Consider the following 132,815-nt stretch of genomic DNA (forward strand, 5'->3'; position numbering starts at 1 on the left):
TGTACTGTGTATATGTCGCAGGTAAACAACCTAATAAGCCATTCATTTAAACGTCTAGCTAAGTAGTTAGGCGTTTGTAATATAAAAACGCCACCATAGATAATACATATAAATTATAAACAGAAATGCGCCACGTAGTAAGTACTAAGAGGCGCATTTTAACCAGTAGCCTGAATTACATCAGCCAATAGGTACATTCTCCGTTCATAGAATAAGGAAATTAGCTTCTACTGCACAGCATAAGCTGACGGCGTGCCAAGCGAGTGTAACGTGGAGAGGCCGATCCTTGTCCACGAGGTTGAAAATGGACGTGGAGGATCGTAGCCTCCGTTTTTGATATTATCATGATCCAGAAGGAGACGGCATACCGGAAACAGGGAAGTGCCGGTCCTGCTCGGTGGACACGAGGGCGTCGTCGGCCCTTCCACTGTACCGACGCTTTAAAGATAGGGCGTGACTACTAGACTAGGAATTGGAAACCTTCAGATATATACCCTTTCTGATGGGTTTCACAACGGAAAAAGGTGTAATTTGCTTTAGACCGTACTTTGGGGGATATAGACTTACCCTATTAATTCTCTAGCTCCTATGTAGACTTGTCGGTCATACCCCCATGAGTGTCTTGTAAGAAACTGAAGGCGTGGTTCAGCAACCGCCTGCTACAACAATGCAGAGGCACACACATTTTTATGTTTAGGAGAGTCCTTATTCTATGAACGGAAGATGTATTGTTTTACTCAGGCCCCTGGTGGCCCAGTTGGTTGCGGCATATATATGTATGTACCTATAAACATTAACTTGTAACTTTTAGTGTACACTTGTCGTATCTCATATACTATATCACTTAATTATTTTTTTTCTTATTTTTGGTATAATTTCAATAAAATTATAAATACACAAAACTCACGGAAAGTTATTAACTAACAAAATGTATCCGCTAGAGCAGTATCCTGGTCACAATAAGAGAAAAGACTCCTCTTGACATATGCAGCAGATGTCCATGTATTAGCGAAGTAATCGAATTTCATCAGTGTGGTACAAAGGCATTAAAAATGATGTTAAAACGAGTATAATTTAATAACGTATATTGTTTGTTCTCCTGCTTACATACAAAGAGTGTATAAAGTTCCTAAGCTTCATACAATTTAAGGATTGTTAACCTGTACGTACCAAAAAAATAAAATGACAGTGACATTTATTTTGACAGTGAACTATTGATGTAGTCTACTTTAATATTTTTCAGTTTTCAATTTTACGATCTTGTACTTAGAGCTTATTATAAAGTTAAACTGATAAATATAAGTTGTAAAACTAAGAACGATAGTGTGATTGTTATGCTTTTCGAATTATTTATATCATATTTTATTTAGTCTTACTTACTTTTACTAGAAAAGCAACCTGGTATGTAACTTACTTATTTTGTATTATGTTAATAGTGGCTACAGCTATTACAAAATAACATGTAAAATTACTTTAAGTTTTAATAACCTTTGTAGGAAGATTTAATTTATATAACTAAAACTCAAATATAATAAATATTTTTACCCTTTAATTATTTTATACATTTTAAATGTTATGCAACAGGAAGTAGGAACTATTTCTTATTTTTAGCCTTGTATGCTTTAGAATAACATTAAATATTGCACAATAATCTGTCATCATTCAATAAATTCAAATCATTTTTGACTATCTTTTATACATGCTTAGACTCGGTTAATGCTGAACATAAAACCTACAGCTTTTCATAATTTTTCAGGCAATGTCACATATTAATGACTTGATAGGTGTAGTCAGAGGCCTTCGCCATGTAATAGATGCGGGATTAAAGTTACAACAGGAAAGTGCTAGACTAATCTGGAATAACTCTAGCCTAAAACAACCTCTTCAGAATTGCTCACTTAACCCAATCATAAATTACAAACCTAACCCAGACTTACTCAATGATGCTTTTGGAAGAGCTGAGGTGGTTGTGCAGGGTATTAAACAATACATAACTATGAATAATTTAAATTCAAATAGTACTGTAGCAGATGCGTCAATGGCCATGGATCCAAAATTGCAAGAAGACATTGATATGCTAAACAAACAGTTCAATGAAACATTTGAGAGCTTAAAGCAAGCACAAAAGAAAATTGTGTCCACTGTTAATGTGCCTCCGGTTGAAGAACTCACTAAACCATTAGATCAGATACAAACTGACAATGTTTTGGATAAAATACCAGCTAATGATAATGCAGTTACAAAGCAATTCTATGAACCCACACCGCAGATGTTAAAAGCTTCAACCAGTTCTGCTCCTAAACCGGTTGCAAGAAAGAAAATAAAGGTTTCAGTAAGTATTTTACTTATTTCTATGTATTGAAATAAAATAATGTGGTTTTTGCATTGTTGTGAAAAATTACTTATTTGTTTGTTATATTTACATAGCTAAGTGAGAATTCAAAGGAACGTGTGGTGCCATCTTCTCGTATTGGTAGAATGATATCCTTTGGCTCCCTGGCTGCCGGTCTCGGTGTAGGCACAGTGGCACAGTATGCTCGGAACACTTTACAGTCTGTAACCGGAAAACCTGATGAAACTTCGAATATATTCTTGTCACCCGCCAATGCAGAAAGAATTGTAGACACATTGTGTAAAGTCAGAGGTAGGTTTCAATTCTAGTTAAAAGAAAACTGTAATGTCAATGTCAGAGTTCATTGAAAAATACTGGGAAATTATCATTCATAGGTGCTGCTCTTAAACTGGGTCAGCTACTAAGCATCCAAGATGAATCAGTCATCCCGTCAGATCTCCAGAAAATATTTGACCGTGTCCGTCAATCAGCGGATTTCATGCCTAAATGGCAAGTGGACAGAGTTATGAGCTCTCAGCTGGGAGAGAACTGGCGCAATTTAATTCAGCACTTTGAAGAGCAACCTTTTGCTGCTGCCTCCATAGGTGACTATATTGTGTTCAATATCATTAAAATATAGGTTTAGATGCAACATAGCACATTTTTTCAAATGGTTTGGGATATTGATGAAGGATTTAATATTTGTTCTTAATAATTAGGTCAAGTGCACTTAGCAGTTCTTCACAGTGGGCAAGAGGTGGCTATTAAAGTGCAGTATCCCGGCGTCGCGAAAGGCATTAACAGCGATATAGACAACCTTGTTGGCGTTCTTAAAGTAAGTATGACCTCATAAATCCATGTATAGAAACAGTTAGTCATCGTTTTATGTTATTGCATCATGGTATATTTATTATTAGGAAATCTGATCACCTTTTAGCAGATTTTTCCTTTTTGATCGTCCAAATCTCGAGGATAGTTTGAAGCTATTTAACAAAACGAAACAATTAGATATGTTAACTGCGGGTTAACGTGCGCGGATAAACTATTCATACTAAATAAGTTGTGTAACTTACATTTGAATTTATATGCCTAAATATATATTAATCTTATCTTGTGCTATTTGGTTGGGTGTTTAAGTAGAGTTAAATAATAATATTTTACTTGAGCTCTCATACACTTTTTTTCACAAGGTTTAACACTGTATTGTCCCTGCCTATATCGTGACCGAGGGCAGATACCACATGATACCAGATACCAGATGTTCATAAAAGATATATTATGAATTTACAATTGAAATAATTAATTATAATGTGTTTATTCCTTTTTTAAATAAGAGTTTACGAGTTTAGAGATATCTGTCAAATAAGCCACTCGATGGTAAGTAGCTTGGTAGCTACTTACCATCACCGTTTATAGACTTTGGTACTGTAAGAAATATTCTATCCTACCTCACATCGCCATAGCTTCACCAACCTTGAGACCGTTGTGACTTGTGACTAAACAGAGCTGCTTGCCGGTAAAATGAGTGGGTATAACAAGTTACACAAAGTTCTATCACCAAGTAAAATTAGAGTTAGTTTGTTATAAAACAACAACCTTTAAATTGAAAGTGTCGATTGAAATATTGTCTCTTATAGCTAAAACGATCTGTTTCATTGAGTTCAAGTGAAACCGGAGATAGGGGTCAGTTTAAGTGCGCTTTAGTATTGATAATTCGATGATCGACCGGGGAACGGTGACTATATTCTATGGGAGGGGGAATCGTATAAAAATAAAACATTGATTTGAATTTATCCTATAAAATTTAATGAACACAAAATATATTTCGAACTAATGGCAGGCTTAATGCTAGAAGTATCCTCTACCGGTCAACCTTAGGAAGTGCAGAAAAGATCATTCGTGTTTGTGTAAAATGAAAATACTCGCCTGTGCGTTACATTTTGCGTGTTTTATGTAAAATATATATATATTTTTTTAAGAATTCTCCTAAAATAAATGTAGCTACTTATATTAAGCCAGAGAACGAAATCTATTTGTTAGGAATATAACAATGGTAATGAATCTGAATCTCATTGAATAATTAGTAAGTATGTATATTTGTCAGTTCACTAGACGGCTATGTTAAGAGTAGGGTCTATGTCGGTAGACTCTGCACTATATGTAGTAATAATCAGTATTTAGTGTAATTAAAAACTAAACAAGACCAAGGAATCATAAGTGACAATTAAACAGTATTAAATTTTACCGTGTCATTCCTTTAGGTGTGGAACGTGTTTCCTAAAGGTCTGTTCATCGACAATATAGTCGAGGTCGCTAAGAAGGAGTTGTCTTGGGAGGTGGACTACGTACGTGAAGCAGAATGTACGAAGAAGTTCAAGCAGATTCTAGCACCCTATCCTGAGTACTACATACCGTCGGTTATAGGTAACGTCGATAGTGTTACGGTCAGTTCTAGAGGTCGTGTTTAAAAATATTTAACTTAACAGAAGAGATTATTTTAAAATTCAATCATTGAAATTTTTAATAATATAATCACGAATTTAAATATTTATTCTGTAATCCAACAGCAACATAACTAAACTTATTAAGTTAGGATTACTTGTAATTTAAACATATATTGTTTGTATAAGAAACTAGAATAATTAAAGTTTGTCTATGTTAAGCAGTGAGTGAATGATGTTGTATCAGAGAGAAGCGCTTGCTTTTTTTTTTAATTAAAAATATATTATTTCTTAAATACGATCCTTTGCTTCCACGGCGCTTGAATTGTTATATATAGAATTTATTAGTGTAAAATAACAACATATTTGATTTTTTTTTGTCTTATTGCAATTGTTGTTTAATATTTATAAGAGCTTATTTTATGTTAGATGAACTCTGCGCTCAAGAAGTGATTACGACCGAACTGATCGACGGGACGCCGCTAGACAAGTTGTTTGATGCGGATTACGAGGTGCGATACGACATCGCTTACAAGATAATGCAGCTTTGCTTGAGAGAAATGTTCATACTGCGCTGCATGCAGACAGATCCGAACTGGGCGAACTTTTTCTATAACACGAATACAAAACAAGTAAGTAAATTTTTTTATTTATATATATTCCAGATTCCTAGGCTGGACTGGACGTCACGGTAGAATGCGCAAACAATCCCGCCATTCCCCCGGAATGGTTTTGTAGGGGGCATTCAGACCCATTCAGCGCTGCAGGGTCCCACATAACTCAATGGGGGAAACGTGTGAACGCCTTTTTCCAGCGAGATAGATAAAGCTGGTCGGGATGTTATTCGGCCAGCGTGTCTATAATAAAACCATCTTCATTGTGAATCGTCGTCAGTGTATTCTTCACGAGTTCACCAAAACAGCTCTACGCTGTCGTCGGTGTCACGTGGTGTTGCAACCAATGCTTGGGATACGCTATCATACAAACTATCTTTCTCGTCGTATATTTTAAGAGGATGGATATCACGTAATCTTGGCCCAGTGTCTCATGTATTGTGTAGGTTGGATCCGTTGCCATTTCCTTGATCTTCTGTAGAATTTTTCTCTCTCTGTCTTCGACATCACAACACCGCTTTATGGATTTAGACGGGGATACATAATCAATTTACTGGTGTGTATGTCTTCGTAGACTTATTTAAGGACGTACGCTCAACCATTAGAAATCTTTGTGTGCACCAGTCTTGTTATAATATTATTAGTATAATTATATTTGAGTCTATTCGGTTTGAATCCATTGTTATTATCATTCGATTTGCTTATTAATATATTTCATGATTTTTATCAGATGCCGATGCCGATATAATAAAGAGTGAGGAAATCGTTATGTGTATGTATACCGACAGGGAAATGTAATTACCAACGTCAGTCCGCTTCAAAGTAAACCTTTTTAATATAATAGGAGCTGATAACCATCCTTTGAGTTTGATCGTAACTTAATTACTTTCTAATTAGTGCCGCATCTCGCTTCCTGTCGTATGTTATTCGATATTGCACTTATACTCGTTGGTCTAGTTGCTTATAAGTCTCGTGGTAACGAGGTGCAGGGTACAAATTTTGGGTCAGGCCAATAAGAATATATTGAGTTTTTCTATCCTGTCTCTCTGTCCGAGTTCGGTGCTTCGGAAGGCGTACCTATAATATATAGGGTGTGAACTCACTTCGACTTGCCGTCCGATCGAATCGGATTCGAGCGAAGGATAAGTGTCTGTTTTTGTCCGCATACATTAGCCACCGTGGTCAATTAAAAATTAGTCTTTATTTCATGTAATATAATTGTATTTATTTCTCCTTTTCTGTAAAGTATTTTATAAATGTATCATTCTTGGAATTAAATTTTGTTATAAAATGAACTCGTTCATAAAAATAATACTTTTACTCGCAATAGGTGATTTTGTTGGATTTCGGCGCAACTCGTGAATATTCCAAAGAGTTCATGGACCAGTACATTGAAATAATTAAAGCGGCTTCAGAGAAAGACCGAGAAGCGATCTTGCACAAGTCTCGTGAAATGAAGTTCCTCACCGGATACGAGTCGAAGGTAAAACGTTTTCCCTTATTTTATATTTTTTCCTTAGATTCTATAGGTGACCCTGTCTCCTTTAGAATGATGATTATTTTAATAGAAATCATTCAACGAGTTAACCTTTGAAATACGTATGCAGAATGGCAAATGCACTAACCCTTTGATGGTCAGGCTCTATCATCAACATTGGCCCTGCAAGAAATTAAGATGTTATGTCTCTTGTACAACTTATATATTCAATCGATTTCAACTGTTTTCATTTTGAAACATTAATATTTATTAATTAACTTTGTCGATAAGGTAATGGAAGAGTCGCACGTCGACACAGTCTTGATAATGGGGGAAATTTTTACGAGCAAGGGATCTGGTGAATTCGACTTCGGCGCTCAGAAGACAACGAGACGCATCCAGGCCATCGCACCAACAATCCTCACCCACAGGCTGTGTCCCCCGCCAGAGGAAATATATTCATTGCACAGAAAACTCTCTGGCGTCTTCCTACTCTGTTCGAAGCTGAAAGTGAAAATGAACTGCCGCGACATGTTCCAAGACATATATCGTCAGTATAAAGCGAACGCAACTAACTAATCCTTATTGACGTCATTAGTTCGCATATTATGTGGTAGTACAACAATGCATAGTACATGATATTAAGGCGAGGATGTACGTGAAATTAAAATTGGAGTTACATTTTTAATATTTTTAACGATTTTTATACGTAATCGATGTGGCCCATCAACTCTCTGTATCATTATGAATCAGTGCGGGAAGTTACGTTGTGATGAACGCACTTGTGACCATTTTCTCCACAGTGTAGGCCACAGGGGGTGTGATGTAACTTCTCGTAAACATGTAACTAACACAAGTGTACAATAACTTCTTATAAAAATTATAAAATTAAATATTCTTGTGAAAACTTTGTTCTCAAAATTTATAAATTATTAATGTTTATATTTCTAGCTACCCGAGTAGCTATATTTTGAAGCTGTATAATATATTAGGAAACATATATTAGAATATACTAACGATATATTACATTGGTGGCCTATGAAATATATAATGAAGTTGTTGATCACGGTACCTAAAAGGAAAACAAGGGATGGAAATTTAAAAAAAATAATTGTAACCTTAAAACTATATCTAATACATAATTTTATTACTTAGTCCGATCATTGAAAAATATTAATATTAAGAAAATTACGATTGATAAACCTGCGGGCTATACACTAGCGGGATATAACTTATGTAAAATAGATTACTGGCTAACGAATTTTTAAAAACTTTTTTTTGTTGATATTTTACTTGTAAGCTAATCTACCTCTTACGTTATAAATTATTTTGGAAATAAATTATTTCAATTGTCTTCTGGGTGTTTTATTGTTTCCACAACTGTCTGGAGTTACTAAGATTATTTATTTTCAAACGATTAATGTTGATGTGATAAATGATTCAATACTCTTCATTGAAAAAGTTTTATTTCAGCTACGACTAGAAATAAACATTTTTGTAACTGATAAATTATAATAAGCACAATCTAAATTCAGCCGGCCTGAAGTTAAGTGTTCCGCCTCACTAACTAAATAACTCAATACTCGAAAATTGTGCGATAGTGTATTCACTCTTAACTTTGTGCTTAATTTGAATCCCTTGTTCACTTCGAGCTCTGCGAGGGAAAACGTAAACCTGCATGTATCGCATGAAAATTTTCCACTTATGTATCCACCAACTCACATTGGAGCAACGTGATGGAGTAAGCTTCTCAAAATGGAGGAGGAGAGACCATAGCCCAGAAGTGTGGAGGAGGAATTCATTACATAGTAATTGCATTCATTTATGGTTATAGATGCGAAAGTAACTTGACCTTGAAGTTCTGTCTGTTGCTCTTTCACGGGCAGCCCACTGAACCGAATTTGATAAAATTGATATGAAACAAGCTTGAACTCTAACGACACAGGATACTTACAACCCTAAAATGCATTATAAGAGTAATATGTAACTGCAAATCTTTTTGTGCGGTAATAAAAGCTCATTTTCAATCGAAAATACTGATTTTGTGCCACATTAGTGTAAAAATATGGCACAATTTATATTTTTGAATGATTTCTAGTGCTAGTTTTGTTAATGGATTGATTCATTTGTTTTCGCTTGGTTAGTAGGTATAATATTTGACAGTAAGAAGGTTTTGTTAGAGTAGGCTTTATACCGGGGGGTTCTGTAGTAACATATTGTATTATATAGTAAATAAATTAAAAAACGAAATGCATTTTAAAAATAACCTTCTTCATACTTTGTTAAAAATAATCTCCTTTATAATATTAATTCTCAATTCATAATCAAGGCTAGAGCCTTAATCTGATAATAATACGATGTATTTTCTCATTTTAAACGAAACGGATACATCGGTATCCGTATCAGTAATCGTACTGATATGATTTTATCTAAGTTCAATATCTATCTATTTACCTTCTCTTAAGATGTGAAAAGATATAACAAAGGTTCTGTAATTTCCATGTTCTAGTTGATAAAATCTTAGAAAAGGATGTACTTTGTTTGAGATACAATAAAAACCAATAGCATGAGTATTTAAATATATTTAAATTCATTCAGTAGCGTTTCCAGTACTTAGGCTATAGTGATCTAATTTGATTTATTTGGTATCTCTAAAGAAATGCAACACTTAATCTATATCATATACGTATTCAATGTTAATTTATTACAAACAATATGATTGTATTTCATTGACAGTATATTTGTGTTACAATTTTAATGAAATTGTCTACAGAATACATCGTCCTCTGTCAAAACATATCAAGGCAATACATAATTATATACGAAGTGGAACATTGTAACAAAGCCAAATGTTTATATAGAGCACAGGATGAATTTCCTTATAATGTAGTTTACATACAATAACAGAAATGTATATATCAATGTAATATTTAAAAATAATTAACAAAAAACCTTTATTTCGAAGATAACTTTACAATCATATCGATCATAATATTAATTAAAATTATTTAATGAAACATTTTTTGGTACGACGAACAGGTTTTTACCTAATTGTGGCTAATATGCACTAATTTAAACATATTTTGTATAAGTAACAACTAACATTAATCTAATATAATAAAATGGTTAAGTGTGTAAGTATCGGTTACAAAACAACTTTTCGTAATTGATGTATTTTATAACATTCATACACTTCCCTTAAAAGCTATTTGAAAAAACCATCTACTATTCGATATACGGACTATAGATCATTGGTATGAAGGGAAAAAAAACTAAAACAATGTTTTGTTCCAAAGAGATTTTATAAACATTGTCGACATCCCTGCTGCCTAAGCTTACTGCTTTAACTGTATTTACTATTTCAGCAGCTAAATAGCCTGAACAAATGTGGCTTAAACGGTAAAATTTAAACTTAATAACAATTTACAGATTTCTCAACGCATTATATTTATATAATCGACTTGTTTGCCAGGTTCTAAAACTAAATAACCAGACAGACCAACAAAATTAATGCCAATAAAAAGGTTGGACACCCTAGTACCCAACGAATATTTTTAAACCTAGCTTTTTTGATAATTTACCAGAAAATTTAAAGTATTTTTTTTCTTCAAAATTGAATTGTAAAACATGCGTAATGCTTTAAATTGAATTCTACCACAAAGATTTCAATTATTGTGCCAGGTTAAATGTTACAATCATAACTTAAACATTAACATGCAGGACCTAAACGTTACAATGTCCAGCTTTATTCGAACCCTGGCAAATCTATAATCAACAAGTCGGTGGAAGTCAATGCATATTGTAATTAAATTATAAAGCGAGGCTCCACGCTTTTAAAAAAATCATTATTTAGGCCAATTTATTTTATACCACAGTCATATTTAAGATGACCCTGACGATAAATTTACTCATCTTATTTTATTAGTTCAATTACAAATAACACTTAAAAAGCTTTTTATACATTTTAAATTTTTAACGATTATTTCTTAGAGGTCCATTCAATTTGTGACGCCATACCATTTTATTTAAGTAAGGTTGATATATTTTTTACTCGGTTGAAATTATTGGAGTAAATTGTTTTTGGGGTATAATCAATCACACTCGACCAACACGAAAACCTACTCAATTTTCTATCCAAATGACCTAGATGATGCGTCAGCTTACTGTTAGTAAGAATATAAGGTACATTATTAGCTAAATATATACAAGAGTTCTACATTAAGTTACGTGACCGCTTCTCAAACCACATTAATGCTTTATTAATAAAAGAAAATATTTGGTATCCAATTAAAGCAGTGTTTTTGAGATATGATATAAAGAAATAACTTTTACATTTTCATTTTATATCTTCAACTAACAATTGACTTATATATAGTTAGTAGGTATATGTTATATAATTATGTGCGTAATTTATTAGGTGTAAGTTTGTTATAAATACTTTATCAAAAAAAGTTTAAATATTCTCTTAATATACCAATGTGTAATTGTATTTTATATGACAATATCGAGAGAAAGTACACACGCTTGCGCGTTGTGGGGCGTGCAATAGAACGTTATAAGTTATGTAATCATTATTGTAAACAATAAACTATAAAAGTAATATTTCTATTTAAGATATACATGAGGTATTGAATAAAATATAAATATATTCTAACAATTAGAACTAAGTTCATTAAAAATTAAAAAGAAAACATTGAAAAAATTTTTTCATCTTCATTGTAACATGATCTCTTCTTTAAAAAATATTTATTGAGAAACGGTCAGTTCATGAAAAGAAATAGTGCCTTAAACAATTTTATCTATCATGAAATAAATTATTAAACATAGGAAACGAATACAGACCAAACGTCATAAATAAATCAAAAGTGAAATTTACGAAGGCATGGTTTCTAGTTAGATTGTTTTTTTTTTTTCAGTCAAAGCAATAGGCCTAGGCATTGGATTCTTTAAGGTCGGTGAGCCTCGCTAGTTGTGCTGGCTCAAGTTCGTCAGGGATAGAAGCTCGACCGGCACGAGGAGCCGCAGGGGGGGATTGAGGGGCGGTAGGGGGGCCCGAAGCTACAGATGCTCCCGTCGACTCACCCTCAGAAGCCGTCGAACTTGAGGCTGGGTGCGGTGCAGAATCAGCATGTCCCTCTTCAGAATCGCGTAAACAGACAGCAGTCTGTTCGGAGAGAGATGATTCTTCGTCGTCGTTGTCTTCTACACGTTCCGGTTCCTCTGGCTGTGAGTCGGGCTGCACATCGGGTTCGGGTTCGGGATGGGACTCCTGCGGGGGAAAGGGTTGTTCGGGTTCTTCTATCATAGGTGTAGCGGCCGTGATTACAATTTGTGCTACGCCGAGCCCACAATCCTCGCTTGTGATTTCAACTTGTGGTGGCGCAGGTTTCGGCTGTGGTACAGGAGGCAACTCCTCCACCTCCTGAAAATGATGATATTTGTATTACAAGAAGTTTCAAATAATGATGTGTGTAAAGTTTTACAGAACTTTAAGGACTTTGGATGTTAGTTTTGTTAGAAATTTCCTTAACATCAGAATTTATTTTCTATATACGTTTTTTTTTAAATCTGCCAATTGAAATTGAGCTTTAGAGTCTTGTCGTATGCAATTTCATTAAATTACTTCTAGTGGAACTTCATGCATATAACCGACATGCTGATGATAATATGATTTTGAGTTATGTCGGACGCTACAGTAAATATACAGTTTAGCTAATGATTATAATAAAAACAGATAGATGTGCATATCTATTGAATATAGAGATAAAAATATTTATTATCTTTTTCACACGTTAAAACAGGTAATACATATTTAAGATATACACAACTAACAGACTTATTTCGTAAACAATTTTCCATATACACACAAGCACTGCTACCCAAACTGCCCATAGCGAAAGCAAAGCTCAACTGCTTAGAACTGACCTTTACCTCACGATCGGCCACAAATATCTTTAATTAACGTATAAATAGTACCTGGAGAACGGAGATATGTCGACTTTATTGGCGTATAGTTATATGACTTCTCTATAAGTAGCTGTTCCAATAAATATTGATATTTCTCTAATTGCCAATGTTTTGCCAATCATGGATAGAGGTTGTTATCTTCCCGCATTACGTGTAAAATACTTACATTGTAAATGCATGATAATATTAACTAACAAATGGTTATTAGTCCGAAAAAGAGAATGGTTCGAGCTTATTCCATGATGCTGCTCCGGCGCGTGGTCAGAACTCCATCTGTCACGTACGGCTTTGCTCACGATGTTTTCCTTTACATTCAAGCGTGATATAAATTACTAAAGCATTTAAGCCCGCGTGTCTTATCCAAGGGGGTTTTGCGATTCTCAAATTGTTATTATTCGCTTTATTTATCTTATTTATATATTTAATTATTTTTTTCTATGAGTTGAACTCGAAAATAATTTTCATTCAAAAAAAATAAATAATTAGAGACTTTGTGCCCGATCGCTTTATTACAAAGATAAAGTCTCATTATATTAGAGGCATCTACAAGCTTTTCTGTCACTTTCTGGCAAGGAGCCATAACAAAGCCAACCTAGACATAATAACGTTGTAATAGTGTTGTAATTAAAAGCCAAACCTCCTCCTCAAATATTTCAGTGACAACCTCATCGACTGAAGCATGAAAAAAATTCGTACAAAATTAATGAATAGCGATATATTATTTATCTGTTATATTAGTAATCTTATGATTGGATTTTACGAATGTTTTCAATTAATTATACAGAATCAAATAAGAATAAACACAGTTCGATTAACTTAACCGATTCCTCTTAAAGAACAGCAAAAACTTTTAATTTATTTTTATTTTTCTTGTTTTGCCTTATACAAAATTTGCGACAGTACTAAGAGTACATTCGTTTATTATTAATTACAATAAAGTTTAAAATTTGTCTAACTTTTATCGCGAAAATCATTATTTTTTTAAGTTTACTTACCAACGATGGTGATGGGTGGGGCGACCGAAGGTTGTGGGGCAACGAATTGTGTATCATATTGTTCATGTTGGTTCCTACTAAGTTCTAGGTTAAAGCTGAAGTCGGGTTGGCTGTCCATGGAGTCACCCATGTCGGCCGGTGGAGGTGGTGGCGGGTCCGCAGGAGGAGCAGCACTCTTAGTATTGTTGTTCTCATTGAAGATCACTGGCAGCGTCCAAGGATAGCGGCAAATAATTCAACGATCGGATTTGCTCAAGGATATATATCTCAAAGTGTGCGAAACATTTTGTCAAAAAGACAAGAAAAGCTATAGTATTTAAGCTATAGCAGAGAAGTAATAACTTACGAACGTTTAACGTATTTAGTTGGTTAGGGCGTAAAGGCTCAGGCTCAGGCAAGACGAAGAAGATGTACATTAGTTAAAAATATATTTAAGCTGACGTTTTATTGTAATTTTAAAAATTATTTAATATTGCTGTGACTGTGTTACTCTTGCGTAAAAATCCGTAAATTTTGAAATGCTTAAAGTTAAACCGTATAAGAACAAGAGGTGCGAGGATATTTTTTGAAAAATCATACTACCAGTATTTTTCTATTTTTTAATTATGTAGTTCATACTTGAAAAACTCTATTCACGCAAATATCCTAAATAAAAATGTTCGTTTAGCTATAATGAGCGTGCAAATTTTCATGCATTTATGTTGGATGGACCTAGAATAGGTAGCGGTTAACTTATCACCTAACAAAATCTAGATATGATTATAAACGTGCCATACGTTAAAGTTAACAAAATGTTATTACCATGCTAATTGGGAATGAAAACCACAACCAATAACCCAATCAGCCAAAAGCTGTCTATCGTGTGATGAACCGCGATTTTATGGCGACTATTTTTCTTTACATTACAAACAAATACGATTAACTGCGTAACAAGACACCAGCATATAAAATCCGCACTCAGACAACTTCACTTATGACCTCACAAAGATGTTTGACGTTACAATTTTATGCCTAACATTTCCTGTTAAGCGCATGAAGTTGCCAAGGTACGAAAAAAATAGTGCAAAGAAGGAAAGAAAAATTAAAATGTAAAAAGTTTTAAAATATGTACATAGTATTTTTCACTTACTTTCTTCGTTAAATCCGGCAGAAGGTGATTCAGGCGGGGAAGCGAACACTGGTGGAGCTGAGTCCGGTGGAGTCCAATCATCATCAACGCCACTAAGCGGTTCTCCATTCTAAATTTGAAAAGATTTTATTATTTACCAAATTTTCATAATATTTCAAGTAAGTTTATTTTACTATATCCACTATTTCAAGATAGGCAATCAGAATTTTATAAACATTTTAGAAGAAATAGTTACTGAAGGATTTTATTACAATCGTATATGGCGTACCTCATCACATTCTTCAACTATAAGCGATGGGAAGTTACCAATCACTCCATTAGCTTCACCACGCCACCAACCATCGTCTACGCCATGAGCATCCCGTGAAACGATGCGGATTATCTAGGCAAATAAATATCATTAGTTTTGTTACAGATATCGCGATTTAATAATGCCCATACTCGATTCTTTATACCTGTCCTTCTTCGAGATTTAATTCGTCTGAAGCTTCAGCGTCATAATCGTACAATGAGAAACAATATCCAAGTGTTGGCAATGATTCTGGTTTTACTTCGGGCTCCACTTTTGGAGGTTCTTCAGCTTTCGGTTCTACTTTAGGTTCCTCAGGCTTAGCAACCGGTGCAGATATTACTGATATTTGATCAGGAGATTGTACAACATCAGCATCTTCTCCTTCAACTGTATAGTCCACAGACGAGAAAGATATTTGCGTAACCAAACCCGGGGCACTAGTTGGCTAAAATATTAATATACACTTTAATTTTTTTTTTTCTCAAAAAATATGAAGTATTTATAAAAAAATATCAACCTGTTCTCGGTCAACATCAAGATAGTTGTGAGGCACATATCCTTCTTCGCCACGATAGTTACGTGCCCGAAGCCAACCATCACCATCTCCTTCACCAACTACCTCCAGTTGTTCGTTCTCAATAATTGACAACTCATCAGGATTTTGAGCCTAAAGGAGACAAGTAATAATTAAAAACTGCTTTGATGAGATCTTAACTTAAATATTTGTTAATAATCAACTTACAGTGTAAGAATACAAAGCAGTACACTTGTACAACGAAGGAGCCGGTGGTTCTGCAGTTTGTGGAGGAGTAGATTCAGCTTCTGGTTCACCCCAATTCACCTGAGTAGGATCATCCCAACCAACAGTGAGTTGTTCAATACGCATACGCTCTTCTTCTAATGCAGCTATAAAAAAGAAAGCACATTTTAACTAGTAAGAAATAACTTATTTTATTTTAGTTTGTGACTTTTTTTAAGTACCGTCAACGTCTTCATCCTGTTCATCTTCATTTTGTGAACCAGATGTGGTACGCTGATGTCCTCCAGAAGTACTAGCCACGGCGGAAGTAGTCGGTGCCTCTCCTTCGGTGTTATCACTATCATAGAATGAGTCTGAACTTGGTTGATCCTGGGTACACATATTATTAAGTTAATAAAAAAAATTGTTATTTGAACAAATGTAATACCATAATTTGGACTAGAACTTACAGCTGCACCTGATGCATCGGTACGGACACTAAGTAGACTGCTACTGCGTGGTAAAGTTTCTTGTACAGCAAGCAAATCAATTTCTTTTAGCCATTCATCTACAGCGGCACCACTGCTGCGCAGGCATTCCAGCCTAGCCTCATACTTCGCTTTAGATGTCTCCGATCGTCGAATGTTAGACCTCAATTCATCCAGACGTACTTCAAGCTCTGGACCATTCGGGTCATTGGGATCAACCTATTTATTAAGTTAATTATTATCGTAGTCGAGTAAACAGAAACAATAAGAAGTTTTTTTTTAATGTAAAGTACCTTTTGCCCTGCATCCCGCATCGCTTGGTAAAGATTTAGTTTACGCGTAGCATCTCTGACTAAAGCAGTTTCTCTAACGATTCTTGTTGCCCATCTACGAGCTTCTTGCGCAAGAGTCTGAGTTACGGATTCGTGCTCCATGGTGACGGCGTCAATCGGATCGTTATCACATGGCTCAAAATCATACTAACGAAAAATATTAATTAGTAAAACAATCAATATTTAGTAGAACAAGAACGAGGAAAAAAATACGCACCTGGATGTGCTGTTTCAGCACTGGATAATATAAATAAAGACATTGCAGATTGTATTCACGTGTCAGCTGTTGAGCTTGATCTCTGATTTTTCCGAATGAGTGTTGAGTGGCTGAACAAGTAAGTAGTTCAGTTCGTCCCATCAAGGTGAGGAATTCGGAAACCTTCTCGTATACAGACGATTCCATGCTTTGCATGCAGGTTTGTAATTCGACCAAGAAATATCGGTTCTGTATAAAATAATTCGTATTTTAAATATATCCATAAAATATATGCTTCTTATATCTGAATAAAGATTAACATACCTGATGAGCATTCGCAGCGGCGATACTAAGAAGGTAATCATTTCTCGCACCAGTTGACTTTTCTTCCAGTTGGTCTCGACGAGATGATACCTTTGCACTATTCTTTTGCAATGAAGTTATCGATTGAAAGAACGACCCTTTTTTCTTTTTTAATCTGTTACAAATATATATTACACTATATTTTATGAAGAGTTCAGGTGTTTGTATCTATACTAAGAAAGTAAAAGTAAAGTTTTTAATATCGCCTATACATCATACACATAAATCGATGACGAAGAACGCTCGGATAAAAAAATATAAAAATATCTGGCTGAAAAACGTGTAAGCTGCGACACCGTCGAAAAAATATTTGAAAAGACGGCTCAAAAAGATTACATAGCAAGCCCACCGGGCATACAGCGTCCAGAAACAGTCTAAACGTCCACGGAACATGTACAGATGTCGTTAGAAGGGAATACAAAATATATAGATGATTTCGTCGGTGGCTCGATACCAGGTCAATATTTATAACATCATACTGACTTTAAAAGACATAACGCCTTTAGCTGATACCACAATGAAAAACGATCATAGTAATTTTTCCATGTCACAGTTATTTATACAATTTTGGTAAAGTTGGTGAAAACATAATTCTCGGATCGAACATTTCTTTTTCTCTGCGACAACTTTGTTAAGATCAAAATTTTTCATGATTATAACCAAAAAAATATCCATTTTCATTAAAATATATCTAATATATTTATCGAAATACTGTAGTATGATTAAATGAAACTTACTTTTCTTCGATGTCCTTAGCCTTGTCTCTGACATCGTGAGCAGTGTGCTCTTCGTCGAAGTACAGTTTTTTAGTCTTATCCACATCCAAAACGGTTAACTGCAGCTCCTTATGTGCTTGTGCCAGCGAATCGGTACACTATTGGAAAGATATCGGAAATAAAAAATAGAATAACTCAATATTGCATACACATTCGATGTTACAACTGGATTCCAGAAAACGTCGATTAGCCAAACTTGCTATATATAAAAAAAGTAAAAGGTTTCTCTGTAAAAAGAGCATTAAGTTACTTGTAAACAAGAAACGAACAATTCGAATAAAACGATCGATATCTTTGATATATAAATATAACGATCAAAATATGAAATTGTCAAAAAAGTGCTGACTTCCTTTCATCTGTTCTTCTCAAATCAGGATGTTTTCTTCTCCAAGATGGTGGTAGCATTTACTTCACCTATCGAGAAATAAGTTTAATAAATAAGCATTAAACTTACATCTTGGTAGTCGAAGTAAAAACTGCATAAAATGTATAATAATACACATTTGAAAATAATTTAAATATTGAAACGATCATGAATATTGTCAAAACAAAGCTGAGTTTCTTTCACCTGTTCTTCTTAAATCAGGACGTTTTCTTCTTCAAGTTGGTGGTAGTCTCAACGTCGACCACCGATAAATAAGTTATAATAACTTATTTACCGGAGAAATTAGGAAGCAAGTAATTTGAAGTAAACACTTCAATAATATAATACTTATATATACATGACACATAGGTATAGTATATCTATTATCTGTATATCTGTATATTATATACTAAATGTCGACGTGGCTTTGTTCGCATTTATGAGTTAGTCGTTAGGTGCTAGGCTTAAAAGTAGCGTTCCTTGGCATGACCATCCTTACCTACCTATAAGGGCACTCGGGGCCTGTGCCTTATCCTGAGGGGGCCCCGAGGAACAATCAATTTCTCTCACGGGGATAGACATGTTGACTGCTATGTATATTTTCGAAATTGCCATATTTGTAAGAAACAATCAACATATTTATCAAAAGGCTGGTGACGATAGTCGATATTAAAAGTTGAAAGCTATATGCTATATGTTATGGTCATAAGATTGTTAAACCATTCAGATTCCTAAAAAATTACGAAAATTACCGCACCGTTTATTTGAAACTAAAATAGAGGCCCGGCTATAAGAAAATTGTTTCTAAATGGTCGACGAAATAAAAAAGAATATGTTTCATTGTTGATATATATTTTTATGTTGATTATATTAATAGATTTAAATCAACCTATTAATTAATTCATAGTTTTGTATAATTGTATTTTACCTTTCACAATGTTTAATAGATGATGATTTTATAAAATTTTCATGCTCTCTATCTCTATCTCTATGTATGCAACATAAAATATCTCTAGAACCCATTAAATACAATGGTCATTAAATACAATTTTGCTTTAGCAAATGTCAATCTTGCCTTATCTTCTTGTCTAATGGTTAAGTTACTTCAAGATAATTCAGATTGTAACTTTAAACTTTTTGTTTGGTTAGAGTGAATGTCATTTTTAGGGGTCCTTTTTTTGCCTATTTTGCTCGATATTGGTATTGGTGGCATTTGAAATATTCACAAATAATAATAAAATTAAAATAAAAAAATAAACAAAAATAATAATGGTACGGAACCCTTCGTGCGCGAGTCTCACTCGCACTTGGCCGATTTTTATTTTACATATTTCCTTATCTGTGTGTAAAATTCTTTACGAACAGGAATAATGCTCTCAATATAATTGGGATTCATGTGTCAAAGCAAAATGCACTCCCATCACAAAAAGCTAGACAAAGAGATTTTCTACGCGCTTTGACATCAGGAAGTTTTGATGCTATAATAAAAATTGAATTCCTCGTGTAAAATATTTGAAACCCTATATTTATTTAGTATTGTATGCTTTATCCATATTTTATCAGATCCTATATGTCATTTGTAAAACATAATTTCGACGCTGACACTGGTTATCACTCTTTGACAGTGTCTGAAAAAGTCTGGCGAAAGCGCGCCACCACAAAAGCGACGAATTACATTTTATTTACGCACGTAATGACCGGTTATAGTTGCTTTGCTTTGGAGAATTGATATGTAAGATCGGATACGAAGCGTCGATGATGTGTCAGTAATGTGACGCGGGAGGGGCCACGTGCCTATGCTGAGGGCTTTTGACGTTTGACTTTTGACTTTGCCTTGCATGGAACGCGTAGAGGACCGACACTGGTCCGCAACATCGGACGACAATGCTCCCTGCGACCAATCGTGTCGACATAGTTCCACTGGGCGGCGGCGTGGCGAATCGTAGCCTTCTTCTGTGAGACCGTAATGGTCCAGATATAGTCGGCGGAGCAGAAACTGGACTGAGCCTAACCCAGTTGTGGATGCGTGAGTTACGGGCCTCGCTTGTCTTATTTATGACAGCCATGAGGAGGGCGGCAGCCAGTACGGCTTTGTATTACAGTACGCGCAAGCGAGAAGTGGGGGTAATATCACCTTATTACCCCCAACCAAAAAATCAACTCAAAAATATCCGCTGATTTCTTAGGTCCAGTTCACCAATAAAAGAGATACCACTTTTTTCCCTTTTGTCAACTCTGTATATTTAGGTATTTGTGACTATCTTATAAAATAATAAATACAATTTTAATTCGAAATTATGATTTAAAATATTGTATTTGTAGAGTACACTTGGCAGTCACCAATCTTGTCTCATGAAGGTATGTTTATAGCGTCTACAACCATGCAAATACCTGAAGCAGACTTCTGGATGTCTCACTATCTGGATGATTTTTAACTTTAGTGCTCTTTTTTATTTTTACTAATTTAAAACGCTGTGACTCAAAAACGTAACAACGTAGAACCTTAACCAACTGGCCTAAATCGATTCGTATTGATCTGAACTTTAATCTCTATAGCTATGACACATAAGCAATCAATCATATACTGAAATGCTCGCCAGCTCCGATATTAATATCTAACGTATCATTTTCAAATTTATTTACTAATTTAAAATAGCTTTCCATCCATACACATATTTTATGTACCTATAAGGCGTTATAAATATATCTTGGTATATAATTCGAAAAATAATCAAAACTTTTCTTGGTCTATAATTTATCTTAAGATGATTTCTTGCATTTATTTTATATAGATCACTATTGATCATTTGACAGTATATTCAAATGACGTAGGTATCAATTAGATACTATTGACACGATATCTCAAATTACACATATCGTATGAAACCTATGGCACTGTACACAATAGTATGGTAAAATCATAATCCAAATGGACGAGTACGATCACCTAGATAAATATTAATTATATTTGTTTTATGTTTTTTGTGGATTCTTTTAAAGGCATTCAGTTCAGGCGTAATTTGAATCTGGCAATGAAAATAAATCCATTCCATTACAAATATTAATAATCTCATTTTTGAAATAAGTGAACAATGTACTGGGGGTTATACCGTAGCAAGTTTTTTTTTTTACAGTAAGTACCTACATACATTTATTATTGTTGAGCAACTTGCAAGAGTTCTTTGTAGTGGATAATGAAGTCGCATAATTTCATTTCAACCGGGTCGTAGCTATTCCCAATAACGCAGCAAATTTTTTGACAATATACAACAACCAAAACGTAAGCACAGAAAATATCTTAGCAATGTAATCACCCGTATATAAAATCAATTGTAATTAAAAATTGAAAGTTATTACACTAAAAAAGCGAAGCGGACTTTGTCGTGATTTGCGGTACTATGTTTTATTTTAATATTTTTTTTGGTGTTTTGATTAAACTAATATTACGTTTGAATAGTGGCTTGTGAAGGAACGTTTCAATATAGCGGAAACAAAAATAAATACATTTATGTTTACATATGTTTCATTCTGAAGTCACATAAAAAATAAAGTAGAGAATTATTTATTAATTAAAAATATATTTTTAATCATGTACGAATTAACTTTTGATAATGTATTCCATTAAGTATTAGGCAGAAACTGACATTTAATTTAATTTCAAAAGTAACCTCAAAATTACTGTTTATGAAATGTTCAGAATATATTAAATTATTTGATTCAATTCAATTTTATGTTATGATCAATAGTATTATAGAACATACCATAAACGTTTGTTCCCCTGTAGTTACAATATCCAAGTAATGAGTTTAATTTCCACTTTGATATCGATGTTAATAATTTATTTACGTTGCTACTTTCCTAATGACGTATTAAATATTATAAAAGAAGAATCATCGTTTACATAAATGCTATAAAAGATAGTTTAATATATTGCATATTATGTACTTAAATCTTTTTTTAAATATTTCCTTATATAATTGACGACATCACGAACTAGCCGTACAGCAACTGATTTTAAAGGACATCTTTCTATTAATAAATATATATTTATTATGCAAGTAATTTATATTAACATGCAAATGATCTCAACATTTACACGAAAGAAATCAAGCAATATGTGTTACCAGTGGTTTATGAACGGTTAAGCTGAAATGTGTTTTATTTTACGGTTTTGGTAGGCGGCGGACAAGCAATTACCCGATGGTAAGTGATCATCACCGCCCACAGACATTGGCACTGTAAGAAATATTAACCATTCCTTACATCCCTATCCTTCCTATCATTCAGTTTTACTTTACCGTCGTCATAATTTGTTCAATCAAAGCCAAAAGTCGCCGTGAATGCTCCGGAAATATTAATATTCGGTATTTTGCTAAGTGAGCGAGTTCTTAGCAACGCAGACTAAATTACATGGTTTACAGAATTAGCGGCCTAAAATGAGAATGGCAGACAATATCGTTCGAAGGACAAATATTTGATCCAATAACAAAAGAAACATTAAATACTAATAATACAACATTCACAATTACGTACACATCTATCTATTTTATACAATACTAGCTGTCGACTCGGCTTTGCACGGGTAGAAAAAAGGACTGCAAATCGGTTAAAAGAAATATATTGAAAGGCAAACATTCTAAGAAAAAAATATTGTTTCTTTGCACCATAATCACTCGCGAATGGTTTTCGAATGCATAGTGGACAAACACAAAAACACAGATCACTTAAGTATTATAGTATTTTTTAAAGTTAGGCATCTAAAGTTTAAGTAAGGATTATATTGCAAATTTACCTTTTTTGCGACGTTAAGCTTATGTTGTCGAAGACCCTTGGCCTCATCAGCAATCTGCTGTTGAAAAACCTCGACAGCAGCCAACCTCGCCCGAGCCAGCTTTTCATTTTCCTCCAGCACGGTACGCCAAACATTCCACATGTTCCTGGTTATAACATACACTTAATAAATAATACTACAATAATAAAATTATTACCTAAATACCTTCTGAATATTAAATATTAAAATTCGCAAGTCGCTATATCATATAATGTAAAAGTATATGCACATATTAAAAAGCAAATTTAATAATGTAAAGCAGTATGCAGTTGAGAGTAGTATTGCTAAAAATGAAAAGTTTCTATGTAACGTAACACAATTTTAAACTAAAATTCAAATATGATTCGCAAAGTCACGTGGCGTTGCTGCATTTTATTTTTACACTTTATTTTCGCATTGACAGTCAAAGCTATTCGTACTAAAGTAAAATTGTTCAATGAAAATTTGGTTTCAAAAATATTTTTAATTTAACATATTTTGATTGGATTGAGAAGATTCGCTGGTGCACAGTTCTGGTCCACGGCTTCGTGCGTGCTCGTTCGCGGTTCGATTTGTATGTGGTCCTCAACCCTAATCCTGATATGAATTAGCATCATAACCAAAATTAATGACAAACGTTTTTTAAATATATTTTATTTGTTATAAATTGTGTCTTACTATAAAGTTCTGAAAAGATTATTTTCGCTCAGCAAAAATACTTTTCTTTTAATTATTTCAGTAAATAATAGCTTTCAAAGGAATGATAAGAAAACAAAGCTGCCTTTTGAAACATACTTTTAGATCATATAACAAAACGTCGCCGTGGGCGACGTCACGCCATGTTCTACCTATTCGATTAAAAATAATATCCTTGTACTGAAGCGTCAACTTCAATTACCGCAAGGGTATGTGGGTGTTAATAAATGACGTATAAACACATATTACATTATGCATAACCCTAAGACGAGGGTGGCACAATAACGACTAAAGAAATTATTCAGAACAGTCAAGAAAATGTTGGTTTTATTGTTTCATGCTTTATTTACTTGTACAAAAAATAGACATTATTTATGAACAAGATTTTTATGTTTAAAAGTAACTTGCTCTCTATCATGACGTAATATTTTTTGGTTTGTTTAAACATCATGCGTCAAGGGATGGATTTAATTACCGAACCGTATTGTACCGGCATAATAATGATACTAAAAACTTTATTCGGAATTTAAATTCCACGACATTAAAGTGAAATACAAAAGTAATAAATTACCTGTTGAAAACCTATTATTGATTAAAACTGTTATTTAACCCAGTTTAATAAAAATAAAAATGTTTATAATGCATATTTATCATGACATAAAATTGTGGCGAAATATTGATTGAAACATTGTGGTTTTTCGTATTAACATCATACGTATGAAATAATAATGTTGACAATACCTCGTGTTAATATAATGACAAGAGTCCGTATTATATGAAGTGAGATCGCCCTATCATATATTTATAGTTATAAAAGTACATACGCAGCACCGGAATAGCAATACGAAATATATTTATTATAATACTAACCATTTCTCTTCAGCTCCATCGACCTTTAGATCGGGAATGTTTGGTATTTTCTTGTTTAGATAAGCCGATGATATTTTCAACAAAGCCTAAAACAAACAATTCCATTTAGTTAAAGTAGTAGATAAACCGAAAACGTGAAACATCCAATCCACCAAGGTAGGGCTTTGCGTAAGCCTGTCTGGGAAGGTGCCATACACTCATTAAGTATTGTTATGTTCCGATAATGTAAGTACAGGCACGAGGGACATCTAAGTTTCTATGTAGACGATGCATTGACGATGTAAGGTGTGATCATTTATCATGAAGTAACCCATTGGCATATATAAATATGATTAACGCCCTCAATTAGCTCGTAGAGACCTCCATAGAAAACCCATTTTTTCAAATATCAAGACACAATAGATCACTCAGAAACGGTACGCCCCTCTTTATATTAATTAATTTTTAATAAAAATCACTTAAAAATGTAATTTCGTTTTTTTAGCGAGTGGATTGTGAGTTAGCCACGTGCTTTCTGCAGGTGGCTGCTACACTCCTTAAATCTCGAAATCACTAGTGGAGTGCAGTGGCTATCTCTCTTTGAAAGTCTCTGGTTAATTAAATTATTATCTGTCGCTTAGGCCTTATATCCAATATTTCAGGTACCGTCCAGCGTCGACTCGATGAAGTTGTGTTGATATTGTGCGTATTTTATCAACCTTAAATTCTTAAATTTCCATTTTTAAATATGCTTAGAAAGCCAATTTCAAATTAATTTGATAAAATATCTATGTCATTTCAAAATCCCTGAGATTCATGACTCAAAGGTTTTTTTGGAAAAACTTCTGGTAACGATTTAAATTAAGAAACATAATAATTCTAACTGCAAACTGCCTGGTATTATTTTAAATCATGACCTTTATGCGAGTATCGAGCTGATAACGCTTCGAACTGATCAGTTAAAGTTAAAATGCCACCTAGTCATGTTTAAACATCCGCATTTGCTGCACTGTAACCAAGAATCAGTTAGACTGTTCGAGTAGAATGGAACCGGATGCCATTCTACAAGATAGTTGAAGCATTTGCTAATTTTATATACTTGTCGTTTGCAACTTTAACAATTTACTGATATTTGATATAAAGAAGAAAACCGAGTGATATTCACTTTATGTTGCGAAAACGACTAACACCAACAGCCTGCCGATATTAATCAGAAATATTTCACCGAGTTCAATATTTGCTTTCGCGCCTGATTGAGACTGAGATTAATAACCTCTTCGTGTTTTTAATTATTTAAAAAATAAGGAAATATCTATGCTTTTTATCGAAACGAAGAAAACCTTTCTAGAAAGTATGTATGTGTTGAGTGGCTTATGTCGGCAAAAAACAAAAGTATCATCATTAAATAATCTGCAGCGTCGAAATATTTTCCAACCACATACTTTCGTTACTTCTTCGTGTTTCTGCCTTATGTTATCAGTGATGTGAAAGTGAAACAACAAATAATATAAATTAACATTTTATTTGTCTATTTTGTTTTTAAAACTTGTTGTCTCATACTGAAGGACGCTCGAAACGTCAGAGAGTCCTCCGATACTCTCCGAGATTTTCTGAAAGAAAACACTCGAAACTCATCGCAGAACACGTGCACAAAATGGCAGAACGTGATATACGACATTGACTATAATAATTGTAAAACATATAGAATACACATCATCTACTTGGTGGTAGGGCTTTGTGCAAGTCCGCCTGAGTAGGTACCACCCACTCATCAGACATTCTACCGCCAAATAACAGTACTTTATATTGTTGTATTTCTTACAGCGCCTATGGGCGGTGGTGACCACTTACCGGTTATCAACATTTCGCGAATGAAGTCTTACACTTAATGAATTACACTGTAGGGAGTGTTCTCAAAATGGGGAGATATCAGAAATAATTACCCATTAGTGGTTAAACGCAATCCTGCATCTTCTTGAGGATGATTTTGAACAAGTTTAGTCGACTGAAGTCCAGGACTTTAGTCAATAATCAGATTTCAGACACAGTTTGTTTCGGTTCTTGTTATGTTTCCAAGAAATTTTATCGCCTACAGGTGTTTATAAAGTAGTCTTGTACTGTTACTGGCTTTGTATTGTTGTTATTGAAATTTGTTCTTAAATTAAAGTTTCTAGCTTATACACATATTATTTTTACCAACGTAGAACCTACATCGAATCGTACTTTACATTTGCTACAATAAATTAAAGACATACTGTAAAATATTCCAGGTCATAGAAATCTATTTAAGTTTCAATAGTATAGTTTAACTTTTATTTTGGTATTTCTCTACAAAAACAAGAAAAAGGACATAATACTTATAGACGTTATCGGTTATTTTAAACGCAATTATTTATAATTTAATTTTAGTTTTTCATTTAATTCTATGTAGTTTATAAGATAGTTAACTACAGCTGCAATTAAATATAATTGTAATAGGTATTTAATATATATAAAGCTGAAGGAAGATATATTTCCTGTTCCGGTTCACTTCTTAGTAAGAACACAATGCTACTCGATTTTGTTCGACGAATTATATAAATAACAACTATTTTCAACGAAATCCTATTTTCCACAGCATAACCTCAATAGTTTCCATCTAGAACTACATGCTGAGATAAAATTTCTTACCTCAGAATATGATTTCTCAATGGCCGAACGTTTGATGGTGTAAGTGCGGAGATCTTCTAGCAAATCGCATTCATGTTGATTCTTTGCGTGAAGTTTCGCAATTTGCTCAGTATGGAGATTCTTCAGAAATTTCGTGTAGTTACTCTGTAATAGAAATACGTATTTAAGTAATATTCAAAACGAGATGATAGTGGAGATAAAGTCAACTAGTAACGCTATATAAAATAGGTATTCCAAACAGACTTTCTCTATTCTTATAAATGTAGGTACAAGAATTCATAACAAACGAGAATTTAATTTCACTGTAAAGTGTTTCTGAAGGAAGTCTAGTAAATGTTAATACAAAATTACCTATTGAAACTTGAAAAGGTTTTTATTTAAAGTTCATTGTGAACTCGCAAACAAAGAGAAACAGTTACATAAATTCAATTGACGATAAAGTAAGGGATATTATTGTATTCAATAGAATGTCAGTTACAAGAAATAATTATGTATACCATTTGAGATTAAAAAAAAAAAAACAACATACTTTTTCAACTAATAACAGACGATAAAGTACGATTTTATGTGTATGGGTAATAATTTGACGTATTTTAATAGTCCAGTCATTACATACAATTGGAAATGCAAATCAACCGAGAAAGCCAAATATTGGACGGAGTAGAACGAAAATGGTGATGATGAGGATATTTCGACCGTCACAGTATCATTTCCTGTGTTTCAAGGGTCTTCACGACTCGAAGAGTTTTACTTGGAAGAACTTCTCCAGCCAAGACCATTAAAACGAACAAAAATAATTAAAAACTTGGCCGCCTTTAATTATTATTTCAATAAATATTATGTATTTTATTCATAATTTGGCTGGCTTAATAATTAATTTTGTACTGCAATAATTCCGAGAATACCCTTCCATCCTTTGTGTCGTGTGAATACCACCGTGCGGCTAAGTCTGTCACGAGATTTCACTCCCCTTTTTCCGTCGATATCTTAATAACGGTGAACGATACGTGGAAAATGCAAAGAACCATAATTGTAGATCGTAAAAAAGCAACAAAAAAAGTATTCCACAGAAATTTACGTATCTCAACGGAGGACCGAGTTATTATGAAAAATCGGAATTTAACCCCATTTTTCAAAATTAATATGGGTTTTTTGGTCGAAAATTTGTAGTAAAGCTTTTATAGCACGCCCCCTCCACCTCCCACGCACAATATCCAAAATTGATCTTTCTCGGTTCATTTGCATTTCTCACCCAATTTTCCCGATGACTAATGAATATGAATATGAATAATGACTGAACTATGAAGTATTTAGTATAAATGATAAAGAAAGAACAATTTTGTGAGTGATATATTATTATTACACAACGTCTGCATAGCTCTGTCTCATAATACTCTTATAAACGTATACTTTATGGGCATTCGGCATAGAGAGACTCGTATACAGCCTTCTGGCGTACTTTCAAGTTATAGACATTAATATAGATCTTTCAACCAAAGGCTTAAATGCCTTTAAATCGTATTCTTGAATCTGAATCTAATCCTCTTAGAGATGACTGAAGCGAATTAAATCATTTCTTACATTCATACCCAGGTTATTATAATTAAATTAAACTGTAATCGATCAAAATAATATTATAAATTATAGAATATAAGGCTTAATATTGAATATTTCTAAAAGCAGCAATCGAATTAAAAGTTAAGAAATTGTCTTTGTGATCTGCTTAAAGTTCTACTCCTTCCAACACTATAAAAATAAGTTAAGATTATTATAATTACTATGAACACTATACGTTCAAGCTATTCTTCACATAGCATATTTTGGGTTATATACGAATGCCTATATAAATAATAAAAATTATTAAATAATTTTACCGTCCAAATTTACGGTTCATGGTTACACGCTTCGAAGTATACCGTGGAGTCACAATCCTAGATTGATATATATATAAGCACGTTTAATAATAAAATAAACATACAAACTGCATAGGTTTAAAATATAAACATAGATTATATATAAAATAACGGCCTTTTATGAAATAACACTCAAGTTAAAGGAAATCGAAGTTGAACAAGAACCGGGAAGCGGGAAGATGTGGGTTTCCCTATACTCCATTTCCTTAGTGGAATAAGGTGTCAAGCATGTGTAGAAAACGTTGCCAGTTAATCAATAACGTTTTATATAAGATGCAAATAATATTATAAATGCAGAATGTATAAAATGTATGCATAAATTAGTAAATAGAGTCTTCGCATTTCATGAGTCTTCTTCATGGGTACTCTGGAACGCCATTAATAATAACAAATAATATAATGTACAGTAAAGGGCATTATGTTTACATTTCTGCAGATACTAGAGTTGGCACTCTGTTGATACTACATTACTCAAAGTTAATCCTTCGTTTTTAATATGAACTCAATAAAAATACACACGCAAATTTGCAACAATCTATCCAAAAATATTGGAACTTTTAGAGTAATTGAAAAAAAACAGGCTTTGCTTTTTTTCAAATAAGTTTATTTATATTTGTTTTCTATCAAATCATACTGTTCAAAGTAATGCCTTTATATTGAATAAAACCAATAACATCGTGCCTTTACATTTGCCAAAAAGGTAATATATATATATTAATTGTAATCAAAACCTACTTTATACTATATTGTTTGTTTAGTATGTCTTCTAGATAGTCCGAGCATGTGACTTGCCAATTGTTGCCAACCCCTTTTAATAGTGATATATTTTATATGTAGGGAAAAAAAAATTGTTTATTTTAGTAGGTGTGGTAAAATTAACAAAGTTATTAGTACTTTTGTAAGTTGAAAATTCTAAACAATATTGAACTGTTATTTGCCATGTTTGGCGTTTGGCGATGACATGATCTAGATTGACGTTCAATTATATGAAAGGGGTGTGAAAATGTAAGTTTATTTCGCAAGTCTTGGTAAGTGGGTACTTCCAGTTTGAAGAGTTCCATAATTTTAGATTTAAAGTAAGGGACAGCAAAATTTTTGTACTTTATAAAAATGTGTTTTTATATGGAAATTATATTTCTCTAATTTAATACATTAAAACCTTAAATTAATAATATGCCTTGTAACCCTAATTGAGAAAAATATTTTATATTGAGGTTTGTTTTAACTAACTTCCGGATATATATAAGATATATATATATATAATACTCTTCAAATTGTACAAAACCAATATTCACTCACATACAATTATAATATGATGTAAAACTTAATTGTACCGTCTGAAAGAAACCTGAGGATTCGGATCCGCCTTCATTTAAACACACGAATATTTCTTTCATACCTATTCGAAACTTGCTTTTAGATTTTCTTTTAAAAAATTTTGCGTTTCAAAATCATCCTATTCAGTCTTTTTTTCGCTATTGCAGGCAGGCGTTGCACAGTTTGTACAGTTCCGCACCAGATTTTGTAAATAGGAATTTGCACGGATTTTACTTTTTCGGTTCAACTGTCTGCTTAAATAATAATCAACATATTTTGGAATAAAATAATGAAAACTAACTTAAGTAAAATTATTGCTACATTATTGAAATAATACAGGTGAAAATAATACTTAACCTTCACGAATTTAAATGTGAATATAAATTTTAGTAAAACGTAATAGTATAATAGTAGTATCATGTATAATTTAATTCAGGAAATTGATAGTATAATTCTTTGTTTGAAAATATAAACGTAAGTAGAAATTACTTCTAATCAACTATAGCGAGACGTACAATATAAAGTTGAACTGTACCCTCATTCGATGCATTTTTAATAATAAACGAAGTTCAGTTTATTATTGTTTGATTAATTTATTTTACGAAGGGCCGTCGGGGAAATTTATATTTTTTAAATACATAAATTAGTCGCAGGGTAATGTCACAAAACAACATACAACGACACATAATTGTGTATGATTTGTGTGACAGTAAATGTATAAAACATTTTCCGGAAAGAATATCCGATTCAAGCTTTTACTTTTTTGAGAATATGAAGACAGCAGACAATATTTTTATGAACAGACAGTCTCAACGTTAAATCTGGGTGTACTTCTGAAAATCCCATACCTCTGGGCTCCGGTTGATCTGAATGTTGATATACCTATATAATTATACATTATGCATTGTGGCGCATATTTCATTTTCAAGTTCATAGCTAGAAAAAATATTTATGGTTAGATAAGACTATGTGGTTAGTCAATTAGATTATAAAACAGTTTTCTGTTATCTATCGCATTGACTATTAGGAAAAAAATGGGATTTTCGAAATTGTATCCCAAAATGTATTTTATGTCGAACCAGCTTTAGTTTTGTCGATGGCGCTATATTATATAAAAACTTTAACACTAATTTAATATATTTAAGCAAAATGAAAACCGACTTAAAAAAAATTAGTGAGTTTAATATTTATAGCGAGTTTTATCAGCAATAAACAAAGACGCTGTCCAGTCTGTTATAAATACTTTTGATAAATTTTATTGTCTGTATAACACAAACTTAGTATTACTGAAGAAAAGTATATATATAAAGAAAAACTCTTTTAACCTTATATTACAAAAAAATAGAAAATGAACAAAAAGTATTTAATGTTTTTGCATGAGCTTATCAATTGCGCTGTTTTGTAACTAAATACAAATACAAAATATTTTGTATTATAATATATATAAATACAATACAAAATATGGTATATAGGTTTTTTGGCACTGTTATTTTTAATTCTTGGCATTGAAGATCGATTTTTATGAGTTTTGAGGAATGCTTTATTTTAATGTTGAATTGCTATTTAGAAGTGCAGTATTATTTGTTTGCTTATTATTGTTGAAATATGATTATATAAATGATTATAATTGTGTGGTACATTATATTTAAAACTGCAACCCAAGTGTGTTACTTACTCTGAGATTATAAAAAAAACTCCAGTCAGTTGGAGCGCACGGAACATCAACCGACGTCGCAAGAAAATTGAATATAAAATCACAAACGAATACAAATTTCCGGTAGCGTGTGTAGTAACAATCTGTTAAATAATTCATAATTATTAATTATAAAAGTGACAGCAGTTTTGATCTATTAACAAAAATACGTCTTGTTTTGCATTACCGGGAATTTATAAACGCTTTCGATTTATATTCGCTTTTGTTGCTTCATTATATTGTTCCGTACGCTCCATCTGCTTTTTGTTTAATATCTGGGGTATTACTATCTATATATCTAGTCATATCGATTAGAGCTTATGTTTTGAAAGCTGCATTAAATATTATCGCGAGAAACTAATTCTTTCCACGTGCCGTATGTACATACACAAACTAAAAATTGAACATAAAATTTGCCTGTATAGCACTGGTCTTTGCGCTAAAGCTAATTCTGTTTTAATTAAAGGGTTTAAAAGTAATGCATTCACATTTCATTTTTTTTAAATACTTGAGTGGAACATGTTTGAATATTATCTGTAATGACCACATAAATACACCTACATGCGCGCCGACGCTTTATTACATGCCTTAAATTTAACTTAAAAAAAATTAATGCTAATATTTTTAATATATCCTAATAAGTGCTTTAATTCGAAACAACTTGTACAAGTTACGGCTAATTCAATTAAGCTTTCTTTGAAAATATATTCCATAGTCAAGAAAATATATTACGTTTGAAATGTTTAGTAAACAAAATAGTTTAATGTTCAAACTGACATAATCTTTAAAATATTCCCGCTTTGATGGGAAGTCCTGTAATTAAACATCTATCTAATTATTAAAGTTTGAAAGACAAACGACTTATTAAATGTTAAAGTTACTACGAAATAATAATATTATACGACAAGTTAGTGGACTATGAAAATTTATTTTTAATATATTAAAATCTACATATCTATACGTCATTAATATGACATTGTTCGATACGAAAGCTTCAGCCGTAACACTCCGCGATTTGTATGCTATTATGCTATAAATATTGATGTTATCGGAATATCAAATAAACAAACAAATATTTCGAATACTAGTTTGCTTAGTTTAGCAGTTTAGTAAGGAAATTCTCCGTCCTCAACTGCTGATATAAATATAACGTCTAATTTGTAACTGAAATCGGTATCCAAGATCTTTGGTGTGTAAGTGAAAATTTAATACAAATATTAGCAGTAGATGTCATTAAAATTCCGTGAAAATTAAACCTTAAAAATACAATTTTTCCAATCTTACACTTGAATTTTGTCAATGTATTTGTGTAAAAGCTAAAATATAAACAAGTTGGTAAAATATTAATGATTTAATTTTGAACATTATTAAAACAATTGAATTGTCATCATATCGATATCACAAGCGAATGAATGAATATTAAAACGAATAACGCGGTTCCTGCCATAACTAAATTGTATGTTTCATGTAAGCTTCGAAAGATTATCGAATTTAAGTGCACATCTTTCGATACTGATTCGATTCCTAAAATGTTTGCCCTTAACACTGCGACGAACGGCATCATTTATACTGAGCAATGGACCAATTACTTAATCTAAGAGCATTGACCACTACCCAGTACACTATGATAGCGTATTCTAGAAATACTCTTGTGTGATATTAAGTAGGGCAGTAATAGTGGTATGCCTCAAATTACAGCCTAAAACAAAAGAGCATTTAAGAAAAATCACTGACAATGCGATACCGCGGTAGCACTGTGAGATACAGGTATCGCGGCTCGATGAAGTGTAGAGCGCTGTAATGCGACATAGTCCTTCTTCATTATTATTGGCCTGTCATGATAGTTGTCATCATACTCACCTTCCTCGGCGGTGGTTGCATGGTGAGGCGGTTCGCCGCAACGACGGCGGCCGACGAGGTTCCGGAGCGCGTAACGTGGATCGATGGCGACACACGCAAGCGTGACCGTGTTCTGCCGCGTTCGCTCGTTGCACGCCCGAAGCGGACTTCGCGCATGCGTCTTCAAACATTTGCCCCATTAAACCATAGACTGGTTCCTCCACAGACTAAATACGTCTCCAGATATTATTAGGCAACCTTTGTTAAGTAAAACCAACAGGAATTTAGTAAATCTTTAAGTATATTTCATGACAAACTACTTTATATAAAAAGTAACATGACTCGTGCTCATCAGTAAGGCTCATTAGAGCATTTCTGTAAAAACAAGGTAAAATCCGCAGTAAAACCAGATCTTAAAATTTCATAACGTGATAATAAATATATATTAACAATAATACTTATAACATTTAAGTATAAAAAAAGTATCAAGTATTAAAAAAAAGCGATTGCCGTAAATTGGTTTTCAACATTTCATTACTGTGATGATGTGAGTTCTTACAGAAAGCCACTACAGTTGTCAGTTTTGAAAAAAGATTCCTATTTGCATGACGTATTACTTAATTTGTTTCAATTTTTATGTATATGTTTGACACTTGGCAAATATCTAACACACTGGGTGTCGGACCTGTTTTCGTTACCCGAGACAAGTACTATATTATTTACACAAACGATGTTACGCAGCTCAATAAGTTATATTTGTAAAAGTATTTTCAGATACCTTTATCAACATTTGGGAATATTATATTAAGAACAAAACTTTAGTGTTTATACATATTTAAAACTTTTAGTTATAACGTGAAATAGAGTTCTACGAAAATTACTATGAAGTACTTACATCATTCTGGCCTCAAATTCAGCGAACCTTTTTTCACAATCAGTATCAGAGAATCATTAAGTACTAGGACCATATATTTGCACTTAACCGTTTTTCTATATTACCTACTCGGTAGATACAGGCGACTGCCTTTTATTATTAACAAAAAAAAACTGATGAAAACGATCATATCCATGTTAAGAGATTATTCGCATCCAATGTATTATTGGTTTGGCAGTTAAAGGGTTTCTGAAGTCATATGGCAATCGCTTAGTATATAAGCAATGCGACATGTTTGGATTATATTGATGAGTTACTACTTGTCAACTATTAGCCAAGTTATAAAGTGTATGTTGTGTGTATCAATTATAAGTGTGATGACGTCATAGACAATGAAATACTACAAAACATTTTTTAAGGGATGTGTGAATTTGTGCACATCAGGGATGCAATGAAGAATGAATTAAAAAACGATTTAGTTCATTCATGCTACCATTATAACTTTTCTGAGGATGTTAAGTGCGTAATATTGCTATATCTGTGGGTACCATTGTATAAATAAATATTATATAATATTTTGTAGTTTTAAATTAGTATCCATATCGGAAAAATTGATAAAATATCCAGAATGGAAAAAATCCATATAAATTCATATAAACATGCTGATCTTTATATAAGTAAGAATCATACATATCCTATGAGCGCTCTCCGCTATTTATAAAAAGGGGTAAATTTTCATACGAAAATTACGATTATACACTTCCTTGTTGCTTTTATTAACGGTCTACGATTTAGGTCATTCTGTAATTACCACGACATTCTAAAATGTTTAAATGGATTTCGATGTAATTTTGTATGAAGGTGTCATACATTTTATACTAAAATATAGGGCACTTTATATGCCGTTGTTTTTCTTTTAAAAGGAATCGTTTCTGTTGATTTTAATCTAATTTCGGAATTCGTTTCCTTATATTATGGAATAACCCATAGAGCAGTCGTTTCGCGTTATAATGTGTGTTTATTTATTCTATAATTCCCTCATCATAGTAAAACAGCATATAGTGTTTAAAAGTTGTCGAAATCTAAAGTACAAGTAGAATTAAAATTTAGCCCCAATTTTTATTCATGTCAAATATCGAATCCTTCGTCGCCTTAAAGAAAATAATATAATAAAATATAGTAAATTCTCCAATAGCATTTGGCCATCTTCCAGACTACCCATTAAAATATAGCGGTAGGTACCATTTCTATCATAGTGAGACGAGCTTACTACCATGAGTTTTCAATGATAGAACGGCAACGGAGTTATACGTAGCGTCTCTTCTGATTGAGTCGCATAAGGAGACCATCACAGTCCACCTGCTCTTCGAGTATAGCACTTAGTAATTTCGTCAAAGATGGCCACCAAGACGCGATGAGGCGATGAGACGCCTCACTCCATCAGGATATCTGTCTGTCATATCTTGTCATTATAACAAGCAAACTAATTAGATCCTCGGCGCATGTTTTAATAATTTTTGTAATTTATTTAAGTTAATATTTAAGAAGGTGCGTTTGGTTTATTGTAATAATATTCATTCTAATGCTTTATAGTATACAATATTTTTTGTTTGGTTGCCTGGGGCGTAAATAAACAAACAAAGAAAATAATATTATTGTACGTGTTAGTCATTCACAATTCATTAATAACTAATATTCCTCTGTAATATTAGTTATTAATGAATTGTATAATTAATTAATATGTCTTTATTTATTTTCACTTTTCTTCCATTCAGTGTCACACTTACAAGCATGCCGCCTAGATGTGGGCGCAGTAATTTGGGTCGAAGAACTCAAAATGATACAAACCAAGCACATTTTCAATCTATTTGGAGTAGAGTACAGAACAACGTGAAGAGCGAAATTAAATTGAAAGGAATAAGTTCCGTAGAACCCGGCGTCTTCAAACTGCATCCAATTTTTTCGAGTTGCTTTTAGTTATGATGTATAAATTGACTACAGTTCCTATCGATGCGTTGCTATTGGACCTATAGACTTAGTTTGTCCATATTATTTTTATCTATTATATATCTCCTCTCTACTGATGATAAGTGACAGCGGATTCCAAACGCTAAGACGGCCAATACAGTCAGGAGGAATGCCACACCTTTTTAGTATTTTTTTTGTGGTACAGGAATACGGACGAGCAAATTGACCAACCTGTTAGTGGTCACAACTAGATAAATATATATAATAGGTTTTTTAATTGAATATTTGCTAAAAATTATTAGAAATATATTTACCCAACCCTTATGTATTTTCTCCTTATATCTAAAAATTCATAAAGAAGCGGGTTATTGATTAATGTTATTGTTTTATTGTGAATGTATATAATGGCTAAATTAAATATTATTATTTAAACTTTATTCTATAGACGTAGGTCCTCCGGAGGCCCGATATATTTTTCTTTGACGTACCGTATTTCAGAAAATGAGATGAAATTATAAATGCTTTTCTCAATTTTTTTACACTCACACTCACATTACTCACTCATGTTCTTCTCTTTATTATAATTAATATTATATTCTCTTTGTATAATAAATTTAAACGGTTTCTACTCATAAAAAAAAACACTTTTCAATTTGAATTAGTATTTCCAGATATATTATAGAATGTTTCAAGATATTCTTAGCAAAAGTATATACCTGCAGACGTGCGGTAAGATCGGATAGCTTGTTTTGTTGTTGATTCTATTTACGACATCTTGAAACACAAGTTTTATTACGAAAGTTTTTGAAATGATCAGTTAAAATAAATAAAAGTTTAAAATGTATTAACTCACCAACACCAACTTTTTCTTCTTTTTCGTTCCATATTTTTCATAATAACTTGACCGTTTTGAATCCATATTTAATTTACTTTAGTGTATACTCGTATATATTTTAAAACATAAACAAACATCAAAAACTCCTTGAACAAAATTAAAACAAATGAATACATTTCATATAATAACTACACGATGTAGTTTATAAAAACTAACCTAACAAGATAAACAACACCAGTCGCCATTACAACTTTTACAATGATAATTTGTAATCAACACAATAGATATTTTATTGATAAGGCTAGAGTGGGTTAAGATTATTCGTATTAGATATTGAGAATTTATAATAAAATGTATTCGTTGTCACAAAGTTATTTAAGTATATATTTAGGTAGTAGCTATTTTATTATAAACCGCATTATCGATGACAAAAAATGTAAGCATTTCCGGTTCTTCACAAGACTGAGGTATTTTTTTCCAAGCTGATGAGACTTTTTAAAAATCAATACGAAAGTGTAACCCTTCTATATTGGATAATGATTATGAATATATTTTGAATTGAATGATTGACATATTCTTATGAGATTTACTTTAGTTCTTCTATCCTTTGTGTATCATTTAAAAAATAAATGCGTAAGCTAGTTACGTGATGTGTTTTTATAAATACATCATATACACAAGAATCGTTTTTACATGTTGTTTGGGGTATCACTCATCTCTTGGTTTGACAAGCTAATTATTTAAAAATTATGTTTAATCAGCTACAAAATATTTTCATCTAAAGGCTCCAGAGAGAGGAACTTCCTCACAATACGTGCCGTGCCGAGGATTACTGCCTTCTGCATCAGGCCCTTGACCCAGCTGCCTAACGAGAGCCTCTTAAGGTGTTGGTCGAGGCTCTTGGCCATTAGTCCATTCGCTGAAACGACTATCGGCACAATAACTGCTGTATCCACATCCCACATGTCGACAACCTCGTGAGCTAAGTCGAGATATTTTATTTGCTTATCTTTCTCAGACTTCACGAGATTCTCGTCATGAGGGATGGTGACGTCAACAATTATCGTGCGGCGCTCTGACCGATCTCTCACCACTATATCAGGCTTGTTGGCGACAACAGCCCTGTCAGTGATTATAGATCGGTCCCAGTACAGTGTGATACGACCATTCTCGAGAACTGGGTCGGGCACATACCTGTAGTATGGTACCTCTGATACCACAAGACCATATCGAAGTGCAAGTTGTTGATGGATAATCTTGGCCACTTGATTATGCCTGTGCAAATACTCTCCGTTAGCAAGACGAGAACAACCGGAAATAATATGTCTAAGGGATTCGCCCGGAGTGTGACACGCCCGACATATGTCCACCGTGCCATCCCTCACAATATACTTCCGGTAATTGTTCGTCATGATAACTTCGTCCATAATTGCACAGACAAAACCTTCGGTTTCACCGAATAGGTTACCGAACCGTAGCCAAGATATGGACGCGATAAAGTCCACATCGGGTCCATGAAGGGCCCGATAGAAGCGTCCATGTAACTCCTTGCTCTTCCATACCCCCTTGCGATTTTCAGTACTTAGTACTACGGGTTTGCGCCAGTTCTCTTTGCCTAAGGAGAGCGGAGTTAGCCCCTTGTCCATTGTAACTACATCTCGGTGCATATCCAAGTCAGTGTGGAGAAAATACTCCCTGAGTTTGTATACTTCACGGTTATGTAGGGTCTTGGCATTTAAAAAGCCTCGGCCACCACATCTCCGTGGGATATACAATCTCATCACCGAAGACCGAGGATGATGCATCCGATATGCAGTCAGCAGGACACGGACTCTCCTATCCAGGGCGTCTAGTTCTTTTTGAGTCCACTTGAGTATGCCGAAAGAGTACATCAAGACCGTCATGACCCAACCATTGAAAGCGCGAACCTTATTGCCACCCGACAAAAGACTTTTGAGTACTTTTTTCAGGCGACCAAAGAAACGCTCCTGCAGTGATTGTTTCATGTCGGTCACATTGATGCCTAACGCTTCCGACACACCCAAGTATTTGTATGATTCGTTTGCGGACAGTGATCTAAAGTTTATGGAATCTGAAAGTTGTAATCCGTCAGATTCCATAATCTCTCCTCGCTCTACATGCATAACCGCGCACTTGGCAACTCCAAATTCCATTCTAATAGAATTACTAAAAGTTTCTGTTACCTTTAGTAACTCCATTAATTATGAACCTGAAGGTGCAAAGAGCTTTAAGTCATCCATGTAAAGTAGGTTTGATATTACTTTACCTCCTCTCCGCAAACGATAGCCTAACCTTGAACCCTCCAACAGAGTACTTAGAGGGTTCAAGGCTAAACAAAACCACAATGGACTCAAACTATCGCCCTGAAATATTCCCCGCTCAATCCTTGTCGGTTCGTCATTACCATGAATCGTTCGACATCCTGGATAGCGAAGGACTGTCCGCCATTGCCCCATACATGATCTCAAGAAACTGCATCTAATTTATACAACTCCAGCACCCTCAAGAGCCATGTATGCGGTACGGAATCATAGGCCTTCTTGTAATCTATCCAGCATGTTAACAGACTCTTTCGAAAACGACGGACCTGTTGGCTAATGATCATATCAATGAGGAGTAGCTCCTTAGTGCCTTGTGATCCACCCCTACATCCATTCTGAGAGACAGACAAAATACTATTATTCTGTATGTGACTATTAATCTTATCTCTCAGAATGGAGGTAAGGAGTTTATAGACCGTCGGTAAACAAGTAATCGGTCTATAGTTTTTAGGATCCGTTGCACTACCTGACTTATGGAGCAAGTGGGTGACTCCGGTGGTAAGAAACTGTGGTAGCGACCCAGACTCTAGAGCTGACTGGAACTGAGATGCCAAGCATTCATGCGAGCTGCGCAGCCATCGCTTCCAAAGGCTCGCATGCTTGCCTGACCTCCCGCATCCAGTCACCTTCAGTGTGGTCGACGGGCACCGACCAGATGTTGCGCCAAAATGTACTCATGGTGTCATCATCTGGGCGACACCCATCGCTCACACCCTGGTCGAGTCGCTCCCAGGTTCTGTACACCTACCTTTGATCGCTCTGAAACATGCGATTCAAGTAATAACGGTCCACTCGCCGCCAGTACCGACGGATGCGGCTCGCCCATGCATAAACTTTTTGTTTTAGGAAGTCAATACGCTCCACGACATGGGACGGATATTCTTGCGGAATGATACCAGTCCCCAAGAAGGCCCGCCCCACGTAACGCATTACACGTGGACGCGTATTCCCCTCCTTAAAACAATATAGTTTTCCAATGAGCACTCTGGTCTCATTAATACGCTTCTCAATCCTGCTCTGCCAGGCCGGTGCAGCAACCTTTGGTCGTGTAGCTCGTTCGGTATCTTCAAATATAACACCGGCTACACGACATGCTGCAACAGCCACACAAAACAGAATTGCGTATCTTCGAGATTTTCACTGGTCTCAAAATAATCTGCGAGCAGTGAATCCAGAGTGCACACTAGGTCCCTATTCCGTTTAGTCATGGGCAAACGTGGCAACCGTGGCCTAAGCTCAGCGGAAGTGTTACGATACTCCCGAATCGCATCCCCCAGTGCGCTCCTCATCTTGATCACTGTACTTGCAGTATACTCATTATTAAGACATATACATTTATAGTATATATATAAGGTATTAGATACATACATTCAAAATATTAGCCATCTACCCATTCAAGTGTACCTACCTACGTATGTACAAAATTCAGCAATATTCTTGTGGTTTATGATATTAACAACATACCAGCTTACAATAACTAACTTTTATCTTTAAAGTATTGTTTTTACTTGGTGGTTGAAATTTTTTGATTTAATTTGTCACAGTAACTTATGAAACTTTTCTTAGAAAAAAGTCTGAACTGATATATTGTTTATACAAAATTAGTATTTTATAATGTCATAATTATAATAAACTTATTTGATTTATATACATTTTTGGATATCAGTATTTAGTCAAACCGGGTTGCGTAACTCATCTTAAAACTCTCTAACGGGTACTTCCTGATGGTTGTGCGTGCATGGGCCGACCACGAGGAAATCTAACGATGTGTCAGAAACGATCTACAAAGACATCGCAAAAGTCATCAATAAACTCGAAAGCCTACTAAGTATAATGTTGTTATAGGAGGCTTCAATGTCAAACTTTCAATTCGCCGTTTTCAAGTACTACCAGTAAATGAAAACGGCGAGCTGAATGTTATGCCCTACGTCTTGGGACAGGTTTTTGATGAATTTGTTATTTCAAAAGAAACTCCAGTGGAGGTGAATGGAGATGGTGAGAAATGAGATTATATACATCATTATAATATATAAAAGTTTAACTTTGGACTGCAGTTGACATGGTTCTAAAACACTAAAATATATTAATAATTATGAAGTCATTAAAACAATTAAACAAACTGTACAAAATTTAATTGCAAAAAAATCATAATAACTTAATTGTTGCCACTGGAGCATACATTCCTAACGGTCAACTTACCTAATTGAATAGTGCAATGTCGATTCAACCACTACCATCATTTTTTAAATTAAAACACGGAATAGTAATGAGGATGTTAACTTCCTAATTTTTATCATCATCGATTCTAGCCTCTTTTTTTTCATGACCTTTAGTTTTTCCCCTTCACAATTTCTTATTTTAAATATAAATTTATCTTAAATTGTTTTACTATATTCTCCATTATTAAGTAATATATTTTGATACATATTGTCTTTAAAAAAAAATTAAGATAAACTGAAATATTGCATCTAAGAAATAAACACATTTTCGTATCAAATGTGTCCTAACTGTGTCCTGCGGTTTCAATTGCAACTTATCTTGTGTTTATCAGATTCGGTGGAGTTGATGGTTAATGATGTTCTACATTTAGCAAATTATATAATCTTGAACATATTTCAAGAAACGGACGAATTAGTAGTCTTTTTTTCCATTCACAAATTATTTTAGTCAATAAAAAAGCATTACAATCAATCGTTTTGTTTGTCAAATTAAACACTACCGATTCGAAAAAGAAAATACCCTAATCTGTGAAGAACCGGCGAAAGAAAATCATAGAAACTCCAGCATTATGGAATTAGTATGGTTAAATAACAAAAATCAGATAGTGAGCTAATTCCAAGATACACAGTCTAATCTTAAAAACATAACTATATAATTTACTGCTGTCTGCCTCTTGGAGGGTTGTTTTTAAAAATATGAAAGAAATCTATGAGGCAGATCATATGTTTTTTTTTATGGAATATTCGACTCTAGCAAAGTATTAAGTAAAAAATCTACATATGAAAATTACTAAGGCAATATTGAATTTAGGAGCAAATTCAAAAACAGATTTCAAATAGTTGTTTTCCTAGTTATTTTTATTAATCTGTACAGCTCAAAATCAGACCAAAATATCTGCCATGTTTTTTTCGTTTTCCTTTAATTATTACACATAACATGGTCGGTACTAGAACTATGATTAATATAACTCCTTTTTTTATTTCTGGGTAGATATTGACAATCAGCTTCAGAGGCAGACAAATAATTTTGTATTTTACTCTTACAAAATGAAACACTATAACTCAAAAACGTAGAACTCTCTGAACTTTCATCATTAGTTTTCCGAGAGCATTTCTAAGAGCATTTTTCGATATACGTTATCGGCCATTCTTGCACGTTTGAACAATTCACTGTTTGAAAGTTCACAGTAGTGGTTGTGTACTATATATCGAAATTAATAATATTTTTTTCAAAGTAGCAGCACGAGGTTAAGGTGATATCAGTGTCCCGTGCTTCGGTCAGACGGTATAAAGCCGTTGCCTGATTTCGTTAGATTACCTATGTGTATCTAGAGTGGGAATATAAAAGTGCAACTGTATATTTTTAAATCATTTACTTATTCTGATAGTGAATTAGAAGTTCGTTTTTTTTTTTTGTTTATTTATTCAGTAGACATAATACAGAGCATACGTAAAAAATACTAATTCGATTAATATAAAACTTTCATTTTAGTTTTTTTTATGTTTTGCAGATCGATCAAAGGCTGTACAGTTCCGTTTCATGTAACGTATATATGTTTATTGTTAGATTATTATTATTAGACTCGATGAGCGACTCTTGAAATAAATCATTGCTTAAAAAATGCAATGTATAAAATCGTTATTTTACACATATGAAGTACGAGACAGGTAGCTAGTGTATTAATATTTGCAAGCACAACTTAGTACTCACACTAAAGCTTTATTACAGAAATAGAACCTTTATGCATCGGAAACATTTCATTCAAAAGTTAGGTATGCTGAAACGATGCACTTCCGATTGCGAAATCATACTTTTATCGCCCATAAAGTACTTTTACTTTAATAAATGGAAGGGCAGGAAGTAGGAACTAGGAAGGACAAGCCAAGATATCACTTAATATGGGCGCTTGATAAATCGGTACTAATTATATTTTACATATGTGGCAACTCTAAAGACATCGTAACACTTTCCAATAAAATGGCACATGCGCAGTACTCTTAAACCGCACCTAGACCATAAGGGTCCTACATTCCTGTGTGCCACCATTATGAAATCACGATTGCGTTGCTCACGCAATTGGGATATAAGAATATTTTAATTATTGAACTTAAAATAAAAGTAAAGAGAAATTGATCTAAAAAATTTATTTAATGAATGAGGCGACTATGTGCACATTGAAAACACTTGTTATTTTACAAGACCACTTATACACTATTTACAACACCCGCGTTACATTGCTTTCCTCTTCGGCACTCGTCCGCCACTCGTCCACTCGTCTGCCACATTAGCATCATTCGCTTAACATTACACTCTGTACATAAGTAGTTTGTACAACTTATGATTAAAAGTAATTTCTAATGCACTAATTTTTAAAACATTGGAAATATTGTTGATCATAATACTTAAACGCATAGTGGTATAAGATGTTAATCACTTAAAATTAATACTTATCTTCTAAGACATAAATAATCATATATGTATTTTATTTTTCTTATAATAATGACTGGTAAAAGTCCTCAGCCATACTTTTAAAACTAACATGGATAACTTTTGCGGCTGTGGCACATAAAGTTATATCTAAATTACCATAAAGAGCGTATTTTAAAGATGTACTCTAATTCACAATTTTTTTAATGTAAACAGACACTGAGAGCAATCTGAAAAATTATTATCACTAAATTTACCACAGTAAAAAAGAAAAAATTTCGTGTTAAATCGATAAGTTAGCTCAAGGGCAGTTCGAAACATAAGAGATCGAGGTCACATCTAGCGACTGACTCTAAAATAATGTGCTCATTTTTGTTTACGTAAATTTAACACATAAACATACCAACGACACACATACTTATAAACATCGCTTAAATAAAAAAAATAATTACAATTCCGTACAACACTTATAATAATCAACACTCAGTAAATTAAAATACTCAATATAAAATCATGCGCTCAAAGCACGAAATCTAAATAACACGACTATAATATAGTACCAAAAATCAATACACTCATATCGAAATATCAATAATTACATACATCAATATTATTAAAAATATTTTATTAATCGTAAAGTTTAATATTAAAAAGTTATTTGCAATAAAATAATAAAGATTACTTTTTATTTCCAGTAATTGGAATCTCGATTACAAAATCTTTCTACATTGTCCCTAAATTTAATAATATAATATAAGATAAAACAAATCACAGTAACAAGGTAATGATCGACGACAAATATTAAAATGTGATGATATTTAGCTCATGAGGGCTGTTTGTGCGTAAAACGGAGATTTGAAACACGCCAACATGTAAACGTATCAAGCATTGCAGTTTCGAAGTTAAATAAAGCTTAGACAAGCAAATTTTAATACTCGCATGACAACACGCAAATCGGAAGACGCGCTAAGTGTGATTTTGTTGTTCTCTTATCAAATCACATTAAATTAGGAGAAATTTCAACAATTAGGCTCGTAACAAATATTGGGCCCAAGAGAAAGTATTATACTGATAAATTATTTTATATATACTTATCAAAATTTATGACAAGTAAATTTGACTTTAAAAAAATGTTTTTTTTTTTTGTGTGTTATAACTATTTATTGTAAGCGAAGATATTTAAAAAAAAAAGAATATATTTTGGACAAATATTCGTTACAAGCCAAGCATTTTTGTCTTCAAATGTTCAAAACCGAAATTCTTCTAAGCATTAAAAAATTATGTTCGTATGACATCATAGTTTAGATAATATGAAGAACTGAAAAAGACTATGTACCGTAAGTTTGCCGATTAGGTATCGCTATGTTCTTTGCAAATTATACCTTACTTTATAATTATGATATGAATGGATGAAGGGACTGAAACAATTTAAAGAAGTGGAACCATATTGTTAATTTACACAAATTCACTCTAAATTACGTTTTTTAACGGTTTGAAATGCGTTCTCACTCGTCGGCTACGAATAATCGAATTTTAATGCAAAATTGAATTTAAGAGTAATTAGGTTTAGAATAGCTGACATTATTTCTTTTCGACACCAAATAAAATTGTAATTTAAATGTATGCAAAGAACATATGTAACGAGAGATTTACGAAATAACGATTTCTCTTAGTTTTGTTTTCATAACAAAATATTTTTGACTCAATATCTTTATGGTTTAGTTTTGAATAAAAACATATTTTAAATATTTCACTACTTTAATTGTGATACAGAGATCCCATGTATCATATTTTATATGCAATCAATGACTTAAATATAAATTTCAATCGAAAACTCCGAAATAGATTTAATAATTCGTAAATTATACAAAATAATTTTTTTATGAATTTACAATTAATTAAATAAATTTAGTCGTAAAAAGATTCTGAGCAAACCTATATTATTAAGAAGATGTGACGAATATTCTACGACTATTTATTTACATACATATGTCATTCCTGAAAAGTAATATTATTACCTTATCAGTTCAGAAGAGTACATCTAATTGAAGTATTATTTACCTTGTGGGTTACACACTTAATTACTAATTGTTATTGATATTATATAATTTTGGTTTTAAAAAGATTCAAAAACGACTACGTCACGATTAAGCTCTAATCTGGGGTTTATTGACATTCATTTAACAATAAACAATGCAATTATGATACCGAAACACTATTTTACGGCTAGAAAACGATGAACGTACGTGTGTAATACTAAGAACGATTATTAAATGTGTCAATTATTATTAAATTTACTTGATATTTTAAATGTTATGATTAAATATAGAATATGCATACACCTATTATATTTACAAATGAAGTCTGCTCAGAGTCTGTAAACTGAACAGCTTAACATGATTTTAAAATGCAGCCATGAAATGAAGTATATATTTTAACAGAAACAAATGTAATTTTTATTTGATTATAGAAGACATGTGCATGTTTTTGTGTTCAAACGTGATCACAGTGAGTTACTGTCGTAATTGGAATAAGCATGACCGCCAAAGTTTTAAAAAATGATTTATTAATTTTGAATAAGCGTACACAGAAAGCGTAAACCGTTCGTAACTAACATAATTTAACAACACAACCTTTATCCGAGAAAAAATTTAAAGATAGTTATTATTGCATTCAACGTTAAAGTCAAGTTCGCGATTGAATCTAGATTACTGGCTGCCATTAAATTACTACGAATAAAATGTTTTTTTTTTTTATTTTATATTTCAGAGTTTAACTCTTAATGAATATTAACGTCGCCTCACATTTATACATTAATTACATTCAATGGAAAACATCTAATGGATCCACCAATTAAATAAACATCCTACTATTTGATAGTGATAAGAAGCAAAAATATACAATTGTAATTACTAAGCTACAATTGTATCCGGATTACATATGGCAACATTTAACATTCACATCGAATTATTATATTACATAAAGGGCGTGTGCCCATCAATTGGCGTAACGTCGTGTGTCGCCTTGTATCTGTGAGAAAACTCAGGTTCGAACTACGTTTGACACACATATAATGTAGCAATCGTATTTATTTGCTTTGTACAATTCATAATCATTCGGTATGTCATTGTTGCATAATAAAGTTGTCCGTAACAAGCGACCTGAGCGCATTAAACATTGACAAAGTTACACTAGATTACCATTCTCAATTAGGACACATTTGATGTCTTTACCGTTCTTAATAACTCTATTAATTATTATCAGCAATACTATTAAACACATACTGGGCCAGGACGAATATTCTGACGTTCACGATTGGAGATATGACACTGTTTAAAGCTTTTAATGTTTGTTTGTATGAATTCTTGAGTTGATCTAAATTATATTAGTAAGCAACACCTCATCTCACTTCTTACAATTATCCTAAGCCATAACGTTTTATAATTATATTTTTTTACTAAAATTAATAATTCTCTTATTATATAAATTATTTTGGAAATACATCTTAAAATAATAAATGCACGAATTAAACAATAATAGTTTATTTATTACTTGCTCACCGTAATAATAATCGAAGTTCATTTTAATATGTATGGAGGAAATGAAAGGACAAATGATATCCTTCCTCATTCGTTGTTTTAGGAAAAATTTAAAGTTTTCATGTATATAATAAGGTAAGATCACAAGTCTGAAGAATGTTTTGTTAAAGCTAGACACAGATATATTTGGATATCTCCAACGGATGAACGTCAGAACGTTTGTCCAGCCCGCAAGATGTTTCGCAATATCATTTGTTGTAGTCCGTATAAAATATCATCGACGTGGATCGACGCTATGGTTTGGTTGGTATATATCAACATGTCTCGGACGAGTATCAAACTGACTGGGGACAAAAGCATTGCCATCGCGTAGATCCAAATTGAGATAAAGCATTAGCAATTTCTCAAACCCAAGTTGAAAGGCTGAATGCATGACTATAAATACACGACATTGAGATGATAAGTATCGACAGACATACATTAATTTTACGGAGTATATAATAATTAAGGAGTACATAATACATATCATGATTTCAGCTTTTCAATATGTTCGGTTTAAGATGTCATTTTAAGGAGGCAAAGTCGCCGTCATAGCGCCTTAGAACCGAATATTTACAATATAAAATAATTTTTACGACATAATTTATGATTAACGAACATGCACTTAAAACTAACACACCCCCATCTAGGCCTTCAATCAACCTTGACTATCCCGATGAGTATTGCCAAATATTGCACATAACAGATGTAGAAAATATCGCTTTATAAAATCGACATGCCAATCAGTCCAATATACAGTTTCTACATTTCCAAATTAATTTATATTATAAATAATTACAGTACGTTAAAGATATACAAACAGAAATTTAAAAAAACATAATTCATAAGACTTATTTCTCTGTCACGCCATTTCAAAATGAATAAATCGCTAAAATCATGACTTCATTGAATAGTCTTAAACTCGTATTAATGAAATGGTGTGGTAAGAAATTTGAATTTTAAGCCAAAACTATATCGCGTCATTGAAATATCAGAAAAATATTGACTCTGATGTTGGCATTGCTCGTTTTTAAAATAATGGACTTTATCAGAATCACCTGCTAATTATTATATACGGTTTCCACTTGAGGTTAACATAATAATGTTTTACTCAATTTTATACTTGTCTCAAAATTTAAAAGTTTAACTATGATTTACTTTGTTAAAATCCGAGCCATGAGCTATAAATATTATGATTATAATTTTTTTGTTCTGGTAAATAAATATACAATTTATTATTGACGGGCACGGCATTGAAAACGAAAAGTTAATAAATATCAGTTCATATATTTTTCAAAAATAATATATTAAGTAAAATGTGATAAATGTCATTCAAATCGAAATATAAAAAAGAAATACAAATAAAAGCAAGCAATAGTTCTAAAATTAAATTCATTACAACACTTTAAAAAATATATAAAATCTTTGAGAAGCCAGCTTCATCATTAAATATACTATTCAAATTATAATTTATTATGCATTTGTCACAGACAAATTGTTAACTAATATTTTATATATATAAAATTAGTATTTATCTAAATGAAATAATTTTTTTTATATATAATACGTGGACATTTAAAATTATGTTTTTATATAAAATAATTACTACATTTATATCAAATAAATTGAAAGTCAATGCCATGCCAGTCTGTGATGTACATTGTGATAGAGCAGCTTTGAGAATTAAATACCTAACATATCGATATCAATTTACAATGATAATATGTTTAATGAGATTCCATATTATGAGGCACAAAGTAAAATAGTAACTTTAACAAAAATATATAATATGTTATGATAAAATTTACTTGCGCATCACAAAATGCACAAAAATACACCTTAGAGTAACTTTAAGTTAATCATTGAGCTTTCCATTTATACAAATAAATAATGTAATAAACTACATCAAGAATTAAAAGAGGATAATTTTATTTAAAAACCTATTTACAGTTATTACTTATAAATACTGTACACTAGTTATTTAAGGTCCATTGTCCATATTTAACGCTTCTTACGCGGTTTATATCACCTCACTTCACAGTGTTTATTAACCGTCATAGGAATCGAGGCCGAGGTAGAAGGAGCGGATGTCACCGCCGTCTCGACACTGGACCCCTCCGAGCCCGGCCCGGAGGAACCGGCCTCTTTCATAACGTAACCCGAACCCTGGGAGCTGCGTGACAATTTTAAACGAATAGGTGTCACTTTATCTGTCCGTATTCTACGCAAGGTCGAAGCAGCTTCAGAGCTGAAAGGTGGATCGATAGCCAATGGGTCCGGCGCCGTTGGATCGTAGTCGAATGGATCGACTGACGGTTCCGGCGCTGCGGCTGCTGCACCGGCTATCGGTCCGCCTTCCGAACCTGCCGCTACTTTTCTTTCCTCGTCCTTAGTACGCTTTATCTTTATAATCAACTTTGTAGCACTTTCACTTTTACTGTTTACCACTTGAAGTTTCTCTTTTTCCGATTTCTTTTCTTTCTTCTTTTTGCGTTTTTCGCTCTTAGTAGGTTTGTGTTTACTTGTTTTTTCATCTTCTTCGAAATCGGCCATTACCATACGCCGATACTTCATACTTTCACGTCGTAAATCTTCCAGGCTTGGTTTAGGAATGGAAGCCTGAAGGCGTTTTTTAGGAGGCCGAAATTGGAATCCGGTCGTTTCATCATTTACTTGTTGAACAATGTTGGAACCTATTTTAATTTTCAATTTTGGAGCTACTGGTGATGTTGCGTTGGAGCGGTTTGGTTTTGTAGATACTCGACCGCGCCTCTTATGTGCCTGGCTTGATGTGCCAACGAAATTTGATAATTTAACATCATCAGCTGGGTCTACATCGTCATTCATGCTCACTTCCAAATGTCGTAGTTCTCGAGAGAGACCACTGGTTGTCTTTCGTTTTTTCTTTTCTACTGGGCTATCAGTTATTTTGTAATCTTCTCGTGTAGGTATGCTCGTCATAGAAGCCACTGCTTTAGGTATTGTTATAACAGCGCGACCTAAAGGCTGAGGGGCAGCTGGTGGCGGCGCTATTCCCATGGTAGATGCATTAGTTGGATCATCCATATTCATGTCCTGTGTCCAATATTGGCGTAATAATTCTTTTTTCCGCATACGTCTAAGATTTGTTGATCCTGACATCATGGTGTTCGTTGAACTATTTGAAGTATTTAAAACACTTGTATTAGATTCGTGAGTTGGGGCAGGTGGTTGTGGTGCAACTGGTTGTACCGAACTCGCGGAATAATTAGCATCTAAGAAAGGACCTTTTATTTTTACTTTCAATTGGTTCCTTGAATCTGATAATGACACTTTAGGTAACTGGGATATAGTTTCTTTAACAGGCTCATTAATTTCTTGTGCGGACGTTGTCGCTGGAACGCCCGTTTTTGGCTTACTAGCCATCAGAGCACTATGCAGTTGTTTTTCCACTTCTTCGTCAATTTCTATTAATTGTTGTTCAGCTGTACCACTTGCAAAAGCTAGTAAATGACTATGATAAGCGTCGCCAGTGGTCGGTGCGGGATTGTCGAATGGATTATAAGTACGCATATCAACGGGTCCCGGTAATACTGGATGCACTTGAGAGAAACCTGGGCCTCTTTCAGAGTTCGGCTTATTGGAAGGTGATTGAGGTTCATCAACTGGTTCAGGTGTTGTACTTTTCTCATCTTTACACTCAACCGTTCTTTTATCCGTCCTCGCTGGTTCGGGGCTTACTACACGAGGAGATTGTGAAGAATCTTTATAAGAATGCTCAGATTTTCTATCATCCTTAGTATCTATAGACTTTCTTCGCTCTCTTAATGCTTTAAGATCGACACCATCATTGGCAATTTCTTCGTTAAAATCATAAACTGTACCAACTAATTTGCTTTGAATTGAGTTACCGAGGTAGTCCACTGATGCGTAACTACCACGACTTTTTGATCTCCCACGCCCTCTTTGATTTCTACTGCTTTTATTGCTTGATCGTTTACTGCCTTTTGACGCATCACTCTGTTTAGGCGAGATACCAGGACTTTTACCTGGTGATTTGCCCGGGAATCTTGTAACGATTTTCGTTGTCTTTGGAGATGATTTTGAATCTTGATGGTTTAAACTCATAATAGTCTCGTTACTGTCATTGGACATTTTTGTAGGAGCTCTAGTGTTACTTGACTCATTATATGACTCTATGCTGAGACTAGGACTAGAAACGACATGAATAGACATTTTATCACTACTTGTGACATCGATATCATCTCGCGGAGAATCAAGAGCTTTTGGAGTAGGCGAAGCAATCATTGCAGTTGTTAATGCAATATTTTGTGATGAAGAAGTGAAAGCAGCACATAAAGTAGAAAAAGCCGGTTTAGGCAAAGATTGTAATAATGGAGTGGCATTATAAGGTAATCCAGACGCATATAATCCGGGACCTGGTGACGGTAATGGCAACTGTGATGAAGCACACGCTCCTGGAGCAAACAATGGTAACGCACCCATTGTACTCAAAAATGGTGAGGCATTTGGTGGATAGCTTGTATATTGATTCAGAGGCATAGTTGGTTCGACGCGACATGAATAGGCTGGCATTGGTGGATATGGGTCAATTTCAGGCATCACTGGTCCTTGACGAGATTCACAATTAAGATGAGATTTTATATCTGTTTTTTGAGAACATACAGATCCTTCTGAATTTGTACTTGAAGCTGAAGATCTTCGAGTCGTTATCTTGCTTTCTCTCCACTTTGAAGCATGACTTATATATGGTGACGATATGGTAGCGCAATCAGAATGTATTACGGAATTATTATTATCATAGGTTTGGTTATCTTGTGTTAGTTCATGGTCATTACTATGCACAGAATGATCAACAACTGATAAAGATTGAGAATCATCACTCTGTTTGGACAACGATATTGAATCTCCAACTTCTGAAACAGAATTGATTGATTGAACAGTAGCGGGTTCCTTAAAATCTTCAGTATATGAAGCAATATCATATTTTGATTCACTCGACAGATCTTGTTGGGATTCATTTTCATTTTGAGTTATATTTAGATCCATCCATTTTTCATTAGAGTTCATAGGATTATTTTGATCTTCTTTATTCTCTGAAATCCTTCTCTCTCTTATAGGATCAATACTTTCTCCTGACTCTGAAAAGTGATTAGAAGTTTCAGTATCTTTCGTGGAGACTTTAATATTATCTGTCTTTCCAGACAATATTTCACATTCACTCTTTTCTTTATTTGTAGAATCATCTCGTCCTTCCTCGTCATCTCGTGTATCTTTATCATTCATTACCCCATCCTCATGAGGAACATTTTCAGTAGGTGCTTTTTTATTTAATTGCATTCGAAGCCTATCAACCAAGTTTAATGTTTCTTGAACGCCCTGTTCTTTAGAAACCTCTTGCAAAAATATTTCTGGATAAGATGTAAAAGGTTTCATCATTTCTTCATGATTGAATCCATCATCAACCGCAAGCATGTCAAATTCGAACAGTTCGTTATCTTTAGGCTGAGGCGAAAACATAGCTCTATTAGGGAAAGGATTAAGAGTAGATGGTATTTTAGCACTCTTTGATATTTCCACTCCTTGAACGTGACTGGAGTCTTGGGTAATAAATTTCTTTTCTGTATCTAGTATTGAACGTTTTCTAATTGTCCTCGAAATAGGATTGTCCACATCCATAGGATCAATTGTTCGGGCATCCATTGGTGTCTTTGGTGACTTAATCATGGTATTTTCGTTTAAATTGGCTTGTATTTTGGCAATCATTTTAATACTACTTTTATCTGCACAATCTGAGTCCAGTGACTTATCTTCGGTCATGTATTTTTCATGATCACCTGGCTTTTCTACAGGGGGTGGATGAACATTGGGGCTTAGTGCTTTCGGTAGCCAGTTTTTATCAGAATCAGGGAAGTCATTCATAATAGTTGGGTGTTTCTTTTCTATTATTTCCACAGGTGGTGCATTTTCGATGGTAACAATAGTTTTCTTGATTGGAGAAAGATGAGATCGATCCTTAGCCTGTGAATCTCGTCTACTAGAACGCTTTTCATTTATTTTGTGTTCTCGAGTTTCTTTTGGGGGTGATAAAATTTCCGTTGTAGGAGGATCTATAATGCTCATTCTCCTACTAGCTACAACTTTGTGTTTCAATTCCGTACTTTTTCTTGGACTTGACTTTTTCTGAGGAACTGTCTCATTATCATTCGTTTTAACTTTTTCTTCTTTATTATCTTCAATAGACAGACTAGGACGCTTGATTTTAGCCGACTTTGTTGACTTTGAGTCAGTTTTTGATAGATCAGCTGTTGGTAACACGATGTCTTTCTTTATCTCCTCGTCCGTTTTCCGTTTCGGAGCTGTAAATTCAATGGGCTCGCTGGTCTCTTTGGATATTTTATTGGATGTAGAGGTATGTCCTGAGAAGTCTTTAGATGGTTTTCTCTGTCGGGCATCAGACTTATTAGGCAAATTTCCGCTTGTAGTAGTGCTTCTGGTCCGAGCACGCGTGGCAGCACGCGTGTCGTTGGGTCTGCTCGATTTCTCTCCTTCAGTAGGCGGTGATGATACCCCACACTCGGACTCCCGTTCGGAAGTTTTAAGCTTCTTGTCAGGGGCCTTGCGAGGGGACGCATCAACTGAGATACTCTTCTTCTTTCGGCGTCTACGGGGACGTTTGGGAGAGGGACTTCCAGAGCCGGAAAATCTTGATCCCTTAGAGCTGTCAGAATCACTCGAGGCACTAGTTGAAGACAATGGTTTTGACACCTTGTCAAGAAAGGGCAAGTCCACTGTCGGTCTAGAGCCTGGGGGCGAAAACATAGATGGTTGCCTAGTGGCTGGTTTAATTTCACGAGCTTTAGCTGTTGGTTTCATGCCAGGTTTTTCATGTTCTTCTTCTGAACTTGATGATGATGAATAACTACTGCTACTAGAATTAGATGACGAACTGGAGCTCTCCTTCACTGGTGATTTTGATCTTTTAGAATCTTCTTTTTTCGGCGAGTTCTTGGTTTCGCTTTTATCTGTTTCTTTCTTCTTCTCACTATCATTTGTTTCCGTCGGTGCAGCTTTTGTTCCCAGCCCACTCTTTATATGTGCAGCTGCCTTTTTTGCTGCTTGTCTTTGTGGAACGTATGATATGGGCTCTTTATCTTGATCTTTAGAAGACTTTTTCCTTCCTACTCTTTCTGGGATATCTTTAGCCTCCTTTCCCTTTGATTTTATTTTCGGTTTCGATTTAGCATCATCTCCGCTCACTTGTTTATCAGTACCTGATTCATCTTTTTTAACTGTAGTTGTAGAACGCATATTTTCTGAAGCTTTTTTGGCAGCTTGACGTTGTGGTACAATTAAATCTGTAGGATTATCTTTCTGTTTAGCAAATTTAATATTTTCTTTATTCTTTGCTTCATCATCTGATTCAGTTTTAATGAGTGGCTTTTTCTCTTTGTTGGAAGGTTTTCTCCCTCTCTTCTTTGGAGCTGGTTTATCTTCTACAGCTTTTTTCTTTTCGGGTTGTGTTGAAATGAATTCTTTCATAGCAGCTTTAGTTCGAGGTAAGGGCTGCTGTGAATCATTTTCATTTGGAGATTTAACAATTTTAGTTTTCTCAGATTTAGACCTCTCATTTTTAGGTTTCGATTTATCAGACTTAATTTCTTCTTTAACAGACGCTGTATCACTACTATCCGAATATATATCGACGGGAAATTTACTATTTCTCGTTGTTCTGATGGGAATCAAATCGTCGCTATCTGTTCCAGATTGACCAGTTTTTCCTGCTGTCATTTCTTTTTCCATTTGTTGTAGGGTCTTACTACGAGACCTATCTTTTTTAATTATCATTAATCTAGATTTTATAGTGTCATCTTCACTGCTACTTTCAATAACTGCTTTAGATTGTGGTATTTTTCTTTTCTTCCTTTCCGGCTTCTTTGGAGATTTCTTTCCTTTTCCTTTCGGTGAGACCTTTTTCTTTGGCGATGTAGCCGGTTTTTTCACATCGTCATCTGTACTTGAACCAATGGTGCGACCACGATATTTAGCAGTACGACTAACTTCTGTACCGCTTTCTTCGCTTGATAGGCCACTATACATGCTTCCACTTCGTCGAGACCCGTTTACGTAATGTTTCTTATAAGGATTTGCTGATTTTGACCCCCGGACCAGACCATTTCGGTCCTTTTTCTTATCATCGCTTGAATCTTGAGGCGCTATACGGGCTAGAAGATTATCAAAGTCGTTTTTGTGGTCAGGCGCATTAGCATGGGAATATAATCTATCATATATTGATGGACCATGATTAGCTTCTATGATAGCTGCCAGGTCTGCGCCTGCAATAGTATGGTCTGAACTTAACACTGCCACTTGTTTGTGAAATGTCTGTTCTCTCATGCGAAAGAATGAACGAGATAGTTTTTCTCTACGACTAACCATATAACATAGGTTTCGTACTCGCTCTAAATCTTGTCTCAGCTGAACAAACATTTTCATTTTATCAAGGTCAGCTTGTTCTTGTCTATGAGTCAATAGCTCATTATCGTCTGATTTAGGTGGCAGCAAAGGACGATTATGTGCTGCGCGCCTTTTTAGTTTCCAGTAATTATAAATGTAAGTAATAGCATCTTGATCAACATCGATTAGATGCGCACTTATATCTTTTACGCAGACATGACGATCAAATTCTCCTTCTATCTCTTGAAGACGTGCAGCACGGGCTTGCGTCTTTTCTTCCGACGTCATGTCTTTTCGTCGCTTTCTCTTCACTTCTTCTTCTTCTGAGCCAGAACCAGGGCACTTTTCTTTTTTCGAATTAACACTATGCTTTTGGCAATACGAACGCAACTTAACGCCATCATCAGCGTTTTCATCTTCTATTATTGCACGCATTTCTAGTCCATGTTTAAATGCACAAGTAACATGATAGGCAGTCTTACAAGTCTTTACCGAACATTGAATACAAGCTCCTTTACGCTCACGGCACAAAACACACACCAAAGACCAACGTGAAGCAGGAATGGAGGTTATTTTAGTTATTGGTTCCATTTTTTCTGCACACCCAATAGAAACTTCAGGGATCCATAGGACACAGCTGACGTGAGCCCATTTATGACCGGATGGTGTACTTTTCATAGCCCCACCAAGATTAGGGCACAACACACAAGTTGGCCTAATACCAGCACCGCAAGGACGACACAGCCACTGACCTAAAAATTAATATATTAATTAATAATGGTAATAATAAATAATATTTATTTATTATAGAAAAAAGACACACCATCTGGTATAACAGTGATTCCATAACAAGCTTGATGCACGCAAATGTTACAAGAATCACAAAACACCATCTCGTTTCCATCTTCGGAGTCTGGTGATCGACATACGTCACAAATAACGTTTTCATCATATTCAATGCCTAAACCTTCTTCAGATTTGATGATGGCTTGAATCTTGTCCCAAGTTCGAACCTAAAACATATATTTTACATTAATACGTGGAAAAAATAACAATTCAGATAAGATAAAAAAATAACTCTCGATTAAAGGTATTTAAAAAAAAAATTTAGTCGTTAACCCTTAGTCTAACTGAGAATAAAGGTGAACGTACATCTGGTGAAGTGCACAGCATACTGTTGTGCACGCTTTAGAGAACCACCATTGCCAACACAAACCCGCGTGATGACACTCAGATAAAATGCACTGATCCATATATATAATATTATACATATATATTTATATATAAATTTATTACATATATAAATATACAAAATATGATATATATAACAATATACTTATTAATGGATAAACTAAAATGTATCCATAAAATAATTAGGCGAAGTAGGGCAAACACTAGAACAGATTCCTGCGCGCTATTTACACATACATTTTCAGGCGGAGACGCCAGTACTTCTTTGCCAGGAACAGGAAGTTAAATAAATGGACTGACGCACTCTTAAATACTATATACTCAACCAACATTATGTATTTATTCTTATGTATGTTTGTTCTAAGGCTATATAACGTTATTTATTCCCATGAAAATTTAAGCTTGAACACGAAATAAATCAAATATATATATAACGATTTATTCAAAATAGAATTAAAAAAATTAAAGCTGTTTTAGGACTACTTTTCTAATCTTCTATCTTAAATTTCTAACTCAATCAAATCAATAATTTAAACTTTGAGAATGAAAGTGATATTGACAAAGGTATTTTTGTAACTTTAACATATCTCTAAATAAAATCGGTTAAAACAAATATTTAAGACAATGGTACTCGAATATAACAAATAATCTAAAAACGACAACAAAGACCATGGTATGTTATATTCTATGCATAGACATTAATATCGTCTTACTATATCAACCATAGTTGTCTGAGAGATATGCAATGCCATCATTGCATATCAATATGAATTAAAATGTCACCAAAGAAAAATGTGTAACGACAACACCCATTCAAACATATCTCATACATTATTAAAATGGTAACACAAATACCTCATCATACATAGAATATCACTCAACACATACATACAATTCATACACTGCTTTTTCATATTTTTACATCATTTTACATTATTGTATTAATGAACATCAATGGATTTGAATGACACTAAAACTTCATTTAATAAATTTATTTTAGTAATACCTTGAATTTCTAATAAAAAATTCTGATGATGACGGTACACTCCGTTACACATCACTACATTAAGAACATCAGAGCCCTAAATTTCGCACCAAAAATAAACTTCAGCATAGATAATTTAAATACTTATTAACAGGTGAAAAAACATGTCATTTGTCTGAATATATATGTAAATATATATGATTGTTCCATTTAAAAAAAATGAAAACTATATGATTCGGCTTTTTTAATAATTTGCAATTATATGACTTCATAGGTGCAAAATGTCTAAATGAGGTATGTGGCTTGGCTTGGACATATGATGAGATTGACTACACGTGAGGCAACACATTTGGCATAATTAAGGCATCTCCCGACATCGACATCCCGTGGTATCAACACCAAGAAGTGTAAGCGATTCCTTACATCATCAATGTGCTGCCAACCACTACATTGACTGCCTCACCCTTCGTAACTACCCAGATGGACTTGCACATTGTCCTACCAAAGACATGGAAAATGCATTCAATTTGATTTACATATATTTTTCAAATTTTTATAGATGATTATAGGTTCATTATAAGAATACATTGAGCTAGGAGTGAAATTAAACTATTAGCACTGATTGAACCATCGCTTGACTCAATATATTTCTATTAATTTTGAGATTAATAAATATATATCGTGACATTAATAAATAATAATTGAAGTGAGCTTAGTTTTTATATATTTAAAACAATATTTTCAATTTGATAATTATAATATGTGTTTGTTACTTCATATTTAAAAATTATTAATATTTGCAGCACAGTTGCCTCATTGCTTCAAACATGATAATCAAAATCTTAAGATTTAATTATTATCAGATGCACATTGCAGTTTTTTTAATAAAAATCTTATTAAACTATCATTTGAAATGAGTTAATCAATTCATGACCAAATCAGTAGCATTTTTAGTTGATTTGGGACAGAACTAAAGTTGAGAACTATAACAATATATAGCTACATATATTACCCATAAGGGAGTTATAGTTATACAAACTTATAGTATATATTGTCACCATTATAATAGAGTTAGAAGAGCTTGTCTTAATTAATTGCTCATTATTATGACATCTCCTTCATAAAAAAATTTAAGACTCTAAGTAACAATAGTAGTTGTTGTATCTACAACAGCTGTTATAAAGTTTGAGAAAATGCCTAATGTAGATGTGTGAAATTAATACATTCAATATATTTTTATTTTGTATAGGACATCAAAACAAAACTTGCTTTGCTGTCATTTACATTTTCCACCCTGAAAGTTCTCTTTTAAGTCTTCATATTTAAATATATCTTTATCTAAGTACACTCTCCTCATTCGGCAATCCATGAGAGAAATATATTTAATTATTCTTTTGTAGTGTAATATTAGTAAGCTTGTATTGCTACTTTTATAACTAAGCCTCCATTATTTTTATCCATTAACTTTAAATTGTTCTGAATGTTCTTTTCATTATTCATTATTAATTTAATGTAAATATTTTTTTTCATGTATTTGTTATTTCTTCTCATTAGTTAAAAATACAAATTTCATCATTCAAAGACCTGGTAGACAAATACAAATGTCTGCATATATTCAATTATCATTTTTGCATTCATATTTATTATAAAAAGATATTTGTTATCATTATGTGTAATATTCCTTTTTTAAATTAATAACCCTTATTTATTATAATAAATAGCAATGATATGAAAACTAAAAGTCAAGTCTACAAACATATCTTGTTTCATGGCTTCTATAGAATTTATAATCTTAGACTTTATTAAACAGTTTGAATTGGGCTAACTTATTTCACGCGCCAAAAGCACACAATACTTTAAGTACTTGCACAAACTTATCTAACTAAATCAAATAATTTATTGTATAAATAACTTACCTCTAGTTCTTCAATTACTTTTTCGAACTGGTCTTCGGATACTGATGTTGCTCCTGCTCTTGCTCTTTCAGCATTTAGCAATTTTAACCAAGCTGTATCAGTTGCATCCAAGTCATAGCTGCAAGCAGCTTCTGCTTGTGCCGGAGTTGAACTCAGTAAATGGACTTCGACCTGGTACTGAGCATCTTGTGTCAGGTGAATGTATTTGTCCGTAGGTCTGTTGACAATTTTTGTAATAAAACATGAAAAAACAAATTTTCGTTATATTGTATTGTAAAAATCTCTACTTTGATTCAACAAACTTACAATTTAAATTCTTCAAAATTGGGTGGTGGTGGATTCAAAATGATTTTAACTTTGGGAGCTGGTAACGAATCAGGATTAACAGGTACTTGTACCCCTCGTTCCCAGTCCTGTTTCCAAGCATCATTGATGATCCAGTACTCGCTCGGTGTTAATGGTTCCGAGTCAGGTAACTTCATTGCACTGATGAGATCTTTCCTGGAATTTTCATGTAATATGTTTTTAATAACTATTTAAAATAATTTTTATGTTATTAATTTGTCTTACTCAAATCCTTAACAGTTACATATTATATCATTTACAATGCTGAAAGTACATATAGCAAAGTGTGAAAATTACAAGATGTCTTAGCTTTAGAAATCAATTATTAGCATAATTATTTAAGTAAGGTATACCTTATACCTTATTTAAATTAGTTACAAAAATATGAAAATTTTATATAGTAATTTTGATATATAGAGCCAGCATAAATGACGAAACCAATTTTTTTAAAGCTAGCTAGTGCAAATATTTACAATTAAGAAATTTAGTCAAATAAATATACAGTAATATATATTAATTTTTTTTTTGTTTGACCTAATATATCTTTTACAAATATAAAAAGTAACTTAGTCAAACTATTATTCACTAAATTTAGTTAAGTTCCTTAAGTCTATATATAAATAACTACACATATCATAAATAGTAATATAAATCACAATAAATTACTTACTGAAAAGTGTTAATTTTATTTTTTACTGGGAAAAACACTTCTATCATTAACTTGATATTGATTCATAAAAAAAATTAAATATTATCAACAATAAATACAAATATATAAACACTTTTCACAATAATTCTACCAAATAACTGTCGCATTAATTTTAGCAATGTTTAAATACATGGCAAATCATATAACATAATAAGAATAATCATAGTATAACTTTCAATATGCCTTATCTAGTGTCCAATAAATACAAACTCAATTTAAGTTTATGAACAGCTATTGTAACATACTCACATTAATTTGTTGATTTGAATTTATTCTCAAAATTAATATTAAAAGTTTAAATTTTATTATGTGAAACAGTTAATAGTTGTCCATAAAATGGTTTAACAAAGTTTTTTTTTTTTAAAAAATCATTCCTTTTTAAATCTTATAATTAATTTGTTTAGAATTAGGTTTCAATGAATTACAGAAAAACTAGTTTTTTTAAAATAATAAGTTACTGATTATTTTGAAGAATAAGAAATCTTAATAAATATAGCTCAGCAAATGCTAATTAAAACCTATATCTCATATTCATTTTAAATAATTGGACTATGTTGTACAGAAAAGTACCAATTTATATCAACACTGAAATTTTTATTAAATTGTAAAACAAAACAATAACCCTGTTACATAATGTTATTATTAAAATTTATTGACACTAGATGTCTCTTTTTTTAATTCAAAATATTGTTTTTCATGAAAGATCATATCTTAATAAATTTTATCAATGTTTTCGTGGGTTGTAACATTTCTGCATAACACAGACCGTGTTGTGGATTTGTTCTATAGATTTAGTTCATGTTTGTTTACATCAATACAAATATCAATTCTCTTATTCTGGTTTTAATGAAAACTATCAACTTGACTTTAACTGAAACAGGATAATACAGAAAGCAATTTTTAAGGCAAAGCAATTTTGCACAGTTAACATAAAATACAAAGAACATATTTTCGCATTGCTTTATAGTCACATAAATAATAGAGCAACTTCTTTGCAATAACAAAATACTAATTCATTTTAATTATATTAATAAATACAGCTCTCTTAACAGATATGTTTTTAAGTTTGCACAGCAATATAACATTCAAATAATTTTATTACTGTTAAAATGATTTTAGTAGATGCTTATTCTATTTATAATATTTATTATAATCGCATAGCGGATAATATACAATATAATTATGAATAATTCAATTACACATATACAATTGAACTTTATGTATTATCAATAAGCTGTCACACAAACCTGAATAGTTCAGCAGGTGCCTCAGAGGCACTTCTATTATATATAGATGACATCTTGAGGTCACTGACAGGCCGAAGCTGCCAAAGTGCCTCTTCGTTGTCTGTCCGTCGACGCTTGGATGCACCCGCCTCCTCCCCACGCATCCCAGACGCCCGCTTTGTGCCTCGCAACGACATCTTGTTTAGTTTATTCACAACCTACATGTTCACGAACCCTTCACTGCTTTACACTTAGAACGCGGAAGCAACATTGTGTAGAATGTCACATTATTCACATGATGACATTTTAGTTTGCAACCACAAAATAAGTGCAACCTGCAACAAAAGTATTGTTCTAGCATCAAAATATACTATTATAAATTATACATATATACTATTATCTACTTGAAAATATTTACAGCAGTATGTGTTTTTAGTAATAGTGCAGTGAATTAAATGTGTATGATTAAAGTTACATGAGTATGAAAAAACTAATTATAAGAATGAATAAACCCATGATAGAGTTAAAACCATTTATATAGAATAATAACTTTAGGTAAAAATGCACTTTGACGTTTAGAATCAAATATGTCAACTCAGTACTTGGCATCGATTAAATCGCGATAAAAATTATCAGGCAATCAAGTTTTAATACAAACTTACAAAAATAATAAGTTCAAAATCCAAAACATAGGTTTTTTTTTAGATATTAAAGACAATTAACAACAATCTCGTTTGACGTTTCACTATTTCACGAGTAAAATGTATGGCGGGCCTGCGGATTGCTCGGAAGCTCCGAGAAGAGAGGCGGGCATATTAGTTTTATCGTGTACCCTTTTACATACATATACGTCAATTACAAATGTAAAAATCCACTCACTTAGCATTATGATGGATTCCAACAATTCCATTTTGTAATATCTACCGTAAATATTTATCAGACGGATAGTCTTCCATTACACTACATAACAAAATTGACAACATAGATAGCAGCACTGTTTTGTTGCCAGATTGACGTGAGTCCTACGCATCATTTTATTCCTATACATTTGGATATAGATATATACGTATGTGTGTATAGCAGTGTAAAAGTCGATTAGGCATTCATTATGTTTAAAGTAATTACAAACAGATAATAACGCATTTTTACGTACATTTTCTGTAATAGTCATTTGGCGCCATTGATCCGAAAACCACTTTGGTCACGTGACTATATACGAATCACCAACGCAAGCCAAGTAAAATGGCCAAAACGCACATCGAGTTCATATAATGTCATTGGTTTTGAAACGAACTTGTCGCACGACACGAACATTGAGATAAGATTTTTAATAAATTAAACCCCGGTATAAACTAAACACAAACACATATTCAATAAACATTAGATTTGTCACAAAGTAGCACAAATGATCGAGATAATACAACATGAACCCGAAGTGAGAGATATCAATAAGAAACTACGGATATTGACCACTAGTTGGCGCCTCAAAAAAAAAAAGTATAAATGTTGCTCGCCTTGAAATTAAATTTAATAATTATTGCTAAGCATTAATAAAACACCGAGTATTTATTATTAGATAATAATAAATGTTCAAACCAGAAGTCTCTTTCATAGCATTTCTATAAGATTCAATAACGTCCCATCATCGTATTGATTATGATATTCATATTGATTTTATTTCAATAGGGATAAATCATGAATGAGACAAAATTAACAAAAAAACAATAAGCTCGTAAGATAATTATTCAAATAAAAAATTATGTGTTTTGATAAATTTAACTCAAATTTTTAGTAGTATAAATAATTTATACAATGATTGCTTAATCATTGTTTTTTTTTTGTAACTCTACTCTACTCTAATAAACGTCACTCCATCCAGAGCAGAATATTACTATATTTATAATAAATAATATAATTTCACTTCAATTAGCATGTAATGGCATGTACCTTTGTTATAACAAAGAAAAATTATCTATTCAATTATATTTAAGCATAATATAAAGGTATATTAAAAAAATACAATCTGTTATTTTTTATTATTTCATTTATACTACGATACCATTAAACATAGTCTAAATAACTTTGAATTTGATGATTTTGATCTCAGATTATAAAACAAAGGCAGTTAAAACGCGTGAAACGAAAATAATAGTGTTTTTAACCATGTGTACGTGACAGCCCTGTAGAAATACATATATGCGATTATGCGCCTGTAGAGCTGCCAGGGTAATAAAAAAACACCACATTTTTTTTGTGGCCTTTATTTGTGCCAAAAGGGCACAGATTATTTCACCAATGTCACGTGCGAACCCATATTTTTTATTATATCGTTTACTAACGTCAATCGGAATTTGTCAGAAATGTCCAATAAATATGTACAATGAAATACATACGAAATGTAAAAGTGTAAATGTCACCGCCCCCAAATATATAATTAAACATAAAAATATTTATACATAGAGTACGCATTAATTTGCAGGCTATATAAGAGTTTAAGACAAATATTAATTAAGATGTTTTTTTTGTATAAAAAGACATAAAACATACACAATAACCGAAAAGTATACCAATTTCTTAAGTCACACAAAAACTTAAAACCAAGAAATATATAAGTAAAAAAAGAAATAACTTAATATGTATGTATATTTACAACAAAGCAAAACAACTTTTAATGGAGAAGACGAAATTTTTAAATCTTATATAAAATTATGAAATCCACATAATACATTTTACATGTATAGTTAGATTTTTTTTTATTTTAATTATTAATTTTAGTAATAATTCTAATTAAAACTAACCTACCGTCAACGATAAACATTTAAATATAACCGGACAACACCAAACGAAATGTGTTGAGGTTTTGTGTTCATACTTTCTAAGTCATCAGTAACAAATAAAAATTTGAACTAAATTTCAAGTCAAAATTTTGCGTATTTTTTTGCTTACATAATTTTTTACAGAATTTGACGGCGTAATAATTTTTTTTTATGATATCGGTTGGCGGACGAGCAAATAGGCCACCTGATGGTAAGTAGTCACTACCGCCCAAAGACAATGGCGCTGTAAGAAATATTAACTATTGCTTACCTTCAAACCGAAGCACAAAAATACTGAGTACTGATGCTTGGCGGTAGAATATCTGATGAGTGGGTGGTACCTACCCAGAAGGGCTTGCACAAAGCCCTACCACCAAGTAAATAAAAGTGACAGCACTTTTGAAGTATTAAAAAAGTCGTCGTTTCAGGTTTTAAATTAATATTGTGTGTCAATCGGCGCTTTAATGTGCGATCAAAATGTTTTATCTCGTTTATTTTTTTTTTAATTAAAAACGACATTTGAAAATAATAGCAATAAAAACTAATATAATTTCATTAAAAAAAACTCTGGGCTTTTTTACTACCCTGGCCATACACGCGCATTGGCACACATGGTAAATCTCTAGAAACACGATGTTCCACAATGTCTTGTTTAACAATAATCTGAGCCTTTCACTTTTAAAATAAAAACATATTAAAAAATGTAATGAATAGCTTATAGGTGCACGGTACACACTCATATAAATCTTCACGCATCTTAAGTTAGTGTATTAGCGTTCCTTAACTCGTAATTAATAAAAAATATGTATTACTTTAGGTATGTAAAACTTGTAAAAGTAATATCTACATACCCTTCGGAATAACCCTTTTTTTAAATGTACTTAACATTTAAAAAAAGGGTTATTCCGAACAACAACAGCTGTCGAGAATTACTCCTACTACCTACTTACTTTTGAAAGATTTTCATGCAGATTTTAAGTTTTCTTGTATTTCTTTAATTATTTTTTCCGTTTCTTATCTATTTGAGCTACTATTACTTATACTAATTATTTAGCATGAAAGTTTCTTGAGTTACTTATCTATAAATAATAAAGCAAATTTTGTATATTTTAGTTGATTTCTTGTTTCTTTTATTACAATTCGTTATTACACTAAGTGACTATTTTTATTATATTTACCAATTGATGGCGTATTTAATTATATGCGAACTTGGTTTGGAATGGACATACAAAATAATTTGGATAAATATATATAACTAGTTGTGCCTGCGACTTCGTGCACGTTTAAATTTAACAAAAAAGTTGTTGTTTTAGCCTATGTTACTCCTTATTACATCAGTTATCTGCTAATGAATGCCCGTACCCGTCAAAATCGGTCCAGCCATTCCAGAAATTAGAACAAAGAGACAGACAGACAGACAAAAATTGAAAAACACATTATTTTGATATATGTACCGTGTATACATAGGTACACATGCATTTATTAAAAAGCGGTTATTTTTATTTTACACACAGACACCCCAATTTTATTATATATATATAAATAAATTCGTTTGAATGGTGAGTGAGGCAGTGTAACAAGGGTCTTTTTTAGTGCCCATGGTTAGTGGTAAAGGATGGTAGGCAAATATTATTATCATCATCTGTTATGTTTTAGCCAGCTAGACCGTTTTATATTTTTTATTAATTTTAATTCTATCAATTAACTAGAGAAGCGAGACGGCCAAGTTAATAAAACATTGCAAGTTTAAGCCCGAGTGAGTTCATTGAATTCAGTTGCAATGTGTTTAATATATTTTTATATTATTAATATCGTGCTCGCCGGTGACGGAATCTTGAGCCACGTGGCGCGGAACGTGGCGCGGCACGGCGCCTCGCCATCTGCCGGTGGCGGTGCCGTACCGTTGCACGGGAAACGGCGCCGCACCGTAGACATGGGTCCACGCCCTTAATCATGAGTCTTAAGTTATAGGGTTAAAGAGAATAAAATAAAAACTCTTTTATAATGAAACGTTTATTTATTTTTAGACACTTAAGTTTTTTATTAACATTTTATATATATTAGCATTTTTTAAACATATTTTATTTCTATCTACATTACAATCATAATATATGTAGCCATAATAAACCACCTTTATGACACAATAGTATATGGGATGATTTGTGTGTTACACAAAACGAAATAAAATGAAAAGTTTCTTTAATTTCCAGACACATTTAGCAAATTACTAAAGATACTTTTATACTATTGTCAAGGCAATAATTATAAAATTATATATATTTATTGAATTATTAAAGGTAGTCTTTTTATTTTGACTTTTTTATTAGTCTGATATTCACAATTATATTAATTTATATGATAATTGCTATGAAATAATTCTACAATTATTTTCTTATATGTAAATTAATAACAGTTTCGTAGTACCAACTTTACATAACATAAAATAGGCTTTACACATTTATTTGTGATGAATAAAATACATTTATTATGTAATTATTATAAAGTATATCTACCTGGGAGTAAGTTATTATTTTTAAAATTTTAATAAGCAAACAGCTTCAGATGACTAAAAAAACAGTAGGTAAGAATTCATTTGGAATGCGAAGGTTTGAGAGATTCAAGTAAAATTAGAACTTAACGCTAATTTGCACTCATACCTGAAGAATTACACGTAATTAATTATATATATAATTACAGACTGCGAAATAAGAAAAATGTCAAACAAGCTATTCATTTATGCTAACTGTTAAATATTTAGATGCATTCCAACACCGCCTAAACTAAAGATTAAATATTCAATTTTTTTAAATGATATTAGCATGTTGTTAATTTAAAGGCTTATTAAAAATGTGTCGATTCGTAATGAGCTTTAGGTAATATAAAATATAAATTTGAGATTATTACTAAAAAAAATATATATAGTCAATATTTTTTTAAACGTACGCATTAAACCTTTTAATTATATTTAACTTTCTATTAATATTGTAGTAACAAAACAACGCACCGATATTACTACGCACATTACTCTGTACTACGCAACCGTGTTTTAACAAGTACCATATTAAATAATGGTTGGTAATAATATATTAACGGTGTAAAGAAATGTTATTGTTATGCATAGTTAAGTAATTATAAAGGAATCAACAGTGGGTAATTTATTATATTACGTGACGAGTTAAATTTCTTTGTATTTTTTTATTGGCAATATTTTTCCTAAATATAAACAATTACTTTAAAGAACCAAATAAATAGGAGTCAAAATTAAATCGAGCCCTCTTCAAATGACAAAAATATGACCTACGTTTTAGTACTGTTCAATAGGTTTAGTTTCTGTTGTTAATTAATATATTTATGTGATTCTATAAATCTTCGAAATCCAGTCCTATCTGAAATGGAATGTTACTATTTGATTTTAAATTAAGGGAATCATTAAAATCAGGCAAATGAAATTACATAATCAGAATTCATTTAAAACTCATATTTTTTATATTTATATTATTAACAAAGGACGAATACAATTTATAATATACATAAATAATAGATTCGGGGTAATTATACGGTAAGTAATCGCTTAATTGTTGAAATTTGAAAACATAATTTAAGTCCTACGTTTAAGTCAATAAATATTATTCGAAATTGTTTCCTCACTAAATTTTAGCCAAAATTAAATTTTAAAAACGAATATGCCGCTTCTATGCAAACAGATAAAATAGACAAGAATTTATACTAAAGTTAATGTCAAAGTCAAACTATCTGTATGAATAAATTATTACTTTAAATTCGAATTATATAATATTAAGTAACACAAATTCTAAAATAAAAAGCAGACAGAGCGCGGAAATTTATAAGGTAACGATAAAAGCGAATACAAAATCAAAAAGCGGATTCACAAGCTGTACTGTGAAACAACGAGTCTTAAACAACAAAATCTTGATTTTTTCCGACTAGACATAATTAAAAATTGTAATTGTCGGCTTTTCTTTACGATAACATGCATGTATATTCCTTCTTTCCTCATGTATACCTTTGTCGATTGATGGTTTTCATCAGATATTAAAATTCGTCGCTAGATCTCAGCGTACAAAACGGTGTGAAGCTTTACTTTATATTATGTAGAGATAATACGATTTAATAAAAAAGTGAGATTTTTTTAACTACTCTTGCAGCCCTACGCACACATGTTTACAATGTCTGTGTGATATGGTAAATTTCTGCTTTTGTGTCACCGTTCGCGGCCTCAATCTGCTTTTTGTTTTATAATAATCTGAATTCAAAATATTCATCATTATAATTGAAACTGGACTCAAAATGTAGTTTATTGAATTGGGCGGAATTGATAAAATACGTTTCAATTTGCGAGGCATAGAAATTGTTATGTATGTATTACAGAAATAGTAAAAACCTTTTATAAGCGTTCATTTTTTAATAATAATGTTGGATAGGCAACTACTTCTCAATGTCATTATAATTTATTTTCATTTTCAATGGATAATGGATCGGACATTAATCTCTTACTAAATTTTATAACTCGCTACTGTATTTCTTAATCATATTGGATAATTATTAATGCAGACTTTTTAAATTAGGATTAATATTTAGTTAAGATCACTTTATCATATAAAAAAGATGAGATAAATAGTTACTAACTTAGTGCTTAAAAAACTAAATAATTATATCTACATTAGTTTACAATAAACATGGTATTTTTTTTCTCTATAGAATATATATATATGTGTTTCTAACGACAGACTAACCGAGTATTTGGTATACATTTTTATTTATTTTTCACTTATATATTTTATACTTCTAAAGTCGACAAACTAATTTACTTTATAAAAATGAAAACTCATTATACATACTTATAATGTCATGTAAATATTTAATGTCCAATAAAAGTCCAGGGCGCCAATTCTATGAACAAATTGCCACTTTTTCGAAATCGAGTCGAAGCGTAATCGTTGCAGTTCAGCCGCTTTCCTAGTCTACTATAAACGTTCCTTTTGCGGTTCAGTCAATGTTGGATGGGAATGTAATCGTAACCGATATAAAAAAAATAGTAATTCGCCATCAGTTACGAAAAAGCTGAGATTTATTTTTGTGAGGAATAGTCAAAGTTAAATCGAAATAGAATCGGGAACGCATGTTAATCGTTATAACTTAGTAGAATTGGCCCTCAGGCTGCTCAAAATAGCAGTATTTAATTTTGGATTTTTTACATTAACCTCTGAAGTGATCATGAATCGCAAAAAAAATGTAATAACTATGATTTATATAAACACATCAAAAGTTTAATTGTCAGTTTGTAAATATACGACAATATTACATATCATCGTTCAAAAGACACATTTTAATAATAATGCAACGATATAAATTGTTTTGTCAAAATCAGATAAACTAAAATGTGCATCCGATATTAATGTAAACATTTAGCTCAAAAACTTCGTTGATCTATGATTGTTTAATAATTAAGTATGGCAATCGTTATCAGGTATTATCAACACAAAAGTTCACTGGTCAACTTACGATTTTATAATGTATGCAGTCAAAATATTTACCATATATCACCTGTACTAGATAAATTCAATATTAATAATATGTTTCATGGCCACATCATATAACATGGCATTTCCAAAAATCCTATATTTCATTTAATGTAAATAATTTACTCAGCCCGTACATGCAAAATGTCCCACAACGTAGGATGCGTCCGGCAGCGAGCTCACTTTGAAACGCTGAATCCGGTCAATCGATAACGGCCGGTTCTGATTTTATTGAATAAACTTATATGTGTACAAGGTATATCTCATCATACGACAAAATATATGAAAGGCATACATGTTATATTACAATATAGATTCGTTAAACACTTAACACTAAACATAACATGTTATAACAAAAGTTAACAATTTCATATTACCTGTTGATGTAAAAAAATTACACAATACAAAAAACATCACCTCATCAACTTGTGCGAAATGTACGCTTTACTGATATCATAAGATGTGTGAACTTCGCTTTCGTATGACATACATTAAAAAAATAATTATAAAGCCTTCCCTTTATTTTGTTACAAACAGATCTGTCAGATCAAAATTAGTAATGATAATAATGATAGTTGATAGTCAAGACTAACCGAAACAACGGCACATCACTTATGATATATTTATAAATAACTTTGAAAAAAGAACGTTCGTACACTGATTGATTTAATTTAATGTTTAAATATATCTACAGGGAGTCTAAATTTACTTGAATACATGATTATATATTTCCTTTACGTTATTCGATACGTGTTTTTTTTATTTTTTATAAAACGTGTATAGTCGATTAATGATAAATTTAAACTCCTAATAATATAAATGCTCGCTAAAACAAACGGCACAAATTTATTAAAAAGTTATTCGAAACACTAAATCATTCATCTCGCTCGCACTATCTACGAGTGTGATGACGAGAACAGCATACATTTTCCCTTTTAATTATATTCCTCTAGTGATACATTTAAAACGGATGTAAAATTTAAATCATTTTAAAATTGTTTTAAGTTTAAAATTTTTATTTATTCGTTGCTCAAGTACAGACAGACGTATTATAATAATTGTCTATACGTGAGTACATGTAGTTAAGTAATACTTAAAGGTCGGTTACAACGATTAAACAATATCCATTGTTTGTTAAAATATAATAAAAATTGTTTTAATTCAAATAATTGACATGGTATTTATGTTACACTTAAAAGATTAAAATTATCTTCCAATTAGAAAAAAAAAATCATGTACCTATGAAGTAACAGACGCATTTTCTTGATAATTTATTTAATGCCACCTGCGTGTATATATTTTATCAAAACACCGTTAAATCAAAAAATGACTTTGTCACGTTTTTTTCTGTACATTTTATGCATAAAAATAAAATGCATAAAAAGCAATTTTTAGTCTAACAAATGTTTAAGATAGTATAAAATACCGCTGTTCATTTTCGTTATCCCTTAAAATTGATAAATCAAAGGCAAATATGCAAGCGAGACGAATAAAGGCACGGGAGCGAGTGCATAAATGTTTAATTATTAGCCCAGACGGGAAGGCTCGTGTGGGCCGGCCCTCCCCCTAGCCGATCGATCGATGTCAGCTTTGGTTATTCGTTATTGTAGGTACAATTAATTATTTGTTTTATTCCTTTGTTTAAGAGATAGGAAAATACATAAATATAAAAATTTGCACTACTCTCAGGTGAAAATTTATAAAACGTATAAATTGTATTTGGCATTCAACAACATTAAAGCCGAATAAAGTAGGTCCAACCGTATAATAATCACCGCGCAGACCTTATTGACTTGACAATCTGCAGCAGGCAGAGAATCTAGATTATAAATATGGATTTCTGGTTTTCAAGGAGGAAATCTGTGAAAGCGTTGATTGGCGAAATGGCTTGAAGTGACATAAAACCATTAGGGGGCCAAGAAAGATTCGGGCCAAAAACCACGGCTAGGTTACCGCTGGTCATTTTGTTGAGGCAGCTCCTATCTTGAACCTGTTGATGAAATCTTATTTACTAAATAATAAAATCAATACTATGTCTGAACAGAACATGTGGGCGTCGGAGCTCGGATAGACACATGGGTTTTACGACGTTGGAGGGTTCGCAATACGCGCAAACAACAATGGATATATTATAGAATTCTTTAATAATACTGCGAGAAAATTTGTTAAGTCACAGTAAATTCTGAGACACTGAAGCCCGTAAAGTGGAGATACGAAACTAAAATTAACTTTGAACCCCACTGCTCAAAAATAAGGGAAGCTTTGTCCAGCAATGGATAAACGTCCTTACTTTTCTTTTATACAACACCTAAAAACAATATACGGACAAAATGTTACGTATTAATACGTTGACATCGAAAGTAACTGATATTTCTTTAGTATTGATTATAAAGGATACTTATATATAAGTATAAAAGTTTTACCTTCCATAAAAATTGAAAGATGTATTTAAGCAGCTTGTAGTTGTCCAGGGGCAGCCTCTCCAGAATGAGGATTTTCACTTGACGAGGTTTTTCACGGTTTGACCAAGCTGCAAATAACAACATGGTAAGAAAAATACTACTTTTAATTATGTACCTAAATTATCTAATCTCCGTTCCTAGATATCTTTCAAAATTAAATATCAACAAAGTCCTGCTAGGACACCGATAATGCCTATAAATGAAAATCAATAAATTTATACAATACCTTTAAATATTCATTCATGTTTTCAATGACATTATTGATTTCATGCTGTAATTATTTTTAAATAATATATTAATTTATGTTCTGTGCCTTCAAGTAACTTCCAAATACAAATATTTGTGCGCCATTATTAAGATAATAAAACGAATGACTGTTAGACAAAATGGTGAATGATAAAATCTTCTATATCAATTAAATTACATTGACATGACCAAAAGTACAAGTTGATGGCGGCAAAAACGTTTAAAACGTATTATATGTACTCATATTCAGCGTATGGCTGAAAGTTAAGCTACAACAGTCATCATATTTTAAAGGGACGCAAAAGAGAACAATCTAAGTAAAAAACCAAATACATGCTAATTCATTAATTATATTGTTTATATAACTAACATTGATGAACTAAATAATAGTATAATTTATTAGAAAAAATATCAAACAAATTTGAAACTTAAAACCTAATATAAGGGAAAAATCGCTGTTGTCCTTACTTTTAATTTACGATACAATTAACTTTATATTTTATAAGTCTTTTATTTTAAAGTTATCTCGCTAGTTTAAAATTAACATCATAGCCTCTGTTTAATTTTTTATTAAAAGTTAAATTTGACTCTAAAAACAATCTTGTAAGTCGGAAATTCGCATTATTATGTAGTATGAGTTTGAATTATTATGTGGAACTTCGCAGAATGCGTAAAACTTTTAGTGTATTATGCTGCAAATCAGTATTAAATTTACTATCAGATTTTGTACAAGTAATTTTAATCTAACTGTACATGCGATCACAAGTCAATAATGACAATCTGAAAGACGACAATGATATTTGGTCCATAAGAAAATCAGCCGGACATTTCCAAGGCATGTAGCAAGTCTATTCTTGCAAAGGATCGGTTGTTACTGTTGACATTGCAGGTAAGATAAAAATCTATTTATGTGGCACTTCGCTTCTTCTTCCAAAACTGACATAATCTTCCCCGTACTAAATCCAAGCTTTGGCTCAGCCAATTAAACAGAGAACATATGTTGTTGATGTACTCATAACTCTTTGATGATCTGACTGGAATAGTCATAAAAGAGCCGTGAGTACATAAACTCTCATAATATATGTTTGTAGAGCTTTTCAAATTATCCAGCTAATCTTTCACCCGTTGACACGTTATCATAAAGTGTTGACACAATATAGCTTGCAACTCTCGAAGACGTTTGGTTTACGTGAACCAAATCAGATTTTTCTCTTTCCATATTTAACAATTTGTTAAATCTTTTACTAGACCTTTGGTTTCATTTCTTAATGGAATGCCACTCCAGTTCTTCACATATTTTACTTATTTCGGAAGCGACACTGCACTGAGTTTGTCGTACAAACATTTGGTCTCCCGAATGTTCTTTGAACTGGTTCCATAAAAGAATTGTGTTTGTAATCAAGACTTCAACCCTGACACGCATTATTTCCGGTCTACACCTTACATCTTATGTCTTAATTGAAGACCACCAAGATCGCTGTAGATCTCTATTTCGAACCATACTCTCTCACGAAGGTCACGAAGTAGGTGACTTCCTTCCGCAGTCCGCTCTTGAAAGAGTCGTGTGTGCTAAGGACGATCTCCCTCGTCTTTGGATTATGTATAAGTCAATATGATTTTTGATTCCATCCGTGAAGTCCGCATATAGTGTTCAAAACATATCTTCTTCGATAAGCTTTGCAGATTAAGTATCTACAATGTTTAAACGGCATAGGGAAGAGGTAAGTTCTATGGTAATTATACGATCGTTAATTGATTTATATCAAGCTAGGTATAAGGTACTTAGAAGGATGTTTTCATTTCTGTTTGCAGTAGATGCTAAGCTTTCGCGTATTGTCTGGTGAGTCACACATGGGTAGTAGCATTTATTTGATCATCTATCCTGGTTAAGTAAATGGTGCAGTGGTCATTTAGAAAATCAAAATCAGTCCCAAAATCGCTGCAGCTCTTTCACCCTGTTGTCCATGTAATGGATATCCAACCTTTGGTGCACGCCAGAGCATAGTTCTTTTTTTATTAAAACATATGATTGTATAAAAATATAGAATCAGTTTTATTTAATCTTGCTATTGTAACAGTAATTTCTAAGTGGCTAGAGAATAAATATTAACTAAAATATCTACTCTGCGGATAGCCAGTAAATATTGCGTTAGACTGAAGCGATATTTCACAAATTGTTATATTATTTAAAGATCAGACAGAAGCGAGCCACGAAATCAGTACAAGTTAAACATTTATAGATAACTTTATGATTTTTTCCTCTAAGTTGACCTTTACTGTAACGATCTTGAATGAAAACTACATGTGCATGTTAGGTAATAGAGCTTGTAATTATGGTATTGCATTTTATTACACGCGGCAAATGAATAAATAAAATGCTATCACTATTATGGTGACATCACAAATATGACATCATCATAAACTGCCTCTAAGTGTAAGATTACTTTCGAATTAATATTTTTGATAAGTATGCAAACTTTTTAGAGTAAACTAAATGAAAATATCGTCAATTAATCATAATAAAATAACTAAAATTATATAGAGCTGCAGTAAAAGATAAAATTATTGCCAGGATAATAAACTTTATGTGTAGACTCAAATTCATGTGTTATCAATTTGTTTAAGTTTGATGTTAATTCTTTTGTTTTTTTTTTTCATTTATATTTTCACTTATCGTTACCAATAAGCCTTTTAAATTCAATAAAACTTTCGTAACCATCAAAACGTCCGAACAAGCCGCTCAAATTGTGGCATTGATGCGGGAAGGCTTGAATCATTGAACGATTCCTAGAAATTTTAATTTAAACCAATCTACTTGACAAGTTCTAACAAAAGGAGACCCAGTACCGGCAGAATTCGAGCAACGTCGTCAACCCATCGTGATGACCGATTTATTGTTTTAACTTACCTTCGTAGGGAAGTGAAAACAATAAATCATTTCCTCACGTCAGTAAACATCAAAACAGAGCTGAATGAAGTATGTAGAGTGAAATGATGATGATGTGGAGAGGAGTTCACAAAGCACAAGGAGGCTTAAGGAAACGACTTTTTAAAGTAGCAAATGATCCAAACCTGATGGCAGCTTAATTGGACTGAGGAGAGATGGGCCTCCATATTGTTCACCATTGAATGTAGGACATGTTTAAATGGTGCAAAAGGTCGTAGAAGAGTCTATCGTTGACGCAGGGAGAGATTTGCTCGAAGTAGCATAGAGCAGAAAGTTTCTTGTGGAGGCGGTTCGTGTATGGTGTGGGGTGGCATGATCGGACGAACGGAACTTGTGTTCTTCGACATAGTTCTTTAAAATAGTAGAAGAGGTGATTTCATGGAATAACGCTATATAACAGAGGTTTTAGAAGCTTACATGGTGCCTTATATGAGATAAATAGTCGAAATTTTTACTGTAATACAAGATAATGCTCGAGCCCACGCCAATGCAGATGCAGTTTACGAGTCAGTGAATAACACATTGTAATAAAATTATAATCTATTTAAACTACATTAAACTTATTACTTTAATAATACCATTTTTAATTTGGAACCGTAATAATAATAAAGCAACTTACTTTGAAACTTCAGTATTTCCTCGTGCAGGTCGAATGTCAACAGTGGTTCTTCCAAATCGCGGAGGAAGGTCTTCAGTAGAACTGCGGCGTTGTGGGGATCGTTCCTGAAAGATATCGGCTCGCCCTTGTTGCAGGCTCTCTGCAGTTCTTTTATAACTGATATGTTTGCTGATCTTCGAAACAGACCTTCGGTTTCTAGGGCTAAATATACATATCTAATTAATTATATTTGCCAAACATGAAGATCAAAAGAATCCAGTCATTTTGTTAATCCTAATATCAGACTATTCTCTACCAAGACTACTGGCATACTATCTATATCAATAAAATGGCACTGAAGCAATTTTTATGAAAATGAAATTACAATATAGCAGAGATTTGCCATAATTTGTTGAGTTTGATAAAAAAAAAAACAACTTTATTTCGCTTATGCCTATTTTTATATTAAACACGCTCAACAACTTTGCATACATATAAGTACATAAGCGTAACAATCAGCATCGATAAAGGAGGAAGTCGATGTCGGTGTGTGTGTTGCCGTTTTATTATTCAATTGGTTAATCATATATGATTTACTCACCGTCGGGTTGTGAAAGAAATTCAACGCACTGCCTCACAACTGGTGGTATGGAGTCGATCATGTTTGTATTATTTTCTTTAATAAACTGCAATGACACACCAAATTGTTGAGTCAGGGGTGGAGAAAGACTTTCCTTTTGGACGGCCTTCGCATCACTCTCATCGGGCGGCGCTTCTACCTTTTCAGCTAGTTGCCTAGCCATTTCTGCAGCCCTAGGATTCTTAGCTAGCAACAATTTATCGTACCTACACAAAGAAGTCAGCTTTAATTTATATTTGTAGGTATATTCGAAATACATAATTTTTGCCGTTGTTGTACTTACTCTAACACTGGCTTTGGTATACAAAGTTTGTCCAAATTCAAATGTTGTTGCAGTTCGTGTAGATAATTCACATACATAATCTTCCTTCCAAACTTTACACTTATAGCGGGCCTAAGCATTTGCCAGACAATTCGTATGAAATTTGTCGGATGCACTAAATAAAGTGCTTTGAGATTCTTTTTATATTTCCTATCAAAGGCTTTATAAGCTTTCCATAACCATGAGAGCGGTGGTTTGTTCTTACTGGTTAGGCCATAGTGAAAGTATACGACGCTATAATCCTGCTCTACATATTTGTCCAAAGTAAACATGAGGTATCTAAAATCAAAAAATACCCTTTAGACAAAGAACACGCACTCGACTTTGGTACGGAGCCTCCCAATGTAAAAGAACGGGAAAAACATTTGTTTTATAAGTTACCTTAGAAGTTTGTCTGGGTGTAGATCCTTAGACGACGGGAGACGACAAGCCGATACCACAATTATTCTTCGACCGATCTCATCATCGCCCACTACCTCTACCAAACCTGTCCCCGCAAGTTCAGAGAAGGTGTCATCATCAAGAGAAGAATTCGCAATCTAAATTTAAAAAAAATTGTATTTTGATTTTTGTGTCGATGTCGAAGTCGATAAGTCATAAGTTTAAAGATCATGTCTGAAAACATGTGTCTATTACTAGACATTATTTTGTAAGTTTAAGGTAAGGCTTAATAATTTCCATTACACTAAAACAATGTTTTTTAAACTAACAAATATTTTAATCAAATTAAAAATTTTACCTCTTAAACTTAGTTACCAATAAACCAAATTTTTTTCAAGAAAAAAATGTAAGAAGAATTTTCTTACTGGATGTTCCATAATTGTCTGCAAAAGGTGTTTCCACGCGATACATTACTTTGAAAAGTTTAATGATAATAATTATATTCAAAATTAATGACAAAAAGTAATATTGTTATAATTTATCAGAAGACAACTAAAGTACGATATAAAATCAAATAAAATTATATTTGAACAGGGAAGTATTTTTTGTAATGCATGAACCTATTTTTATAAAGGTCAAAGTAAGAATACCTGACCTACATCCGTTTCGCCAGGTCCCGGGAGACCTAGATAGCAATATTGATCGGGCGATGTCGATGAATGCTACCAAACGTGTCCTATTTTACTAAGTTTTATTTTAAAAGACTATTTTTTTTCTTTTATAACACCTAACCATTAATCAGTATAATGCTCGTAAAACAATCAGAAAAATTATCATTTATCTTTTAATGGTTACCTCGCCGTACACTTCAGGGGCTTTGCCAAGTTCCTCTTCAAAATTCTCTTCAATGGTACCGTCGCTTGCTGAACGCTTGAGGAGATCGTCAGAAATGTCAAGTAATTCGGGTGGCAAAGGAGCTGTAAATTTCGAACTAAATAAAAAATCTAATTTTACCCTATATATTATACTTTTAATTAACGTTGCGTCACGTAAACTAACACTAGTACTTACAAATAAACTGACTTAATCAATTCTAGACATCTTTTGAACATTTCAAAGATTGATAAAATATTAAGATTTTAAATTAACATGGTCATTTTTGTTACTAACAGTACTAAGGAGATGTACAAAAGTTATGTAATAATTATACATAAATACAAGCATGCATAATGCTTATATTTAAACACAAATATTTATAAAGTGTAAATAATTAATTAAAAATATATATATAAAAAAATTAAGAAAACGACAGTCGCATAAGAAAACTTTAAATAGAAAACAAATATTAATTCTGATCCAATAGTTCAGTATTATTCTATATTTTATATGTATACTGCTAATGCACACATTCGTTTATTTAACTATAATAATTATCCATAACAAATACAGATCAAAATATCCTCAATTTATAAATGAATCATAACATTTGATAAGTTCTTGCATATAATATAACATTTACATAAATAATAATACAAAAACAGTATATGTATATTATATACCTTATCAGACTCGGATCAATCTCAAAGAAGATTGGAAAGTAGCACCGTTAATTCACTCACTTTTGTTATCCACCTGGACAGCAGTCTCACTCGGACCGAGTGAGTTCAGGCCCACAGAGGACCAAAAATGTTAACATTGCCAACTACCAAAATTAGGAGAATTTACAGACATAAAGAACCAAAACTATTAGAAGAGGTTTAACCTAGGCTTAAACCACAGGACCAAGTCTTCAGAACTTTAAGCTAGCTTATTTATTAGGTTAAAAAAGAAGTCAAAATATTAATATTGTATAGTTGATGTATAAACCTATCCGAATTTTTGACAATAAAATATCTAAATAGTATTTCATATTTAATTCCGATTTATGAAAGTAAAAAAAAGGTGTGTATACTAAAAACTCGAAAATGATCTATTAGATGATTGATCGCTTATTATTTTATAACAAGCAAAGCTATAAGTACTTTATTTAACATAAAGAAATAAGCATAATATTTTAATACTATCGGTAACAAGTTGAATCTGAACAACCATTTCTACAAAAATTTCTGCTTTTTAAATGATGCTGCCTTGTTTCTTTCCATAATATTTCTCAATAAATAAGTATATTTATGTATGTTACTAGTAATTATAAAATCATAATCAATCAATTGATTCAAGACTCACGGAGTCTTTAGAACATGTGAATTTAATCCAAAGATTATAGGTTCAAATTGTGGCATGCACATCTGTATTTTCATGTGCTTAATTAATTCATCTTTAGCTGGGCGTGACCGAATAATTTGAATAAGTGCACAAGTAGAATGGCACTTTTGTATCCTCCAACAAGCATTGGAGCAGTGTTATAACATACTTTAATATAACAGGCTTTTACAAGCACTTTAGAATTGTCATTTTAAAGAACTATACTAAGTACCACCGGTTTGGAATATCGATTCTACAGAGAAGGACCGGCAAGAATCTCAATTAGCTACTCTTTTTCAACATTATTATATCTTGGAATAAGCGCCAACCTCAAAAGTAGGCTTTTGAGGATCCTGGACTGTCCCGACGTCATGATTATCAAGTTTCTACTTTGTTTTAAAAAGATACCGAAACCCAAGGACAATTCAATCTGGATGCAGTCAATGTGAGTGACAATATCTAGAACATTTTCCACTTTATATGTAAACTATAATGCTAAATTATTTTGTTACTTTATAATAGTACATATTGTCCCATCATTATTAATATACTCAAGGAAATAGCATGGTAATAGTCAAATATAATATTTATATATATATTCGACTTCTATAACAATATTATTTAATGTTCCTTCAAATATGCTTTACATTGTTAAATTTATATTAAGAAGCAATGAGTCCATAAAAATGTATATAAAAAATATTCTCTTGTATACATTTTTCATGGGTAAAATGACCGTTAATGTGTAATATAAAAAAATTATATAAATAATATTAAAATTTGCATTAATATATTACTTATACTTATATACTATATATATCAAATAAGCCTATTTAATCAATCACATTTTTCATTGTGTTTTTTCATAGTAGATATGAGATATAGATATTTTTTAAAAATAAACAATAGAAATAATGGACAATATAATATATATTAAATATAATGGACAATATAATATATATTGTCCATTATTTTTTACTATTTTACAGTTATAAATAAGGAACAAGTTACAAACATACAAGAGAGTAAAATAAATGTGATATTCTTTTCTTATTTTTTAACTGAATACTTTAATCAAGAATATACTGTTATTAATATGTGTACAAAATGTAATCAGTTTTTTTTAGGTTAGAATGGAAGCAACTAAACTTGGCAAATATTTAAATATTAATATATCACATAGACCAATATTAGTCAAAAATTGAAAATTAGAACTCAAGTAGGGTTTAAAATAAATCAAAATTTAGTCATCAATTATGATTTGCTCCTCAAAATTTATAAAAGCTATTCTAGAGTGTAAGTAACAATTTAACTTTGCTTTAGATAAGATAAATTATCTCTGCTCGCACCCAATGTCCAAGAAAGCTGAGTAGAATACTTTATTGAAAAAACACTTCGTCTTTGAAGAAAATATTGAAAAACAAAGATTTAAAGCATAAATAATAATAAGATTTAAATATATGGTTGTAGAACTAGTGTCTTTTTTATATCATTGATTGACCGATTACATTGATAATGCACCAACCATTGGAACTAAGATGTTATTGTGCCTTGTGCTTGTAGAACACAATAATATTAAGTATTGCTACTCAGTCTACCCACTCAAGCATGCACAAAACCCTACAATTAAGTAATTGTTGACAATTATATAGATAAACTAGTCAAATGGGAATGGAAAGAACAAAGATTGCAACTCAAGAACAAAGAGACAAAATCAGAAACATCGAGATAAGTAGAAAATCTAAAGTTAGCAGCTATATATTTTTTCATATACACCATTTGAAAAGGAGCTGAACCAAAAACATGCTTCAATGTCAAACAAACAGTGACCTTATGGTGACCAAGCTTTTTTCATCTTCATTGAGAAATTTTACTTCTCCAAAGTATTCATTAAAATTCACAACCAGCCGAGAAATGTACATTACACAAAAAAGGCACTACATTGATATCTTTATGTAATATAAATTATGCTTAAAGATCTTAATATTGGAGCAATAAAACACTTTTATATACTCCATAATATTTTCTATAAAGTTCAGACAGTGAGTGATTATCTCTCACTTTGAAATAATTTTCAATTTCTATATTATAGACCGATATGAGCCGAGATAGCCCAGTGGTTAGAACGCGTGCATCTTAACCGATGATTTCGGGTTCAAACCCAGGCAGGCACCACTGAAATTTCATGTGCTTAATTTGTGTTTATAATTCATCTCGTGCTCGGCGGTGAAGGAAAACATCGTGAGGAAACCTGCATGTGTCTAATTTCAACGAAATTCTGCCACATGTGTATTCCGCCAACCCGCATTGGAGCAGCGTGGTGGAATATGCTCCAAACCTTCTCCTCAAAGGGAGAGGAGGCCTTTATCCCAGCAGTGGGACATTTACGGGCTGCTAATGCTAAAATATTATAGACATTCTCTTATAAAATGAAATAGTAAATATTCCACTGCTGAGCTAAGGTTTACCCTTTTGAGTAGGTTATTTTATTATTATAGTTATTTTATCAAACTGCTCCAGTGTGGTTTGGTGGATTCTCTAGTAAGTTTCATCATATTTTTTTTAATCACACTTACAAGTTTGCATTCAATGCTTCCGACTACTACCACAAACCACAAAAATAGATCATGTAAATAAATATACTGTATTATATAAAGACTTATTGTTTAGGTATGCTTGAATGTTTGTTCTAATAATGCATACTTCAATTAGTTTTTAATTACACCATTTTTTAAGAGTTATCAGTGCTATATCTCTAATGCTTACCTAAGCCACTGGCTTGTGTCAGCTCTGAATCATCAAATTCTAACCTTGGTTCATAATCATGGTACTCTGAGAGACTTGTGTATGCATCTTCTGGCTCCATATTACTCGCATGGAGAACTGTCAAGAAGGGAAGAATACAAACCTTTGTAAATTATAAAGAACAATATACCAATATAAAAAAGGATTTTTTTAACGGATTTTTTTTATTAATTGACTTTTTCCATATATATAGTAGCTCTTATAGATATCGCCTTTGTAAACATGCAAACTGTGATATGCAACAAACAAAATAAACATAAAAAATGATTACCTTGAAAGGCTCTTATTGGACTAAGTTTAGGTTGATGTTCTGACTCCATAATTTGTACGTTAACGCTAACGACTTTTCTTCAAATTAGCTAATCTTCCACAAAATAGGTTTATTACAACCGCCCTCTTATGAATAACTTAAAAAACCAAAACGTCATTAACAAAAAAGTAATCATTAAGGTACGCTATTTTGTTTAACACAATAACACTGATATTAAATAGACTCGCCAAAACGGACGTTTAATGAAAAGCAACTGAAAAACGCAAAGGATATTTTTTTTACATTTAGTATTGCAGCAAATAATATTAATTACTGACAGATCACATTATCACAATTCATAGAAATTATATTTACATTTAATTATGTTTGATTTAGCCTGCTTTAAGGCTACCACTACACATTAATGCAAATGTTTCGATGACGTCGTACGAATCTTTGCTTTTATGTTAGTGACAGATTATTAGGACTATCAACTTGTGAGCGCAGATACATTATTAAAATTGTTTTATATATTTATTTGCATGATAATTATTTGCATTGAGGACTTGTATATGTAATCTTATTACTTAAAAATTAAAATTATACAGATTCAAATCTCTGAACGATAAATGATCTTCCTCTTTTAACCACAGTAGAAGTGGGTAGACAGGGTTGTTAATTTTGTTTTTTTTAAGGAAAAAATGATTGTTATATTACTCCACCTTTTAGGTGTATTTAATTAAAAAAAAAAAGAATATCAAATTGGAATTAATGACTAATACTTAGACCGTTTGTTCACCGCACTTTTATCGTCTAAGACTTTGGTCTTTAGGTTTTTATTTGTCATAAATCAAGATTCACGACCTCCAAAGGCCTCAATAAAAGCAATAATTTTGGTACTAATTGATAGAGACAAGTAATTTCTTTTATATATTATGTTACATATAACAAAAACGTGATGAAATAGCAAGTAGTGCATATAAATATTTTGGCGGTGCAACCACCGCCAATTATTTAAGCTTAATTAAATTTGGTGAGGTAACTAACAATATAGTTAAAAACACCAACAATAAACTTGTAAAAAAGACCTCAACGTCAAAATTGAATAAGTTTATCCAATTGCCTAAGGAGGCAATTGGATAAACATATTGTATTTGTAAGGACAAATGAGGACTATTTTTTTTTCCATACTCATTTTTTCAAAAACAGTTTAGTGGTTCAGTCTAAGTGTAATAAACAGACTGACAAGACAACTTTTGCATTAATAATATTTTATAAGTAATCTGTGGTCCAATAATCATTTACAGTCCTATACATACTCTGTATTTATAAATTCCGACTTCAGAGGCTACAATATTTTCTGTTGTAATCAATTCTATTTCATTGGCTCGTCAACATTTACATTTATATTTCATTGTAACTTTTTCATAGCCACGGCTTACATACTAAGTATCAAATAAAAAATATATATTTAATAATTTAAACTTTACTTGTTGCACAACGTACGGGATTATATCAACTAAAACTTTAGTTTTATTCTATATGTTGGACGATTTTTTGAATCACAAACGCTTTTGTGGTTTTAGTTAATCATGCTTGGCTATGCAAACGCTGGAATCCCAGATAAGTCTTGGCAACCACCAGTTGCTGTACTGGAAACAACGTAAGTTGTTGGTTTTTTCAAATATATATAGTAAAAAATAATTTGTGTATATTGGTATATTTTTGAATACAACATATTTTCAGAATGGGTACCATCACAGTGGAAATGTACTGGAAACATTCACCTCTCACGTGTCGAAACTTCATGGAACTAGTAAGAAGAGGTTATTATAATAATACTAAATTTCACAGAGTCATAAGAGATTTTATGATTCAAGGTGGTGATCATACAGGAACTGGTAAAGGTGGCCAATCAATATATGGCCCTCAATTTGATGATGAACTAAATTCTAATTTAAAGCATACAGGTGCTGGTATATTGTCTATGGCTAATGCGGGCCCAAACACAAATGGATCACAATTTTTTATCACTTTAGCCCCAACACAGTGGCTTGATGGCAAACACACTATATTTGGAAGAGTGCAAAGTGGGATGGCAGTTGTAAAAAGAATAGGTTTAGTAGAGTGTGATAAAAATGATTGCCCCGTTGATGATATTAAAATTGAAAGATCTTATATTCCTAAATAAATACACTAATGATAATTATTAATAATGCTTTTTATTTTTATCCTTATAAAAATATATTTATTTATTCTATTCAGTTAGCTGAACATATTTAATTACAATTAAAAGCATTGTAAGGATTTATATTCTAATAACTATTTTAAAAGGAAAGCAATGATGTGAAATATATTGGTTAAAAAAAATTAATACTGGCTCAATTTGGGTTAAATTTTATTAATTATTTATTCCCTACTATAATAGGTAAGTAATAGCCAGAAAATGTCCCACTGGGTTAAGGCCTATTCTTCTTTTGAGAAGAAGGCTTGGAGCTTATTCTACCATACTGCTCCTATGCAGATGAGTGGATATACATGTGGCAGATTTTCTTCTGACATGGGCAGGTTTTGTCATGATTTTATTTCACTGCTGAGCATGATATGAATTATAAAAATAATTTGAGCACATGAAATTGTAGTGGTACTAACCTGAGTTTGCAAACTCTGGTTAAAATACACAAGTACTTATCTTCAACATTGTGAGTTTTAATTTAATATACACTTTTTATTAATTGAATTAATTATATTTATCATAGTATCGATTTACAAGCAGCAATTTTGTATGGGTATACAGTTTACAAGTAGCAATGGTCACAATATGAAATTAGATTTTTACTAGGCCCTGAAAACATCATTTACTATACTATCAAAAAATTAGTTGTGAAAATGCTTAATACAAATTTAAATTAAATAAAAGACTAAATGCTGCTCAATTTATTGTTGAGTATATTATAGTATTATGTTGCAGCCAAACAAATAAGGTTTTTTTAAGAAATTATACCCCATATTTTCATTAATATTATTTATGCCAACAGCAACAGGTCAAACTGGGTCATTTAAATATTATTATTAATATTACAGCTTTATTTTATTAAATTACAACACCACAAAATTTTAATACAACACAAAAAAGAAAAAACAATAAAACAATCTGATTAGCCAAATAAAAACAATTGGATTTAATTATTGAACAATTCGAGTGCTATTGTGTTGTTGTATTGACTCCCTGCGGGTAAAAGCTTCCTCCAAGTAATTCCTCCTTTTTCTATCTCTGACAACAACCATCCATTCCTGACCTGCCACCGTCGCTAGCTCATCTTCCCATCTTGTATATGGCCGGCCTCTTGCTCTTGTATCTTTTGGACCCAACCAATTTAGTACCCTAAAGGTCCTTCTGTTGCCCCTGTATCTAGCAACATGACCCGCCCACTTCCATTTTCTTTGCAAGGCAAAAGTAAGAGCATCAGTTATTTTTGTTCTATTTCGGATTACTAAGTTTTTCACTATGTCTCTTAGATCGATACCTGGGCAGCTCCTTTCCATTCTTCTCTGAGTAGTTTCGATTTTTTGACTGGTTTTGTAATCAAACGTCCAAGTTTGGCAACCATAGGTGAGGCATGGTAGAATTTCTGAGTCCATGATTATTTTCTTGGCCGACAGAGGGAGTTGAGATTTGAATTCAAATCAAATCATTTAAATATAATATGATGTAAATTATTATTTATTTGTTTTGAAAGATTGTCATCTGGAGCCAAAACTCCATAACCAATAGCTCTCATACATTGGCGTAATATATTTTTTTAAACCTAAATTCTAAATAATTTGTTTGTTAACTGTGCTTCAAATTTCAAAATGATCCTTAACTTGGGGGCACTTGTCAATGTTAAATAATTATTATTTGTCTACTGTAATTTCGAAAAACAAAAGTAGTCTAGAGAGAAATGCATATTTTAGGGTAGTTTTATTTTTAAATATTATATATGCATACATGCATGCAATTATAAATAAAAATATTTATATTTTTATTTTAAATAATAATTCACAGATGTGTATTATTGTTATTAGTACTGTTTAAATAAATTAATATTTTATATCACTTTAAAATTAACAGTGGACAAATATTACCAAAATTGTTATAAAAAACCTTTATAATTCTAAAATTTTTGAGCTCAAACTAAAATATATTATTATTCATTTTATCGACGCACTGTAAATCTTGAAATTATAATTAATAGATATATTATGTTATATTTATTACACTATTCGAATGAACAAAACAATAATGCATATTTTACGAATTGATTAAATAATATTTTATAATTTGCAACCTGAGCTAAGATTTTTGTTTGGATAGTGAAATTTTATTTTATAAAACTTGTTAATCAATGTATACCGTGTATACAATTACTTTTTGTGGGTAGCGGCACCTTAATTACTTGACAATTAAAATAATGATAGTCATCTTTTACCTGTTTATTTATTTTTTTACACTAGCAATATTTTTGTGACCGCAAGCTTAGCGGTAACGTGAAATTGGTGATGTCGTTTAATCATTAAAAAGATTCCATAGTTTTACGCTCTAAAGTAGAATTTATTTTCGATAATATTACTTTTTATTTGTAACTTATGTTATCATAGTGTTCATTAGTGGCCACGGTGAGGTTTAAAATTTAGTCTTGCGTTTAATTTTTTGACACATAAAGACGCCATGTTTGTCACGTTTTTGCCAGTTGTGAATATATTTAACCGAAAATTCAATTGTTAATAGCACTAAATTGTACTCGAGTGTTTTAAAAAGAATAAAAATGAGCGCAAGTTTTACAGTGAATAAAGAGAAGAGATCCAAGTCTTCTAATGACGCCAATAATGTAAGTTATCATTGAATTCCCGCTCTTGGCGACTTTGTGGCCTCACGCGTAGATGTATATTTTTACCATTCAAAGGTGACGCGATGCTTAGCGACTTAATATTTAACCCTTATCTTATGTTTCCAAGTAAACTTATCACGACAACAATGTGCTATAAGGGGATACTTGCGGTTAAACGTATATTAATAAAATATATTTTTCTCAATTTGGACTAAACTTGTATAAAATTATTTCCATTACTTTTAAATATGCCTGCCTCCGAAACAATAGACTCGCTGTGCTTTAATTTCTCTATACTAAACACAGTTGTTTTTCATTAAAATATATTTTTTTAAATGTCCAACAGTAATACTATTGTTTGAATGAAGCTTTGCATAAATCACTAGTAATAGTAAAATCAATTTTATGAATATAATTTGTATAGCTACAATTGAAAACAATCATAAATTAAACTATTAATCTTTTGTTTAATATTTCTTCCCATTATCATCACCTGGTATCAATTTCTTTATATACTATTATAAGTAGCTGTATTTATGTTCTGTCTGCAAACATAACCATATAAATAATTAAGGTTGTTTTTGTGTACATAAGTATGACCAACTGTGCTTGCAAATATTTGGCTATGGCCGTGCGATTGTATTGTGATGCAACTTTATAAAAAAAATGGACTATTGAATCATTAAGAAATCAATAGCTGTTTGAACTTTTAAATGAATACTTTATTTTAAGTAGGTGCTTGGTACATATTAGGGGTACATAGGGGAAAAAAATGTTTTTGTTTATATTAATAATTTTAAAGATATACAGTTTAGTAATGTAAATGTAATGTGTAAATTATACAATTTTCAAATACTTATGCCAAATGCCAAGCGAATGGTATTTCATTCATTAATTGTACGATGCAAATTCAATAATCATAGACTTTTATAAAAGTATTATTTTTTAAGTTCATAGATATTTTTGTTTTCTTTTTTAAACAAATTATTGTAATTTTGATAGTAGATAGTAGGTAGATAGTAGATACTAGTAAAATAATGATATCAGATTTTCTTTGACTAACTAGTGGTCTTTTATGATATAATCAATAACTTTTTTGAGTTTATACACTAGATGAATATAGAGGCCACATTTAAATGTAAATTTTTTTTTTTGATGATTTTACTATAATCATATTAGTATATAAAAAATTAATGTTAATGATTTGTAAATTTGAAATCATTCTACAAATTGATGAGAGAATAGTTAGTTTTCCAATAAAAAAAATTGGATTAAAAATAAACATGGTGGCAAGTTATATTTTATCAAATAGCAGTATCCGTCTGTCTGACTATAGTCCAACACCTGGTATTATAATAGTAAAGTATTGGTTCAAATCTTTTACTGAAGTCCATTCTATAAAATATTTCAATTTTTAGTTTCTAATGTTTATTTGGACAAAAGAGCTAAGTTAAAAAAAATAAAAATGAACTTATACTTTTTTATTTACTTACTTATCTTGGCTTAGGAGCAAAGCATAATAATCTACACAACCACTCAACAATCATTTTCCTATGAATCAAGAGGAACTCTTAATAAATTTAAACATGATTTTATTATTACTACTACACAAAAAAATGCCTTTTATTTTGTGGTTAAGTGCAGTTGTGTTGTATATAAATAAACATATCTTAATCATAAACTCTCAGTAGTGCAGAATATAGAGAACTAGTAGCAAATGGTATATGTGGCATAGGCTATAATTTGTTGATGATGATTTTTTTCTATTGTTGACATAAAATACTGCTTGTTCACGAAATGCAAAATCCTTAATAATAATTTGTGTTTCATAATTTTTCATAAAATTGTTAAGACAAATAGGAATCAAATTGTGCTACAAAGGTAATCATAATTATAGAACATGGTTTGTAGCTTCAGCGATAAGTTTTTTTATGATGAAGATTGTGCCCAGTTATGCGCTTTTGCTTATGCATTTTCTGCAGCTGCAGCTGCAAGGTTTTCTCATTTTATACTAGTCTTAAAAACTGGCAAATTCTCTGCTGCACTAGCCATTATCTGGAATACACACATCACTTTTTTTGCACAAATCCATTATAAATACCTAGTATCTGTATTTACTCTTGTGATTAGAATAGGCTAAATGCGATCTACCTAAAACATAAGGTTAAATAATTTACCTATAGAGGATATTTGGGCCCATAATCTAAGTCATTGTGGTAGAATATGGCTGAAATTTTCTCATTCTGAAATGAGGTTTACACCCAGTAGTAGGACAGCTTATGAACAGGGATTATATGAGAATATTTTTTTATAATTGCCATCATACTATTCAAATTAAGTTTGAGTAAGGAATATTTTAAAAATCAATGTACTTTAAATTGTATTAATTTAACTTATTGTAAAGGAATATGGAGGTGCCACTAATGATAAATTGATTTTATATTTAATCATTTAAGATGAATAAATTTAATAATTTTTTTATTTAAATTATAAGATAATGCAAAACAAAGATTCAAGTTAGCAACATTTAATGAGGAATGGATTCCAGAAAATTATCACTTTTATTTTATAGATATTTATTAAAAATTTAAAATAGTATTTTTAAACTAACAATTTATTTTCAAAAACGGAAATATACTAATATTAAACCAATTTTTGGTGGAGTAGGCAAAAACCTTAAAATCCTACTGCATTATTTTTTTCTAATGAATTTCTAATTAATGATGAACCTAAATGAATGAATTGTAATATTTCAGTATTACAAAATTTACAATTCTCTATTGATTTATCATCATCATCATATCAATTACATATTTTACCCTATAAGAATAAAAATGGGCAATATCATCAAAAATGGCTTAGTGGTTTACCAGTGAAAGTGTATCAGACAGACAGTTACTTTCGCTTTTATAGTAATAATATGGATATCATATGTAATATACATAAGTTAAGGAGTGTCTATTATTTTTTTCAGTCCTTTGTCAAGAATGTAACATCAAAGATGACAGGATTTTTGCCATCTACAATAACAAAATGGTTCAGTAGTCCTAGCTCTACCAACACTAATGGATCAGTACCCATAGCTGAATCAACGGATTCTTCAACTGAAGATGAGGCTCCAGAAAGTCCAATTACAACTCAGCCACCTGCTAAAAGAATGCGATACAGTTCCCCGGGTACTTCGAACACCTATATTCCACCAGAAGTAAGTAATGTCAAATATTTATCAAGAATCAGTCCTGCCAATCGATATAATTTTAATACTTGTATCTTTGTGAAGGCACGTTTTTTTAAACTATGAGAAAATAGATTTCAAAATAATTTCAATAAAGATCATCAATATTTCCAAAAATGTAATTTTTAAAGTATTTGATCTTTGGTTTTTTAAGTAGTGATTTGGAATGCTAAAAAATTTAATAACCAAAGATGTGCATTTGCAAAAGTCGAATGTTACGTTTTAGTAAACTTCGTTAAAGTATCAAATAATATTTTTAAAGCTATTATTTGTGCACAAGATAATTAATGAATATTTCGCTTTAAATTTGCATACACACTATAAGGGAAATTAATTATTTTAAGAGCGGCTATAAAGGCAAATATGTAATCCTTACTTGATTTTGTGGAATTATGTATCCTTTTTCTTTTATTTATATAAATTAAAAAAATTCTTAATAGTTGAAAAGTGACCTCTTTCTTTAAGTTTTTTATTTATACTCAAAATAGGTTACATTTTTGAGACAATCATTTGATATCAAATTGTATGTACAGTCTAAATAATATAAAACAAAATATTTTAATTTAATTCAAAACTAGACTAAATTTTTTCATTACATTACACTTTGATTGATGAATATTTTGCTTTAAATTCGCATACCCACCATAAGCGAAATTAATTATTTTAAGAGGGGCTGTAAAAGAAAATATGTAATCAAAAATGTAACAATATGTGCACACAGATCTTATCTGTAAAAAATGTTTTATACTATTACCAATACTTTATACATATATGTTTATTTATGATTCAATATTTTTAGACAAAATGTACGAGTACTAACACGGAGTCCATTGCAACATATAGTGAAATGCAGTCTCCGATAAGCAGAAATGCATTTAGACCAGAATCAAATTTTGTGTCCACAAAGCTGCATTCACCATCTGAAGAATCTATTAACGAAACCAAAAAAGAGCCATTTTTTTATAATTTGGATTCAAGTTTAAATGAAAACAATTCTGTTTTAAAGAAACGAAAGTCCCTTTTTAACATTAACCACGAAGAAAATTATGGTAAGAAATTAACATTTAATTTTGTAACAAATGTGTTTTTGCGAATGGTAATATAATATTATATTTTATTGAAATCTTTATTTCAGTAAGTAATTCAACGGGCATGAGTCTTAGTGAACCACAATTCAAAGCCAGTTATCTTTCTGCTCCATTTTACACTAGACAGGCAATATATGGTAGAGCAATAAGCGCTTACATGAATGAACCAAATATTAAACAAAGAAAGGATACCTTAGTAACAAATAATAGCAATGATGACAATGTTGCTATTAGTCACTCAGCTAGACGCGTTTTGGATTTGTTAGAAAATTATTCCTCTCCATTAATGGAAGCTAAAAGAATATCTCAATTCATGAAATCTTCTAATAATAATACTCTAGACAGTTCTAAAGCCAGCAGTAGCAAAGGACTTTGTAAGTATTATATAACAGTGTATATGACATAATTTTAAGGAGTACAGGTTTTATATAAGAATGTTTTATTTTTCCAGCATATAAAACACAAGAACTTCATGTGCCAAGCATTGCAACAATATTAAGACTTAAGCAAAAGTCAAGACTTATGGATACAACCAGTGCTGCTCGACAGTTAATGGCATCGCACAGTAGCTCACCTGATTTTATGGCATATCCAGCACCAGCAAGTCAAAGGTTAATAAATAATTAGTATATAAAAAATCAACACTTAATTGTTTCACTTTGCTAGATGGTATTGGCAATGTCTAAAAAAAAACTGATTTGCAATGTCAGATAGTTTAGATAGACAATCAATCTCAAAAAGGGTGCTAATTTATATTAAGTTCAGTAAAAAATTAAATAATGTAAGGTTGGTTGTGAAACCTACACAAGGAATACAAAAAAATGTATACTAAAATGTTTTGTTACAGTTTTATTTATTAATATTATATTTCATTTATTGCAGTAATACATTGAAAGAAACAAGTGATAAGTTAACCACTAAAATTAAGTCCAGATTGACTAGGATAAACAGAGAGGAAAAGGCAGTGTACGAAAGCAATGAACCTATCAATCTTCCTACTGCAGTTTTACAAATTGATAAAGATAATTTACCTAAGTTTTCTTTGGGCATTCCTACACCCAAACTAATACCAAGTTCTTCAACTGTTACTGCTACAGATTTTCCAAATTCTTTACCACCAGCAGTAAACACAGTGATGGCAAATATTGATAAAAAAATTAATGAAACAAATGTGGATAAAGGAGAAAACACTAATAATAGCAGCTACCAATTTTCGATTCCAGTCAATGTATCTAGTGAAACGGTAAGTGCTTCTTCAGTGCCTGCAAAGTTTACATTTGGCAGTCCAGAAAGGACTATAGAAAAGACAATAGATACAAAAACTGATAGCGCTCTCTCCAAAGTTCATCATCCAATTATTAAAGTAAAGACAGATTTACTACCACAATCAGAAGATTGGAAATGTGAGGATTGTTGGGTATCTAATAAACCAGATTCTGCAAACTGTGTATGTTGTGGAGGTAAAAAGCCTATAAAAAAATCCACAAAAGTTAATAAATGCACACTCTGTCAAGTAGTTTTGGACAAAGATTGTACAAGTAAATGTGTTAATTGTGAAAAAACGTCCAACAATACTGGAAACTCAAAACTCGTGAGTATAGATCTATCACAATGGAAATGTCAAGACTGCTGGGTGAAGAATGATGAAGGAGTAGAAAATTGTGTCTGTTGTGGTAGTAAAAAACCCAACTCTGAAGGAACTGTTGCCAATTCAAAACCTGAAAGTGTTGAAAGTGATTGGAAATGTGAAGTATGTTTGATTAAAAATAAAAGCAGTGTTGAGACATGTGCTGCATGTGGTGAAGTAAAACCTATTTCAAAAAATCCTCTTACCAATAATGGTAAATCTGCTTATCAATCTAAAACTACTGGTAATGTTTCTTTACTTAAAAATATTATTAAATCACAAACTGAAAAGTGGGAGTGTGTAAATTGCTTGGTGCGCAATGACAACAATTTAAGTAAATGCGTTTGTTGTGAGACAGAAAAACCAGGAACTATAAAAGAATCTGAAAAGAAAAGTTTTAATTTTGGTATTAGTCCAAATATGTCATTTAAATTTGGTATTGATCCAAAACTTGCTGAAAACAAAATTGTAGAACCTACACCAGTAACATTAGTTACACCTGCAAAAGAATCTGAGACTAACAATAATAATTTATCTAACACATTTACTTTTGGTTTACCAAAAAAGAAACCATCAGATAAATTTAACAAATTGGAAGAGACACCAGGTGAAATTTCTAAACCTGCATATACATTTGGAATACCGAAACAAACTGCAGAATCTACAAGTAAAAATGTTTTTAATAATCCTGTTCTTGGCAGCAAATTGCATGACGAAGCGCCAAAATCTTTAACTGTAATAAATGAAGAAAAGGATGAAGCTGAAATTGAGCAACCAAAAACACCGGTTTCAAACATTAAACCAATAGGTATATTTGCTGCACCAGTTCCAGCCCAAACTCAAACCAAGACTACCGAGACACCAGTTTCAAGTATAAATTCCCTTAACAGTTTAGAAAAAAATGACCCACAGAATCCTTTACTCCTTTCTACGTCACAATCTTCAGCTGAAACTGGAGTGCCTAAAACTACATTTACTTTTTCTTCAAGTGGCATAAGAATAGCATCAAATCTATTTAGTCCACAAGTAACAACCACTTCAACAACAACTTTACAAGAAACACCTGTTTCATCTTCTTCTTCTTCTTTGTCATTTTTTCAAAAAAGTGATCCCGTTACTTCATCATCTTTGTCATTCTTTCAAAAAAGTGAATCGACACCTGCAACATTATCCCTTTTTAATAAAACAGAGACTACAATAACTACCACTGTTTCACAGCCAGGTGTATCTGGCACGCCAGTATTCAGTTTTGGCAGTAATAATGTACCAAATGTCTTGGCACAACCGGAGCAGCCGAAATTTAATTTTTCTTTTGGAAGCACAAATAAACCTGATACTCCATCTTTATTCAAAGCACCTTTCGGTGCTACTGCCGATAGTAACGTCGGTGCCAATAACTTTACACTGACAAATGCTAATTCTATGAACACTGGTAATGTTTTGTCTGGAAATACACTTGGTGGATTACCTGGTGCGAATAATATGACTGGGAATATCTTATCTGGTGGTAGTGGATTGCCAGCAGTAAATCCATTGAGTGGACTATCAGGCAGCAATGCACTGGGAACTGCGAATCCTTTAAGTGGACTTGTCTTATCAACAAATTCATTGTCTGAGGCCAACAACTTGTCTCAAACTAACATCTCATCTACAATGCAACCAGGTGGTCTATTTGGCGCCGCAATAAAAAAAGACGACATGTGGTCTTCGAGTAACAATACCTCTAATAATATGTTTGTCTCAAATGCCACAAACAATAATGCACAAAAGCCTGCTTTTAATTTTGGTAGCTCTTTACCATTTAACTCTAACAACGCAAATCCTGCTCCCACCTTTGGGAGCCCATCACAACCAACTCAAAATATGTTTGGAATATCAAATCAAAACAGTCAACCATCATTATTTTCGAATCAAATGCAAAACTCTGCCCCACCAAATATATTTGGAGCACCACAGCCTGCCAGTAACTCTGTGCCAACAGTGGGAATGTTTGGAACACCTAGTACAGGAGTTGCGCCCAATTTCGGGTCACCCAATCCTATTCCAACCTTTGAAGCACCTTCGATGAATCCTACACCAGCTCCAGCATTTAATTTTGGAGCACAACAAACAACTGGAATATTTGGATTTGGACAGGTAAATGACCTTTATATAACATGCTTCAAAATTAAATTTAATAAGAAACTCATTTTTGTGTTTGTTAAATATAATAGTGGAGATTCTATACTAACTGCATTCCAATATAATGCCAACCAAATGAAATTCCATTGTATAATAATAGTAATCATCAATAAACATATTTTGAAGTAGTCCTTAGTATCCCAATCCTTAGTATCCGAATGTACGATATGTATGATAATGGACATAATCACTTTAGCAGCAGCAACAACAGCAACCACAGCAGCAACAACATCCTGGTGGCGTATACAATTTCGGTGCAACGCCTGCGAGTGCAGGGTCAACGCAGGTTCAGTTTAATATGGGCAGTTCCCCGTATATTTCTGGTCGACGTGTGAGAAAAGCAATTCGTAGGACCTCGCAGCGATGAATCCCACGGACGTCAACCTTTAGAAACCATTTGTAATTATGTAGTGGAAGACTAAGTTTATCTGAACCCTGTTCACTTACAAGATTAAAGCAAAGAATAAATAATAAGTTGTCAACACAAATTTCAGATTATATTGTGTAAATGTTGGATAGAATCAAGGGAAGTTTAGATTACATTACATTTAATATAATTGGAATAAGACTTAAAAAATACCTTTTTTATGTAAGTATTGATATTGAATTTGTAATCATGTCTCCCAATCTTTTACCTTTGTGAAATGCTAACATACATAAAGTGGAATGATCAGGTTAAATTTTACATTAAAAAATGTAGATGTAATGGATGCATAAGTAATTTACTTTCTTGATAGTGAACAAGGTGTAGTTAAAAATTGTATAATATTACTTACTAGAAGCAACTTTGGAATTATAATTAATAAATTAAAAAGGGATATAACTATGAAACTATAGAGTGGAAAAAGTTCTCAAGCCTAATAGTGATATTTTAGGTAACAATTTTCTTGTCTTATTTATACATTTAAAAGTAAGTAAATGTTTTGAATTACATCTATGTGTTACACAATATCATAATATAATCTAAATGTTATGTAGAAAAATTAACCGATGAAATATTTCATGCATGTCATAGCAAGTCTCTATGTGAATTAGTGCAGTGTTTCAGTGTTTATGATGCTTTTTTTAATACATAATATTAATTAAAGAACCTGATTAATTTAAACGTCAAATTAATTATCACATTTTAAACATCATTGACACCTTATATATATTTCAGAATAACCATTAATGATTTTAAAAATTAAAAAAAAAACAGCTAAAGTAAAGGGTGGCGCTTTACATTCAACAATGTGAGATTTACTGGCTGTTACTTACACATGTATGTTAAAAACATAACTTTGAATATTGTCGACATCCCATTTATTATTTTGGCGGTCTATTTCATTTTGATTTTAAGCCCTGTTCTGGCAATTTCATATCATTAGTCTATGTTTTTAATTTGAGTCTGGGCTATATTTTTATACAGTGCAGTTTTTTTTTTACTGGATATATATATTTTTTAATTTTAATACAAACAAAATGTTCACGTATACAATGACTGACTGACTTATACTGAAAGAATTAAAACACATGACATAATCCCCTTATATTAAATTATCAACTCTTAATTTTTATAGGTTTTTTTTACTATGAAAATAAATTACTCTTAAAATTATTGACGTTATCATTTGTAAGCACAAAGAGTACTAAAATTTATTAACATAGTATATTTGAACTAGTTCCGGTTCTTGAAATTTTCCTTGCCACTGAAATCACTTAGTACTTAATGTCATATATCAAAATTGTATATGAGCGCCAAGATATTAGTTCCTCAGGACTGACAACTGAGGATATATTGTTACTTATACTATACATTTTTGAACGAAAATGTTTTCTAAATGTTAATTATGAATTTCAAAAATAATCACATGATCCTTTCCGAAATATTTTTAGAATATAAGTGATGTATTTCTTTCGAAATATGTTTTTTTCTTGTAAATAATGTTTTTAAACAATAAAGGATCAAAAGATGGTCGTCAAAGTTATTGACGATGTTAAATATTCACATCGATGTAACAAACAAATGTGCATAAAGGAAGCAGGTCTTCACTTTCTATAATGCTAAAATCGAAAGAGATTTGTTTTTGTCTTAACGTTTTTTACTTTATTTATGGAAAATAAACTTTTAATGAATTAAGGTACACTTGTAATGCTTGTCAACATAATTAAATAGTTGTCACTGAATAGTGTCTTTGTATACGAACAAATACTTTAAGTAACGTAACCTTTTCAGGCACTTAATGTATTCAATGGTTTTCTTTAATTTTCAAAGGTATTTTTCAATTTGTTTTGTTAAAACTAAAATATGATTACAGTTTAAATTTCAACGCTTTGTACTTCTTATTTATATAAGTATAGTTAAAAGCCGTTCGTATTTAGGTATACCACCCTTATAAATAAATATGATGATTAAAGCATTTTAATGAAAAAATATTTTTATCAATGCATAATTGATGTATTTCCAAATAAGTAATCCATTTGTTTTATAGAAAGGGTAAATATAAATCTAACTCAAATTGCCTTTACATTATTAGACAGTCCATTCCGATATTTTAATTCAGTAAAATATTTTGCTTTATAGGATCTTATTGATAAGTGTAAAATATCAGTGTAACAAAATTATATATGAAAATAGTATTTGATGATTCTGTGTAATTTGTGCTAGTATCTAATATTTCACTTTCTGGGAAGTGAAAATTTACCTTAATACGTTTCTCGTTTTTTTTTTTACTATTTTATTTACTATTCTTTGAATTTTGTCAATATACGGTTGCAAGTTCATGTAAGTAAATTATATATTCAAATTTACTTACCACAAGGGAGTATTTTCGATAACACCTAAATACAAGGCTCTAGCTGTAAAGATAGTATTAATTTGATAAGTTCTCTTCAAAAATGATTTGTGTTATTACTTTATGAAATCAGAATTTTAGTTCGCTGTAGCTGTGATATATTAAATTGTGAACAGTAACAGCAACTTTTTCTTTACTTGTATTTGTTATCAACATTCGTATAAATATTTTTGCTATGTTTTTATTTTGTATGAGGCGATAGATAAATTTTAGTTGCAATAATTTAGTTTTAATTTACATTGTGCGAGGACGTATTTAAGGTATGATAAGACTATTTTTATTGTGGTAGTAATTAATGGAAGGTTATCTATATGCGTCCTACCAACCGTAACCGTGTAAAATATGTAATAGAATTAAACTGTAATATCAACATTACAATAAAGTTAAAATGAAAGTTGGGGAGCAAAACTAAAATATTATCGATACACTATTTCGTGTATTTGATATTAAATGTTCATAAAGGAAATTAATTAAATTAAATATCGTGTTTTGAATTCAATGCTTTTAGATTTGTTCCTCAATACAAACGGCCATTTATTACAGTTTTATTATTTTTGCCCAAAATATCCCTTTAAGCGCATACATCATTTGTACTGTTTAAAATATTCAATACAAAAAGTAGCGGCGTATGTATATTTTAGATTAAACAGTGTATACAAGCAAAATTTTATGATGGACGGTAACTATGAGAATTTCACTTGCACTTGCCTGTTTAAATAATAAGACATGATAGTATGAGTGCTTTTATGTAATCTTATGATGGTATTGAACATGATTATAGCTAGGTGATACAATTATAACGCACTTAACCTGTAAATAAATTGTTTTTCTTAAAAAGAGTTCATCGGTTCAGGCAAAATAGCGCCAATAGTTCGTTTTTGTTTGCTCAGAAATACGTGCCGATGTCCCTTGCCGTCAATGCCGCAATCTATATTTTTTATGGTGTACCTTCCGACTCCCGGCCACACAACAACACGTTTGTATCCGGGCGGTTTGTCATAGCTGCTATTAAAACCACGTTTATTCTGTTTAAATGTTTTAAGTTTACTGATGTTATAATGCACTGGTCCAGGTTCTTCAGCTTTTCGAATACACATTGATATATCTACCAAAGTATTGCGTCCTCTGTGTGGAAGACTTCGGTTTGTTTTATTCATCGTTCCAAAGTGTGAGTTTTTGTATCTATTTAATGTCGTTCCGAGGGCTAAAGGCCAGGTAGCCGCAGTACATCTCATAGTACTCGAGAAATGATTTTTTATTGTACTTTCGTCACGTTTTCCCGTAAAAAGATCATATGGTCCACGTAACGAAACAACTTTCATTGATTTCATTTCGACACATTGTTTATCGATCACTCTGTAACGGTTAGGTGCCAATGACCACTTCGTCGAGGTATCTTTAAATCTGCAAGGTTCTTCTCTTTCAAAACTAGGTCGTACAGAATGTGGACCATAAGGGGCTTTAAAAGGAACACTTTTGTAATACGTACCGGGTCCAGGGATATCACTCTTTTTGGTTTTATCGCGAGGAGTTCTCCCAAAGCCTAGGTTTTTGCATGCAGCTTCGTATTTTTTTCCGTATGTAACCTCATGCCAAGCGGGGCCGAGAATGGAATCGAACCATTTTCTTTGTTGTAAAACTTTCTGATTTCTATACCCGAGATTTCTTGCCCAATCTTCCAATTCTGCTTTGTATCTCCATGGATCCTTGCTGGAAATTCTATTTTTTTTAATAGGAAAATTTTTACTAATATTTTTTGGGTTGTAAAGGCACGGATCACAGCCGTTTGGTCTTGTTGAATAAAGACCGCTTGGGTCTAAACCTGGATGCACAGTAATTTTTCCGAAACGTTTCACACTTGAACCAAAAGGGGCCTTCTTAATTTTAGCTGTAGACATTTTTTTTATATATATAGAAAATACTACGTTTTAGTAATTATTTTGAAAGACATTCTTTTTTATTATTTTGTTGGTGCCAGTAATTATTAATGGCATTTTTTAACTTGTCAATAAATAAGTATCTACTATATATATATATATAAATATTAATTTACTTTTTAGATTAGAATGTTTCTTTTAGCTGGAGGCTGCTTTCCGAAACGGTGGTAGTGTTTAAGTTGTCGGCGCAGTATGTCTTTTTCTTCTATTCTCATCCCTCCTCACTAACTCCATCCATGTCTTCTTAGGTCGTCCTCTTCCTCTCCTTCTTTAATGCTATGAATGATTGTCAAAAATAAAAATTGAATGAGTATTCCATGAAATAAACATTGTATTTATTTGATGGTACGTACGTTATTTACGTGCTTTTATTTGCACAGAGGTCTCAATGTTCAAGTTTATTTTTTTACTAAGATATCTTGTAATTGTTATAAATTATCTTCCATATATTTTAAATATATAAGCTTCAAGATTATAATGAATTATTTAATTAAAGAGTGAACATATACTAGTATATAACTAATATATTTTCACTTAATACAATCATTACATGGTATAAAACAAAGTCTCTTACCGCTGTCTGCCCTATGTATGCTTAGATCTTTAAAATTACACAACGTATTTTGATGCGGTTTATTTAATAGATAGAACGATTCAAGAGGAAGGTTTATAGAAGAATAATATAGAAGAGAAATACTGATAATTTTAGAGCTTTCTGAAGTGATATCGTGCAAACGCTGGCTGAATCCTACTAATCCTACTAGATGAAAATAATGTACTACAGTGTTGTACACCTTATAAAGGTCTTCAAAAATGTCTGCGATGGTATATGTCTATTTCTTAGAGATACCCCCACAACAACCATTTTTTATCCTTTTTTTACGAGAAATAATAGCTAATTTTCGAAGCGATTTTAAGCCATAATTAATCCTTATCCCATTAAGTACCTTAAATACATTGTACATTTAATATACTTCGATATGGCTCATTACAGCATGTAATTTAAATGAATATTTTCGAAGATAATACAGATTTAAAAAGCAGGGACATAGCGGTTTGTATTTTCTAATGACTGTAGAACTGTGAACGTTGTAAGACAATTTTGTAGTATATTTAGTACCACCCGTGCGCAGCCGGGGCGGGTCGCTAGTTTACGTATATAATAGAAATTGGTGGTAGAACTTTATGATTGCCCTCCACCGCACAACGGACATAACATCTTTGTTTCCAACTTTGGTGGCGCTTTGGCGATGTCCTAAATGGTTAATATTTCTTATACCACCAACGCCTAGGGGCGGTGGTGATGTAAGACGACCTGATAGGTGGTATTTACATAAAAAAATACATTAACTTTATAATAATCATAAAAAATTAAAGTGGCACGAAATAATACTAATGTTCAAATCGTTAATTTTTGCTCTACTAAATTTTTAATGCTTTTTCGTTACAAGTACCCAATTATTCAAATTATATTTATTATGTAAACACAAACACGTGGTAGCTTTGTTATATATCGATTGAGTAACTATAATAATTTATTAGGTATACGTAAGTTGTAGTGTCATAACATTTGCTCCAGAGCCAGAAAGTTCAATTTTTTTTTTATTATTTTTTTTATAATTTTGATAAAAGCGGTAATGTTTAGGTCATATATCGAATTTGGGGCTAGCTGGAAAACATTCGCCGATATTATGCAGACCGACATGCAGTATACTGCAATGGCGAAGTTTTTTCCGCGATAGACTATGAAGTGTCTACTTCACTTTTATCGTGTATACAATGTGTGTAGATAGGTAGTTCTCCATGATATCTTTCTAAAAATGTATGCTACTTGCGACAACATCTACCAGGTAATATTAGCACATAGCTTAAGAAATATATTAAAGTTTCCTTTGAGCTTATCTTATTAGGAGTTAAAGAGATTTTGATATGGATGAATTCAAAATATACGAATACAGATCAGTTATTTGTGGTAGCGATATTTTGTAAGGGGCTTTTGCTGCGAATTAGAGAAAATCTAAGGAAGGGGAACTGGCAGTTCTCTGCATTAGTAAATACCGCGCCTAAGGCGGCGTACATTGAAAATCGATGGGGGCAGGAGGCCGGCCGCGCTTGCGTCTCGCGTGTTTCGTCCGCGTGTCGCCGCCGGACCGCCGCCGTTGCCGCACGCCCCCGACCTGTAGGACGCCGCTAGACTTGTTGCGAAGGCCACCTGTTAACACATGGAGGCGCCGTGAATCCAAGGTAAGTTTACTTTAATTCATAATCCGGCAAGCCGCTGCGAATTCAGCTATTATTTTAAAAGCAAAAAATAAAAATACTGTCACAATTTTGGCGCGTATTTATTTTATATTTTGTAACTGTAGGTAAGGTTAAGTTTACAATATGAATGAACATAAAATTCGTGGGTCGTTCTTAGTTGAATCAGTCGAGTTTATAAATTTTCACATTCAATTGACTGTTTTATAGCGAAATGAAGATCCAAAATAATTTTAAAAACTTTTTTAATTTTGTATAGCAAATAATTATTAAAAAAGTAATACTTGTTTATGTTTACGTACGAATTAGTAATTATTGCATGTTTTAAATGATAGTTATGATAATTATTTAATTGTTTACGTACATTGGTTAATCGGTAAATTAATCCGTCAATACTTTGATCATTGTCCGCAGTTTTATTTTGATATTTGAATAATACAACATGATACAATAAATGTAAATATTTTTTTGTTTCGACTGTACAATAATTATAGGTATCGTACCTATAATTATTGTATAATCAAATCGTCGTTGTTTTTCAATATAAATATGTATTAAATTATAGTTTAATTTAGATGAACTAGGTTATGTTTTATTGAAATCGTCAACATTATATCATTTAATTTAGTAAATTCCGCATACCGTATTTCTTTTTAGATTGTCTCCGCAAGTTAAAACATTTTATCGATTAACGCTTTTAACGTGATATTAACCGATACACTAAATCACGCCTAAGGACATTAGATAGATTATATTATCTTGTAAATTATATAATGAAGTTGACAAGAATTATTTGAATTAGTTTGGAAAATACTGATAAATACAGTGTATTTATTTTACTCCACGTCTACTAATAGCACCTAATTTTTACTATACATATATACTTAATTGCATATATTTATATTTCAATTTGTAACAATTGGTATTTACTATTGAAATTGGTGAATCGACAGACAATAGATCGCACCAAAGTAACATCTATGTCTTGCATCTACATGTAATACGTTAAAAATCTGAAACATTTGTAGTATACCAGAATTTGATTTTCTAGGACAATTTAGGAAATCTAGGTTTGTAATACCAAATGGATAAATTAGTCGGATGTAGGTACTTATTAAAAGTTTTAATTCTATTATTATAAAGTACATATTATAAAGTACAGATGACAGATGCGAATAGGTGATTAGTGGTCAACTTTCCTCTTAATATTGACCGTATTTCTGAATCAGATTTTTGGTTCATAAATTGCAAAATCTCTGGTAACTTTTGTCCATTATATATTGTATATTATCAAGAATATAACTCGTTAATATACATTTATATACACTGACAAACTAATCTTTACTCTGGAACACAATACCTCAAGAAATAATTTTGTCGGTAACATCTGAGAAAAGCAGAATAAGAATAAAATGCCACGTTTCAAAAGAATTGTTTTCTCTATTAATGTATGTGAACCTATGATGGTTTGATCAGTTGTTAAAATTTTTATATAACGATGGAAATCCTTTTTCGAAGAGTTATTATGGTTTTAATTTGAAAGTTTGGACAACGAGATTCATATAATACGTCATTCGAACTAAGTTTATATTTTATCTTTGAAAATATACATTGTAATAAAGAATTCGATGTGTAACTGCCCTTTAAGGAATTTCTTCTATACCTAAATTTGTATTTGTGTTGTAGATTAACTATGCCGCTTAAGTACAAGCGTAATACTGGTGTCCAGCCACGATGAAGTACTTGAGACGAAGATGCTCTTGTTGAGGCAATGGAAGAATGAGACGATAAACGAATACTACTCGTATAATTTTAATTATTTTTGATCTTCGACCTTCATATATTCGCCTGATAGACATTTTAATTTAGACTGGCGATCAAAGAACAACAAACCTGGTGAAGCCAATAACAATCATAAAAGGTTGAAAATAAACCCTCTGCTAAGAAAAGAAAAGCATTGCAACAATTTTTATTTACTTTAATTACATTTAATACAAATTTAATTACATTCTTTATTCAAGATTCAAATGAAACTATGACATTATTTACATATTTTCAGTATTTTCAGGCTTATATACATCTTGAGTTATGATCTCCCTTAAGAGAATAAGTGACTACAATTATAAATAGCAAGGTATACAGACAAATATGATAATTACGAAACGAAACCCTGATTTTTTTTCCAATGAGCATATTTTTTGAAAATGTGGTACAGGTGATCAAGTCACTAAATGATAAGTGAATATTATTGCAAAGAATATGTTGAGAGGAAAAAAAAAACCATAAAAAATGCAGTAATTTATTATTGTAAATCATAATATAATAAAAATACTTTAATAAATGGTGACTTTGATTATACAAGGTTTCTCTTCTGATTCTTTCTCGACGTTGCTAGGCTTTGCATAATTATTTACAATCTTTCATGCCTAACTTAATTTATCTTAATTCTCTATATATTATACCTTCGCTTTTATGGACATAAAAAATAAAGACGCTTTCTTTAGATAACACTTATCTAAATCTCACATATACGAAAGTGAAATCACCATTTTATGGTTTATAATAAAGTTGTTATCTAGGAATTATGATATTTCGAAATATTTTTTAAATAATACCAACAATGTTAAGTGTTATTTTTGCAGGATTTGATTGTCATTAAAACTTTTTTATGAATGTATTGTTTTACGTTCAAAATCTCAGTCAAATGTTCATCTAAAATACACCAGATATTTTTTCATACGATATAGGAAACACACAACAGATAGCCTAGATGCAATAATAGTGTTGTAAGTCTATACAGCAGTATTTTGTAGTGTCGATGGAAAAAGAAATTTCTTTGAAATGCCGCAAGCTCGACGTTAACCCTCCTTGAGAATGTTTTCCTGGTTAAAAAAGGGTACAATACGATTTCCTTATAACTAAGTACATCTGAGGGTAGTGTTAATAATCCTTATGGAAACGAAAAATATCAAAGAAACAGATTATTAAGGACTTCACTTTTGTAGTAATTATTTTTATTTAATGAACTTTTCCATTAATAACGTCAAGTGGTTAGGAAGTACGTTAACTTAGAAAACAATTAAAAATGTGTTGTTTGTTTATGGCTGTGTCTTGGGCTGTTACTATTTCCACTGTTTTTATTTGCGCCAAAGTTTTCTCTGTCTTCTGCAAACAGTCTGTTCATGCCATCTTCTTCAGGTCATCGGTTCGCCTGGAAGGAGTGCATTCTACGCTGTGATTTCGAGGATACGTCTGCTTCAATGGCCATCGGTACTTCGACTAGCTGTGTTGGTAGATCCGGTTCGTTTCTGGATTAAATTTCTGACTTTATCCTTTAAAAATATACCTTTTACAGCTCGTTTCACAAAATAACTATTATGAGGGTTTTTGATCCTGCTGCTAACTATTTCAAACAAATTCTTTAAAGGTAGGTACTTTATGCTAGTAGACTCGTACAAGCTTTCTTGAATCGTAATTTTGTATTGATTGAAAATTAAATGTAAAGCAGATAAATTACATAGTTGTGTAAGGCCAATGACAATTTTTTACTCAATATAATTTACACAATAACAACTGTCGTCAAAAGTACTCTCTCACCGATCAAAAGGTTCTAAGTACTTAATTAGAAAAAAAGAAAAAAATTATCAAGGACAAATATTTATTCAATTGTTCACTCAGTCAGCTTAGAATCCCCTGGCTCATAGTAAACATAAAATAGACAATATATGTTTTACTAGAGGTTGGTCGGTAGAGGCTAGCCAAACTTTATAACAATCACACGAAATTAACACAGTACGGAAACAAAACCATTTTTATAATTAAAACAAAATTAAGAGATTATCAATTTAGAAACAGTTGTGTGTGTTTGTGTATCTAAATATGCGTTGCTGCGTCTTAGATAGCTAAGACGCAGCTTGCCTCTGCAGGCTTTTTTTGCCTCGAAGGCGTCATTAAGCGCTCAGTCCTGAGTAGGCTCTTTTATAGTGGTGACAGAAGGACAGTCCGAATAGGGTCGACTCCTTTCTCCTGTTTTTTTGGAGAATGAGGCTTAGCGGAAATAATATGCTCTCACTAACACCACACATGTTCCTTTGGTACGATGATGGTCTCGCAGTAGTAGCCACCACCGAACAATAAATCATGCAATCATGAATCGCATTAACTTGAGTAATATTTTTAACATATTGTTGTTGCTAGTGCAAGATGACGAGGGCCGTATAGCGATACACTAATCTAGTAGGTAAGTGGCTCCTTCTACTTTGCTACTTACCGAAACTGACGTATGTGCCAAGTACCTCCGTTTTCCTAAGTGAGAGTACTATGTTGTATTAATCAGTTTCAGGGAACCGCAGATTCTCTTACGTTACGTGCGTATATAATCTTCTTTTGTTTGACTCGATTCCATTACATTCCATTCCACACCACATGCGTGGCCCCAGATTACAGTCCGTAGATCATGAAAGAAGAGAACTTCCTTATAAAACGCAATCCAGTCCGTAATAAATGAAATTATGACCTTAGCCAGATGAGTTGCCTTAAGTATAATATCCTATACGAAATAGGAGTGGCTCATGTAGATGCCAGCCATTCTACTTACCCTATACGTTGCTAAAGATCACCATAGAGAAAAATACCCTCGCAGAGCAGAATCAGACGAGCTGAGTATTCTATCTTATCATATGCCTGATCGAGTCAATATAAATGTTATTAGAGTTTCCCGTCGTGGTATACTCGGTAGTAGTTTGGAATCTGTAAATTGTAATGAGCAAATCCTCGGAAAAACATTTGAAAACATTGGTCTTGCGCCTGAATTTATTCCGGTTCTTCCGGATTTGGCCTCCTATCAGATTATTAGAATGGAGGAAAACAGTGCAAATGTGTTTGCAAAAACACTTTTTCTTGTGCAAACATGTGTTTGCACAAGAAAAAGTCTTGCATAGTTGGATAACCTATTTTGAAAATAACCGCCATGGTCAAGATGGACATCTAAAACATTGAGATAACTCATTTTCTTGATTAAAAAAAATGTATACACGGCATCCAGAAAATACACGAAGAAGCTTGTTTAATATTAATTTTAAGTGAAAATTATATGGATTGATTGCAGTTAATATGGAATGTATGTCAGTTAAAACATCTTTATTTTTTCTTCCAAGATAATCCTCAAATATAATTAAATCAAGTGACGCTTCTTTTGTAAGTTTGTAAGATTTGCGCTGTTTAAACTAACATAAAATCAACTCTAATATTCTATACTAATATACTATAATGTGTGTATGTACATAAACATATATGCACTTCTAAATTATTTTTTCACTCTCGTTTACTGAAATGCTCACCGATCTCTAAATCTCTAATTTAATTTGCATTCAGTTTATTGAGATTGTTTATATATATTAAGTGACGCCTTTTTGGACACGATGAGAGTCCATTCGCTTGGTCATTTGTTCGACCTCTGTAAAGTTATGTTCCAAAGTGTTGAATATTTTCTTTAAAGTAATATTTTTCATATTTGTGGATTGTGAATTTAAAGTTTCTAGTAAATTTATCAGGTACACTTTAAACGTTAAAGTTAGAAACTTATGACTAATGGAACTTGGTCATACCACTGGCAAAAAATAAGCTCCCCAGATATAAAACAAAAGTAAGATGAATCGCTTGGAACGTGTGAAACGACGAGTGTTTAGGTTAATAATAAGTTAATAACAATTAATAATTTGAGTGACAGCACTTGTATCACATCCTTTGTTTAAAAATAATCTGAGACCATATTCAATGCAAGGAATTTGTAAAGTTTTTTGACAATTTGATATCCTATTGAAATATTAATAAATATAGTATATAGTTCTCAATATAAGATCGCATCCATAAAATACTGTAAGTATTAGCTTTTTGATTATAAGCTAAGATTAAAAAGTCTGAAACTACAGAACTGTTTTTTTTATAATTCTATCAACATTTGAAAGTAACGTTATTCTGTGTTATATAGTAAAACAAATAACAACAACAACAAACAGAAGAAAAGTATTATAAAAGTAAAGTATTAAACATAAATGCTATGCGTTACAAAGATATTATCTCTTTAGTAAAAACAAAAATAGTCGTTAGCACCATATTGGATCTCTGATAAATAACACTTGGTAAAAAAACTTAAAAATAGATTACTTCAAAAGATAGACCTGAAATGCCTTTCTTTAGATTTTCGTCATTTTCAAAAGGATATCTAAACTAGGGAGGTTTCGGATGCAAAATTTTTCACATCCGCGGATGCAAATGCGGCTGCGGATTTTTTTTGCAATCACATCTGCAAATGCGGATACGGATGTGGATGTAGATTTTTTTTTACAAAAAATTATAAAAGTGCAGAAATAAATTAAAAAAATACAATGGTATTTCAAGTTTTTATTAATTAGTAGTAGAAATTAAAAATTGGCGCATTATCATCATTACATAATATAAAACAAAGTCACTTACCGCTGTCTGTCCTTACGTATGCTTAGATCTTTAAAATTATACTATTATTATGCGGTTTTTTTTAATAGATAGATTGATTTAAGAGAAAAGTTTATATGCACAAAATATTGTGCATATAATCATCAGTTTTTTTCTACAATAGTAGAGAAAAACTGATGATTTTAGAGGATTCCAAAGTGATCTCGTAAATGAAAACCTTTTTTGCGCTTACAAATGCTGGCCCAATAGTACGAGATAATAGATTAAATTACTGTCCTACAGTATTGTACATCTTAAAAAGGTCTTCAAAAAAGTCCGTGATGGTTTGTGTCTATTTCTTAGGGATAACATTTGCGGATGCAGATGCGAATATTCATAATATCTCTAATCTAAATCTGTGCCAGAGGCATACAATGAACGAATAATATATTGGTTTTGTACAAAATAATCCTCAAAATTAATCGCTCTGATATATTTATATCGAAGGGGTTAGGCATATTCGTTGACGATCGTAATATATCTTCTTTCGATATTTCATCAACTATGACACTTTTGGCTGTCACGTTTTCTCTAGGACAGACTGACGTTGCCAGCATGTACGATAAAAAATAAATAAATCCTAATTAAACTTTTTGATGCTTCGACATGTATATACTTTATAATAATAATATATATATGTATCTGGTAAAGTAAATAACATGTAATATTTATTAGTTAGAAAGAAATAATGTTATTTTATAAAATCTGTCTAAAACAATGAAAATTAAGTTCAACTTCAAACATATTTTAATTATTATATCGGCCATATTTAAGTAACTAAATGACTTACTCAATCATAAGGACGACTTACGATTAAATTTGTTTTAGACTTAGTACTTGATTCATGTAAAGTGTAAATCTATTTGTTTGTAAAGTTATTTGTCACGGCTGTTTAAGCCTGTCTTTAATTTGAGATTTTCAAAAGCGTTCCGTCCCTGCTTTAACAATGAATAAAAGTGTAACAGCAAGAAAGCAAATGTGAGCGCTCTAGATATCTTGCAAAATATTTCAAAGTAAAAATCTTCGAAGGTAAACTATAGTACTATAACTATATCTTTGAAGATTTGTTTAATTGGTATTGTCGAGCAGCGTTACACTTACATACGTATTTAATAATTTCCGATTTCAAGGTCAGATTTGCAAAGTTTGTGCATGTAGCATTTGTGACGCAATAAGCTTTTATTTCGGTCACGTGTATCATACATGAGTAACACGTGCTTTTGCTTTTGTGTCGTACAAAACCCGTCTGTCATTTACGAACGTATATATTCTACTGAACTAATATTTACTTAAAAATGTTTTTGTCGAAATTGATTTTATTGAAAAATAAATTAAATTAAAAAATGTAAATTTTAAATTCCTAGAGCTATATATCTCTTTATCCTAGGTTCTCACACGAAGCCACGGGTATATCTCGTCTTAATACCTACGTATTCATTAGCAGCCCGTAAATGTCCCACTGCTGGGATAAAGGCCTCCTCTCCTTTTGAGGAGAAGGTTTGGAGCATATTCCACCACGCTGCTTCAATGCGGGTTGGCGGAATACACATGTGGCAGAATTTCGTTGAAATTAGACACATGCAGGTTTCCTCACGATGTTTTCCTTCACCGCCGAGCGCGAGATGAATTATAAACAAAAATTAATCACATGAAATTTCAGTGGTGCCTGCCTGGGTTTGAACCCGAAATCATCGGTTAAGATGCACGCGTTCTAACCACTGGGCCATCTCGGCTCCTACCTACGTATTCAAGAACTTTATTTTTAACAGGCTGTGTCCGCGACTTCATGCGCATTTTAATTTAACAAAAAAGTTATAGTTCAGTTCGCAGATTTAACTATAACTTATTAATTCTGTATTAGGTAATTTTGTGATATTAATTCGTTGGTAGGATGCACCCGACGTGACGGCGGAGTTAAAGAAAGTTCTAAAACAAAAGTAGCCTAAGTTACTTCTTATTATATCAGCTATCTGCCAGTGAAAGTCCCGTCAAAATCGATCCAGCTGTTCTAGAGATTAGCCGGAACAAACCGACAGACAGAAACAAGGGGTTATTTTAATATTACAAACAGACAGTCCAATTTTATTATATGAATAGATTCCTATTTGTTACACGTACACAGAAGGAAATCTTAATAGACGTTTGAATATGTTTTCTTATTTTTATTATTATGAACCTAATTTAGGTTTCGCATAATAACTTGATAAAAGAGAAGGAGGACAAAGTACTTTTACCGTTATGAATAATCGGAGGTAGAAAATAAATTGCCAATAAGCAATCGACAGATTCATTAGAAATTAGCTGCTGAACACTTTCGGTTGTGTACCTTAAATATATATACATACATAACAAACATATAAACATAAAATTTGATATTAAATAATATGTAATAATATATAAAAATAGGAACCACTACTGAGAAATGCAATGCAACATAATATTATTATTAAAATTGGAATATTGTGCATGAAATATATTATCCAACGACGCTCAGAGACAGATTATACTGAGCGGCGTAACGAAAAAGGCGAACGAACGAGTTTTAAGAAATATTTTTACCGAGTTTCAGGTTAGGCCAAAGGAACCCGTTGTATCTATGAATTCTTTACCATCTTATAGCATCGCCCCATGAAGAATATTAGAATGTTGAGTATTTTACATTTCACTGCATCGAGAAGTAAGCGTTCCTACTATGCTAAACCACTTCAATAAGCCTTTTAATATTCAAACTTTCGAGTGAGTGTTGAATCCTTCAGGGACAGAATGTTCAATAGTATAAAATACGTTTTTTTATGACTTCAACAAAAGCATACTCATATACAATCATCCAATCCACGCTTACCCTACTGGTTGTGATAGAGTTATATATTATTATGATACATTTCTTCCCCAAATATCAATTTTCGTTATTCTAACTTAGGTACTTCTCCATTCAGATTAACACACATTCACATAAGTGTTTTCTTTTTTGGATGAGAAGATCAATAAAACCTTAACCTTGATAGACGATAAATAAATCTATGCTTATAAATGATGAGCATTCGTTTTTGTAATTTAAAAAATACCATTACAAGATGCAGAGTGTATCAGAGGTTTTAATGTATTAAAATACAAGAAGTTGGTCTTCGCAGTATTACCCACTTAATGTTTTAACTGTAGACGTGACAAGCATTTATTGATTTTATGTTATCTATATAATTATAGGAATACTTTGTTAAAAAATCATCCTTTTAGGAACAGTGGCTTGCTTTGGCGGTTTATGAATTTATCTAGACATGTAGTTGTATTCTTAGAGTAATGATCGCATATCATATTCATCATAATAATCAGCTAGTGAAGAACAAACTGATTATAGAACCGAGATGGCCCAGTGGTTAGAACGCGTGCATCTTAACCGTTGATTGCCATGCACCTCTGAATTTTCATGTGCTTAATTTGTGTTTACATTCATCTCGTGCTTGGCGGTGATGGAAAACATCGTGAGGAAACCTGCATGTGTCTAATTTCAACGAAATTTTGCCGTATGTGTATCAACCCGCATTGAAGCAGCGTGTTGGTATATACTCCAAAAACCTTCTCCTCAAAGGGAGAGGAAGCCTTAACCAAGCATTGGGAAAATTACACGCTGATACTGTGTGAAGAACCAGCGCATCACATTCACATCTAGTCGGTTCTCTGCCTTCTCCATCAAGTCGAGTTGCAACCCTTATTTCAGTCATCGGTCCAGCTGTCTGAAATACGTTCTAAGCTGCGTTTGCTAATCCACGGTTTCCCATCTTCTTTGGTCATTCGTCCACTCGTCTTCCTTTAGTCATTCGACTTACTTACACTTCCGTTTTTTTGCGAGATATGTCGATACTTCTGGTTCTTCTGTACAAAATTGAATATCTGATTTTATCCTTCAAAGATATTCTGAGCATAGCTTCTTGCTAAGTGACCTTGAATTTGTGGATTATTCAACGTTATGTAGGAAATACGTATTTTATTCGATTAAACTTAACAATTAAGTATTTTTGAATAGTCTATATTTGAACTTTACCGTTTATCGGAAAGCAGCCACCAGTGAAAAAATAAATGCCATGAAACTCCAGCTTAGCATATTACAATCAAACGAGTTAGTCAACCGAGATAAAGGTATAGCCAATAAATTTATTTAATATCTAGACTCACTCAATAACCACAAACACTTTACGACCACAACCACTCACCTAGACTACTCTCTGTGAATGTATACGTTCCCCTTTTATTTGTTTTATATCAACTATTATTTTCATAGGAAATTGTTTTAATTATTTATTTAATTTAGTAAAAAAAAAATTAGTTATATGCATGCATGTTTAAATTTTATATGTCAGATATAAAAGAACTTTTAAAATGTGCAAACGAAGTCTTTTCATCAATCGACATTGCTTACACATTCATATGCAATCCAGCTCCCAATTTTGATTTAAAATCATAAAGCATAAATTTTATTAAACACTACTTTGAAATATATTTTTTCACTCACATATTTCACATCCACTGTTATTACACCGGTGTACGCGAAAATGTACACGATCAAAACGTCTCTACACAGCATTGTTTTATACCCAATTAATTTAGTTATGTATTCCTGCTTAAAGAGTCATAGATCCCTTAGTTCATTTTGACGCTGTGAGAAGTGGTTTACGCTTCTTGGATTTCCACTGTCTATTGACGTTTACCTCATGAGTGGTTCATTTGTCTGCCTTTCCAAAATAAATAAATTTCAAAATAAAGGCTTTTGTATCCGTTGTGATTTTGTATTACTCAATTATGAAAACGTTCATTGTGTTAAAGACGCTTCAAAGCTCTCAGGTATTTCTCTGTCTTTGAATTCTCTCAACGTTTATTATATAAACTGAAGTTTTTGAACATGATAAATTCTATAGATATGGTACAGGTGGTGGGGCTTTGCGTAGATTCGACAAACAGGGGTCCGTCAAACCACCCACTGTACCTTTAGTTTACTAAAAATAACAAACATGACGTAAGAGTCTAAAATAATCATAAGATATATTTTATCGCCGTTGCAAATTACTATTAAATAAAACTCTTTAGACTCTTGATCGTTATCTATGTTTCATATAAAAAACGGATTGCGTTTAGTCCAGAGAAATAAGCATTCTCTTATAAGAGTAAATTATTTTAATTTATAAAAATCTTGTATCAAAGGTCACTATAATAAAAACGTATAACAATTAATTTTCAGCTCCAACCGCCAACCACCCTTTTTCTTGTAACCAGTGAAAATATTTTTTTCATCGGGGCAATCATTCTGTAATCTGTAATGTTTTGTTTAATCTTAAATTCTTTTAAAACATTTTAAAATTATTGGTAAAAAGTAGTAAGTATAAGTAAACATTATAAAAGTATAATAACTTGGTGTAAGGGCTTCGTGCAAGCCTATCTGTTTAGGTACCACCTAATGATCACATATTCTACCGTCAATCAGCAATACTAGTAGTAAAATTGTTGTGTTCCGCTTTGAAGGGTGAGTGTAACTGCCTGTAGTTAAACAAGGGACATAAAATCGTAGTTCTCAAGGTTGGTAGCGATTTGGTGACGTAAGGAATGTTTAATATTTCATATATCGCCAATGTCCATGGGCGGTGGTAACCATTTACAATCGGGTGTCCCATTTGTCCAGAAGCCTATCTTAACCTAAAAAATCTTGCAAGTAAATATTGTATCAATAACTGATATTCCATATCTGTAAATAGATCTCAATAATGTCTCGTAAATCTTTTGTAGAAAAATTGCAACTATTTTTATCCGAACTTATATCGTAAATACGAAAGTGTCTGTATGTTTGTTTGTAACGGTTTCACTTCCTGACTACTCAACTTTTCATCAAATTTGGCGCACCCATTTTAAAGAGGTACAAAAGAGGACATAGAATACCTGATTCCTGCTCCACGACGAACAAACGACAAGCTTAATTAATTTAATTTAGCACACACTATTACTTTTATAAAATCTTAGAAGCCTTTTGCACACAAGCATTCTTTAACCCTGTAACAGAGTAACAGGAGTAATAAGTTTGTGTTAGTTCCTTGTACCAACATTATGTCTATCACATTTTCTCACAATATAATTAATATTTTTCCGTAGATACATAAAATAACAAGTATATATACTTTTAAATAAACATAAAGATCATCCCACCGCTAGACCCAGTATTCCTAAACAAATATCTCCAAAAAATTTGGTAGCATAGTACAATAAATAAACCGATCCGTTCTTTCTGGCGACATATCAACAGACTCCGAAATGTAGTAAAGTTCAAAATGCTATATATCGTAGCAGCGTTACAGTTTCTATATGGAACGGATGCAAAATTAGTGATCATGAACCTATACAAAAGACAAGGCTTAACCTCATTATGAAGTGTACATTATTCCGTTGGATATGTACCTATATAAGATACGCGAGGACAGATAAATGTACATAATATTCATGTAGTGTCATGTCATTCAGACGAAATATCGATAGAACCTTTTCGATCTTCCGCTGTTTACAGTCTAGGTGACGTCACACTAAATTTTATAATACATATATTAATAGCGTAAGCCGATTTTTGTCCCAGTGATTATGGGACGATAGCTGAACATCACAAAAAATCGGTTATGGTCTCATTTTGAAGAGCTCAAGCCATACATGTGCAGAAAAATAAAGAGGAATCTTGATTGCAATTTAATAAATTATTACAATTTAACAAAGATTTAATTTTGGAGAGCGGAAAAGCGTTACTGGCCGGTTAGATCTGATAGTGCGGCTGAATAAGAAAAAAAAAAATTAAATAGTGAACAAAATTAAAATAATATGTTCAAAGAGTATATAAAGTATATGTTATTCACAAACTCCAATTCTAACTGAACTAATGTATTTTATTTTATATTAAAAATTTAATTTAAAAAAGCTTCATAATTTTGGCGCCAAATGTGACTTGTACTTTACAATGGAAAAAAAATAAAAAAAACCTGTTATAGGTTTCGAAATTCCAATGGAGACCCACTAATAATATATATTAGTAGACATACGGTGCTCTATTTAAAAATAGATATTATTACATAAGCTGTGTTGGATATAACATGAAAGGGTACATTAATCAGTACATTTGAACATAAATGTTAACTTGCTTTGATTGCATTAACTCGATAATTGGCTATAAATCATAAAATCGCGTGTCCGATGTCCGTTGAGATTGTGAAGAAAATTCTTTTTCTTTACTCATATCGATTTTGAGCGATACATTTTTTTTCTTTTTGATCAAAATATAAAAAAAAAAGTAGATTACAAGAATGTGTTTAACTTGGATTTAGAAGTTGGAAAATAATATAGATACGGCCGCATAATTTAGAAACGTATCAGATTATTTGTTTGTATATATTAAATCTTTCCAATTCCAAAAAATGATCTCTTAAATTGCGTCTAGTTTGTACAATAATTAAAACTTCACTCACTTTCTTGCCAACTAAAAAGTTTAAAAACTAAATCCGACTATATTTGTATACCCGATTGTATTTATATTCATGAAATATATTAGGTAGGCAATATACATTTGAATTTAATAAGATATAATTACGTTGTCCGTAGGCGATAATATAGTTATATAATAACACTAAACACCCTAAAATGTATGGTTAAGTAAGTGACTTTTACTTATTAGTGGACAAGTTTTGGTTTTAGTTTAGAAAAATAATATCTAAATATTATGTGTTGAGTGCTTAAAACGTGAAAGCGTTACAAACCAACACGTAAAACAAATCTATTTTGCATTTATAATATTCATTAGGTGATTAAAATTTAAAAATTATATGTAATAAAATATATAATCAGGTATTTTATTACGTGAATCATTGGCACCTTTCCGCTCGAAATAGCGCAGTTCTATCTTTTAACAATTCATTCTAGGTTGCTATCGGTACTGCTCCGTAGTCTAGGAATCAATTTTAAACACATTTTGCGCATTGCTGCCAAAAAAAATTCAACTCGCGGAACCAGATATATCCCAATTGCGGTCCAAAGAATGGATCAACCCCAGCACCAAACTGAATTTGCATCATTTGAGGATACTTTGCGCACAGGTTGCACTTATAAGATATACGACCTCCGTGGTCGAGTTGTGTGTACACCGGTTTTCATGGGTACGCCACTCTGAGGTCCCGGGTTCGATTCCCGGCCAAGTCGATGTAGAAAAAATTCATTAGTTTTCTATGTTGTCTTGGGTCTGGGTGTATGTGGTACCGTCGTTACTTCCGATTTTCTATAGTACAAGTGCTTTAGCTACTTACATTGGGATCAGAGTAATTAATGTGATGTTGACCAATATTTATTATTATATATATATATTATTATTATCGTGCAATTGGGTCAAAATAGAATAATCTTAACGCTTCATTAACAACGCGCATACCTTTGAGCCAGCTTATGTTTAACTTATGTTATGTTAGCAAAGTGAGTGGTCCTTTACTATGTATTTTATCACCGTCTCCAAGAAAACCACCTAAGTTTTTTTGGTGATTAGAATTTAGTCCACCATTCATGTTTCTCATATAAATTTAAAAGGGCTAACAATTTTCTTAGGTTACAAATCGACGCTTAGAACTATCGCTAACTTATTTTAAGCTTTGTTAATATGTACTCCATCGCAGTCGGAGACAGACAGTACTTTGTTCGTTCATTACTATTTACCAACAGATTCAATGAATTAGAATGAATTTAGAACAACTAAGATATCTTTGACAAGATCAGGGAGCTGACGAAAATTTTGAGGAATAAAATGATAGAACAAATAAATAATTATATCTCATTCATAGCGTCACAGATCATTACGAAACAATTTCTCTCCGAAAATAAAGGTTTTACGTCACTGCGTTTATGCGACTTCGGCATTCAATTTTTAAAATAACAAGCACGGGTTCTAAATTATTTACTTTTAGGTTTTATAACTAAAATCCTGAATCCTGAAAACTAAGAAAATGCATGATGCAGGCATTATAATGGTGAGACTAGGTGTAAAAATGAAGTCATTTATTGGCTTGCGTTTAGTGTTTGTCATTCAATAAGTTGGTTGAACATTGATTAGATAAATGGCTAGGCTGTTAATTAAAAGGTTAATTTAACAAGTTTGCTGCGACATAAATAACACGTATAACACATGCACATTAATTATGCAATGAATGTGCGGGTGTTTATAACACGTTTATATAAATAATGTGCGCAAAGTTCGTTACAGAATATTATTGTCATTAGCATTCTGAAAAACTTCTTAATTAACACTACGTTGATTCGATTATTGTAGATTGAGTGTTTTGTTTTGAGTTACTGCCGGCGATGGCGGCCGGTCAACGCAATTCGCATAAATTTTGCGCACATTATTTATAATTATTACATTTATTGATATTTTTTTTATATACTCAATATCCGAAAATTGTGAATTAAAAATTGTAATTATAAAATAATCTTAACGCTTCATATTTTGTTTTTTTTATTTTTTTTACTTCTTTATTTGTATTTGAAAGTCAAATACACCAATGTCACGTATAAAAATAAAAAAAGGTTTTATTTATTCATCAGTCGTATGGAAACGACGAATACAAGGCAAAAATAACTAATTCGATAATGTTTCTGACGGCACTCAAAGGGTATATAAACTTAGTTCAAAGGTGTAAAATGACGTCAGTTTAAAACACAGTCTTAATTCCTAAAGGTCGGATGCTAACTGCATTTGAAAAGATACACATAAAAACATTTAATTTTGAATAATGTGTGCTAGTCAAGCTAGTGTAGATATTCAAAACTTTCGTATAAACTTACTAAATAGTAAAGAACAATTGTGTACCAGACATAAGACAACTTCAAAATAACAGTATATGTATTTTTAAAGTAACCCTTATTCTAAAAATATTCAAATAAAATGCTAATATTAATATTTGGTGTAGATATGGCTCGTGATTGGTTCGTTAGCAAATAATATATATATACTAGAACATATGTAGAATATACGGGGATTTAGGGTGGGTTGCCATTTATAAAAATCCTTTAAAAATAATTGCTGAAGCGAATACTTCTGTTATTAAAAACATGTTTAGATATAAATGATTATAATTTCTGACTCTCTCATGAAATATTTATTTATGATATGTTATTTGTAAGTATTGAACTATCAACTATTAAACAATTCCTTTCTTGGTATTAAACAACTGAGGTCTTTGAGTGCCTCAAATGGGAAATAACCGCACTCATAGCAATTTTTGTATTTATTTATAGATTTATATAAAAAATAATAAATATTTATAGGTACATTATTTGCTTCTTGCGTTGTTAACCATTCACCCGATAATGATGAAAGTGACGATGGAACTCATAAACGTCTCTACAGAACATTGAATATAGGATGATTGTATAAAATAGATTTTTTATTTATTGTAAACAATAAAAAAAATTCATGAGAAAATAGTTTCGGTAACGAATCAAAATCCACCCAGGTGGAAGTTGGTATACGTTTAATTGATTTAAAGTTTTCATACGATAAAATATGTTTATAGTTATGTCATACTTGTAGCGCTATTCTATAAGAACACACGTCCTATCTCACTTCAGTCTTGTAAAAATAGACAAAAAAATATATTACCAATATTATTAAGTATTTATTATATTATTTAGCTTAAATAACTCGTGTAGATCGTCTGTAACACTCCGAAGCACCCATAGTTCTATCCGGCCGCTCTTATCCTGTCTTTGTCTGTAGCCCGCCTTGTGTGGTACTAAGTCAGCAGAGTGGGATTGACGGCAAGGATTTTACGTTTCCTATCCATGGGAGGTTTATTTTTTTATCAGAATATCCATTCTGCTGGGAATGAAGCATTCCATTATCAGTGGAATGGCTATTTCGATGAATACTGGGAATGGAATGCTTTATTCCCAGCATTGTTGTTAGCATCAGATGTAGTTCACAGCCACAGTGGCATCCTGTGCAAGAGCTTCGATCTCTTAGATCTCTTTCGAATTAGGAACCTTATCATGCCTGACATGCGGCTCTTGCTGTAAAACAATCTCAAGCAACCGATTTAAAGAGGAAATAAAATGCTGTATCTGGTGGTCATGAAGGAACACCAGCTATCGCATTTGAGACGTGTGCTACACAAAGTCGCCTTTTGTCCCCCCTTAATACTGAAATAGTTTCAATTTCATGGATCTTTCATTTAGGGCCATTGTTTACTCTATTACCAATAAAATTGTATATTAGAAAATTTTAGGGTCGATATCGTCGAACTAGGTCCAATTCCGTAGTCATTTAGAAAGCAGTGCCAAACTGGTTGCAAACGCACGTACGTACTGTTTTGTGACTCCGTTCAACGCCGAGAAATTCGAAATGTCGACGACCTAACACTTTCAGGCGGCTTAGAACAAACCAGAATTAGCATACATACTTTCATACTTGCATACTTTTGTTTCTTAAACATTTTTTCCAAAAATTGTGAAGGTGCCCATTCTGAAATATAAAAAAAAAACATTATTTTTCTTCAGTCTGTGGCAACTGTGCCAATAATATTAACATGGGAAACTATTTACTCTTTTTTAAAGTGAGATATTTTTTAATCTGGTTTTTAATTTTTTTTCTCAGCAAGTTCACGCTAGATTATCCGTTATTTACCGGACACCTGTATGTATGACCTATATACATCGTCGGACGTACGCGCGCACTCTAATATTTTTGATGTTTTTAAAATGAGGTATGATGAAACCGACTTACCCTGTAAATGTTATAACTAATATTGTCAATGTCGTTTTTTACCTTTCTTACAATTCACGATATTGATCATTATCATTATTTATAGTTATTTACATGTGCTTATTAATATTAACTTGCAAAATTGTTGCGTGTCGTCGAAGGAACTGCGTGTAAAATATATTTGGGATAATATGTAATTTATAATATTCAATCCAAACGTAATATATTTTTTAATTAATTATAATTTTTATCTTTTTCCCTGATTAAACAAAAACATAGATAGCACAGCGTAAAACATCAATAGCAACAGGCTCACACACACACACACACACAAATACATAGCTTTAAAGTTATACTTGTTAAAAATAAAAAAATATTTTTGTTATTTTTTTTGTTCGAATTCTATTTCACCTTATGAGTTAAGTTTAATTAAATTTATATGATATTGTTGATTAATAAATCCTAAATCATCATAAGGAAATAGTTGATTTTTAATGAATTGATTGAAAGCATAGTTTTACATAAAGTTTGTCATTTTTTTTAAATTTATTTAAAGAAGTCAAAACAGAAGAAGAAATCCCCTATGAAAGAAAATTCTCCCGATGATAAATTACCTTTGCATATAGACACTGGAACTGTAAGAAGTATAACTAACACTTACATTGTCAATGCGCTGTCAACCACGAGGTATAAGATCTTATACCCCTTGTGCCTGTAATTACACTGGTTCACTCACCCTTCACGTAGGAACGCAGTACTACAAAGTATACTGCTTGGGGACAGAATAATAGGCGAATGGGTGTAACCCACCCCGAGGGGCATGCACGAAAATCATACTACTTTCTTAGACTTAATATTTCATAACCCGACATTACATTAATTACCGTGTAATGCTTTTGTTAAAAAAATTCATTGGCAGTAATATAAAGACCTTTCCGAAAAATAAATCTGTTCTTGAAAAGAAAAGTTAATTTGCAATCGGATCAAAATATAAGCACTTAATAGGTTTGTTAATTTTATATTGTCTTTCTGGAATCAACCATTAGTTCTATTTTGCTATTGACTCGTATTGACAATGGGTGCATTAGGTCCTACAAAGGTTTCAGGATGGAATTGATAATTACCGACGGTATATAAACCGGCGGAGCGCAACTTATTGACATATTGTGATGAACGGTGCGGCGTGTAGACGATGTAGACATGTACACAAAATTATCAATCTATCACATCAATTTTCATTCGAAAATGCTCTGCATTTTATAATTAATTGCTATTCCAACGTTGTTAGTTATATTAAAATTTAATATAATAACGTTATATTTGTAAATACTTTCAGAAACTACTTCTCATCTACAAAATACAAGTTTTAAATGACTGGCTGACATACGCACAGTCTGAATCAAACGGTCAAATAGGAAGAAATTTTGCACAAAAATTCCTTACGCAACGTCAAAACTAATCTTCCATGGAGGTTAAATAAGGAATGAAAATTTGTATGGATGTTAGTCATTTTGAAAGCTAGAAATAAAGAAATCAGTATTTAGGCTAACCTGACGAATAAAAGACTGACCTGTTGCAGAGTTTCTGACAATTCGCCACCCAAGGGTGATACTGAAATTAACGTTTGTATGGAAGTTAGAAATATGAATGCCGGTGTTTAAATTTTTGTTTATGACTATCGTGTATAAGCTATCGTGTGCAAGATACAAAACAAGGCTTGTGTCCTACAAAAATAAAATTTTATTTTGCACTTATTTCCACAAGTTGATTTTTTTATGTAGTACCCAATATTTGAATTATAAAGAATATTTATTTATTGTATATAATTTGGATATATATTTTTTTAATCATATTAGTATGTTAAAAGTCCTTTGTTTTAAATTTACCTATAAATTAAATATTCAATGAAATACTTCTTTGAAATATTTTTTGTATTACAGAAAGCACTCACATTTAAATTGTCATTCCAATTTGCGGAGTATACCTATTTGCACATTACGATTATATTTCGAATAAATATGTGCAATCGAAAACAGTATTATACAAAGCATTTCCTATAATTGAATTTCAATTAAAATCCGATTTTGAAATCATCTCTGAGTTTCGTTTTAATCAAAACAATAAAGTTGATGTTAAAACAAAAACTACCAATAGTTTACAGAAAAAAAACGTTCCTTGCTTGTTTGAATTATATCAAAGTAGTTTTATTTCAGGTTGCATTATATTTATTCGTATAACTGCCAGAGTAATAACTCTAACTATTCAACATCAACTTGATTTAAAGTTTATGTATTAGAATGTTACATACAGGGCTTAATTATAGCGTTTGATAAGTTAAAATGGGTGTTGGAATATGCAAGTCAAGTTTTGAAATAGTATCTAAATAGTTCCTTAGAAAATCTGAAATGATTCTCTTTATATTCTAATAACACAGAGACACTCGTTTCGATGACTGAATGATTTTCCGTTAAATGCAACTATAAATACCACCGAGACTTTAACTACCCGTATGTATGGTTGTAGGAAACCAATACCAAACCAAAAACATTCCTAAGAAGCTGTGCAGTTATTATGCCGTTCATAATACACCGCACTGAACCCAAATCAATCAGGTATCAAATATTAATCGACAGAATAATTCACGTATTATTTTATATATAGGCGTCGTATAATTGTACTACTGTAATATTTTTTTTATAGATATTCTGATAACGGCACATGTCGACACTAAATGCTATTATCCGAAGTGGTTTATTTACATTACACAGTATATACAATGTTTAACAACTGCCGTTGGTAAACGAAAAAAAAAAACAAAACTCAAACGCAAATATTGTCCAACTATAAATTGATTGCTAAAAAAACATTGCTCAAATTTTTTTGTGATAGTAACATAGCCAATGTAAAAATTTAAATCAGGATAGGTGCCTTTTATTCCTTTGCGTTTAGAATACTAAAAAAAAATATATGTGTACAAATAAAACGATTTTTTTTATTTGTAAAAAAGAACTTTAATTAACAAGTCTTTCAAGTAATCATTTCCATTTTATTTGGCCGAATATTTAAGTAAATTAACATTTCCGTTACATAACAAAATCCACCGCTACGTACGTGAATACTGTACCGTAGCTTGTAATGTCCTGTTCTCGCAACAGGACCTCCGGACTGACATGCTATGTATATCTAGCTACGTAGGACGCATGTACGGGTCGCTGTTAAACGGTGGTTTAGAGTGCAACGCCGCGTCGACGCTATTGGACGTCCCGTGTGTTGCAGAATCGCTCTACGACCTACAGGTGTAATATCGTCGTGTTTTTCGTTTCGTAATTCCGTGTTCGTTTAATCCGGTGCCATTTTTTCAATTTGTTCACTTCGTATTTTATTTATTAATTATTGTGTCCTCTTTAAAATGTAAAGTGTAAAATCCGGAAATTTCTCTCCGGGCCGAATATTGAAAATACTAAAGATTTTTCATTTTAATTTGGTTTTGGTTGAATTAAAAAACTTTCAATTAAAAGTGTAGTGGTTTTCAATTAATAATAAACAATTTGAGTGATTTGAGAAACAGGACTCACTATTTTGTTTACCTTATCTAAAATTAAACGCTCGTATTTATGCGGTGAATGACTACCGAAATACAAGACCTGAGTGTTTAGTTTTAAGAGTGGTAAAAAAGATGATACTTTTATTTATTTTGAACTATAAGTGAGGAGGTTATTATCTGAATCAGTAAGTGCAAGTGCATTTGGAGACCTTTTGTATTGGTCGCCAGGATTCGATAAAGGGATATTATAATTGGTAAGAAAATATATAGCCTACGTAAATTGATGCAAGTGATTTTACTTTAAATAAAAACATTTTATGCCAAAAAAATAACTTTAAATTATTTGTTATAAACTATTATCAATATCGCCAAAAATATTTTATTGTTAAGCATTTACTAATATGATTAAATTGTTAATAAAAACGAAATAACTTCATTTTTATGTCGCCGATTATTAAAAAAACTGCCACATAAACTAAGATAAGCTTAGAAATATTATAAATATTTACGGTTTAAAGAATTCCATAACTTTAACATCAGAAATGTCGACTACAATACAATTTTTCATTCCCAATTAAACCTCCTTAAGAGACTAATTTAAAAATATACTCTCTTATTGCTCACCTACGTTTCATAAGGAATTCCTGTGCAAAATTCCACGCTGTTAGATCCAACTGCTTAGGGCTGTGCGTTATATGTTAGGCAGACATTTTAAAATTATAATGATCACTTGTAATAAATAAATTTATGTATGATTTTGTACATTTTTGTTTCCATTAATCGCTTTTTACTAACGGAAATACGGCTGCGCTCTAAACAGTATATATTCTTCTCGTGACCTAATTTACGATATCAACAACTGACTGGCGATTGATACATGCACATGCAAGCGAAAGACATTCAAGTGTATTTTGATTAAATAATGTCAACATCTTCCAATAGAAACAAACTATAAAAATCTCTAAAATCATACGTCAAACTGCATTATTTCAGCATTGTCTTTAGATTGAACATAACATTTGTAATTGCCCATTAAATATTCAATGTCATTTAACAATCATATTATATTTAGTTACTTATTTATAATATTATATTAATCTCTAACCCCAATTTTCTTTTTCTATCCTGTTGCTCGCTTGACGGTTGTATCTAATGCGCAAATGCGAATACGAATTAAATATTAATTATATTTTTTATATTTTAATTACTGGCCTAAAATCAGACTCGAACTTTCATAATATCAATGTTTTTATTTCAGATAAGTCACTAAAATTATATCGATTGTAAATTTCGGCAAGACACACAATAATAATATAGTACCGAGTCATTACTAATTGCGCGCATGTGATTGTCGAAATTTTTCGTGTATTTGGATATAGAGTTTGTAATAAAACACTAATTATCATCGGAGTGTCTACCATACAGGTTCACTACATATTCGGGGCACGTTCGTACCCATAATTACTAACTTTGTTTTGATGGTGTGTGGTGCCAGCTTTGTAGCTGCTTGTTTTAGTGCTTACAATAGGAGGGCGAGTTTTGTACGTGTCACGAGCATAACCAACTTCGGTGTCATAGTGGGTGCAGGCAATTTATTCTATTTACCGCCATAATTGTTTGATTGTAGTCAAAGTCATTGGTTAATAAATTATGTGTTATTTACGGATTTTATAATACGATTGGATTAAATATACACGTGTTGATTAAATAATGACTTATAATATTTTATTGTCTCATAATAATTTGCGCATTAGGCACAATGAAACGAAAAGACTAATGTTTTTGCGAAAACGACATTTTATTGACAGTGATATTAAATAATCAATCATTCTCTCTGCATTGAAATATCTAGTGGCGTCGATACATCATAGACGCCATAAGAGAACAGAAAGAATACATAGTTCAATTTGCTTTCTACGACCCATTTCTTTTATTTCTATTTCCAGAATCAGTAGCGCCTGCTCGCTGACTTTTTAGCGACTTGGCGCGAATTTTGATCATTGTTTGCCATTTAGGTAATGATGTTATCGCCGTAAATACATTCAGATACTTGTACATCACGTATTTATACATATTTCATGTCTTCATTCTAATTTACAACACATTTTTTCTCGTAAGTTACGTTGATTTATTCAAATACTGAAAACAGAGCCATCTCGGCTAACGCAAATAATTTAACCTGACTTGATCCGAAATTCTATAGAATTTTCGACATCGTAGTACTTTATTTACGGTACAAAATTAGTAGCGCTTTACATTTTATTACAATAAAGCTGGTTTCTTTGATATTTAAAATTAAATGTTGATACAATTTTAGTAAGGAATATGTTTTCTCATATTAATGCGACTGCTACATCCAGCATTTGAACTGTATCGGGCGGGACGAGGGAAGTCGTACACATATATAGGTAATGTTATTAGAAACTTTAATAACATTATATTATAACGTTAGTATGGCAAGATATCTCAAACTCACAATATATTAGTTTCTGTCCGCGACTTTTACGTTTTATTGTGGACGGGGTAAGGTACGTCCCGATGTCTCCCTGACAACGTGTTTACTTAATTTTATGATGCTTGGTTATTTAAGACATGAAATTATAATAAACAAACTTACTTTCCTATTAATTTTTCACTCACTTTAGAATCTTTTACATAATATCTATTACCAGTGTCGGTAGCTTATAAGGTCGTAGATCTTAAGTAGAAATTACTGTTCGTCTAACAAGTGATATTGAGTTTTTCCTTCAAGGATTTCTAGAAGCCTGGAGTTACAAATTTAGCTGTGTGTCACTAGCGCCTCGTAAAGCACATATAGTCGTTATTTGTCATCTATCTCCGGTAATGTGTAATGCAGTAAACTTGTGTGTGCACTTGGGTATTATAAGAACTTCTAAGGAGTGATAATTACGATATAGTATTCCGTGTAGTTTGTCAAAGGGTTTGCTTATTTTTATTATTTATATATGTATAGATACAAAAAAAACCCATTTTAATTTCAGATTCGTACTAGTGATATAGAAAATTTCTATGCATATAATATATTTTATTAAGGACTGCCTTTTCAAATCTTTCTGATAAATTTCGTCCCTAATATATGAGACATTTTATTCTTATTTTTTAAAAGAATATTAGCATTGCTTCAAATTAATTAAGCAATAACTAATATTCCTATTTACCCCTTTTAAGTTTATCACTTGTGTTAGTAGTGGGGACGACAATAGCCCAAGGGATCAGGATAGATCCTGCGACTTTTAACATCGCTAGGCGGTCCCGTAAACCATTGCGCTATTGACGCTTAAATATTATAAAGCTATTTTTCGATTTTGCGTAGGTAAGTCAAGCTTAACGTAAAAAATAAAATATTGTACATGTACATTTTAAATTACACTAAAAGTTCAAGGGTTGACTTTGGGTTTAGGATCTTAATATATTAAAATTTTCTCGATAGGAAAACATTTGCGAATAGATCTCTAATTTTCCCATTTATAAATAAATTTAATCATATTCCAGGGCTACTATATATAAGCCATTTTTATAATCCTTTCGGTATCTATTTATTCCGAAAAATAAGTTTTCGTGCTATCAACATTTTCTTTTTGACAAAGACTGTGGTCTTTTATGTATAATTCTAAATCAGTTACTATCGTTCCGTTGAGATGAGAGGGCTACGGAATAATATGTGATTACGCTTTGCAATAAAAACTATCATGATGCATCAATTAACATAAAAAAAAAACGGAATCATTTGGAAAACATTGAAATAATTTCAGTGGTTGTATACGTATGTAATACTAGATGTATGTATTAGAGAGGCGGGTTACATATGAAAACAGGTGACTTTATTCGGACTTTTAAATATCAGCCACTATAATATATTTTTTACAGATGTGGAGTACACAGCCAAGTGCATCTTATTAACTAAACAGCAATACAGTTTGCCAGATTTGTTAACATTTACGGTCGCTGGTCACTATTAAGAGTCGTAAAGTAAAGTTATTTAGAATATTGGCTATTTTAAACCTAACTATTCAACGCAATAAAATTTATGTCAATTGGACTGGTGGTTCACGAGTTAATGATAAGTTACTTAATACCAAGATACACGAAACACAAATTGCCAGGTTAGTGAATTACCGTTGAGAATTAATATATAGACATCGGGATAATGTCTATCTCCATGTCATTGAATCTCTCGACGCTTAGAACCGCAACAAATAGTCGGTAAATTATTTAAGTGTGATAATGGCTATATCGCTTGTAATAGTTCAGTAGTTTAATGGTTACCGAGAAGCAATAGTGCGAGTTCGCTATGAATTGAGCGGTATTCGTGTTCCCCCTGCGCTTCTCGGAATTTAATCTCTTATGCACAATTCAATCAGAGGGATCGCGTTCTATAAAATATTTTTGAAAATGCATTACTAGAAGAACTCTATCAAACTTTCCTTAATAATAAATATGTATCGGATTTGCATGTTCTCGAAACCGGAGTCAAATTGAATATCTAATATTACTTACCTTCTCATTTTCTTTTACTGTATTTTGATATTTAAAAAGCGACGTTTATTAAGGTTCCGCCCGCGCAGACCTTACCTAGTGGTTCCTTTGTATACATACCTTTCATAATCTTCTCATATATATTTATAATTAAATCATGCGAAAGAAAGGCATTTATTATAACTATGACGTCTGTATGTGTTGTGTTTTGAGTTCGTCGTTTGTTCATTTCTGTTGTTCACTTAATATATAAATTAAATCCTAACTACATTGTCTTTGACTATAAAATATTTTTGCTTATCTTATAAAGTAAACTATATATATCAAATTATAATTACTAAATAAAGTAAGAATCTAAATTAACTGGTTTTAACATATTTCCAATATATGTACCTTAAAAATAGAAATCAATTATTTTTTATTATAGTTGTGAATCTGTTTTATATATATTTGCGACGTAGACGCACACCAGGAATGGATTTTTGGAAATTTCAACTTCAATGAATTGAAATGGCAGTTTTTCAAATTTGTGTCATTTTTTTCGTATTAGGTTGGTAGGTCGTATTGGTAACTTATTAAAATTAAACATATATATAACAGTTGAATTGAATAATAAAATATGAATGCATTACTGACATATGACAATATATTGACACACACATAAATATACACTGATTACTGACATTTATTGAATGTCTTTTTAATATAAGACTCGCAAGTGACCTTGGCAAAATAATCTGCACCCTCTCGGCAATAACAAAAGCCAAAATTGAAAAAAGAAAACTAATATAAGACACATCAAAATTTCAGCAGGTGCTTGCTATACTTAAAATAATGGTATGTTTTGATGTCCGAGACCCCCTAAAGACATCGAACTATTTCCCTTCGTAGCAGAAGGAACACTCTTGTTGTTCGGCTCATGTTTAAGTTGCACCGCTAAAACTATGACTTGAATATCAACTTAAATTCGTTTTCAAAAATTTCCTATAAACATACAAATACAACTCTATTCTATTTCCATAAGAAATATGGTTTGTTCAATTGGTTAGATTATATCGTCACTCCTTAGTTAAAGATGTAGTTAAAAATATACATCCTTTTGCGATCTCAATTTTGATAAAATTAACGATTGATTGCCTTGCTGTTTTCAAATATGTAGATTATAATATAATGTATAACTTAGCTATTAAATTAAAAATTAAAACGCCCTTGTATATATTATAATTCTATATATTCTATTATAAATAAAACTGTATAATTATATTAAAGTGAAATTTAAATTCGTGAAATTAAAATATTTTATTAATTTGGTGAGATTACAAAGTTCGAATAAAATTCTTCCACCTACAAATAATAATATTCAGCCAAGAGTTTTTTTAGTATACTAGTTCTAGTTTTTCTTAGCAAAATAATCCTTAGAAAAAAATAATAATATACCTTTTGTTTAGGCGTGAAACAAGCTAACGGGAACGACGCTTGTTTCAACGATTACAAGAAAAGCTAAATAAGTGAAAGTAATTAGGTTTTTCTTGGTTGTATGGCTTTGTGCAACCCTGTCTGGCTAGGTACCATCCACTCATCAGATATTCTACCGCCTAACAGCAATACTTATTACAATATTTTTTTGTTCCGGTTTGAAGGGTGAGTGAGCCAGTGTAACTACAAGCACAAGGGACATAATATCTTAGTTCGCAAGGCTGGTGGTGTATGAAATGGTTAATATTTCTTACAGCACCATTGTCTAAGGGCGGTAGTGACCACTTACCACCAGGTGACCAATTTTTTCGACCGCCCACCTATATTATAAAAAAAAGTAATAAAATAGAATATGCTATAGAATATAAGAATAATATACGACGTAAGAATCTAAAATAATAAT

At 32.0% G+C, this 132,815-nt stretch overlaps 7 protein-coding genes and 1 long non-coding RNA gene across 17 annotated transcripts; 4 read left to right on the forward strand and 4 right to left on the reverse strand.

The window, feature by feature from the left end:
- Positions 1-1,142: 1,142 nt before the first annotated feature.
- LOC125076081 (atypical kinase COQ8B, mitochondrial) lies at positions 1,143-8,218 on the forward strand. Of its 2 annotated transcripts, none has more exons than XM_047688031.1 (9): positions 1,143-1,162; positions 1,757-2,332; positions 2,428-2,644; positions 2,728-2,937; positions 3,052-3,167; positions 4,594-4,756; positions 5,203-5,405; positions 6,718-6,870; positions 7,156-8,218. In XM_047688031.1, the coding sequence occupies exons 2-9, from the start codon at positions 1,760-1,762 to the stop codon at positions 7,441-7,443; spliced, it is 1,923 nt and encodes a 640-aa protein (XP_047543987.1). In that variant the 5' UTR covers positions 1,143-1,162; positions 1,757-1,759; the 3' UTR covers positions 7,444-8,218. The 2 variants fall into 2 exon arrangements, with proteins under 2 accessions (XP_047543987.1, XP_047543986.1); XM_047688030.1 differs by lacking the exon at positions 1,143-1,162 and adding an exon at positions 1,243-1,401.
- A 1,210-nt stretch (positions 8,219-9,428) lies between these two features.
- On the reverse strand, positions 9,429-38,007 carry LOC125075912 (protein nervous wreck). 5 transcript variants are annotated; one of them, XM_047687759.1, is made up of 19 exons: positions 37,988-38,007; positions 34,314-34,473; positions 27,531-27,674; positions 24,882-24,967; positions 23,298-23,442; positions 18,103-18,239; positions 17,327-17,480; positions 17,024-17,251; positions 16,768-16,953; positions 16,457-16,693; positions 16,229-16,376; positions 15,990-16,153; positions 15,765-15,914; positions 15,411-15,692; positions 15,224-15,337; positions 14,956-15,064; positions 13,827-14,030; positions 13,469-13,503; positions 9,429-12,286 (listed from the first exon to the last, which is right to left on the reverse strand). In XM_047687759.1, exons 2-19 carry the CDS (start codon positions 34,467-34,469, stop codon positions 11,795-11,797), a joined length of 3,171 nt encoding a protein of 1,056 aa, XP_047543715.1. In that variant the 5' UTR covers positions 34,470-34,473; positions 37,988-38,007; the 3' UTR covers positions 9,429-11,794. The 5 variants fall into 5 exon arrangements, with proteins under 5 accessions (XP_047543715.1, XP_047543711.1, XP_047543714.1 ...); XM_047687755.1 differs by lacking the exon at positions 37,988-38,007 and adding an exon at positions 35,188-35,313; XM_047687758.1 differs by lacking the exon at positions 37,988-38,007 and adding an exon at positions 35,188-35,313 and having other exon boundaries at positions 34,314-34,519.
- Positions 18,145-38,982, forward strand: LOC125075913. 2 transcript variants are annotated; one of them, XR_007120261.1, is made up of 4 exons: positions 18,145-18,155; positions 22,887-22,889; positions 25,468-25,473; positions 38,818-38,982. It is a non-coding gene; the product is annotated as an uncharacterized LOC125075913 (long non-coding RNA). The 2 variants fall into 2 exon arrangements; XR_007120260.1 differs by lacking the exon at positions 25,468-25,473 and adding an exon at positions 30,467-30,471.
- An 11,128-nt stretch (positions 38,983-50,110) lies between these two features.
- Positions 50,111-64,792, reverse strand: LOC125075796 (PHD finger protein rhinoceros). 2 transcript variants are annotated; one of them, XM_047687557.1, is made up of 6 exons: positions 64,519-64,792; positions 63,387-63,700; positions 61,392-61,586; positions 61,086-61,302; positions 57,817-58,006; positions 50,111-57,745 (listed from the first exon to the last, which is right to left on the reverse strand). In XM_047687557.1, the coding sequence occupies exons 2-6, from the start codon at positions 63,560-63,562 to the stop codon at positions 50,562-50,564; spliced, it is 7,962 nt and encodes a 2,653-aa protein (XP_047543513.1). In that variant the 5' UTR covers positions 63,563-63,700; positions 64,519-64,792; the 3' UTR covers positions 50,111-50,561. The 2 variants fall into 2 exon arrangements, with proteins under 2 accessions (XP_047543513.1, XP_047543514.1); XM_047687558.1 differs by lacking the exon at positions 64,519-64,792 and adding an exon at positions 64,245-64,326.
- A 3,818-nt stretch (positions 64,793-68,610) lies between these two features.
- On the reverse strand, positions 68,611-85,042 carry LOC125075836 (rho GTPase-activating protein 1). 2 transcript variants are annotated; one of them, XM_047687630.1, is made up of 10 exons: positions 84,989-85,042; positions 84,635-84,770; positions 84,325-84,441; positions 80,173-80,294; positions 79,318-79,475; positions 78,898-79,215; positions 78,576-78,820; positions 77,996-78,196; positions 74,145-74,251; positions 68,611-73,711 (listed from the first exon to the last, which is right to left on the reverse strand). In XM_047687630.1, exons 2-10 carry the CDS (start codon positions 84,681-84,683, stop codon positions 73,541-73,543), a joined length of 1,488 nt encoding a protein of 495 aa, XP_047543586.1. In that variant the 5' UTR covers positions 84,684-84,770; positions 84,989-85,042; the 3' UTR covers positions 68,611-73,540. The 2 variants fall into 2 exon arrangements, with proteins under 2 accessions (XP_047543586.1, XP_047543585.1); XM_047687629.1 differs by lacking the exon at positions 84,989-85,042 and having other exon boundaries at positions 84,635-84,972.
- An 898-nt stretch (positions 85,043-85,940) lies between these two features.
- Positions 85,941-86,820, forward strand: LOC125075895 (peptidyl-prolyl cis-trans isomerase-like 1). Its single transcript, XM_047687742.1, has 3 exons — positions 85,941-86,115; positions 86,200-86,276; positions 86,360-86,820. The coding sequence occupies exons 2-3, from the start codon at positions 86,206-86,208 to the stop codon at positions 86,802-86,804; spliced, it is 516 nt and encodes a 171-aa protein (XP_047543698.1). The 5' UTR covers positions 85,941-86,115; positions 86,200-86,205; the 3' UTR covers positions 86,805-86,820.
- Positions 86,821-89,127: 2,307 nt separating this feature from the next.
- LOC125075776 (nuclear pore complex protein Nup153) lies at positions 89,128-100,980 on the forward strand. Of its 2 annotated transcripts, none has more exons than XM_047687517.1 (7): positions 89,128-89,484; positions 92,459-92,689; positions 93,519-93,768; positions 93,855-94,181; positions 94,259-94,418; positions 94,690-97,570; positions 97,812-100,980. In XM_047687517.1, the coding sequence occupies exons 1-7, from the start codon at positions 89,422-89,424 to the stop codon at positions 97,980-97,982; spliced, it is 4,083 nt and encodes a 1,360-aa protein (XP_047543473.1). In that variant the 5' UTR covers positions 89,128-89,421; the 3' UTR covers positions 97,983-100,980. The 2 variants fall into 2 exon arrangements, with proteins under 2 accessions (XP_047543473.1, XP_047543474.1); XM_047687518.1 differs by having other exon boundaries at positions 97,815-100,980.
- Positions 100,981-101,078: 98 nt separating this feature from the next.
- LOC125076305 lies at positions 101,079-102,347 on the reverse strand. The gene has a single exon (XM_047688401.1). It carries the CDS (start codon positions 102,345-102,347, stop codon positions 101,280-101,282), a length of 1,068 nt encoding a protein of 355 aa, XP_047544357.1. The 3' UTR covers positions 101,079-101,279.
- Positions 102,348-132,815: the final 30,468 nt, after the last annotated feature.

Source organism: Vanessa atalanta, chromosome Z (assembly GCF_905147765.1).
Source record: "Vanessa atalanta chromosome Z, ilVanAtal1.2, whole genome shotgun sequence".
NCBI lineage: Eukaryota > Metazoa > Arthropoda > Insecta > Lepidoptera > Nymphalidae > Vanessa > Vanessa atalanta.

Excerpts from the sequence above, each read along its gene's own strand:
- LOC125075895 (XM_047687742.1), top strand. The coding sequence starts at position 86,206 with ATGCTTGGCTATGCAAACGCTGGAATCCCAGATAAGTCTTGGCAACCA. Across the intron at positions 86,277-86,359 it reads GTTGCTGTACTGGAAACAAC|AATGGGTACCATCACAGTGG; the intron begins GTAAGTTGTTGG and ends ACATATTTTCAG.
- LOC125075776 (XM_047687517.1), top strand. The coding sequence starts at position 89,422 with ATGAGCGCAAGTTTTACAGTGAATAAAGAGAAGAGATCCAAGTCTTCT. Across the intron at positions 92,690-93,518 it reads ACACCTATATTCCACCAGAA|ACAAAATGTACGAGTACTAA; the intron begins GTAAGTAATGTC and ends CAATATTTTTAG. Across the intron at positions 94,182-94,258 it reads CAGCAGTAGCAAAGGACTTT|CATATAAAACACAAGAACTT; the intron begins GTAAGTATTATA and ends TTATTTTTCCAG.
- LOC125076305 (XM_047688401.1), bottom strand. The coding sequence starts at position 102,347 with ATGTCTACAGCTAAAATTAAGAAGGCCCCTTTTGGTTCAAGTGTGAAA.
- LOC125075836 (XM_047687630.1), bottom strand. The coding sequence starts at position 84,683 with ATGGAGTCAGAACATCAACCTAAACTTAGTCCAATAAGAGCCTTTCAA. Across the intron at positions 80,295-84,324 it reads GACACAAGCCAGTGGCTTAG|CTCCTTTGCCACCCGAATTA; the intron begins GTAAGCATTAGA and ends CGAAATTTACAG. Across the intron at positions 79,216-79,317 it reads CACCCAGACAAACTTCTAAG|ATACCTCATGTTTACTTTGG; the intron begins GTAACTTATAAA and ends TTTTGATTTTAG.
- LOC125075796 (XM_047687557.1), bottom strand. The coding sequence starts at position 63,562 with ATGTCGTTGCGAGGCACAAAGCGGGCGTCTGGGATGCGTGGGGAGGAG. Across the intron at positions 58,007-61,085 it reads AAGTAATTGAAGAACTAGAG|GTTCGAACTTGGGACAAGAT; the intron begins GTAAGTTATTTA and ends TATATGTTTTAG. Across the intron at positions 57,746-57,816 it reads AATCACTGTTATACCAGATG|GTCAGTGGCTGTGTCGTCCT; the intron begins GTGTGTCTTTTT and ends ATTAATTTTTAG.
- LOC125076081 (XM_047688031.1), top strand. The coding sequence starts at position 1,760 with ATGTCACATATTAATGACTTGATAGGTGTAGTCAGAGGCCTTCGCCAT. Across the intron at positions 2,938-3,051 it reads TTTTGCTGCTGCCTCCATAG|GTCAAGTGCACTTAGCAGTT; the intron begins GTGACTATATTG and ends CTTAATAATTAG. Across the intron at positions 5,406-6,717 it reads ATAACACGAATACAAAACAA|GTGATTTTGTTGGATTTCGG; the intron begins GTAAGTAAATTT and ends TACTCGCAATAG.
- LOC125075912 (XM_047687755.1), bottom strand. Across the intron at positions 18,240-23,297 it reads AGCTTAACGTCGCAAAAAAG|TGTACCGATTCGCTGGCACA; the intron begins GTAAATTTGCAA and ends TCTTTCCAATAG. Across the intron at positions 15,693-15,764 it reads TTGATGTTGACCGAGAACAG|CCAACTAGTGCCCCGGGTTT; the intron begins GTTGATATTTTT and ends TTAATATTTTAG.